Source organism: Aethalodelphis obliquidens, unplaced genomic scaffold (genome assembly GCF_003676395.1).
Source record: "Aethalodelphis obliquidens isolate GAN/ISIS:26980383/991018 unplaced genomic scaffold, ASM367639v1 scaffold29, whole genome shotgun sequence".
Lineage (NCBI taxonomy): Eukaryota > Metazoa > Chordata > Mammalia > Artiodactyla > Delphinidae > Aethalodelphis > Aethalodelphis obliquidens.
The window spans coordinates 8,517,422-8,661,600 of record NW_020837973.1 but is presented as its reverse complement, the minus strand read 5'-3'; the positions used below and the strand labels follow the sequence as shown (position 1 = coordinate 8,661,600).

The following is a 144,179-nucleotide window of genomic DNA, read 5'->3' as shown; positions in this document are numbered from 1 at the left end:
AGGATCCCTGCCTCCACCCACCACCTGCCAGTACTGCTTCTTCTTCCAGTGAGGCAACCAGAAATGTCTCCAGACAAACCCACATCACCCGGGTTGAGTACCACTGCCCTCAAAGTTTCCAGACTCATCTCGCTCAGTAGCTCTATAACATAGTAAGGAAAGCATTCACTGTGGACCCGCAAAGGTTTTGCTTGGAAACAGTGGTTATAACACCAGAAATTAAACTCTTCAAAAAAAAAAAAAAAGATGCTATAGGTTGACGCAGTCTTCTGAATTAAGACACTCCCATCCTCAAAGTTCATTCCCATGATTAATGTGTTTGCTGCTGGGACTCAATCTAGCCCTTGTTTCTCTCTCAGAAAAATGGTTTCAGCAAACCTTGTTTCCTGCCAGGACACCTGCTTCCGGTGCTCTGAAGCCAGAACAAGTCTAAAGCAGTGATGGGGACTGAAGGAAGCAGATATTCCTAAGGACCTACTATCCGCTCAGTCCCTCCCCCGCAAAGCCATGAGGTTGGCATTATTCACAAGGACACTGACTCTTGCTGGGTTGATGTGACATACTCAGGACCACTTAACTCGTCATCATCTGAGCTGTGAATCCCACCTGGATTCCAGAGCCCACTTGCCCCAGTCTGCCCTCCTTCATTCTGCAATTAGAGACAATAAAATGCGGACGCCCCAGAAGAGAGAAAACTACTGACTTACTTTCACTCTGGTGTAAATAAATAGATGATGTGAGAGCCTCTCCTTCTAGGGGGTTTCATGAGGTCAGGCTGGAGCACAGGGTAAGGGTTCCTGGACCCCTGAAGGTTGAAGGGAAGCACAGACAGAGGAAACGGGGGAGTTTGAGTGCATGTGTATCTCATTATGCTGCCAAGGGTTGGCCCTTTATCTGCTATCAGCCAGGTCGCGTTTTGAGGGAGCCAGGACAATTCAGGAGCAGCTTCCCATAGACACTTCTGCGCTGCTCAGGTGCCTTTCCTGGCCTCATGTGGCTCAGCAGAATCACCTGAATAAAATCGATGGCATCGTGGTTGGAACCTAAGGACTTTCCAATCCAGTGGTCCTCAAGCAGTACTGTGCATCAGAGTCACCTGGGAGCTGGGACAGTTCCTGATGACCAGGCCACTCCCACCAAATAAATCAGGACCCCAGGATTTTCAGCGATGCCTGTGTGCAGCCAGCTCCCCGCTCTGAGATGAAGCACAGTGCCCCACGTTCGCATGTGCATTCAGATGGTCCAGGGATCTGGGGGAAATGCAAGTTCTGAGTCAGGAGGTTGGGGTGTGCCTGAGATTCTGCATATTCGGCAAGTTCCAGGGCTTGGAGCGAAGTGTGGTCCTTGGATGGTTATGCCCTGGGAGCCAGTTAGACATTCAGAATCTCAGGCCCCGCCCAGGACCTATGAATCAGAATCTGCATTTTAACCAGGCCCAAGTGAGTCAAGTACATGTTCAAGTTTGAGACTGTTTGCTCCAACCTAAAGCCTTTATTTGCTGATGGGGAAATGAGGTCCAGAGAGGACAGGGGCAGGACACAGGAACTTAATACAAAAAGTCCTAGGAACTCGTGCTGGGCTGCCATCCAAATGTCTTCTTTCCATCATTTGATGACCTCAGTAAAGACCATTTATTTATTTTTTTCATTTATTATGATTTCAGGCAACGTATAAAATGTCCCTCTCCTCTTACACTTAATTCAGGTACAAAACCCAACAAAACCCAACAATGGAGAAAGAAGAGAGCAGAAGTAGGGATTAGTAAAATACAAAAATAGGACAGAAACAGGCGCATTTTTCACCGGCTCTTTGATGAAAAAGATCTAATAACTGGGCGCCTGCAGGTGTGGCGACTCAAGAAACACAGCGGAGGGGAAGCTCGGTGGGAAAGTTTGGATCATTTCTGCTGGAAGAAGAACCAGGAATTTAGCCCATGCCTGGGGATAAAACTTCCTTTGCCTCTCTCAGGATGGGCTACTTTCAGGTGAGACCATAAAGTAAGAGAAAGGCATTAACCAAAAGGAAATGCAATTTCCTCCATTGCTAAGCCACAGACTGCGCAGGACAAAGCTGGTAAGTCAGAAGCGGTAGCCCTGAGGTGAGCGGTCAGGGGAATGTGACCGCTGTCTACACGTCTTCATAAAGGAAAGCCTTCACCTTCCCAGTCTGGAGTTGATTTTTGGAAACAGCCAAAAGTCAATCAGAACCAAGTCAGGTGATTGAGGTGGTGACCAAACTCAGTTCCATTTGAGGAGGTAAATCCACACTGTGGCCACCACGTGACGTTCCTGGCTTCCTCGTGCGCATTGCCGCGTGGTTCTAAGACAGCTCCTTAGGACAGTCCCAGCACGGGTTCAAGCAAGGACAGCAGCACAGGGGAGAGCCTGGAGCTGCTCCAACGTGCTTCTGTCAGATCTACTGAATGGGAGAAAATACTTGCGAATGAAATGACCCATAAGTGGTTAAAATCCAAAATATATAAATAGCTCTTACAATTCAACATAAAAAAAAACCCAACCTGATTAAAGGATGGGCAGAAGAACTAAATAGATATTCTTCCAAAGAAGACATACAGATGGCCAACAGGCACATGAAAAGATGTTCAGCACTGCTAATCATCAGGGGAATGCAAATCAAAACCACAATGGGACATCACCTCACACCTGTCAGAATGGCCATTATCAAAAAGACCACAGATAACAAATGCTGGTGAGGATGTAGAGAAAGGAAACACTCCTACACCGTTGGTGGGAAAGTAACTGGTGCAGCCACTGTGGAAAACAGTATGGAGGGTGCTCAAAAAACTAAAAACAGAACTACCATATGATCCAGCAATTTCACTCCCAGGTATTTATCTGAAGAAAACAAAAACACTAATTTGAAAAGATATATGCACCCCAATAGTCATAGCAGCATTATTTACAATTTCCAAGATATGGAAGCAACCTATGTGTTCATCAATAGATGAATGGATAAAGAAGATGTGGTATACAGATATGCAATGGAATATTACTCAGCCATGAAAAAAGGAAATTTCACCATTTGAAACAACATGGATGGACTTGGGGGGGTATTATGCGTAGTGACATAAAACAGACAGAGAAAGACAAACACTATATGATATCACTTACATGTGGAATCTACAAAATACAACAAACTAATGAATATAACAAAAAGAAGCAGACTCACAGATATAGAGAACAAACTAGGGGTTACCAGTGGGGAGGGCAAGATAGGGGTAGGGGATTAAGAGGTACAAACTATTATGTATCAAATAAATAAGCTATAAGGATATATTGTATCATATTGTATGCTGTATATATTGTACAGCACTGGGAATATAGCCAATATTTTATAATAACTATAACTGGAGTATAACTTTTAAAAATTATGAATCACTGTTGTACACCTGAAACATATAATATTGTAAATCAACTATACCTCCATAAAATCAAATAATAAAATTAAATAATAAAATCAAAAGCTTCACGCAAAAAAATAGTGGTTCTGTCAAAAAGCAGGTTCCTAGTCACCACGTTCCCTTTGTCTAATGCCTGCCTTCACCCCATTTCCAACAGTGGTCACCCATTTTCAGACACAGGATAGGAAGGGTGTTGTGAGTGTCAAGGACGAAAGAGGGTCACCACCTGGGGGCCTGGCCATGGCAGATGACAGGTGGCAGAGGGCCAGGCCAACAGGAAGCAGGGGGCCACCTGAAGCTGGAGCAGGCAAGGACAGGCTCTCCCCCAGAGCCTCTGGAGAGAGATCGGCCCTCAGACACTTTATTTCAGATTTCTGGCCTCCAGAAGAGTGAGAGAACATGTATCTGCTGTCATGAGCCACTCAGTTTGTGGTACTCGGTGCAGCAGCCGTGGGAAATGAACACAGCCTCCCTGGGGCTGGGAAAGCCCTCCCTCCTCTCCGCCACCGTCTCTTCCGAGCCAAGGCTCACCTTCATGCTGTTGGGAAGAGGCTCTGGGGTGTCCTGACTTGTGGCTGGACACGGGGTTCCCCCTGAGGCTCTAATCCTCCTTCCCTGCTGGCTCTCCCAAGTTCTCCGTCTGTCCAGGAGCGGGTCTGAGTGGCCCGGGGAGCTCAAACTGGTGCAGGCAGAGAAGGTCAGTCCATCCGCATGGCCGCAGCACCTCAACTCTGCCTGTCTGAGATGAGCCACCAGCTGGCCGGCTTGGTGGTTTCCATGACAGCCTGCTCACAGCTTCATCCAATTCTCATCCCGTCCCGAAGAGTCTACGCTTTTGGTCCTCACGGCTCTAAGCGGGGTGTGGGAGCCAGAGCATCACCATCACCTGGGAGCTCGTTGGAGAAGCAGGATCTCGGGCTCTGCCCCAGACCTCCTGGATCAGAATCTGCATTTTAACGTGATCCCCAGGGGATTCCTGGGCTCATTACGGTGAGAGCAGCACGGGTCTAAACACCTCTGGGATGGTCCCTTCTCACCAACACAAAAGCTCGTCCCCATTCAAGTTCCTGCCTCTTCCTTCCTGGCAGGACAGTGTGGCTGCCTGACTCCCTAGGGAAGGGGAGTGGCTGGGAAGCAAAACAGTGGGCACTTGGTTTATTTATCTTCCTGAGAATCTATTTTGAATTTCAAATAACATCCTACAGCTTGGCTTGGGTTGTTATTCTTTTTAAATTTGTTTATTTATTTATTTATGGCTGTGTTGGGTCTTCGTTCCTGTGCGAGGGCTTTCTCTAGTTGTGGCGAGCGGGGGGCCACTCTTCATCGCGGTGCGCGGGCCTCTCACTATCGCAGCCTCTCTTGTTGCGGAGCACAGGCTCCAGACGCGCAGGCTCAGTAGTTGTGGCTCACAGGCTTAGTTGCTCCATGGCAGGTGGGATCCTCCCAGACCAGGGCCCGAACCCGTGTCCCCTGCATTGGCAGGCAGATTCTCAACCACTGTGCCACCAGGGAAGCCCGGGTTGTTATAGAGAGGTGGGGCAGGTGCTCTTGTGTCTAACCAAGCTGAAAGACACTTCTCCTGACGAGCCCACATCCAGGCTCTCAGAGCAGCAGGCTCCACCTCCCCATGGCCACGTGCCCAGTAATCCCTAAAACCAATCAGATTCAGGACCTGCCTGCCGAGAACATCTGTTGTCTGTCCACCAGCATCTTCTCCCTTTCCTTCAGCAAAGGTCTCCTCCGGTGGGAGAGGGCAGCCAATCATGGCAGGCTCACTTCCCTCCCTTCACGTGTCACATGACCCAAGTTAAATGGTAATCACATGACTCATATCTGCCTCCGTAAAGTACTCTGTGCCTCTGGCCACAAGGATTGGTCCAATGTTGGTCATGTGACTGAAACTAGACCAGACCAGAGTTCTTCCCAGGGGCTTTTCATACTGAAGCTGGGAAACAGTCTCTCTCTCTCTTCTTGAGGGATTTCTAAACTGGAATGACGTCAGTGAGTACGACTGCACCAGGATACTTCCTTACAGCTGCCTGCCACGCGGAGGTACAGTCATCCCTCCGTATCCGCAGGGGACTGGAGGACCCACAGCAGATACCGACATCAGGGGATGCTCAAGTCCTTCGTATAAAATGATGTAGTATTTGCATGTAACCTACACACATCCTCCTGTATACTTTAAATCCCTCTAGGTTACTTATAACACTTAACACAATGTACATGCTATGAATTGATAACTAGTTGCCAGTGCACTGAAAATTCAAGTTTTGCTTTTTGGAACTTTCTGGAATTAAAAAAAAAATATTTTCGGGGGGGCTTCCCTGGTGGCGCAGTGCTTGAGAGTCCGCCTGCCGATGCAGGGGACACGGGTTCATGCCCCGGTCCGGGAGGAACCCACATGCCGCGGAGCGGCTGGGCCCCGTGAGCCATGGCCGCTGAGCCTGCGCGTCCGGAGCCTGTGCTCCGCAACGGGAGAGGCCACAACAGTGAGAGGCCCGCGTATCGCAAAAAAAAAATAAATAAAACAAAAATAATAAATATAAATATATAAATATATATATATATACTTTTTTTTTTTTTTCTTTTTTTCGGAGGGAACTTCCCTGGCGGTCCAGTGGTTAGGACTCGGTGCTTTCACTGCCGGGGGCCCGGGTTCAATCCCTGGTCAGGGAACTAAGATCCTGCAAGCTGCGCAGCATCGCCAAAACCAAATTAATTAATTAAAAAATAATTAAAAAATGTTTTTGATCCAAGGTTGGTTGAATCCATGGATGCAGAACCCATGTATACAGAGGGCTGACTGTACCTGTCGCGTGACGCAACCACATGGATACACCTGCCTCGTGGTGCCCTGCCGTACGGAGGTTCCCTGCCACGTGGAGAATGCCCATCTGCAGTGGAAGGAATTGCGCCAGGCACAGAGAAGCCTAGATCAGAGATGAACCGAAGAGGGGTTCCTGGCTCCATGCCAAAGCCCCTTTCTAGTCCTGAGGACATTAGAGCCACGTCCCCCCCGTTCCTTTTCCCACCTAAACTAGTTTGAATTTGGTTTCTGTCCTTTGCAGCTGAAAAGTCCTAACTAGTGCATTCCCATCCTGAAAGCTTTCCATGGCTGCCATGCCAGGGGACAGGGTCGCACACCTCACATTGGCATGGAGAGACCCTCCCCATCTAATCCGGGTCCGTCACTCACTCCCATAGATACTCAGCCCCTGCACTCGGACCTCTTCAAAGGTGTGGGCACCTGCAGGGAAATTCCAGGCCCTTTGCTTCCTCCCAATATTTCCGTGTCTGCACCTGGACAACAGCAGCATCCCATTGCACTGCAATAATTTGCATCTGTGTTTCCCCTCGTTAGGCTGTGAGCATCCTAGAGGTACACTCGGCCTTGCAGGCCTGGGATAAGTGGATTCCAGAATCATAGAACATACTTAGCAAATACTGTGGACTGACATCCAAACTCCACTCCACTCCATGTGGCTTTTCAACTCTGTGTCAGTGAACGTTCATAAACAGAGTTAGTTCCCCCTTAGCCGGGGTTTCACTTTTGATAGTTTCAGTTACCTGTGGTGAACCACAGTCCAAAAACATTAAATATAAAATTCCAGAAATAATCAATTCATAAGTTTTAAACCGTGAGCCAACCTGAGTAGCATGTTGAAATCTCGAGCCATCCCACTCTGTCCTGCCCGGAACATGAAGTGCCCCTTTGTCCATTGTGTCCCGCCTGTTAGTCACTTAGTAGCCGTCTCAGTTATCAGATCAACTGTCGTGGTATCGCAGTGCTTGTGTTCAAAGTAGCCCTTATTTTACTTCATAATGGCCCCAGAGTACAAGGGTAGTGATGCTGCCATTTGGATATGCCAAAGAGACGCCATAAAGTGCTTCCTTTAAGTGAAAAGGTGAAACTTCTTGACTTAATTAGGAAAGAAAAAATATCATATGCTGAGGTTGCTGAGATCTATGATAAGAGCGTATCTTCCATCTGTGAAATTGTGAAGGAAAAAAAAAATTCCTGCTAGTTTTGCTGTGGAATCTCAAGCTACAAAAGTTACAGCCACAGTGCAACATAAATGCTTAGTTAATGTGGAAAAAGCATTAAATCTGTATGATAAGGTATTTTGAGAGAGAGGGAGAGAAAGAAAAACCATATTCACATAACTTTCACTATAGCATATTATTTTAATTGTTCTATTTTATTATTACTTGTTGTTGTTAATCTCTTACTGTGCCTAATTTACAAATTAAACACTATGATAGATACATGTGTATAGGAAAAAACTTAGTACCTATAGGATTTGGGATTGTCCACAGTTTTAGGCATCCACTGGGGGTCTTGGAACTTACCCCGGTGGATAAGGGGGCACAACCGTACAGTCAGAAAGGCCACAAACCCCCTCTGTGCTGCAGACTCCGCATCTGTAAAAAGGGGTAAATCATGGCTCCTACATCATGGGCCTGCCAGGAGCTCCTATATCCTGGTGCCCATGAAGCATTTAGGATGGTGTCTGGCCTCCAGGAAGCATCTCAGAGGATTAAATTGTATTATTTACATCTTCTCCCCAACCACTTCCTCTTCCTTTCTCTCACCTCTCCTCGTCTTCTCCTGTCATTTCTTCACCCCCTGTTCCCTGTCTCTCAGCAGAGGGGTTACTGGGTACCACTGGCACCCACCCCTGACATGGGAAATGCCTGGGGCTGGCTGTCCAGCAGCTGAGATCTGCTGAGATGTCCCCTAAATAGAAAAAAGTACCCCTCTGACTCCATTCTGTTTGCTTCATTCCATCCGCCCTCACCACCCCCAATTTAGAGCCTACTTCCGGCCAGGTGACCCAGGGCACCGAAGTCCTCATTCTCCAGACATAATCCTCGGTTTACCTCCTGGGCTCATTAGGCCTAAGACCTGCGGCAGCCGCGATGTCCAAAGCCATCGGCATTGGTTCCAGGATGCTCTCCCGGCCCCAGAGGAAGATCCCTTGAAAAGTGAAAAGATGCATTTTCTTCTGCACAATAACTTTTCTCTCCGATGGTTGTATCCCCCAAGCCAGAGTCACTTAGTAAATTTAACGTCTGAGTAGTCAGTGCCGACCATCTGGCTTTACTCTCTGAGAGGCCAGGCAGATCATTAAATTGTCATCTGAGTGGACAGCGCTGGACCCCAGAATCAGTGCATCAGGCAGGGAGGGGGCCTTCCCTGGTGGACTCCCGAAGTCAGCAACAGACAGCACATCTAGAATGCTGCTTCTTCACAGCTGGGTCATTCAGCCGAATCCCGCTGCACTGAGCACACTCAAAACCACACCCTGTGCTGTCACTCCTGGATGACAGAGCTGCCATCAGGAGGGACACAGTGGCAGAGAGGCAGAGGACCTCTGGGTCGCACGTGTCTGTTATTTTTGCCTGTCTGTATCCCTCTCTGCACCCCCATTTCCTTGGGGAGGCCCCCTGTTCCTGTGTGGGTCCAAGGGTTGAGTGGGACCCAGGCCTGAGCACTCAGAAGGCCCACCTCCCCGCTGCTGGGATCAGCCTGGATAGGCAGGTCCCCTGAGCTTGCCAAAATCTCCAGCCAAGTCAAGAGATGGAGAAAGGAAGGTTCTAGGTGACTTTTTCTGAATGACCCGATCCAGCCGCTTCTGAAGCTGACACCTGCTGGTTGTTTCAAGTACAGGAACCAATAAATTCTTTTTTCTTGCATAACGGGTTAGGCTGGAATTTCCTAACAAGGAGACCTTAACTACATCCCTTCCCCTCTTCATTCCTTCCTATTCCCCCAGGATCCCAGCCTGCCTGCGTGTCTGTGTTAGCCTCCTAGGGCTGCCGTAGCAGCCGCTGGCTTAAAACAGCAGGAATCTATTCTCTCACAGTTCTGGAGGCCAGAAGTGCAAAATCCCAGTGTCGGCAGGGCCACGCTCCCTCTGAAGGCTCCAGGGAGGATCCTTCCTGCCTCTTCCTGGTGGCTCCAGGCGTTCCTTGGCTTGTGGCCGCATCACTCCAATCTCTGTGTCTGTCTTCACATCACCTTCTCCCCTGTGTGTCTCTCTGTGTTCTCTCCTCTTCTTAGAGGAACATGAGTTCAAATCCAGATCCTTCACTAATTATATCTGCAAAGACCCTATTTCCAAATAATGGCACATTCACAGCTTCCAGGTGAACCTGAATTCTGAGGGGAAACAATTCAAACCACTACAATGCCCCATTCCTTCCTGTGCCCTCCTGGACCCACCATCCCCAGCCTTTTTCATGCCCTGAGGGCCCCGGCAGTCAAGTTGGTAAGGTCCAGGGCCCCTGTGCCTCAAAAATCTTATCTCCTATTCCAAGGGCTCCTATAAACTACTTAAAAATTCCCAGAATTTATGGGAAAGAGGTGTACATAATACTGATATTATCCAAAGGTCCAGGAAGTGACACCTGCTGCTTTTTTTTCCCCTTTGAAGCGGGTCTTTAATGTAGCAGAAAGAGTAACTGTTTACGGTAAAGAAAAGAAGCATTTGAAAAGGTCTGCCTTTTAGGGGGTTTGTTTTGTTTTGATTTTTAATTGTGGTAAAATACTGATAAAATTGACCATTTTAACCATTTTTAAGTGTCCAGTTTATGCAGTAGCATTAAGTCTATTCACACTGCTTTACAGCCATCACCACTATCCAAAACCGAAATTTTTTTTCATCATCCCAAACCGAAATTCTATACCCATTAAACAATAACTTCCCATTCCCCCAACCCCGCCCCACCTCTGGCAACCACATTATATTTTCTGTTTCTATGAACTCCTCTAGGGGGCCTTATGTAAGTGGAACCATATCTCATTTGCCCTTTTGTCACTGGCTTATTTCACTTAGTATAATGTCCTCAAGGTTCATCCATGTTGTACCCTGTGTCAAAATGTCCTTTTTTTTTTTTTTTTTAAGGCTGACATTCCATCGTATGGAGAGACCACATTTTGTTTAACCATTCATCCATTGATGGATACTTGGGTTGCTTCCACCTGCTGGCTGTCGTGAATCATGCTGCAGAGAACATGGGTGCATAAATATCTCTTTGAGATCCTGCTTTCTGTACTTCTGGGTATATACCCAGATGTGGGACTGCTGGATCATATAGTAATTCTATGTTTGTTTTTTTGAGAAACAACGAAACTATGTTCCACAGTGGTTGCACCATTTTACATTCCCACCAATAGTGCCCAAGGATTCCAATTTCTCTACATGCTCGTCATCACTTATTTTCTGCTTTTTTCACAGTGGCCATCTTCACAGGTGTGAGGGGCACCCACTTCTTCTGTGTGCCTCGAGCTCTGGGGATGCCAGCACAGTGAGTCCTGCACCCCAAGCTCCAGGTCCGCATGGGGCAGCCTGCACTGAGAACAAACTGGTCTCTGGGTGCCCTGGGGAGCTGGCAGTGACCTCTCACCAGGATCCAGGAAAGGTGGCATTTCACAGAACCCACAGGGAACTGAGCGTTTGGACATGCAGGTACATGAAAGGATGGTCACCCTGAGCAGGGGTTTAAGTAACAGACAACCCCAGGAAGTCAGGGCTGCCCAGTCGTGGAGCCAGGAGACCAGCACCTGGGAGGAGATCATGATGGGGGCGGGGAACCACAGCCATTATTCACCAGCCGCTGCTGGGTGGCAGGTTCTGCGGAGCCCCCATTATCTAGTCAGTTCTCACAACAACTCTGTAGCAGGTATTCCTATTTCTCTGTTTTGAGGACATAGGAACAGCATTCAGAGAATTAAACCGTGAATTCTCGCCAGGATCCTGGATTCATATCCAGCTCTAACTTTCTAAAACCTGTGCTCTTGACTACCACACCAGGCTGACCTTCGTGGGCAGGGAATTCTAGAACTTCTCATTTTAATATCTAAAGGAAAGGTGAAGCATCAGTTTCAAATCTTACAAAAGGAAAAAAAACCTACACATAGCAAATGTGCAATTTACAGAATGACTGGCAGAAGCAATCAAGGAGACGCTGAAAGGCAAAATTTCGACTGATTTCAGGGGTAACTGGAAGCTCACGGGAAGAGCTCTTAAGCCTTTTTTGGTGCAGAAGAGTCGACAGCTGCGAGCAGTGCTGCGAGCAGTGCTCGTTTCCACGGGAGGCTGTCGAGCACAGGAGGAGTCTGGGTGCCGCGTGGCCCTGGTGGGTCCCCGGCCAGAACCACAGCAGGCTGGACAGTCCAGCCACCCATGCCCCTGCGCCTCCGGTGAAGCCCAGCTTTCTGGAGGAAAGGGAGGCCCCATCTCCCCCGAGCAGAGCCCAAGAACTGCTGAATGAGCAGACAAAATATTTTTGGCAACCAAGTCTTTCCGGAACTGTGCAAACGTTGAGCAAAATCTCAGTTTTGTGTCAGTTTACCACAAGGATGAATAACACAACTTTCATCGCTGGCGTTTCTGTTCGCCTCCCCCAGCGCCCTCCGACCCACGCTCCCGGGGGGCCTCGGTGACTCTCGCCTCCTTGCTCTGACTCTCTGCTTCTGCATCTCTAAAGACCGAGGAGGCGCTGGATGTGCTTGAAACCCACCTGCTGGTTCTGCGGGAGTGAGGTCTACTCTGAGGGCTCAGAACGGAGGGACAGTTCCTTTCGTCTTGGAAGGAGGGACCAGAAGCGTGATGAAGAGGCATGGCTCCAAATACACGTCCTCGTCCGCAGAGAAGGGACACTGCCAGACGGCGCTTTCCGGCCAGGTGCTGCATTTCCCAGCAACCCTTGCAGAGGGGTGGGGCCTGTGGAATGCGGGCGGAAGTGACGTGGGTCCCCCCTCAGGGAGGAAGTGGGTATCTCTGCTCTTCCATCCCTACCTTCGCTCCCCTAGAGGACTCCAAGGCCCAGGACAGGGGACAGCAAACTTTTTCTGTAAAGATAGCAAATATTTTTGGCTGCCAGAACCATACCATTTCTGTCACAGCCACTGCAGGAAAGCCGCCAGAGGACGATGTGAATGAGTGGCTGTGACTGTGTGTCAATAAAACTTTATTCATAACAGCAGATGGTGGGCAGGATTTGGTCCTCCTGCCCCAGAGAGCAGGGGTTGGTACTCGGCTCTCAACTCACCCACGTTCGCTGTGTTCACCTGGAGACTCAGAGCGTCTGAATTGCTCACGGGTGAAGGATGTGGGCGTCACAGGGAGGATGAAACATCATTCATTTGTTCCTGTATCAAATCTCAGGGGCTGACTTGCGTGCTGGAGACATCTGACACACCCTGTCGGAGATGGCCAATGAGATAGTACTTGGGAAGTACACAAGGCAAACCTGAGGCCTGGCAACTGATGCACAGGGTACAGGCAGGACAGTGATGTGGACAGTTCCTGGGGGGCGGTGGGGTCCAAGGTAGATGGGGTCGGGGTGGGCCTCTCTGGGAGAGACATTTGAGCTGAAGCCCAAAGGGTCGGAAAGATCTGGCTGCAGAGACGGAGCATCCCTGGGGGGAGAGTGACGGCAGAGGCTAAGGCATACTTCCTGGAGCACAGGAAGGGCCAGCCCAGCAGGAAAGAGGCCTGAAGGGTGGGCAGGAGCCAGAGCGGGTCAGGCCTGGCCGCGGGCTCAATGAGGCCTTTAAACCGTCACCAGGCTGCCGTGTGGAGGAAGGCTTGTGTCAGTGGTTCTCAACTTGAGCGCGAACCGCAATGCCTGGAGGGCATGTAAACACAGAGCGCTGGCCTCGCCCCCAGAGCCTCCGATTCAGTAGGTCTGGGGCAGCCCAGGAACCTACCTTTTGAGAGTATTTCCAGGTGATGCCAATGCTGCGGGTCCGGGGACCACTCTCTGAGAATCCTTGGACTTCAGGAAAGCTCGCTGTCACCAGCGAGGCCTTCCCCACCACCCAATCTAGACTGTACCCCCGACCCCTCCATCCCATCACCCGTCACATTTCCTTCACAGCACGAATCACTCTCTGCATGCTCTGTGTCTCCTGTTCACTTGTTTCCCTCATCTTCCTTCACGTAAACCCCTGAGAGCGGAGACCTCATCTGTCTTGTCAACAACAGTGTTTCCAACAGTAAGAAAGTGCACCGCATACCGTAGGTGCTCAGTGGGTATTTCCTGACAAGAAATGAACTGAAGGAGGGTGAGAGCATAAGCTGATAGAGGGTATTTCTCACGTACCTGCATCCTGTGAGCAGAGGCACAAACTGCTTTTTTGTTGCAGGCTCTCCGTCAAGGATGTTTGTACAGCAAACGGCCTTGCAGGAGGGGTAGGAGGATGGAGGCGTCTCCCTGCAGAAGAAAGGGTGGCTTGGTTATTGTCTGGTAAAATAATGTCACCCCTGGGGCACAGACTGGGTGTGTTTCTTTACTGCCGATTATAAAACATGCACGTTCCCTGAGCACAGGGCCCCCAGCTGTGGTGCAGACCCACTGCGTGGCAGCATCCCCTGAGCCCTCCATGTCGCCCCTGTGGGACCCACGAAGAACCAGTGCCAACACTAAGCTTGTACTAACGGTGTCTTATATTTTCAGGAGTCTGATGCTTTGACATCTGGGGCCTTGCTGACCCCGGAGGGACTGTGTCCTCCCAGGCAGAGCCAATTCCTAGATGTGGTTTTCAAATACAAACCAACCAATCCAGAATCCACACCCTGACAACCCCTTTTATGGGGCCCTCACGCACGAGGCCACTGTCCCTTCCCTAATCACCCAGGCCCAGGCACCAGACCACTAGGGTCATCCCTACACCCAGAGCCCATGGAAGTTATTCAAGCCAGCCAATCCTAAGCTGCTGCCTTGCCTCACTCGTTCCTGCCTCTGGAGGAGAGGCTTCTGCCCATGTTCCCCTCACTCCCTCTGCCCCGATCAACCCTGGTGCCTCCCCGTGTGGCCCCCAAGGTGTGATGTGTGCCCCCTCCTCTTGGGAACTGTGCGTAACAAACTGTCTTTTCAACGGCCGTGGTTTCCCCATCTGTGGGCCTTGCTCTGTCTCAGATATTCTATGAATACCCTCTATTTTACAATCTCGTGCTCCTTGCTACGCGACGAGTAATAAAGCCCTCTGTCCCTGACGCAGGAATCTTGTGTCATCTGGCATCTGTCATCTGGCAGCCTCCATGAAACTGACAGGCTGCCTTGTGAGCCTGGAAGTAGGCAAAATCTCAGACCCTTCACAGTCCTGACAAGACCCAGGCCTGCACTGCGTGCGATGGGTTTCCTAAGAGCTGTGGTGTTGGAAGGAAGAACTAGAAGATCTGAAGGCAAAGCAGACAGCTTCTCCAGCTCCTCCAGAAAGTGGAGGGAGGTTTGAGGCCAGAGGGGATTTGCCAGTCCCAGCTGTGGAGTTCCAGAGCAAGTCCTCTCAGGCTCTAATCTCCCAGGGGGCTTGTGACAATGCAGCTCTGGTCCCAGAGGTCTGGGCAAAGGCACGAGATTCTGCAAGCTCCCAGGGATGCCAAGGCTGGGACCACACTTGGAGGCAAGGCTGTACGGACACATCCAACACGAAGACCACGTTTACAGGTGCGCCTGGAGGATGCGGCGCGGAGGACTTTCTCAGGCCCACCGCCTACACCACCCTGTCCCATGTGGAGTCCTGCTATCCCCCAGCCCACCTCAGCACACACAGCCTCAATTCCAAAGTGTGAATTAGTTCAGCAACCACAGTGGGGTGCTGGAGGCTGGGACTCCCAGAGGTTCTTAGGAATTTTCTGGAACAGAGGAGGGGGTTCTCAGCATGGCCCTGACCTCCATCCTCTCCTAACGTCCCCAGGAGGATTCGCCTCAGGCAACCTCCAACCTCTCAGAAATCCGGCTGCTGCATCACCCTGCACATAGATGGGGTCCAAGAAATGTTTTTTGAATTAATGAAAACAAACCTATCAATCTGTGTTTGTGTCGCTCCAGGGAACAATTGAAAGAAAAGAAAACTTCCGGCAGAAATAACCATATTTGTTTATGGCCTATTTATCCATTGATCTGCTCTTCAAGAAGCTAGGAATTTCCTATTTTTAGCGCCTCCCGGGCACAAGCGTGGATTTTTCTTTTTCCCTAGAGCTCTCTTAAAAAGTTGACAGCTCTCAGCCTGTAAACTGCAGTCATGGCTTGCATTCAACAGGGGGAAACAGTGGGGCAGCAGCTCAGGATGAGGTCCACCCCAGCCCCCAGGAAGTATTCACAAGGCATCTGAAAATTGTAAAGCACTGTAGAATTTAAAGAAGCTTTCATTCAATTTAAAAAAAAAAAATGTAAACCATTCACAAGGCAAGAAAGGCGGACAAAATGGCCGGGAAGTGTCACAGGGCTGTCCCCAAAGCAGCCTTCCAGCAAAAGTGCCTGCTCCTCCGCCTTTGTGGACTCTCTGCTCTCTGAAGCTTCCAGGGAGTCAGGTATGAAGGGCCCTCCTCCGCCCCGCCTGTTCTCTTCCGCTTCCAGAGAGAAGGTGTTAATTCTGGAGGCTCCTCCCTGCGTTTGCATCTCTGCCAAGCGCACTGGACCGAATGGCGTTTAGAAGCCACTCCCTGAAAAATTTGGGGCGTGTGAGCTGCGGTGAACCCCCATTCTTTTTCTAATACTTTTTTAATTCCTTTTTTTTTTTAAACTTTTCTCCTGTTTATTTTCTTCTATTTATTTATTTTTTTGGCCACACCACGCAGCACGCGGGATCTTAGTTCCTCAACCGATGCCCCCTGCATTGGGAGCGTGGAGTCTTAACCACTGGACCACCAGGGAAGTCCCTGAACCCCCATTCTAAGCCTATAAAAATATTTGAAAGAGGATGGTCATTGCAACGGGGGTGCTGGGCTCCAGAGTTGTCTAACGCTGACCACGCCAAGGACTTGGGCAAGTCTTTGAACTCTGTGGGTCTCGATTTCTCTGTGAATGACATGGGAGTAACAATTATAGATCCCTCACCACCACCCAGTTATACTCCTGGAACTTGGAAGAGCTACTGCATAGTCCAAGTGACTAATGTATAGCTTAATCATTCGTGATATCTTTCTAAAATATCCAAACCGGTTACCATAATTACAGCAGCCGCCTCAAAAATGGGAACAGTGGGATAATCATAATAATAACAGTAAAAATACAGCACTAGAACACAGGAGATTTCCAAGGCATTCATCTTCTTATGCCTCTGTGAGGACAGGAGGCTGCTAATATATGAAAACATCATCCCTGTCATCATCACACATCTTTCCAATGCACTGCATATTCTTTCCAAAATTGACAGTCATTTTACCATCTTTCCTCACTCCTGCGAGAAGGGGAAAAACTATTCTTATTTTCTCCAACTAATACTTTTTTTAGACATGAGAATCTAGCAATATTGGGGTAAGGAAATGTAGTGAATTGAATAATGTCCCCTCCCAAAATGCATGTCCAGCCAGAACCTCTGAATGTGACCTTATTTGGAAATAGGGTCTTGGCAGAAATGATTAGTTAAGATGAGGTCATCCTTGAGTAGAGTGACCAATGACTGCTGTCCTAACGAGAACAGAAGGAGACACACTAATACACACAGAGGGGAAGGCCGTGTGCAGAGGGGTGCAGAGGCTGCAGTGATGCAGCCGCAAAGCCAGTGAACCCCAGGGACTGCCAGCAGCCACCAGACCCTGGAAGAGACAAAGAAAGATTCTTCCCTAGAGTCTTGGGAGCACAAGATTGATTAGAACTTCCTGCCTCCAGAACTGTGAGAAAACGCATTTTGTTTGTATTTGTACATTTGCTTGTATTTGTTTTAAGCCCTCCAGACTGTGGTACTGGTTACATCAGCCCTAGGAAACTAACAAGGAAGGGGGACCAGGACCTGGGAGCCAGAAAGCCCAGAAGGGAGCTCATGGAGGCTTCGAGGATGCTCTGGGGCTGCCACTCAGGCACCTGGAGGAGGCTCAGGGCCCCTCTGGTCCCCGCTGATGCATCTAGGAAACAAATGCTATGGGGACCAAGACAAGGCAGCCACGAAGCCAGCTTGATGGCTGTCCTCTCTGCCGGCCCATCCTGTCCAGCCAGCCCACCCTCGCACACACATCTCTGCTTGTACCTGCGGCAGGAGGAGCTTCATCTGAGCAGTCAGCGAAAGGCCCATGTGTCCTCCAGCGCTCACGTCAGACCACCGCCTCCTTCAGCTGTACCTTCCTCCCATGGGAGATGATCGAGACAATTAGGCACGTGTCCCTTCTGCCCATTCTTCTGCATGTATGCTCTCCCTTTCCTCCCATTCCAACAAGACTGATGAAGAGAACTTTTCACCATTGTTTTCAGATCCTGTGAGTGCCTTGATTGCCAGTCCAAGCCCTTCCTGCCGCTCCGTGACCAGGTCTCCATGCTGGTCCTCAGAGGCGTCACATCCTCTTCTGCCTTATCTAGGGACTCTTCGCCTTCTTCACGTATAAAGTATGAAAGACGGTAATGGGTCCTTCCTCACTGCTGCCCTGAAGGCAGCAAGTTCCTGGAACAGGGCACAGAAAGCCCTTTGCGCAGCGCCAGGTGCTGCCAGCACGCGGGAAATGCTTCACGTCTTTACGATTCAGTAGGTCAAGGTCAATTGCACAGGCCAGTGGGGGGCAAAACAGCGCCTGAGCTAAGAATCCTTGTTACATTTATAAATAGCTGAAAGCAAATTAAAGAAGAAGAATATTTCGTGACGTGAAAATTACATGAAATTCAACAGTGTCCACAGGTGAATTCTTATTGGAACACGGCCACGCTTATGTGTCTCTACCTGTCTGTGGCAGCTTTCATTCGTCAGCAGCAGACTTGAGTAGTTGTGACAGAGACCACGTGACTGGCAGGGCTTAAAATATTTACTAGCTGGGGGCTTCCCTGGTGGCGCAGTGGTTGAGAGTCCGCCTGCCGATGCAGGGAACACAGGTTCGTGCCCCGGTCTGGGAAGATCCCACATGCTGCGGAGCGGCTGGGCCCGTGAGCCGTGGCCGCTGGGCCTGCACGTCCGGAGCCTGTGCTCTGCAACGGGAGAGGCCACAACAGTGAGAGGCCCGCGTACCGCAAAAAAAATAAAAAAATAAAATTTAGTAGCTGATGCTTTACAGAAGAAGTTTGCTGGTCCCTGGCATGGACTCTGGAGCCAAATTATCTAACTTTAAATCCTAGCTCCACTGTTTCCTAGCTGTGTGATTTGGGGCGAGTTATTTCTCCTCTCTCTGCGCTCATTTCCACATCTCTAAAATGGGCAACAAGTTCTCATTACAAAATACTATTTTGAGGATTAGATGAACTATCACTCTAAGGTCTTAGAACAGTGCCTGGCACAGAGAAGTGCTAGAGATGGGTTAAGTTACTTTCAGGTCTCCATTGTAACCCTCAGTCTACCTAAATCCTATACCATCCCACCCCAGAGTAAAATGCATAAAAATTCCCAAGCCTTCGTTTTACTTGACACACGGGGGTTCTTTAAGCTCATCGTTTTCTTCCCTTTTCTTCATTTCCTTCACTTTTCATTATTGCTCCATATGCAGACAGATCCAGGAAGCCTTAGCTCACACTTCTCAAATACCAGCTGGGTTCTAATTTGTTACGTTGGAGGAAAAAAGTCAGTATTCCCCAGCAGACGCACGGGAGTGTTTTGTTAGGCGCACCTGCCACTTCCTTACTCTTCAGTAACAAAGGACATTCTTGCAATCTCTACAGATCTTGACTTTATTAGCAACACAGAATGACGAGACATGGATTTCCCGTGTGGACAGGATGTTTTCCCTCTTTCACTGTCAGTGGCTGGGTGACACGTGGAGGAGTCTGGAAGAGCTGGAACAGAGGAGGTGGGCATTGATGGTCATCCCCCATCTTCCATGTAATCGGGCTGTGGCTGGACCCACGGCCGCTCCATTGGAAAGCTCCACTTCCCAACCTCCTGTGCAGGTCAGCATGGTCATGTGACCAAGCACACCCCACTGGGATGCAAATGGAGGTGACAGCACACTTCTGAGTCTGCTCCCCGACGCTCTCCACCATCCCAGGAACTGCACACACGCAGATGAGGATGGTTCCCTAAGTGATGATGAAGCAACAAGATGGGCAGAACCCAGGTCCCTGAGCAGCTCTACTCCCGTGGAGCAGAGCAGCCCTATCACCTTGGACCCCTCATGGAAGGACTTATTTGGGAGAGAATAAATGTCTGCGTTCTTTAAGTCGCTTTGTCACGGCAGCTTAGCTTTTACCCTAACACAGAGGCCCTGCAGCCCACTACCTTCAGGCCACAGAGACAGGAGGAAACTGAGAGATTGGATGATTCCCCACCTTCTCCAATCCCACACTTAGCTGCAGAACCAGGTCTGGAACCAATCTCTTAATTTGTAGCCCTGTGCTCTGTCCACTTAACACGGGCATTATGTTTGCTCTTTGGAGACAGGACCCTGTCACCTCAGGCCTCTGAATTAATCCACCCAGTTGTTAGCACATGGTGCCCACGTGCTGCTGGGGAACGGTGCGTCAGTCTGGGTCCAATCAGGAGAGAGAAACGACAGGGTCAGTCAATGTAAGAATCTACAAACTACAGGAAAACTGCAATATAAGAATCAGGCACTATGACAGGGTTGGGTATGAGCAACTGGCTGGAGAGAAGTAAAGAGAAGTCTAAAGAATATGTGAATAGCAAGTGTAAGGAGCATTCATGACCCCCAGCACTGGGACGGGGCACTCAAGGACAAGCGTTCCCCTTCCCACCGCCAGGGCTGAGCTCCGGGTCTCGGCGGCTGGGGCTGATGGCATGGCAGAAAAGTGGCTGCGGTTCTGTGCTGGAAGAACCTGCCAGAAACGAGCCGTCTGGGGAATCGGGGAAAGCTGTTCATGGGAGACATCTCCCTGCTCTGAAACCACCCGAGGGGCTTTGGGGGAAGCTGCCGGCCACACAGAGGGTGATGAGCAGGCAACTGCCATGGACATTTCGAGCACATTTATGAGTAAGCAAGGATCATCTTTTGCTCATCTTTTTTCTATTTTCTTTAGAGACTTTCAATTTTTTTTTTTAACGAATGTGTGATTCATCTATAAATACAGCTTAAAAATATACATCCATTTTTAATATGGGATCATTTAAAAAACCCACAAAATCAAGGCTCAGCAGCGTTCATTCATTTATAATTGGGGAGGAACTTTGGTCAGGAACTGCGTTCGTTTTCTATTGCGCATCACCCATGGTCGCAAAGTCGTGGCTGCAAACGGTCCACGTTCATTATCTTGCTGGTTTCGAGGGTGGGGAGTCCCAGCACAGGCTGGCTGAGTCTCTGCTCACCTGGCAGAGACACCTCGTCGAGGTGTGGGCTGAGGCCGCTGTCTCGTCTGACGCGCGGGGCTCCCTTCGGGGCTCACTTCCAAACCATCAGGGACATTGACAGAATTCAGTTCCTTGCGGTCATAGGGCTGAGGTCCCCAGTTCTTTACTGGCTGTCAACAGGAGGTCGCTCTCAACTCCCAGAGGCCACCCTCAGGTCCTGAACACCTGGCCCTCTCGTAATGACAGCTAACATCTGAAAGCCAGCAGGGCAATCTCTCTCTAGTCAGCTACCTCTGAGTCTTATATAATGTAAGAGAACCAAGGGAGTAAGTATCCGATTGTATTCACAGGTCTACCCACACTCAAGGACATGAGACTATACAGAGATTATAGATTATACGGCGAGTACATACGGGGGTGGGGGTGGGAATCTTGGAAGCCGTCTCAGAATTCTGCCTGCCATGGAGACTCATAGAAAGTCTGAGAAAATCAGAAAATTATCTAGAGCAAATCTAGCTTCTCCCCATTCTAGAAACCTCTCTGATCTTCTAAATGAGCCAAGATTCCCTCACTACTCTTCAACTTCCCCTATCCTCAACCCCTCCCCACCTCTGGAATCCTTAAAGGGCTTTCTTCAGCAGAAAAAAAGGGGTCTACAGACTGCTTTCTTCAGGGGTCAGTAGAAAACCAAATCCAGATCTCGCTTTGGACCATTCCAGAGCTCTGCTCCATTTCTGACACCCCCTCTGGACACAGTTGGCAAGAAAAGAGGTCATGGGACACATTAGCTTCCCAAGGCTGTTGTATCAAATAACCGTACCCTGGGGGGCTTAACACAACAATAATTTATTCTCTCACAGTTCTGGAAGCTGGAGGTCTACAGTCAAAGTGCTGGCAGGACCGTGCTCCCTCTAAAGGCTCTGGGGGGGTTCCTTCCTCACCTCTCCCAGCTCCTGGTGGCCCCAGGCGTTCTTGGCTTGTGGCTGCATCACTCCAGTCTCTGCCTCCACCTTCACAGGTCTTTCTCTCCTGTGTCTCAAATCTCCCTCTGTCTTTCTCTTATAAAAACCCCAGTCATTGGATTTAGGGCCCACCCTAAACCGGGGATGATCTCATCTCAAGATTCTTAGCTACATGTGCAAAGGCCCTTTTGCCAAACAAGGCCACATTCACACCTTCCAGGGTTAAGACATGGACATATCTTTTTGGAGGGCCACTATTCAACCGATTGCATGGGGAAACTGATTTAGAAGTCCGGCTCTGTCAATTGCAAAGACCAGATATCCCCCTTGGTCTTGCTGGAGCATGGCAGGTGCCTTGATTGGTGAGTTTAACGGAGCTGAGAGCCTAGCCGAGGTGGTGTGCCCCTGGAGAGGCATAGGGCCAGGATCCGAACCGCTTGGGACGCTGCCGCTCTGCCTGTCCTCTGCACCCCAGCCCCCAGTGCAGAGAGGCTCCTCCACACTGGGGCCCGGCAGAGAAGCACCAGAGTCCTCTGCAGCCTCGCATGAACTGTCCAGCCTCTCTCCTCCTCAGCCGTCGCACCCATAGGAGGAGGTTAATAACGGTAACACCCACTTTATGCGGGTGTTGTTATGAAGATTAAATGAGTCAGTGTAGGTAAAGTGGGCAGAATTCTAATTGGCTCCAAAATTCCCACTATGCTGGTGAACCTGCCCTGCAGAGCCCCCTCTCCTGAAGGGCCTGGCGTGTACTAGTTTAAACTAGCTGAAACTGCCATTCGGGGATGAAAAATGGAGTCTATCATCTGTAACTTGCAGGTTTCAACGGAATGTAAGTATCATGTAACTGTTAGCTACTATTACCACCTACAGCTCTAGAACCACCTCCTGATGACTCTGCAACCACAGGAAAGGAAAAGGACCTCTCCCGCCCAGCTCCAGGATGAAAAGCTCATGGGAGGCTCTGATTGGCTGAGCTTGGGTCATGTGCCAACGCCTTCCACGAGTCACCGTAGCCTGGTGAGGTGTTATGATTGGTCTAGCATAGGTCTCAGGCATGCCCCTACTGGCTGCATCCCAAGCCCCAAAACATCAATTCTTGTTAATGATTGGTGGATGGATGGATTGAATATATAATACACACACGGGATAAAAACCAAACCGTACATAAAGTTACACCATGGAAAGTAGGCCACTTCTTCTCAGAAGTTTCTACCAATGCCTTTGGTGTGTGTTAACATTCCAAAAATAATTCATGCATCTATAAGCAAGCATATGAATGCATAGAGACATAGATACAAGTGTCTCGCATCTTCTTTTCACACGAATGATCGTGTGCTGGATGTTTTCCACTTCTTCGACCCTGCGCATTCCTCTCCTCGCTTTGCCCTTTTCCGGAGCCAGAGACACTGATTTCTGTGGCCTGGGGCCTTCCTTGCCGCTGCTTCTGGTTGTGCTTGGCCAACTCAAGGCCCTGGCAGAAGATCAGAGGGTGGGAGGCAAATAGAGAAGGGGATATGTATTCCCCCAGCTGCCCCTCTACCACATAAAGCCGCCACCATGGCTGGCCCAGGGCCCTGCACCCTTCCCTGTGGGTTCCCCTAAACCCTCCCCGCACCGGTAAACAGTCTTCTGTGAAGCCTTCCTCTCCAGCCCTCTTTGCGTGACCCTATCAGATGACACACTCTACACACTTTTCCAATAGGAAATCAAGAAACGAATTCTCCCCCCATTACTGTCCCCTCCCCAAGAGCCACATTCCCCTTCACCTTTTATTTAGAGTAGGGGCTCCCCAGACTCTGAGGTCAGACTGCCAGGGTTTAGCCACAGCTCTGCCACTTTCTACCTGAGTCACCCTGGGCAAGGTACTGTCCTCACCTGTAAAACACGGGCAATGGTAAGTACCCACTTCCTGCAGTTGGTGTGAGAATTCACTGAGCTGTGAAAACAGCCCATTAGCACAGTGTCCAGCACTTAGTAGGTGCTGGTTAAATGCTTTCTCATCTAAGCCAGGTTTTACCCCAACTCAAATGTCCCTGAGGCCCCACTGGACAACATTTGCCAGGGTTCTTCATGTCCTGTCTGGCCATCCTGGTCACGTTGATTCAAACCCGGGTTGGGTTTGGGATGGTAACTGAGTGGAACGTGTGCCCAGAGGGGAGACATTCTCCATCCCGGGTCAGTGCGTCCATCTCAGCACAGGAAAGTAAGGGACCCCTGCCCCATCTCAATGGGGTTACATACCAGCTGTCCACGAGGCTTCTGGGAGGACCCAGCCATTCTGGGGAAAACTTTTCAGTTACTTTTCCTGTTGGGTCTTCTGACCTCATGGAAAGCCAGCACCAGGGAAGTGGGGCAGATATTAAAAATGCTGGCTGATGTGGGAAAAGTTGAGAGAGACAGGGGCCTGAGAGAGAGGGACAGGAGGAGGACCTGGGATGACCATAGCCTCTGAGACCCAGGGCTCAGTCCCCTAGAAAAGGGGTTATTTATGTTTTTGCAGCCCACCTCATGGGCTTCTGGAGAGAATCCACTTTGATCACCAAGGAGAATGAATTCTGCAGAGTGACATAATGGAGTTGGGATGTTCCTTAGGGAGTGTCTGAACTGCTTTCATTCCAGACGCTGAGGCACAGAGCCTCAGGTAACCAGGGTTTCAAGGACCTTTGAAAACATTTAAGTCTTGAAAAAAGTTAGAGGCTGCAACTATGGAAATAGAAAAATCAAACTCAGCAAATGATTAATTTATATATTCACTCTTCATTAATTGTTAAATTGAGTATACATCAAATTCTCGCTACATTTGAAAACCATTTGTAAAGCTAGATCTTCTCACGTTACAAGAATTCACAAGTATGTCAGTGACTGCCAGGAAGTAAACAGCTAATCTTAAGTAAGTTAAATGAGAGAGTTGTAGTTAAATCTTTTTTTTTTTTTTTGGCCACGCTGCACAGCTTGCAGAATCTCAGTTCTGAGACCAGGGATTGAACCCAGGCCATGGCAGTGAAAGCCCAGAGTCCTAACCACTAGGCAACCAGGGAACTCCTGAAGCTAAATCATTTTAAGAACAAAATCACTGGTCCTGCCCAACGGCCTGGAAACTCCATCCTGCCAGGTGATGGCCTATTTCCAGAATCATCTCCACTTCCACCTTTTCTCTTTCTTATACATCATATATACCACCCGAAAGAAAACCAAACCAAAGCAAACCCAGTTTCTTTAAAGGTGAAAAATACAGAAGCCGACAAATAGGTTGAAAACCAAGTGGTTCGCCGGTTGCACTACAGGGACATGCACTGCAGTGGGACAGTTTGGAAGTCCTAAGGCCAGAGTCACCTTGGGCTGATTTGAATCTGAGGCTTTTCCAATCCTGTTTTCCCCCAAGCCACTCCGTTGAAATCCAGGGTGAGCAGATTTTTTGCAAACCCACAGCTCACAAATGCCAGGGATTGTTGTTTTTTTCTGAATGCTGCGTCTCCATCATTGTCAAAGTCTCTTTTCTAAGTGACTTTAATTGGAAACATCTTCTCTGTCTCTCGAGGGGCTGAATGCAGGCTGGGCCCTCTGCCTCCTCAGGCCTCAGGCCTCAGCCCTCAGCCCTCAGGATCCGGGCCCTCCTGGACCCCAGCCCAGGCTCCTTCTCTGTCTAGAGCTCCTTAGTTCAAAAATGCCAGTCGCTTGAAGAGTTTATTGTATCCGACACGCAACGGTACTTGCAACGAAGCTTGTGGTTATTAATTAAACCATCTGAGCGAGCCCTCCAACGACCGTTAACAATCTGATTGAAAGCCAACCTTCCTATGGCTGTTTTAAAAAAAGAAATAACTGCAGGGCATGAAGGAGAATAACGCTGATTCAGCTGTACCATAGTTAAGAGTCCACATCAGCCCGAGGACAGGAAATGAGCTGAGGCCTGCTGTCTGGACTCCAGGAAGCTGGGCGCCGAGGAGTAGACCGTCCAGAGTGGATGCCCAGCAGCACGTGGCTGGATGAGGTGCTGGAATGTGATACTTGAGGCTCTCAGCAAAAATGGGATGGAAAAGTGGCTTCCCCTTATGCTTTGTTAATGGCAAAGTTAGTTCACCCTCCACCTTGATGGGGCCCAGCCTTTCTGGGCACTTGGGACCCCAGCGGCGGCAGGCAACCGAGGGGCCCAGCCTCTGAGGGGCTGGAGCCAGGCTGAGAGTGACCCAGAGGAAGACCCTACAGCCTGATGGCGGAGGGACAGGGACACGGCACCATCGTCCGGGTGTGGGATCGGCTTCAGTATCCTTTGCTGGGACATCCTATGGACCATCGTTAGAGGGATATCCACCTTCAACTCTGCTGATCCAGAGTCAACTCTAAAGAACATTCTGGAAACCCAGCTTGGGTCTGGCTATTGAGATGTGCCTTTACCCTCAGAAACAGAACTTGCATTTTGGTCGCAAAACTCCCCCCCACCCCGCCCCTGCCCCCAGCAGATGACCTATGTGTTCAGGTGGCATCAACTAGACAAAGGCAAGTTCATATTTCTGGGTCAAGTTCTTTTTGTTTGAACTTTAGGGCCCTGACAGAGCCTTAACTGACCAAAACGATTTCGGGGACTGAAAATTTTTTGAGGGAACGCCATTTCCAGTTCCACGACAAAGTCATTCTTAAGAAAGATCTGCTTTTTAAGACCAGGGACAAACCCCAGAGCCTGTTCGCCAGCAGGATGGTTTATGGGCACCCACGCTGCAGCAGGAGTCAGTACTTCATTCCGTGTGCGCCCTGCACAGACGCAAGCCTCCTCCACCACTGACGTCCCCACCAAGGTCCGTTTGTTCCACTGACACATCCTTATCTCCCAGAGGCTACAGCTTACCTTAGAGCCAGTCTTGGTGGTGTACAGTCTATGGGTTTGGACGTATAGCCATCATTATAGTAACATACAGAGGATTCTCACTGCCCTACAAATCCTCTGTGCTCCACCGGTTCATCGCCACCCCCCTGCTCCCCACCCCGCCGGCAGCCACTGATGTTTTTAGTGTCTCCGTAGTTTGCCTCTTCCAGAATGTCCCACACACAGCATGTAGCCTTTGCAGATAGGCTTCTCTCACTTAGTGATATGCACTTAATGTTCCTTCATGTCTTTTCATGGCTTAATAGCTCATTTCTTTTTAGAGCTGAATAATATTCCATTGTCTGGATGTACCATAGTTTATCCATTTACCCACTTCATTCTCTTTCATTACTGAAACACATGATTTTCTTTTTAACATCTTTATTGGAGTATAATTGCTTTACAGTGTTGTGTTAACACATGATTTTTTGGTAAGGTGAAACAGTATCCCCTGATTTATGTCTTTTGAGTTCAGATGTCCCCATTAGCAAGTTTATTTACGGCAATATTCATCTATTCTCAGTCTTATAAAATTCCACCCAAATGTATCTTCTTGACCTAAGCCAGTTTGGCTGGTCAGCAATCTGATGAGTCTCTCTTGGTGAAGGGGGGTGGCCTCCAGCGACAAGAGGAGGTGCGGGCTCTATGTCCCCCCATAGCCCCCCCCCGACTAGACAGTTACAGTGAAAGCAAGTCTCACCCCCAATTCTGCCCAAGGGACAGACACTTGTTAGCAAACAGGCCCCAAAGTAGTCATGGGCCCTGCCCCTGTAAGCTTGGGAGGCGCCTGCTCTTGGTCCTCAGGCCCCTAGAAGAGCACCTTGTTTAAGCAGCTCTGAGAGGCCAACTTGGTGACTTTCTAATGGCTGAGCACCTGCCTTCCCGCTGGGCCAGGCGGCAGGGTCCTCTGGGAAGCAGCAGGCCTGGCTCCTGGGGAGCGACCGTACAGGAGGGGCCCTCTCCTCTCTGACGTGGAGTCTGTTTAGAGACTCATGGCCCACTCCAGAGAGCACATTTTTAGAGGGAAATGGAGAAAACGGTGTAACCCCGGGGGGCAGCCAGAGCGGCAAGGAATCTTCTGTATTGCTGGAGGACGGTCATAGGGGTGGATCCCTGAAGAGCTGGGCAAGCGGAAGTTCATTCAACCTGACTTTTGACACGAACCCGAAAGTCCATTACAGCTTGTTGCTAGTACGACACTTTGTTCTGGGCTTCACCTTGAACATTCCCTACCCAAGACCCGGATCAGTTCTGCTTCAAGGAGCCCCAGCTCCTTTCCATGGATAGAGGGATTTAAGGACCACACCTGGCTGTTAGGTGTACTCCCTGATGACTGGATGCATCGCTGCTTCTAGGCCTTTCCAGTGGACAGGGATGGTGATTTCATACAGATGCTCCAGTTCTAACTCAGGACCACAGGATTTTGACTTAACCTTATCTTTCTTTCTTCATTCCTCCATTCCTGGACAAAAATCCGGGTTCTTACTGACACCGAAATACTCACTTATCCCATTACTACCAACGCTGATCACTGAAAACAATTTGGGATTTTTAACTGTTTTGTAACTTTTGTTTGTTACTGTCTATCCCACTAGGAAGGTTCAAGTGACTTGTCGTAAAGTCACTTGGAATAGTTCCTGTGGTTACACCACCGACTTGATACACAGCCAAGTTCATTGGTTTCATTTTACTTTCAATTTTCAGGGATTTTTTAAAATGTAATTTTGTTTTATAATTATGTAAAATACGTACAGGATTCCAAAATCAACAAAAAGGGACTTTCAGAGAAGACCAGCTTCAAGCCTCCTCCATCTGTTCCCTCCCAGCCTCCCTCCTAGACGTAAACATTTTTTATTTTTTGGTTCAGCTTTCAGAGGTTCTCTCTTTTACCTACCCACCTGTCTATTTATATTGGTATTTAGGAAGGCTTGTATTTCTGCTGTAATGATTACTGTACGTATCTCTAGATAATATCCTTAGTCTTGTCTTTTCAGGCTATGTGTGTTGGTTCTCTACAATGATCAGTATTGAAATTGGCTAGAAAACTCTTCTTCCCTCTCCATCCCCCAGATATCTGATATGAATGTTGGTTTACTTCTGGTTAATAATTATATGACAATCAGACAGTAAGCTGATTCTTGTCATATAGATCCCCCAGTCTCCGATATTCGATAGATGTTATGTCCCTGTGTTGTCAGCACGCACAGCCATTATACACGATAGCACATCCTTTATCACCATCATTTAGTCTCCGTTCTACGGAGAAATATACATTCCGCATACACGGGTCCTTACGTTGACCTCCCCAATCTCTTTGTCTGAAACTCTCTAGCAGCTTCCTCAGAAAGGGTTCATTGGAACAATATTCCCTGAGGATGCTACTTTGTGGCCTTTATACCTCAACGTTCCTTGTCAGTTCCACACCCAACTTGGACGGCAGTCTAGAAGTTTGTTCACCCAGGTACCCTGCCGACCTCCAGTGGGTCCAGTGATACTCCAGGCAGCTCAGCCCCTGCAAACCCCGCAGGCAGGTCACTCTCCAGAGCCGCCCCCCGCCCCCAGTTCAGGTGGGGAGCCTCTCCCAAGTCCTCCCTCCGTTCGTGGTGCCCTCTGAAGAGCGGCTATGAATCCATCCATCATATTAAGTTGTCCCTTTTCTGTCCCCTGATAGCAGGCCAATATCTCTTCTCTTTGTCACATGCAAGTGTCCTGTGCTCTCTGCCTCACATGTGCCTCCTGAGGTGGTTGACTGTCTGGCTTAAAAAAACACAAAACCCTCTGCGCCTTTGTCGGGTCTGTGTCAGGTGCACGGGATGGCCAAGTACCGTTTCTGTGTCTTCCTTTGCACACCCCTTCCTGCTGCAGTGCTTCCCCTGCACACATCTGGTCACTCCACACGACTTACCACTGCACTCATACAAAACCTAAGGTGTCTTTCCACTTACCCCCGTGCATGGAGGCTTTATGATTAGAAGGAGAAAAATACTGAAATTCTTTGGGGAAATCAAACTTTGAGAAGGTTTAAAGCAACTCAAAAATTGCAAAAGCTCTTAAAACTCCAACTCTGAAAAGTTTCTTGTAATTTTATGAATAGTCTCTCTATATCGTCTGTTCACTGCAAGGGTGACTGTAAGTCCAGGAAAACGATCATCTCAAATACAGTAGCTTAGTGTCCAGATGAAAAATATACTTCACACCTTTCAGTGCAAAAAATGACACACTTCTTTAGATAACAACTGCATCTCCTAACTTTGGGTTTTCACAAGTCTTTGAACACCGATAAAATTTACTAGCATGGTAACAAATCTGCAGAGAGAAAACATTCCCAAGTTCTCAGAAAACTAACCTGAGATGTATTCATTGACACTGTCATTTTGAGGACTTTGTATCAAGAGAGCAAATAAAGGATCTCAAGGCTTATCTCTGTCCAGTGGACCAAGTGCTGGTCCAAGTTGATGGTCCAGTTTGCTTCCCAGCCACGGATGCACTTCCAGCCAGTGAGTCCTTCAGGCCCTCCTGTCACAGAGAAGACCCAGCTTCAGCGGAACACTCTTCTCCCAGGGAGCCTTAGGTGTGGCTGCCAGGGAGCAGGGGGCATCTGCCTTCCTGACGCTACAGCTGATTTTAAACTGCCCATTCCCCTTCCTACTCTGCAGCATCCAAACATTGTTTTACTCAGATCATTTCACTGCTGTGAATGTTTTGCATTAAGGTTCTTAGGAGAACACGGTGAAGAATAATCATTAAATAGGGCCCCATGATGCACTGGTCACATTCCATTAAAAGAAAAACTCACACTACATATGCATGTGGTTAATGACAAGTTGTATTTGATGCCAAGATTTTAAAAAACACTATTTTGACATTAAAATGTGTTCTTCTCTGTATTAATGGCCTATGTCTTCTGAGTTTTCTTTTCGAGGTTTTCTACATTTTCCTTTTTAGAACGAAGAAAATCTGAAAGTCCTATCATGCCATCCTTTCTAGAGTCTCTAAATTGGAAACAGATAAAGACACTTATTAGTAATTTCTTACTGCACACAATACAATTTTTATGGAATACAGTATAATTTATAAGTTTTACCTTAAAAAATTGATAATTTATGGTCTCAAATCAGTAATTCTTACCTCTAAAAATAAAGCACTCTATTCTCTTTTACAAAAAACGCACATATCTTTCTAGGTGAAAAACTCAGTACTATGTTTGCAGTTTTTTCTTTATTGACAACTCAAATTTTAGTCACTAGTGTAACAAAAGTATCTTTCTATTTTAAGCGTTGGTCCAGTAAAACTCAAAGGACTGTCTTAAGTCTATGAAACTTTGGCACTGATAAGAGTATATCTTTTGATTTTTTATCTATAGATAAAAGATGGTGAACATTAGTAAATTTCTACTAGCAACTTAGTAGATGTAAAAACACTGAACTGTAACAATGCTGATTTCCCACATCAGTGGGAAAATTAGAGCTGTCTTGAGGGCTCATATTTAAAAGTAAAAGGAACACAAGTTAGCGGTTCTAAAATATATTTTACCGTAAAAAGGAACCATCTCTTACGGGCCCAGGGGAACCACACCTGTGGGAGAGCCTCCCACTGTGGCCGCTTGGCAACGGGCCGGGAGGATGGGGATTGGACCATCCTCTGCTCCGGAGCAGGGGAATCCCGTTATTGTCTGTATTTTCAAACACCAGGTTATAAACCCCGACCTCCCAGCCGGCAGTTAAATGCCCTTCTTTTTACCTTCAGCCCCTCCCTGTGGAGGTCAAGCCTACCTCCCCGTTCCTGGGAGTGTGAGCTGTACCCGCGTGGGTAGCTGGAGGCAACACTTCAGCTCCTCTGTCCCCATCACTCCTCGGAAATCACCGGTGCCAGGGGCACAGTGACCTCTGTGGCCAGCGTAAGGGACAGCTTTGGGGTCTGCCGCTCTGGACAAGGCCCCTCACTGCCCGCCCCCTCCCTCAAGCCTTTCCTGGCGTCACTTCCCCCGCTTCACTCTTCCTGCTTCAGGTCCTCCTTACTCACTGCCCCCACCTCAAAAAGGCTGGACTCCCGCTGCCCCACCCTTGGTGCTCTCCTCATACTGGGATGCCCGGCGTCCCCCTGGGAGGATCCCAGCCTGGGTCTGAGCTCCCTGACACGTCCTGCAGCACCCCCCGCCCCGACCCCGCCACAGGCCCATCAACTCACAAGTACTGCCGCCCCCAGGTCCTTCCTGGGAGAGACACAAACATCCACCCGGGCGGGAGCCACTTGGGCATCCTGGAAGGCTCTCTCCCCTCACTACTCACCTCCAGTCAGCCACCCAAATCCAAGCAGCACTAAAAAGCCTCTCGCTTCTTTGTCAGCTCTTTTCCAGACCTTCGCAGAAACCTCCTAGCTAGTCCCCTTACATCTGCTGCTCAAGGGGTCTTCTAACCAAAATTCACCACCACGCTCCCTAAGACCTTCTATGGATCCCTAGTGCCACCAGACATAACCCGAACTCCTTAGAGGCTCCCGTGTCCCGCCATCTCCACCACCCGTGGGGTGCATTCACCGATGTCCCCACAGCACCGCTCCGCGTGCAGACGCCACCCCAGGCTGCTGAACCCGCCGCATGGCTGTGCTCCACGCACAGCACGGACGACGGCTTCACGGTGGGACCCAGGGCGGAAGGTGCTGCCTCATGGGCAGAGCCCCTTAGGGGAGGCCTTGCTGAGCTGAGGACCCTCGGCAGCTGTGCAGATGGGCGGGGTGTCTGAGGCCAGGGCAGAGGCCTGGAGTCGGGGCAAGCTTTGTTTTCTCCAAACCCAGGGCGGCGTGTGGCAGAAGCGCCGCGGGCGGGAGAGACGCACAAGCAGCGCTCACCAGGCAAACGGTGGCGGATCGGGCAGGAATCAGCCCCTGGGCGCGAGAGGCCGGGAAGGCGTGGCGGGGACGTGACTCGAGTCATCATTCCCGGGGACGGTGGCCGCCGTGTGGGGAACGGCCGAGCTGGGGAGGTGCAGGCGGGAGAACCGGTGGGGCCAGAACCAGGGGCAGCAGCGGGTCCCGGGGGGAGGGGTCGGGGGGAAGGGGCTTCCGTCGAGAGTCACCCACGTCTTGTCCTGACCTAGTGGGGGGACGGTGACGCGGTCCACAAGCGGGGAAGCAGAACTGCGGAGGGGAAGGTCCGGGAGATATGGAGTTCTGTTGGGACGTGTTAATAAGCCTGACGTGTGCACCGGACCCACCTACACGGCCGAGGAGAGGGCGAGCGGGCGCTGTGACATCCGAGTGTGGAGGTCAGCAGCCAGACTGGGGCCGCGTGCCAGGAGGGGCTGGGGTCCCCGTGGGAGGGGACAGGAGAGGGGAACGGAGGGCCGGGCTCGGAGGCTGGCCACAGGGAGGGGGACAGGAGGGCTCTGGTCAGTGCGTGAGTGTGAGCCGCTCTGGGGCCTGGTCGGGGACGGCAGCAGGGGCAGGGGGCGGTCCCCAGGTCAGACGGCTTTAGCAGGACGCCAGGCCCCCCCTCGGGCTCGTCCTCGGTGAGCGGGCGGCACGAGCGGGCGGCACGGGGCGGCGGGGCTCAGGAAAGAGGAGGATCAGGGAGGGGCGACCGCTGGCAGCGGGCAGATTCCCCTGGGACGGGCGAGGAGAGGGCCAGGGAGTCGTGGTGTCTGGGGAGACGGGGAGGCCCAGGAGGATGAAGGAACCGCGGCCGCCAGACGGAGGTCTGAGAGGTCAGAGTGCGGGGCCGGCCGCAGGTGTGTGGAGAGGCGGAGAGAGACCGAGGCGCCGCAGCTTCGAGGGGGAGGGGAGAGGTTGCCACGTCGGTGGATGACGGACCAGAGGGAGGAAAAATGGGAGGACGGGGTCTGGAGGCCCAGTCCGGTGGCGGGTCCTCAAGGGGGTGCGCTTCTGAAGGGAGGAGGGGAGGAAGGGACAGGGAGGGCTGAGAGGTCAGCTCCGGGGCACCCCAGACGTGGGCGGTTGGGGACGGTGGAGGGCACCGAGCCTGGGAGGTTGTGATGGGCCTGCCGGGCGTGGGCTCTCAGGGGCCAGGCGGCGGAGCTGTCACCGTCACCAGCTCCCAGCGCTGGCTCTCTCGTGATCTGAACCCCCGACTACATCCCGGCACAGAGGCGGCACTGGGAGGCCTGGCGGCCTGGGGCGCTGCCCTTTCATCGCAGGGCCTCCTCCTCCCTCTTGGCTTGCCTGAAGCAACACCGTCACCACCCTTAGAGGGGCGGCCCTCCCCCCGCGTCCCCCCCCGTTAGAGGGGCGGCCCTCCCCCCGCGTCCCCCCCCCCGTTAGAGGGGCGGCCCTTCCCCCGCCCAGAGGGGCGGCCCTCCCCCCGCGTCTCCCCCATTAGAGGGGCGGCCCTTTCCCCTGCGTCGCCCCCCTTAGAGGGGAGGCCCTCCCCCCGAGTCCCCCCGCCGTAGAGGGGCGGCCCTTCCCCCGCGTCCCCCTCCCCCACACACAGGCAGCACAGCACGGGGCGGGGGAGGGCAGAGGGCACGGGGTCTCTCCTCACTCACGCCCTCCACCTGCAGGGACCCATTCGGTGTTTCATCGTTGAGAAATGTATTCTTACTTTTGAACGTGCCCCCGTTCTAAACCATGTGACATCCCGTGTTTAAGAATCAAGATGCGTTTTGGATACATGTTTCTTAAGGACGAGATAAGTTGTCTCCCTCTGGAGTCTGCAGAGACCGGCACAGCCTCCCGAGGCCCGGGTATCCTCAGCATCACTGAGTGACACCTCGGGGCACAGCGTGTGCCGCCTTCCCTTCTACAAAAGGCCGGATTCGCGGGTACCACGTTATCTGAGAGCAGAGAAGAATGGGAAGAAAGAAGTCCCGCCACCGAGACACCTGCGTTCCTGGGCCCTCGAGCACTTACATGCTGTTCTTCAGAGAGGAGAGGTAGGACTCCGTGTCTGATGCAGATATATCCCAGTCGAGTCCCGACAGGTAACGGTAGACGTAGGAGAAAGTCTCAAAGGGAATGCGCGCAGGCCCCCCCTCGGGGTCAGCAGTCAGGATCTCACACAGGTGCTTCATGGCAGTGTTCAATGACTAGAAACACCACAAACCAGGTGGAGAAACGGTTACTACCGGGATTCACTAAACTGAAAGGAAAGACAGCAGCAGAATAAACACCTGAGTACATTTTACAGAAGTTCTCTCAAAAGTACATCCTCTCGGTGTGAATTAAGAACTAGGGGAATTTATAATTGCCTTAAGAAAGAAAAAGAAAAGGGTTGATCGAGATGTATTGTAATTGGCCTGAAAAAAATTTGATTCCCAGATTTTATTTTATTTATTTATTTTTTAAATAGAGTTAATTATTTTATTTATTTATTTTTGGCTGCATTGGGTCTTCGTTGCTGCACGCAGGCCTTCTCTAGTTGTGGCGAGTGGGGGCTACTCTTCATTGCAGTGTGCGGGCTTCTCATTGCAGTGGCTTCTCTCATTGCGGAGCATGGGCTCTTGGCATGCGGGCTTCAGTAGTTGTGGCACATGGGCTCAGTAGTTGTGGCTCACGGGCTCTAGAGCGCAGGCTCAGTACTTGTGGTGCACGGGCTTAGTTGCTCCGTGGCATGTGGGATCTTCTTGGACCAAGGATTGAACCCATGTCTCCTGCATTGGCAGGCGGATTCTCAACCACTGTGCCACCAGGGAAGCCCCCAGATTTTATCTTATGTTAAATGGGAAGGACTCTTACAGCAGAAATTAACACAACACTGTAAATCAACTATACCTTAATAGAAAAAAATCTAATGAGGAAAAAAATAAAAGAATTAAAAATTTTTTTAAAAAAATGGGAATGACTTGGGACATCCCTGGTGGCACTAACATCGAGCAGCTGCCACTGTAGGGAGGACAGAGCTCAGACAGCAAGCCTAGGAGACAGACTAGAACCCTCCAGAGAAGCTCCCATGGGAATGAATCTGGGCTGCACTCACAAGGAGAAACAGCAAGAAAAAACTGGTGGGATGGCTACAGAGGACAGTCCCCAGGGGAAAGGTGCAGGTTTAGGGAAAGTCGCACGCAGACCTGCTTGACCAGAACAGTGACTGTGGGGGAAGTACATCCCATGGCCTCAGGGACACGCAAAGGGCCGGAGCCAGCTCTGTGTACATTTTAAACCACACATTCATTCTCTCTCAGTGTCCGCGGGTCAGGAGCCTCGGCACTGCTTCGCCGGGCCCTCTGTGAGGCTCCAATCGGGGGGCAGCAAGGGTTTGGTTCTCATCCAGAGGCTCGACTGGTGAGGGATCCACTTGCAGCCGCCCTTAGGGAAGGGCAGAACTCACTCCCTGGGGCTGTAGGACTGGAACGGGGCTGGACTCTTACTGGCTGTTGGCCGGAGACCCCCCTGAGCTCTGAAAGGCTGCCTGCAGTTCCCGACACGGGGGTCTCCCTGAGGTCCTCTTACAACACAGCAGCTTGCTTCTTCGAGCGCCAGGAGCTGGACCAGGTTCTCATGGTCAATATCAGAGAAAAATCACCTGTGCTTCCGGCAGCAGGAGAGGAAAGGCAGGGGGACTGAAATGAGGTTCTTGCACAGAAGTTGCGAATGGCTGGCACCCTCCACGTCCCAGGGACCCTCTGAGAGCCTGACTTGGCATCTCATTTACTCGTTACGGTAACCTCATGAGATGAGGCCAAGGGGGCCCAGAGAGGCTAACTTGTCCCAGGTAAGCCAGCTGGGACGGGACGCAGGCAGCCAACCTCCTGAGCTTGGCCGTGACCACCACATTCCACCACCGCCAACAGTCACTGGGCTGGCTCGGGGAGCGAGTGACAGGGCTTACACGTGCCTGGGTTCCAGGCATTCGGCTGGACCATAGGAGCACATCTCCCCCATCGCCATCAGCTGGGACTCGGGGCGTCTGCAAAGCTACCAGCCATGCCCCGCCCCGCCCGACAGCCCTGCTGAGACAGAATGCACTGGGGCGGGGCTGGGGCAATGGCGCAGTCCTGACGTTAGCCCAACTCTGCGGGCAGAACGATGCTCTAGTTAGAAAAATGACGGCATTCATTTCTCCAAGGAAAACTGCCCACACCGGGCCCCCGATAGGCTGTCCTGAGGGAGGACTTGGTGAAAACAAAATTGCGTATTTTACTGGCTCCTTGCTTGAAACGTCTCAGGGACGCATTGCTACATTAGATGCTGCTGTTTTAGCCCACACAGCGGAGGGCAGTCGTCGCGAGGGTGGGACCTGGGGCGGTGGGGGGAGGTAGCTGGCGAGGAGCCTGCACAGGAGCGCTGGGTGACTGATGTTCCAGCACTTCCGAGGAAGAGCTATTTAAGGAAAAATCACATCAAAGTGTTCTGGCATCACTTCCCTCTGCAAAGGCGAGATGACATTACCAGTGTTGACGTTTCTGGCAAAAAAGATTTGCAGCAATTTTTACACCCTAAAGGATTCATGAGGCACCTTGCCTGGTTTGGGGACTTTGTTTCCTACAACAGATTTCTCACTTCCAAGGGTTGTGGGCTGTCAGGCTACTGGCTCACCAGCCACAAGGACGGACCCCTCCCTGGCCAGCGCCCCCTTCTCCAACCGCCTGCCCATTATTCCCTGGTTGGAAATTCGTCCAGGAGGAGGTGGCTGCACTGTCTGCAGCCCAGAGTGCACGCCTGAGCCGGATCTCAAATCCAAGTGGAGACGTGTGAGAAACACGGGCGCTGCGGCCTCCTGAGCATCTCCAGCGCCAGTTCCGTGGGTTTTTCCAGTTTCAGAATTACAGCTGCTCTCGTGACGACACCATGAGCCACCTCACAGCTCCCACCACGTCCCTTTTAGCTGCAGGAAAATAGCAATGTGGACAATGTCCTGATTGACCCTTTGAACAGAGTCAGGACCATGGGGGTCTCTCTCCTGCCCTGTGGCCTGAGCTCAGGGTCACACAGCGGCACTGACTCCAAATCTCAGTTTTAAAAAGCCTACAACACAGAATTAAAATGAAAAAGGGGAAGTAACAACTGACACTGCAGAAATACAAAGGATCATGAGAGATTATCACAAGCAACTCTATGCCAATAAAATGGACAACCTGGAAGAAATGGACAAATTCTTAGAAATGCACAACCTTCTGAGACTGAACCAGGAAGAAATAGAAAATATAAACAGACTAATCACAAGCATTGAAATTGAAACTGTGATTAAAAATCTTCCAACAAACAAAAGCCCAGGACCAGATGGCTTCACAGGAGAATTCTATCAAACATTTAGAGAAGAGCTAACACCTATCCTTCTCAAACTCTTCCAAAATATAGCAGAGGGAGAGACACTCCCAAACGCATTCTACGAGGCCACCATCACCCTGATACCAAAACCAGACAAAGATGTTACAAAAAAAGAAAACTACAGGCCAATATCACTGATGAACATAGATGTAAAAATCCTCAATAAAATACTAGCAAACAGAATCCAGCAGCACATTAAAAGGATCATACACCATGATCAAGCGGGGTTTACCCCAGGAATGCAAGGATTCTTCAGTATACACAAATCATTCAACGTGATACACCATATTAACAAATTGAAGGAGAAAAACCATATGATCATCTCAATAGATGCAGAGAAAGCTTTCAACACCCATTTATGATAAAAACTCTCCAGAAAGGAGGCATAGAGGCAACTTACCTCAACATAATAAAGGCCTTTTATGACAAACCGAGGGCCAACATCGTTCTCAATGGTGAAAAACTGAAACCATTTCCACTAAGATCGGGAACAAGACAGGGTTGCCCACTCTCACCACTCTTATTCAACATAGTTTTGGAAGTTTTAGCCACGGCAATCAGAGAAGAAAAAGAAATAAAAGGGATCCAAACTGGAAAAGAAGAAGTAAAGCTGTCACTGTTTGCAGATGACATGATACTATACATAGAGAACCCTAAAGATACTACCAGAAAACTACTAGAGCTAATCAGTGAATTTGGTAAAGTTGCAGGATACAAGATTAATGGACAGAAATCTCCTGCATTCCTATACACTAATGATGAAAAATCTGAAAGAGAAATTAAGGAAACACTCCCATTTACCACTGCAACAAAAAGAATAAAATACTAGCAATAAACCTACCTAGGGAGACAAAAGACCTATATGCAGAAGACTATAAGACACTGATGAAAGAAATTAAAGATGATACAAACAGATGGAGAGATATACCATGTTCTTGGACTGGAAGAATCAATACTGTGAAAATGACTCTACTACCAAAAGCAATCTACAGATTCAATGCAATCCCTATCAAACTACCACTGGCATTTTTCACAGAACTAGAACAAAAAAATTCACAACTTGTATGGAAACGCAAAAGACCCCAAATAGCCAAATCAATCGTGAGAAAGAAAAACAGAGCTGGAGGAATCAGGCTCCCTGACTTCAAACTATGCTACAAAGCTACAGTAATCAAGACAGTATGGTACTGGCACAGAAAAAGAAATACAGATCGATGGAACAGGATAGAAAGCCCAGAGGTAAACCCACACACATATGGTCACCTTACCTTTGATAAAGGAGGCAAGAATACACAATGGAGAAAAGACAGCCTCTTCAATAAGTGGTGCTGGGAAAACTGGACAGCTACATGTAAAAGAATGAAATTAGAACACTCCATAACACCACACACAAAAATAAACTCAAAATGGATTAAACACCTAAATGTAAGCCCAGACACTATAAAGCTCTCAGAGGAAAACATAGGCAGAACACTATGACATAAATCACAGCAAGATCCTTTTTGACCCACCTCCTAGAGAAATGGAAATAAAAACAAAAATAAACAAATGGGACCTAATGAAACTTAAAAGCTTTTGCACAGCAAAGGAAACCATAAACAAGACGAAAAGACAGTCCTCAGAATGGGAGAAAATATTTGCAAATGAAGCAACTGACAAAGGATTAATCTCCAAAATATACAAGCAGCTCATGAGCTCAATATCAAAAAAAAAAAACAACCCAATCCAAAAATGGGCAGAAGACCTAAATAGACATTTTTCTAAAGAATATATACAGATTGCCAAGAAACACATGAAAGGACACTCAACATCACTAATCATTAGAGAAATGCAAACCAAAACCACCATGAGGTATCACCTCACACCAATCAGAAAGGCCATCATCAAAAAATCTACAAACAATAAATGCTGGAGAGGGTGTGGAGAAAAGTGAACCCTCTTGCACTGTCGGTGGGAATGTAAATTGACACAGCCACTATGGAAAACAGTATGGAGTTTCCTTAAAAAACTAAAAATAGAACTACCATATGACCCAGCAATCCCACTACTGGGCATATACCCTGAGAAAACCATAATTCCAAAAGAGTCATGTACCACAATATTCATTGCAGCTCTCTTTACAATAACCAGGACACAGAAGCAACATGAGTGCCCATCGACAGATGAATGGATAAAGAAGATGTGGCACATATATACAATGGAATATTACTCCCCATAAAAAGAAACGAAATTGAGTTATTTGTAGTGAGGTGGATGGACCTAGAGTTTGTCATACAGAGTGAAGTAAGTCAGAAAGAGAAAAACAAATACCATAAGCTAACACATATATATGGAATCTGAAAAAAAAAAAAAAAGGTTCTGAAGAACCTAGGGGCATGACAGGAATAAAGACGCAGATGTAGAGAATGGACTTGAGGATATGGGGAGGGGGAAGGGTAAGCTGGGACGAAGTGAGAGTGGCATGGACATATATACACTACCAAACATAAAACAGATAGCTAGTGGGAAGCAGTCACATAGCACAGGGAGATCAGCTCGGTGCTTTGTGACCACCTAGAGGGGTGGGATAGGGAGGGTGGGATAGGGAAGGTAGGAGGGAGACGTAAGATGAAGGATATATGGTGATATATGTATACGTATAGCTGGTTCACTTTGTTATACAGCAGAAACTAACACAAAAATGTAAAGCAATTATACTCCAATCAAGATGTTAAAAACAAAAACTAAAAAGCCTGCGACCCTTTTTGTTTCCTTATCCTCGCAGCTTTCCTAATTTACAACGTGGTCCTGGGGATTATGGCCAGTGCCGCAGGAAGACACACATTCTCCAGTTGGCCGGACATGGTGCTGGAGTGAAGCCAGTCCATCAGGCTGAAGGGACGGAGGGGCTACCAGGCCCAGCATCCGCCAACCCCACCCCCGCTTCCCCACAGAGGAGACACTCAGCCTGTGGGGCAGCGAGCCCGGGGGCCCACGATCAGCTGCTTGGTCAGCAGAGGCAGTTCCTAAACGTGCCTGCGGCTGGACGCCTGCACTCACGTCAGGGCCACATCTCTGCACTGGCCGCAGGGGTGGGCGTCTCAGAATGGACTCAAGAGGCCCAGCGGGACCCTGAACTGGGGGCCCTGGGGAGAGTGGCCAAGAGCGAGCCAGGTGCTGCCTGCAGCGCACAGGGCATCTCGACGAGTCACAGACAGCGGATCCAACAGGCGGAGTGGACGCCGTGGAGTGGACGGGGCAGCAGGAGTCTCTGTGGCGCGTGCGGGCAGAGCGGCCAGACTGCAGCTGGTCCAGAGCCAGAGCTGTTGGGAGGCTGACACAAAGATTTCTGGGGTGCGGATCACGTGAGGACATAAAACGGTATCAGTGGGAAGGCCTAGGAGATGTTACTCTCTGACACGGTGTCCCAACCTGAGGGCGGCGCACTCCCTGGGCTACAGGGGTATCCTCAGGGGCCCCTCCATCCCCCGCGTCTACCGGTGGCGGCACCTCCGGAGCCCGTGGTCTGAGTCCGAATCCTGCCCGACCACCTCCACCTGCGGCGCCGAGCCTCTGCCCACAGCTCGCCACCCTGCGATTCGAAGAACAGGACTCTCCTCCAAGGGCTGCTGGGAGGACAAAAGAGAAAACAGACAAAGGGCTCCGAACATCCCCGCACCTGGTAAGAACCCTAGAAACGCTGGCCGTTCGTAAGCAGTACGTTCTGATGGGAAATTACGTGACACGCGCATATGTTGGCAGCTGTACACACGGAGGGATGCTCTCGTGAATGAAGTGCGAAGGCTTTTCAAACCCGAACCAGAGGCAGGTGGGTAGTTTGTCATTACGGGCTTTGTCAGTCGTGTGTGGGTGCAGTGGGGACTTGGGCCACAAGTTTTTACATTACAAAAAAGATGTCCATACTTCAAAAAACAGATGACAAATGTTGATCCACCTCTTAAATGCTTAGGATCCCCGATGGGGCTGCAGAAACCTAAGGTGAAGGTCACAACACAGACTTGTTTTCGCTTCGCCCGGCAAGGGAGAGGTGCCCACAGACACGGCCGGCCCCCGACGCTCCCCCACCCCGTCTGAAGCGTCGATGTGAGAACCAGAGCAGCGCTCAGGGCTTCGATGATGTACCCGACGTCCCTCCACGGGCAGGGGCTGTCGGGACGCTCGGCACTCAGGGCGAGGCCCACAAAAAGCCTCACTGACAGACGTCCGTGGAAGGAACAGAGGGTGAACGACGTGTGTGGCTCAGACATCTGAGGTTCCAGTCTTTGCAGAGAACTCGGTTCATCTGACTAGAGTGGCTCCGAAGAGCAACTGAAGAGCCACAAGCCGTGAGACGCCGTGGAGTGGGCGGGGCAGCAGGAGTCGCTACGACACGTCCAGGCAGAGCGACCAGCGTCCAATTTCACAGCAGTCCTGTGTGCGACGAGGTGGACAGCAGTGACCCACGAAAGAGTCCTCCTCACCTCGCTTCACTTCTTCATCCGCTCCTTTGTGAAGGTTTTCTTTTTTAAGCATAAAGACAAATGCTAAGATGCCAAATTAGATGAAGAAGCGTCTCCCAGAAGTCACAGCACTGTGCTCCGGGGGCATCTCCAAGCTACCCCGCCAATGCGGGCACTCGGTGCATCAACAAAACAAGTGCCGCCTTGGGCCTGGCTCCTCCTGGCCCCCGTGGACCCAGAGCACGGCTGTCAGCCCTGCACTCGGGGTACGGGGGTGGGCAGGCCAGGGCAGAGCTGGCATCTCAGGCTGCGAACTTCGCCTGGATATGAAAGTATGAAAGGTTCCCCGCTTTCCACAGTGAGAAGGGGGCCACTGGCATCAGGAGAGAGTCAAAGGCCAACAGCAAAGACTCCTGGCAGAGGTGGCTTCCTCAGGGGGCAGGCCAGGGTCCCACACTGGCTGACGGGGATAAGTGACACGTTATAGGAAGACTAGAGAAGCGTGTGTGTGCTGTTTCCCTGTCCCTTCCCCAGTAGTCACTTCAGAAAGGAAGCTCCATCCTTAACAAATGTCTCCATCTAGTGTCACACCCCACACACAGTAAGAGGTCTTATCTTACAAAACAGGCTTGGTTTGGTTTGAAATCTAATGGCTGATTCTCCTGAGTAGGGAGGTAGAAATTACAAAGATGGATCCCCAAATATGAAATAGTCTAATTTCTCATCATTATAAAAATCTAAATTTCACAACTAAGTTTAGAGGAGCAAACCATAAAATCAAATATTAGTTATTAATTTTATATTATTAAAATCTTGCTTCCAGAGTTCCAGATGAACAAAGCAACATAAAATTTCCTCCAGTAGGGCTTCCCTGGTGGCACAGTGGTTGAGAATCTGCCTGCCAGTGCAGGGGACACGGGTTCAAGCCCTGGTCCGGGAACGTCCTACATGCTGCGGAGCAACTAAGCCCGTGCGTCACAACTACTGAGCCCGTGAGCCACAAATACTGAGCCCGTGAGCCATAACTACTGAGTCTGCGTGCCACAACTACTGAAGCCCGCGCATCTAGAGCCCATGCTCCACAACAAGAGAAGCCACTGCCATGAGAAGCCCGCGCACCACAACGAAGAGTAGCCCCCGACCGCTGCAACTAGAGAAAGCCGCGCGCAGCAACGAAGACCCAATGCAGCCAAAAATAAATAAATTTATTTTAAAAAAAATTTCCTCCAATGAAACCCCGCTGGGATTCTCCCTGGTGGCCTCTGAGTCTAGAAGAGGGAACTTGGTCTGAGGTGTCCAGCCCAGGGCTGACCGCTCTCTCTATGGCTGACCGGAAACACCGCCTGTGGGCAGGTACACAGCAAAAGGGAGCGACTAGCCTAACACCCGACTTTACTGGGGTTTCAGAGGTTCTCGCTGGGACCACTAACAGAGCAGTAAATTGCACTATATTCACACAGCAGAGATGAATGAACCACAGCGTCTGTAATGATACAGATGAATAGAGAGAAATCTACTTGGCAGTGAAAAAAAGTTCCAGAAGATTAGTAACAACATAAAGTTAAAACCAACTAAATGATGTATTTCTTGCGGTCCATATGGGATCAATGGGAAGCGTGAGATCAGGGGAGCTGATGCTTCAGGTGTGGGCGGCAGGGGGACGGGTTGGAGGTTAGTTGCCGGCGTTTAGTTGTGTTAGTGGTCACGTGAGGTAGTGTTACATAAAGTAATTCTTAAAAGTTAAAACAGAATTAAGGAGGCTGATGCATGGACCCGAGACGAGGGCACCCCATGAAGTGAGGACTAAGAGTTAGCCAGTTACGTGCTCTGGGGTCCAAAGACTGAAGGGAGAGGGTAGCAAACTTTGCTCGTCTCTGCAGTAAAGGGAGCTAGCTCTCTTTTCTCAACCCCTTTCTTCACAAACTTAAAGTGGTAACTTTCCCTGCACTTGACCCGTGTGCCTCACAGGGTGACTCAAATACTAAGGCTAAGGAGAGATTCTAGACTTCCACCCCCTCCCTACCACACCCACCTCCCTTAAGGAACGTCTGTGTCTTCATTCCTTTTTCTTCTTCGTCTTCTTTTTTTTTTTTTTTTTTTTTTTTTTTTGGCCGAGCCACCTGGCTTGTGGGATGATCATAGCTCCCCAACCAGGGATCAAACCCATGCACCCTGCAGTGGAAGCGCGGAGTCTTAACCACTGGACCACCAGGGAATTCCCTGTGTCTTCATTCCTAAGTTGTATGAGTTATACTTTTTAACATCAGCAAGGTATCTACAGTATTAGTTACTAATAACAGATTTTAACTAAAATAGAAAATAATCTTATGCCTCTTTGCACAGATGAGGGCAACATAGTATCATTTACCAAGTGACATGTAGTTTAATAAAAGTCACTGATGCATTCTCTTCTAAAAACTAAACACATTTTAACAGTATCTGTATGGTTTGTCTACTGTTAACATCTTTTAAATTGAGGCATTCATAAGTACTTAACTTCTGTACACTAAAGTAACTATAAGCCTAAAATACAATAAACATCTGAAAAAAATTGCTTTTCTAAGACAAGATTACTAAAGTAATGAAAGTGTTGCTTCGGTTACTGAAACACCTAAATCATTTTTAAGCCAGGCCTATGAGCACACAGAATTATTAATATTATTACTATGCTACTTGTAGGTACGTACCCCACCAAGCATGCTGCATCCAAGCGCTAAAAATTTTATCTCCTCAATTTTGTCTTCGCAAGGATCCAACTGCAAGAGAGCTCTGAACTTTTCTACCGGCAGGCACAGATTTTTCCATTTCTGCTCAAGATCTGCTAATTCCACATATTCCTTGTGGCTACACTGTTTAGAAAACACAGCATGACACAATCTACGTTAAGTTTAAAAGCCCCAAGAAGTAACAGAACACTCTTGAAGACTTAAACAGAGCACCCATCCCCTTTCAAAGATGAACTCTGAATTCACTGCACCATTAGCCCTGGGGAGGGGAGGGGGGGATGTGTGTGTCTGGGGACAGGGGATGCTGCACAGGCAGAGAAGGGGGCTGGGAACTAGAGACTGGCAACAAGTTACTTCTCAAGAGAAAAAAGGACTGGGAAACAAACATGGCATAATGTTATGACTTAATAAAATGGGCACACAGACATGGCGTACATGATTCTCTATTGTCTGCCTGAAATACTTCACAATACAAATAAAACTCCAATAAATCAAATAAAATCCAACCCTGAAACATGCTAACAGTTAAATGGGGTAAATCTCAACACTGAAAATAAATTTATTCCTTCTACTCTTTTAGACAACTTCGTGAAAACTGGTAACTCCTGTGATCTGCTAGCAATATTCTGCGTGAAAGAGGTTTGAGCAACTTTAGCATGTCTTTTCCCAAACTACCCCTTGCAGTGATTATTCGTTTTCCCTTAAACTAGACATGGGAAAATCTAGAAAAACTAGAAATGGGAAAATCTCGTTTCCAGAAGTCACTGCACCCCGAACAGGAACACAGGACTTCGAGATGTATAATGGGGACGAGTCGCTTTAAAACTCAGGGTTATACCACTGAGGTTGTTTTTAGCAACACAGCCCAATCATTCAGATAAAATACACTTTCTATGAACTTTCCAAGTGAGATGGTGGGTCTCGAGGGCTCTCAGGAGGGCTGGAAGCCAGACGCCCGAGGGCAATCTGTCTTTCAGATGAAGGAGGTGGCGGATTATCATGTTAGCATAGTTTTTACAAACACATATTTCAAGAAGGATCTTGCAACTCCCATGTCTAAAATTTCATATTTTCAGATATTTTTCTTAGTCTAGCAGCCTCTTGCATCTGAATTCAGTATTTAAGAGAAATTATATTTCTATATAATCATGAGTAGCTATCTTGGGTTCTTTAAACCAGAGAGAGGCCCTGAATCCAAGATTCCTTCTTTGAATAAACCTTGAAGGTTTACTGCAGGGAAGGCGGGGCTTGCATGGAGCTTTCTGTGGCGTTTTATCTCAAGTTCAGCTGACTGATAGCAAACTCTTATACCTGCTTGTGCAAAACTTTAAGGAGTCCTTGAGTCAGGCCTGTGTCTGTTTTCTGAGTAGCCATGGGTATTTCGATTCTGTCTTTTACAGGAAGTGGATCTCCTCTTGACAAAGCTGAAAAATACCTAACAACGACAGACATCTCTGAAGGCTCATCAGCACACAACCAGCCCCTGAATTCATGTACTTCTGTCAATGAACCCAGAGGGCGACAGTGACGAGGGAGGACAGTGCTGGGTGCCCTGGCCCAGCTCCTGTCCCGGCTCCTCCACTCAGCTCTCGGACTTCACCTCCACCCGTGCCTCAGTTTCTCTGTCTGCACCGCATGGACAATGGCAGCCCCGGTCTCAGGGCCCCGGTAACAGGCGCTACACTTATCCAGCGAACGCCATCAGAGTCCTGAGACTGCCAGGGGATGTGGAGGTCGGGGCCCCGCATGACCCGAGTGCAAGGTCATGGTCCGTCATGCCACTTTGACAGTTGAGGGTCTTGGCCTTGCTTTTTGAGGGGCTTGATTTCAAGCATCTCTGTGCCTATTCAGCTCTAAGGCACCCGGAGCAGGGAAATCACTGTTTGGCTAAGTCAGGTGCGGACCTCCCCCTACCCTTCACTTTTCCTGCCTGTTTTTTTTTTGTTTGTTTGTTTTTTAGTATTTTTTTCCTTAATTGTTCCTTTCTGGGACACGGATATTACTGCTTAAACTGGGAATAAGCTGGGGCACAGAGACAGTTTGGGGCAACAAGTCAGGAGGGGGTGTACACCTGGGCTCTGGCTGGAGGGGGGCAGGGTGCCAGGCAGGGTCCTTCTGTGAAACTCACTCCCCTTGGGCACGTGTCAGCCGGGGCCGGCGGCTGAAGCCACATCATTTGCTGCCCCCATGACTTTACCTCCATCAAAGAAATGACATATCCAGGAAAACAAAACACTAAATCATCCAGGGCCACAGGTAATAACTTAAAAGATATGAGTAGGGCTTCCCTGGTGGCGCAGTGGTTGAGAGTCCGCCTGCCGATGCAGCGGACACGGGTTCGTGCCCCGGTCTGGGAAAATCCCACATGCCGCGGAGCGGCTGGGCCCGTGAGCCACGGCCGCTGAGCCTGCACGTCCGGAGCCTGTGCTCCGCAACGGGAGAGGCCACAACAGTGAGAGGCCTGCGTACCGAAAAAGAAATAAAAATAAAAGATATGAGTAATGATGGCTACCAAAGGGGAAATGGTGGGTGGGGAGATAAACTAGGAGCTTGGGATTAACATACACACTACTCTATGTAAAACAGATAACCAACAAGGACCTACTGTAGAGCACAGGGAACTCGGCTCAATGTTCTGTAATAACCTATATGGGTAAAGAATCTGAAAAAGAATGGATAGAATCACTTTGCTGTACAGCCAAAACTAACGCAACACTGTAAATCAGTTCTACTCCAATAAAATTTTTAAAAAAGATATGAGTAAATAGAGACATCTCTGATGTAACAAAATGTAGATAAATAGGTATTTGTTAGGCTAACAGAAATGTTATATCTCATCCCCTTCTTCTCTCTCCACCCCTCAAATTTGACTTTGTTTTCACGCTTTTAGGACAAGTCCAGTCATATTTTGTGAATTTAATAGTCTGAGAGAAAGCTAAAAGGCAGGCAGTTAGACAAACGTGGACCTCAAGACCTACAGGGCCAGGTTGAGGGGGTGCTTCACTTTGCCATGTTCCGAATTAGGGTTTTCAATGATTTCACGGACTTTACTCCTCACCACGCGTCAAACCAATCACCAGGCTCGGCCCAGCCTCTAGCGCAGCGCCCCTTCCCCAGGAAGGCACTGGCAGCGTCTGGAGACACTTCTGGTTGCCACAAGTTGGGGTGGATGGTGCTTCTGGCACCTGGTGGGGGCAGGTCAGCAGGCCGCCAAGAACCCTCTAATCCACAGGACAGCCCCACGCCCCCCAAAGAGATGTCACTCCAAAGCAGCCATAGAGCTGAGGTGGAGGAAGCCTGCCTGAGTGGCCAGGCCAACTTGTGTCACATGCCCTCGAGTATAAGGCGCACGTGAGCACAAGCCTTCAGGACTCAATGACATCATCATGTACAGCCAATTAGCCGCTGCGTCGTGGCAGAGGCTGGGGGTGAGGCTCGTCTGAGAAGAACCCTCCCCTGAGTGCGTGCTGGAACCTTCCACAGCAGTCTCTTCCAGACGCACCCTGGCTTTCTGCTTTGCTTTCCGCTGCTTTTCCCTTCCTGTCGTGGCCCTCATGTTATACGCTGTTTCCTCTTCTGCCTTGTCTTAACCCCAATCACTACAAAATCTTTCAAAGACCAATTCACCCTCTTCTGGATGACATCTCTCCCTAACAGATTCTGTTCTGAGAGAGTTGGGACACATGACTAATGCTTGCTTTTTCTCCTAAACTCCAAAACTGCTCTTAAGAGTAATTAGCTGCATGGAACATTCAGAAATTTCTCGATTAAGCCTTTTAAATTAAAGTGAAGCTTAAAATAGTTGTCTCTAAAGTGTTACCAAATGTAATGTTCCAAGAAAAAAAAAAGATTAAATCTTGGAATGTTTGGTAGAGAACAAATAAACTCTTATGAATCAGTTGTATCTCTTATTTAGGCTTGAATAATGGTTAATACTAGAGGCCACAATTTTGGGCAAGAACCTTGAGAGAGTCTTTCAGAAGCAATAGACAGAAGCATTTGTCAGAAGGCAAAGTGCTGGATTAACCAGTAGCCTCTGGTGGCAGGTGCAGTAAGGGCCCCAAAGACATCCTCATCCTAATCCTGGAAGCTGTGGATCTTCTTTTACACGGTAACAGGGAGTTTGCAGATATTGAGTGAGGATTTTTTTTTTGCAGTACGCGGGCCTCTCACTGTTGTGGCCTCTCCCGTTGCGGAGCACAGGCTCCGGACACGCAGGCTCAGCAGCCATGGCTCACGGGCCCAGCTGCTCCCTGGCATGTGGGATCTTCCCGGACCGGGACACGAACCCGTGTCCCCTGCATCGGCAGGCGGACTCTCAACCACTGCGCCACCAGGGAAGCCCGAGTGAGGATTTTGAGATGGGAAAATCATCCTGGCTTATCAGGATGGTTCCTAAATGCAATCACAAGTGTCCCTAGAAGAGGGAGGCAGAGGTAGATGTGAGGATGCCAGTATTGGCGATGGAGGTATGCCAGGAGCCAAACAATGCAAGGAATGCAGCTCTAGAAGCTGGAAAAGGCAAGGGGAGGGATCAGACTCTCCCTAGAACCTCCAGAGAGAGCAAAGTCCCACCAATATCTTGACTGTAGCCTGGGGAAACTGATTTTGGACTTTTGGCTTCCAGAACTGTAAGAGAATAAACGTTTCTTGTTTTAAGCCAACATGTTTGGTGGTTATCTGTTAACAGCAGTCATAGGAAACTAATTCACTTTGGTCACACAGTTTAGGGAAGGTCAGCAAAATTTGACGGGCTAGTTACTAAAAAATATTAAGTTAAATTTATACTGATTCTTGGGACCACAAAATTGAGTTTCCGAGTCTGAATTTGTTTACTGAAAAAGGACAAAGAGCCTTCCTATAAAATCAACAGGGTTTATTTTAATGGTTCTAAGGTCTGTTGAGTTGTGACTTTTAAAGTATTAATGTCTGTTCCTGGAAATGGTTAGAATGTTTGCTGCAAGAAACTGCGAAGATTCATGTGTTGTGAACTAAGCTGGGCAGAGTTTGACCTTATAGCAGCCTTGGGATGGTTACCCCAACGTGAACCAGACCTTCTGGTTCCAATAAACTCAACAGGTACCTAATCCTGGAGGGTTCTCTGAAGACAAGGAACATAATCATAAGATTCCTCCTTGTAAAAATCATTTCACAAATAAAGAAACTGTGATAGTTTGACTTTGTAACACAATGCAGAAACTTTTTACCCTGTGTAACTGTTTTATAAATTTTAGTCTACCTGCATAAATACCACTCTCCAACAATGGAGCTGTCATTGCTTTGTAGATAAATGAGCACTTTGCAGTAATTTCTGGTCTCGTGGTCAATAAAACCATGATGTTTCCTAGATGATACTTTAAGGTGTAGATACCACCAATGCTAAAGTGAAAGTTTTGCCGGTACCCTAAGTGTCCCGAGCGTTGGACCACTGGTCCAGGAAGGATTCACTAGGCACGACTGGGCACGGGGACGGGCCGGCTCTCCCAGGCGCTGGCCCTGGGGCGCTTACCCCGCGGACCACTGCAGCACGTCGGCGGGCTGGGTGCGGATCGCAGCCTTGGTGAACTGCTTCAGGATGTCCGGCAGTTCCGGGGGAATGTGGATCTGCTGCGCGCAGAACATGGTGTCGGGAAGAGGCATCGCTCTCCGCAGACCAGGACCAAGCTGGGAAGAATCAAGGTGTGCTGCGGGGCGAGAAAGGGAGGGTTGGTCAGCCTGGGGCGCGGGGGAGACGCGACGGCCACGGGGCTCAGGGCCCGGGGTCCCGGGTCCGGAGTTTGGAGCCTGGGGGAGGACGGGGGTTTAGGGCGGGACCGAGGTCCGGGATCCTGAACCAGGTCGGGGTTCCAGGTTTAAACTGGGCCAGGCCTGGCCGCCCGCCTTTCCCCGGGTTTGGGGTGGGGCCGGGGCCAGGGCCCGGCCGGAATCCTAGGTTTGGGGGCGGGCCGAGAGGCCGGCTTCGTGAGGCGCGGACGGCCGACGAGGGCTCTTACCCGCTCCTCCTCGGGCTCCTCGTAAAATAAGGACCGACCGCCAGTTCTAGCAACAGCCGCGACACGGCAACTGGAGCTCAAGCCGCAGCTACTGCTTCGCAGCGGTATCCAGGCAACCGAGACACGCGCGGGCCCTGCTCCTCTGGCGTCGCGCACGCGCACAGGACCCGAGCCGAAGCCGGCCTCAGGCCGGTGCTGGAGGAGGGGGCGGAACGCGCCTGAGCACTGTGGCTTCGGCGCCCCCTCTGCTTTAACAGATAGCTCACAGCTGCACGAGCGGAACATTTCCCTTAGGAAAGGGCCTTTTGATAGATTTCCCACTGCCAAATGTGAGCGGCGAATTCCCAAAGGACCCCCCCCCCCACCTTTCCTTGGCATGGCCTCCGTGAAGCTCTGGAGCGAGATGCCTCGTAGACTCCAAGGTAGGAAGCCAATAAAGTCCTGGAGGCTGGTGTGTGCGCGCAGCACGGGCCTCCCTGAAGGAATCTGGCCCCTGCCTTCCCAGACTGACGTGTCTGTCCTAGACGTGTCTGACCTCGACGCCTTCGCAAGCGCTGTTCCCGTGGCCCAATCGGCACCACTTAGTGAACTCACTGGCAGTTCAAAAGCCGCTTAAGAGTTTAGACAGTGGGCAGTTTCCAGCTAAAAGAAGATTCTATTTAACTTGTTTTCCTAAGTCAGATAGGACGGTTGAGCCAATCTAATCGGGTCTAGGAGAAAATAAGCTACCTTTTCCGATACAACAGTTTTGGGTCCAGGGGTAGGAGAAACTGTTCCATTCTGGTGGATGCTGACCAGGGCAGCGTACAAGGTGTGAATCCTACCTAGTTTAGGGGTCTCCTGGCTGGCTGCTGCAGCTGCCCTTAACACCCACACTGAATGAAACAGGCCCTGAGACCCACCTCCCCTTGCTCACCTCTCGACACGAAGGTGAAGAACTAGAATGAGCTGTCTTCAGGAGGGGCCAGTGACAAGCCCTCCTTCCTTCCCTAGAGGTATCAACCCCCAAACACAACTTCTCTACTGGGCAACTTACCTACCAAATGAAGACACACACGTTTCCAAGTTAACAGCATTAGCAAAACTGAAAATAGGCACTATTTAATGTTGATGACGATATGGGGAAACGAGGAATCTCATACACTGATGAGAGGAGTGTTAATTATTACATTTGGGGGCAATTTGGCACTTTAAATATGTTTAATGATTTAGCAGTCTTACTTCTAGGAATTTATCCTACAGAAATACTAGTAAAGTAATATGGACAAAAAATGTTTACTATAGCATGTAATAAAATGGGTTAACCAATTGCCTTTCATAAAACTTAAATCATAATCTTATCCACACAATGGAATACAATACAGCTAAAAGTTTTAAATGGGATAGCTACTTATGTACTGACATAAAAAGATGCTCAGAAATATAAAGTGAAAGAAGCCACCTGCAGAGCAGCCCGTGTTGATAAGAGCATCAGTGAACGAATGCTTATGCACAGCACAGTCTGGAAGCAAACACCAAGCTACTGACAGTGCTCACCTCTGGAGGATGGCTTTCAGGTTTTATTTTAACCATATATACATTATTCTGATTCATTTATTTACTTACCCAACAATATTTATAGAACGCCCAATATGTCCCAGGACTGTCCTGGAATACAGTAGTAATCCCCAAATAGTTTTTTTTTTTTTCAATCTCTGGAGCTTACATTCAAGTGAGGGAAAAACATGCAAATACAAACAAGATAGGTAAACTGTACAGTACGTTAATACGAAAGAGAAAAATATAGCAGGAGACAGGAATGCCCAAGTAGCTACAATTTCAGATAAGCCTCCCTAAGAAAGACATTTTAGTATAGAAACGAGGAGGTTGGGGAGAGCTTGGAGGAAGAATATTAAGGCATGGCAAACAGCAAATGCAAAGGCCCTGAGGTTTGACCTGTTGTGGAAAAGGGGAGGCTGCCTGGAGCACAATAAACACAGGGGGTGATGGGGCAGAGGGTGTGAACTTGTGAAAAGTTCTGTTCTGATTGCTTCTATCTTCTAAGTGAAATAGGAATAAAAATCATCAGCCAAAAGTCAGGAAGGCGGAGAAGGTGGCACTTTGAGGAAGAGGAAGGTGTGAAATGGTCAAAGACAGTGTATGAACATAATACTTTTTAAAATTGAGGTGTAATTAACATTCAGTAAATTGCACAAATTTAAACTGTACAGTTTGGTACACCCTGACATGTCAAACCAGAACTCCACCAAGATAGTGAACACATCCGTCACACACATGCGTCCTCTCCGCCCCGTCTCTTCACATGCCTGTGAAATCCCCCCACGTCCCTCCTTGCCAACCCCTACCCGCAATGATCTGCTTTCTAGATTGCTGTAGGTTACTCTGTATTTTCTAGAATTCTATATAAATGAAAAGCACACAGTACACTTTTTGTCTACTTCCACTCAGCATCATTTTGAGATTTGCCCAAGCTGTATATACGGATAGTGAACTGCTTTCTGTTGCTGAGCAGTATCTCATTATATGGATAATCATTTATCCATTCATCAGTTGATGGGCACGAGGATTGTTTCCAGCTTTGGGTTAGTACAAATAAAGCTACTATGAACACGCACGTGTTTAAGTCTTCATACGGACTTACACATTTTCTTTTGGTGAAGACCTAGGAGTGGTAAGTAATCAGATTTTAACCTTTTAAGAACTGCCCAGCTATTTCCCAAAGCAGCTGTACCATTTTACATTCCCTCCAGCGGGGCGAGTTCCGGTTTCTCCACATCCTCCCCACCACGTGGTATGGTATTTTTAGTGTTAGCCATTCTCATGGGTATGAACGGGCATCTCGTTGTGGTTTTAATTTGCATTTTACTTATGGCTAATTCTGTTGAACATCTTCTCACGTAATTTGCCATATATATATATATATATATATCTATCTCCTCTTCAGTGAAGTGTGTTAAATATTTTGCCCATTTTTAAAATGGGCAAATAGGTTTTCTTACTGAGTTTAGAGACTTCTTTATTCCGAATGCATTTTATCAGAAATGTTCTGTAAATATTTTCTGCCACTCCATGGCTTGTCTTTGTTTCTCGAAACACTGTATTTCAAAGAGCAGACGGTCTCAATTTTGATAAAGCCCAATTCATCAAATTTTTCTTCTATGGATTGTGCTTTTGGGGTTACAACCCAAGGTTGAATATTTTCCCCTTGGTCTTCTTCTAGAAGTTATATAGTTTGGGGTTTTAACATTTAGGACTGTAATCCATGAGTTAATTTTTACAACTGTTGAGATATGGATCAGTTTTTAATCTTGTATCTGGACGTCCAATTACTCCAGCACTATTTGTTTGACTTCTGCACCTTTGTCAAAAAGCAGCTATCTGTATACATGTAGGTCTATTTCTGGACTCTCTATTCTGCTCCATCACACCTTTGGATTTGTGCAGCTAGCAGAAGGGATTGCTCCATTTAAGCAAAGAAAGGAGTGAATGAGTGGGGTTCTCGTGTATGAAGCTTCTTGTCCTAAAGAAAAGTTACTGAACCAACATGGAGAAGCAGAAAGACATGGCACTGTTACATATGTAAAGGAAGAAATTTCAAAATGACGATTAGACACCGTAAAGTGGGTTACTGCTGTTGACATACAGACAGGTGTATGCCATGTGGGACTGAGCAGAAGTAGACTGCAAGAGGGTGAAAGAGGAACTGTGGTGTGGGTGTGTGGGAGGGGTGCCTGTATACACAAAACAGGACTTGAGTGCCACCAGGTCATCACAGCCTCGCCCAAGGTGAGTCCTTTCTGTGTTCCTTGTGGCATTTGACTCCTACCTACAATGGAAACTTCTGCTCATTTTTTTGTTCTTTTCCATTCTAACTGGGCTCCTTGAAGGCAGACCCCATACCTCATTCTACTACAGTACTAAGTACAGTGCTGGAAACAAAAGAGACACCAAAAAAAAATGAGAGTGGGGCTGGGGAGAATTCACCTCCTCAGACCCTCATTTCACTCGTGATGTTGGCTCTGTTCGCAACAAGAGTGGCTGCAAACTGCACAGTAGGAGGAGGGAATTCATGGCCACTTTCTGAGATTTCACTGTACAATTTCCTTTGCAATAAAGTTCAACTTCACAGATTACACATGCCCTATGGATCAAATAGCATTTCACCTACCACCACTGCATTTGAAATAAATAAAAATGCATAAATGATTTTAAAAAATCATAGAAAAAGTTCTGAACCTAGAAACAAAAATTAGAAACAAAAGGATCTCTTCACAAAGGGCACTTTAAAAACCTCAAGCAACCCTTTCCTTTTTCTCTGATACATATGATCAGTATGTGAAGTGGACTTTTACTCTATCCAAATCTCCACCTAAAAGACAACCTGGTGAAACTTTACACTCAGATCTTGCAGTGGAGGCGCAGAGCTGGGTGGCATCCTGCCTGTGGCACAAGAAGAAGGGCTTCGCTCTTCCCAGTGAGGATGGGCTGTAACCACAGTGGAGGGAGAGAGGGGGAAGGTGTGTCTTCTGCAACTATACTTTCAAGTTCCTACTTAGAACGGAGGGGCTATAATCATATGTAACTTGAGTTTTTTCTTCCATAATTATTATACTTTTAACGATCTGGATTATCTGCCTGTGCCAACTAATAATGCACATTTCATAATTCTGAAGCAATCTTGCAACAAAGCAAAAATAAACCAAAAAAACTAGGCTACAACTAACGTTTTTATTCAATTTTTCTCTCAACTCAGAAGGCAACAAACAACCACATAAAAAAGGGAGCACTTTAGAATATATACACATAAAGTTGGTCTGGGTATCTAAGGTATTTAATAGAAAACTAACATCCCAACTAAGTAAATGTTCTATTCATTGAGCTTCTACAACAGTCATTTCTAGGCCTTATGGTCATTACATTTTCATTTAAGGTACTATATTAATTTCATGACTACAAAATGAGGCACTCATACAAAATAGATGGGAATGAAAACAGATGTATCCTGTCTTATCTTTATGTTGTATTAAATGCCAAAGATATTGTTGGGGATTACCTGAAAGAAGCCCTTACTCGTGATGGCTGTTTTATTGATTAAAAAAATGACACAGGGCAGTAATGGACTGAAAGGAAAACATCTGATTGAGGGGCACGTTAATTAAGTAGATACAAGGAAGTTAGAGAATCTCCACAAGTGAGGCTTCAGTAATACCTTTGTAGTAAGACATTTGTTTTCTTCTTGATGGCAACTGAATAGGTAACATTCTAAAGGAGTATTTTAAACATAATCATTTAATTTTACAATATAAAAAACTTATCACAGTAAGTAGAGAGCTTTAAAATACTCAATCCTGAAAATGAGAGTAAGTAGCTCACTTGCAACGTTTAAAAAAGTGCCAGTCTTCTTATACTGGTGCAACATTCTTCAGAGTGAGTGAGTGTGTGTGAGTGTGTGTGTGTGTGTGTGTGTGTGTGTGTGTGTTTGCAAATGCAATACAATGTAGCAATGTCCAGTGCTTCACTGTTTTGTTTTAAAAAGTCATCAATTCAACCTAAATTCAAGAATTACACCTTAATAGTAGCATTTTGCCAATACAGAAAGGACATATCATCTAAGATCAAATCATCTGAGAAAAAGTTCTTCTCTATTACTTGAATAAGGGAAAGAAAAAACACAAGACAAGAATCCACAGTAATAACAGTTATATTAAATGCTGAAATAAAAATTACTTTTCATTTACATCTGGAATTGAGATGTCCAATCTCCACTGTTTCTCCAGAGAACAGGAAAAAAATCACCTAAAAACATGGAGGTTTTTAAGGCTAGCTATACACAAACTTCACATTGGCATTTTTCTTCAGTGTTCATCTTAACTATTAGTACTTAATAGTTTAAAAATCAAACAGAATTTGCTAATAATGAACAACTGCATACTTCATACTATGACCATTTGATAACTGGTCATGTAAAACTAACCCCAAATGTTGATTTGTCTTCAATTTATAAATAGTAAAAATAAAGCAAAAAGGTCTTCTTTCCTAATTAAATTCCTTGAAGACAGTCTTAGCCCAATGTAAAATGAAGCAAAACTACACTATTATTTTTTTTTAATTCTACATGAAGAAGGGCAGCAATACTAGCACTTTCTGAACTAGAAGTTGTAAATATTTATAAGACTATTGGTTAATAATAAAATCTTGATGCTACCCAAGTAAATAGTATGCCAGCAAATGCTTTCCTTATGAAAGTATTCACCTTATTGAAAAAAACAGGACAAAGCACAACTGAAAAACCATGGGAAATCCTTAAGTAAGACAAGATAAAGTTATCTGCCAGTGAAATGGAGGGCAACTTTTTGGCCATTCATATATATATATATATATATATATATATATATATATATATATATATATATTTTCACACACACACACATATATATATGTATATTATATGTTGTTTTTTGGTGTTTTGTTTTTTTTTTACAAAATATCTGATAAGATTCACTTAAAATTTTGTAGAATAACAATTTTTAATCTTTTGTGATATCTGCCTAGATCTCTTTCTGGTAAAACAGATAAGTGTGTTCCAATAACTTTATTATCAAGATCTACAAATTCTCTGAAAAATTAAAAAAGAAACTTAAATTAACACGATCAAGTTATATGCCCAATTTGATAATATTTTTCTCCCAAAGAGAACAATTGATATAGACATACACCATGACAGGTGGCATTATGTTTAAAATGCTCCTAATTTTTACAGTAGGACTAAATTTCTAAGTAAAGGTAGGGCTAGCAAAGGCCTTATTTCAAATATGAGAAAGGGCTACTACAAAGTGCGAAAAACTGTAACACTGAATCCTATGTCGAGTTTTTTTTTTTTTTTTTTTTTTTTTTTGATACTGATGTTTTAAAGTAATCACTTACCACTTCAGGAAAAACTGTTGAAATATAAAACAACCAGAACGTGTTGCTTTTGGTAACTTATGTTTGGCTGACTCTCATATTTTAAAAATTCTCAGATTTAAGCCTATGGGTTTTAATACTATATGGAAATTCTTTTATGGTTTCTTCAGATCTATGCTGTCCATTTTCTCTGAGAACTAAGTTATCATTCAAAAACAAACACTACCCTTACCATATACCATCACCATTAAAAACCTGGATCACATGCCCAACCATTCTATTTCTCTAAACTTCTAACTTGAAGCTTTGGTTATGAAGGAAAACCAAGTTTCTAAGTGTTCTGCTTTCTGAGATTTTTACAGCACGTTTCCAATGAAATATATTCTGTACTCCTATGTTAAAAGGCCAGCTCAGTCAGCTTCCTTCTGGTCAAATAAAATCAAGTTGGTTTTATTTATAGTTTTATTCTGTAAACAAAAAGCTCTGGAAACTTTGGAGAAATGCACTGCCCCTAATCCTCACCCAATGATGCACTAACCAGCAGGACCAGGGGTTCTAACCCGTCTTCTCTAACGCTGTCAATCTAAGACCACAAACCCCATCTACATTTGACAAAACATTTCAGTATGTCCTTATTTCAGGAAGATGCAGTATCACTGGTGATGTTATCCTGTAAGATTTATGATCTTCCATGACTTTGGCCACTGCTGACGAAAAGACAGCTGTGTGTGGGAAAAGGGGGCTGGAGGATCTAAGGAAAAATCTTCTTTTGGACTTCTTCTTTTCTCTAAGTATAGACACGTCCCTAACAAACACAAAACCCAACTCCTGATGCTGATCACTAGGAATATTAAATTATCAAAATTAAAAATAATTTCCTCACCTAGCACAAGATACTATACAATATTACAAACACAGACACATGAAAAAAAATCAGGCAGTAGAAAATGTACAACAGCTTTGGTGTTATACAAAATAACTTCCAAAAACGATTGACAGTGAAGCACAAGTTCATGTTTTCTTACCACAGACACTCCACTGTTGATTTCTACTTATTTCCTTTTATGTTCTTGGTAAGGTCTGAACAGCCAAGACAGAATGTACAGTTCACTTAATAAGAACTGCTAGGAACACCAGGACATTGCATTCCAAAAGACGTCATTAAGAAGTCTTGCCTCTGCACTATGGCTCTGTGGCACATTTCCTGTCAAGATCACAGCAGGTCCAAAATAAAGTGACAACTAGATTTAATAAATTAATATACATTTTGTTTAAAGATGTACAATGCACATTCTGTTTAATCCAAGGTTTTAGGGTATCCAGGAACTTCTATTTACACATATACAGACCTCAGACAGCAATGATGTCAGAAGATGCAGGAAGGGCAGCAGAGCCTCGCACTGCTGCTTGCTGAATGCTGAAAACCCAAGTCAAATACCCTTAACTTAAAAACAACGCTGAGAGATCACTGGGGAAAATCTCCAGAGAGAAGTCCACAAAAAAGGACACGTAAAGGCGGGGGAAGGTCAACGTAGTTGAGACAACCACTTTATTCTTGGGATGACTGTGGAGGCGGCGGAGATGTGCCTTGTTTGCCAGATTTCCGTTCATAGTTCACGAGGCGTTGGCCCACAAGGTACCTAGGTTGTTAAAAACAGGGTGGTTACTCTCTTATGTGATCTTACTTACTAAAACATTCTTCCTTAGAGCAGCCAGTGATACATTTTTTAAAATGTAAATCAGATCACTTCACTCTCACTTAAAACCCTTCAGTAGTTAGGTAGGTAGAAGGGGAGTCTAGAATGAATACTGGCAAACAGCACAAAAGCAGGCATCTCATAGCAAAGGTATGGATTTATGGGAAGACATGAGAGCAGCACATGTCAGAAGGCCTCAGATGCTATGCAGTGGAGTACAGGCTCTGGTCCATAGGTGAGGGGCCCTCATAAACTGACTCTTGGAGGCCAGAGGTAGGTAAGGTATAATAAACTTATTCAGGGGATTTATCTGTTATGGATCATATTTTACAAAACAGGTAAGTGGACAGATCTGAAGAAATGGACTGGAAATATGATAATCAGAAAGCTGGGTAGGGAGGAGAGTAAAACCTGAAAAGCTCTAGTTCTAAAGAAAAGGAGAAATCAAAGGACAAAGATTTCAAGGAGGTCAAAGGAAGAGGGCACAGAAATGACTGTATGCAAGTGACTGACAGAAGGTACGAGGTTATGGTCCAAGAAAGAGTATTAAGTGCTCCTAACCTATGAGAGGTGATGGCAAAGGGAGCAGGACTGCAGAAACGGAGACAGAAGTGCCTGTGGATGGGATGACAGGGCTGGAGGTCCTCCACCAGGACACAGCGTCCCCATGATGCCAGCAGGAGCTGGGGGGAGCAGTAGTGGTGGGCTGCAGTGACCGTGGGCGAAGGGCCTGGAGGCTGACCCGGGAGAAGAGTGGGTGACAACGCTGATGGCAACAAGCTGCGGGGGGTGGGGGCGGTGTGGGTGATGGTTTCAAGCGGGCACGGGGACCCACTTGGAGGCAGCAGTGCAGACCAAGACGTGCCCGGCAGGACTTTACACATCTGTGTAAGAGGAGGAGAGTGAGGCCAGCACGTGACAGGGCTGCCAGGGAGCTGGGGTCTCTGAGGCTCAGTTTGCTCTTCAATAAAATGAGAACAATAGTCCTATGATTGCTGTAAGAAACAGAAAGCAGGCAAAAGCCTCGGTAACAAAGGCCTGGCATGTGTGGAGGGCTCCGTGTGGCAACTTTTATTTTTCCCCGTGACTTCCTCCACCCTGACTTTCATCTATCACTTTTCTGTTGACAAACAGGTCTCATGAGGTACTCTGGCAATTTACGCCAAGAAGCTTAACATTTCACTTTTTAAAACATTCCACTAACCCTACTGCTTCTTCATCACAAGCTCACTGTTTCACCCCTTTTCTTTTTGTCTTCTTGATTCTCTTCCCGAAGTTAATCATTCCTTATCCCACTGTCCCCCAACCAACCGGTGTTTTTTCAACTTGTGAGGAATTTGTAAACGCTTTGAACAATGACAACTGAGCAATATCTGACATGATAATACACATGGCACTACCTGACACACATGTAATCACAAACCACATCAAGATAGCAAGCACAGAGAGAAAAGGAAGGTAAACTTGCCCCAAACCGAAAAGTAACTCAGGGGCAGAAAAACGAGACTCTGAACCCATAGCCAGTTCTATTACCCCAGCAGCCTCTCATGCCCACAGCGCACACGCACACACGCACACTTGGCACCTCCTCGGGATCAAGCCCTGTGGCAGATACACTGTGGATGTATAATGGTGAACAAGACACGCCCTCTGTCGAGCCCGAGTTCAACGGTTTTCTGCACGAAGCAACGAAGCAACGGTGGGGAAAGATAATAGAGTGCACTGGGCTGCAGGCAGCTCCCGAGGGTGTGTCTCTTTTGCGCTGGTGCCGGACTGACTGTGCCGCCAAAACAGCGAAGTGAGGGAAAAGGGCTTTCATCGCTGAAAGCCCCTCCCCATTCTTTCGTGGTTGACAGAACTTAATACTCAGCCTGCCTAAGCCTTCTAGTGTTTATTACCATCAGTAAGTGCTTTGGAGAAGCCCTGAACACTCTCTAAATTTCATTCTTAAACATATTACTCTTAAAGAGCCCTCAGAGTAAATGAGGTGACCATATAATCTGTCGCCCAAAGCCGGCACTCACGAGTAAAAGGGGGCGCTGTTAGTAATGACACGCAGGCAGCCTGTGTAAACTGGGACTCTCCCGGGCAAACCAGGATGGGTAGTTACAAACTTACTTCCTCTGTGAGGCGCCATTAAAGCAGAAGAGGACTCAGCCTTCCATTAGGACATGGAGGGTCAAATGGCTGCTACCCCAGAAGGTGTTTTCCTTGGCTGTTCTCAATTTCTCAGAGGTCAGGTCGCAGAGTTTCCTCAAAACAGAGGGCGCCACAACGCTTCTGCAGTAACCTCACAGCTTCTCTCAGCAATGGTCAGAGTAACCCAATGGCCCTTGGCTGCAAGAGGGGCTTAGGCAGGCACTGCTAATTCCTAAAGCAGGCTTCTTATTTTTATCTAAAACTATTTAATATATTGTCAGACCAAAACATTTGAAAACAGACTGAAAATTATTCCAAATGGACATTAAGAACTCTTCCTCCCCAAACCGGTTTCTCCCAGTCTTTTTCATCTCCGTAGATGACAACTCTGTATTTCCAGTTGCTTGACCCAACCAAGTCCTGATAACCCCCTTTTTCACATTCTACATCCAATCTGTTAGCAAATCCTGTCAATTCTACCTCAAAATACGTCCAGAATCTGAGCACTTTTCCCTCCTGTGATTTATCACAATAGACACAATAATTAAGAAATGAGACATCTTAACAAAAAGCAGCTAGACAAATGAAGGCTAGACTTACTTGTCATTTTTAATATGTTCATAAAGGCGCTTAAACTGGCGGACCTGGAAGGACAAGATTCCCATCAACACCACGACCATCAGTAAAAATGGATAAATCCGCCGGTGGACCAAATTTTGCATTTCCGCAGTAACACCTGGAAAACCAAAAAAGAAAAACTCTAAGTGTATAAAGGCTGACAGTGAAATGAAAGTATGTCCTTTTCCTAAGAAGAGGGGAGGGGCGCTTAACTGAAACTCATCCTGTATGAAATGGAGTGAGGCAAGGAGTGCCGTCAAACTGGAGCCAGCCCCAGCTAGAGGAAGAGCCTCGTGAACTATCCCGAGGAGCTGGACTGTGTTCTAAAGGCACAGAGGAACCAACAAAAGGATGTTCACCAAAAAGGTATGAACGAGATTTATTCTTCTGGAAGGTCATCGTGGCCGCAGTGTGGAGAATGAATTAGCGATGGAGAGTTCAAAACAAGGCAACCAGACGAGAGGCTGCAGAGGTTGAGGTTAAGGTGAGAGCTGATGTTCATCTCAACGTGAGCTGCAGGCAAGGGCTCCAAAGATGAGAGAATGGGTTCCAGAGGTCAGATCAGAGGCACTTGGAACCCAGCTGAGTATGAAGAGCAGAGAGCCTCAGGTGACACGGATGACCTTCAAGGTTTCTGACTTATACACCTTGTTGGATGATAATGCTAGTAACTGACAGAGGGAATTCAATAGAAGCAAAAGATTTGGAGGGGAAAACTTTGTGCTTATAATTCTGAACACATTGCTGGCTTTAAGGTCGTGTGAGGATTCTTCAGTACATAGCTGATAATATCTAGATGTTAAAGTGTCACAAATTAGCTTCTCCTCTTTGGTTTTTCTTTTACGCTAAAGGATGTTTTTTTAAATGTCAATACTTTCTCACCTGCCTAGGGAAAAAAACTGTACCAAAGCGTTTTATGATCCTCATCTTGCCCTAACTAGTGAAATCTAAGAAAAACAGTCTTTTAAAATCACTGTTTTAGCTGGATTTATATTTACAATAAAGCATTTGGAGCCAGGCAACCTTTGATACCATAAGTGACAAGAATGTAATGATGTGAATAAAGGTGCTCTCTGAAGCCCTCAGCCAGCATTACCCACCAAGTAAAGGAACGACGCCGGACGCGATGACATAAGGTACACACAGGGAAAGCAAGAGCACAGAGATCACTGGCGCTGCCAGTTTCCGAATGATATACTGAAGGTCAATGTTCCGGATGCCATTTGCGTAAACCTGAAACATAGAGGTAAAAAATGAGAATAAGGATACAAGACAAATTCCTCCAGGTTAACAGAGCAATCTGCTGAATTCAAGCACAGGGAGCTGGATCTACCAGCCCAAAAGATTCAAACTTGTTATTTTTTCAGAAGTCAAGGCAAATTCTGGAACACAAACATAAGTATGGTATCCATAAGTTTTTAAAGAAATGCATTTACTTCCTTACACTTTGCAGTTAACTCTGCTAAGAGATAAAATAATAAGATGCTAATCTAGAATAATAATTACACTAGCCTTGTGCTATACGATACCAGATGGCATCCAATAATATTAGTTGAAGACTACACAACTTGAAGTAACTTCATACATAAATTGTTTAAGAGTGACCTGTGTTACTACTCAAGATTGCATTCATTTTATCTGAATATAAGAAAACATTATAAACAGGAAGCATGTTTCTAAAAAGCCTGTATAAATTAAATTTCAACAAATCGAAAGGTATTTTATGGAACAATTTAGTATGAAAGAATTCTACAGTGAATTTTTTTTAAATTCAAGAATTTCTAAAATATTTCATCTCATCTAGAAAGTTCTACGGGATAGTATTGCAGAGGAAAGAATGGATGGAAGTGGGGAAATCTTGGGAATAATGGAAAATAAAGATGGTATACAGAAGGGGACGAAACAGCAGAGCGTTGTTTGTGTTTTTCCCCCAGCACTTCAACCTCTCCTGGCCCATAGTCACACAGTGTGGTGCAACTCCAATCCCCAGGTCCCTCGGAAGTGGGCCAGAGCATTTCAAGGTGAATGACAACAGGCTTACTGCTCCACAGGTCCCCTCTGGCCCGCCAAAATCCTTTTAACCCAAATGCATTTAAATTAATGCAGCAAGGCATCCCGGTGTTTCTCAATCATTTTACTTAAACTTAGACACATGTATGAGAAAGAATGCATCAGAGAGCAAAATATTATAGAGATCAACAGTGTTTCACAGCCCCCAGGTGTAACTTCATGCTTATTCTCCACAAGGGTCAGAGTCTCATCTGGAAACTCTAGAGTGGACTGGTCTGTACTCCTATCGTGAATGGACATGCTGCCACGCAGCCCGCAATCCATCTCACTTCAGAATCAGCCCGCACTTGAGAGATGCATGCAAACACACACCAATTCCCTGGCTCTCCCCACCCTCACAAATCTCCAAGTACAGAAATTGTTGGGTGAGTTTCTTGTGCATACTGGGCTGAGAACTACTGTATTTCCTATACATCAAAAGGAGGTATACCTTCAGTGCTACAAAACTGTAACACCTTATTAATTTGATGCTGCCCTAAGGACAAGAGGCTTGTCCATAAGTCCATTCTTTAGGTAACTAAAACTTAAAAGAAATAAGTACCAAAATCTACTATGTTGGTTACTTTGGAAGAAATCTTCCTAAAATGAATTATCCTACTTCCTAGCCTTATTACCAAAGTACAGAAGTACCATCTATTTTTTTCAAGGTGATCACCTCAATGACCACATTATATGATAGCTCCATAACACAAAACTGTCTTAGGTGTTACATAGCTAAAATATTCCCAAAGAGCTCTGCTTTTTTAAATCTATTTTTTTCCTGCCATTTTCTTTATTTATTGCCTTGAACAATAACCTCTTTTCCTTACTACAGGCTTACAAAACTGACTACCAAGCCTTCATCAGAACTCCTGCTCTAAAAAAAAGCACATATGCTAAATTTTGCCTTTACTTTAGTCAGGGTTCTAGGCACTTTAAGCTACTGGTTAACTTTCAGATAAGGGAAGTGTTAAGAGTAGCTGATGAAAATTCATGGTGTAAGAGTAAACTGCCTTTCTCCTTAAAGAAAAAAAAAAAAGTTACATATGCTCATGAAAGAAAATGTATAAAACTTAGAAAAGTGGGAACGTGGAAAATAAGAGTCCCATAAGCCGAACTTGCTTACCTGCTCAATTACAGTTTTCAGCCACCACTGAGGACCCATCAATGTTATAGCTGCAATGATTTTGGCATGCAGGACTCCAAGTGCCCAATCCTAGGATAATAAAAATCATTTAACAGATTTTTGTTTGTTTTTAACAATAAACCCAGCACAGAGGCTATTTCTTGCATTATTAACTTCAAAACAAAAACTCTGTTGGATTAGTAACGATTTCACAGAAGAATAAATACGCTGGAAAATCCAGGGAATTTTTTCCCCAACAGCTCAAGTTCAATGTTTCTATCAAAACTCATTCTTGTGTCTTTCAAAAAAAAAAAAAAACACAACTACATTATTTTCCCAAGAGAACTAAGAAAAGTGTTTAATGGAGATCTGAACAAGCAAATAAATAAAACAGTGCCCTGACTTTATTTCATCAAACCATCCTTGGGCTGTTTTTCCAGTTGGGCTCCTGAAGGCTCAGAGCGCTTCCAGCCGGGTGTGCTCGCAGTTCTGCTGAGCTGTTACTAGGACCTCCCCAGTCACGCCAAGCTCCCCGCTGTGCCTCTGGCCTGCCCACCTCACTATCCACCAGGCAGCCAAAGGGATCACCACTCCCACTGCCTAAGTGATCTCTTAAAGTGCAAGTCAGATCATTTAAGGAGACCTCCGTGCTTACAACCCTGAACACAGCACACAACGTCCTTCATAACTGGTTCTGTTTATCTTAAAAATATAATATATACATGTATGTTTTAAAAGTATCAAGTAACATTTAAATCTATTCTTACATTAAACTGAAACCTTTTCAGAGAAGGCTGGAGTCCTCTGTGCCCACCAGCCCAAATCCTGATCCCTCCCCAGCAATAACCACTGCTAACATTTGGTATGTACCTTCCACGTTTGTTTCCTTATGCACCGATCTATGTCTATACATGTATGTCCCATAGGAAATATGTGTATCAGTTTTATATGGATTTTGCTCATACTGTTCTGTTCCGATTTTCTGGTTTGGTTGGTTGGTCTTCCAAAACATCTTCAAATAGGGTGGGAGGCTGATGCATGCACTGAATTCTTGCATAACCTCAAATATCACTCTTCATCCTGACAGACGAATGGGTGAATGACGTTTTTTCTAGGTATAGGAAGGTTGGGTTTTGTCCCTTTTATCTCAATGGTCTCTAAATGCCCTTCTACCTTATGGTTTCAGTGCTGCAAAGTCCACTGCTAGTATGCTTTTTTTGGAAGCTTGTGATTTAATTCAGAAATTTTACCAAGATGTGCCCAAATATGCATTTTTCTCATCAATTTTCTTTTCACCAAACCTGATGAGGTCCTTCAACCTACAGATCAGTTCTTTCTTCAATTTAGTTAAAAATGTCTATTTTTGTTTCAATGCTGTCTCCTATTTTTGTTTCAATGTTGCCCCATATTTTTGCATTGCAGAACCCTTATTATGGCTATATTAAGTCTCCTGGGTGTATCCTCCAAGACTCTTCCTCTCCCCTCAATTTCCTATTCTTCAGTTTTGCTCTGTGCATCAGTCTTCCAGGCCTCCAATCTGACTAGCCACATCTTTAATTCATTTACTGAATTTGTTTGAAATCCACGCTATGTAACATCACGACGATTTCACTCTGTTTTATGGCTGCTATTGTGTGTGCATGCCCACATACCCCTGTGTTTTTATTCTTCTATTTGGATGCTCACGGCTCTGCAAGCAGTTCTCCATCACCGGGCATGTGTTCTGATGGCTCTGCCTGGCCTTCCTTTCTGTGGCTGCTGGGCCCCCCTTACATAAAACATGTGTTATTTTTCTCTGTTGGCTCAATGTGGTTCAGAGGCTCGGATTGAGAATATCCTAAAGGGCTGCAAAAGGATCTTTAGCCTGTTAGACCTCTGGGATAGCAAGCCAACAATTCCCAAATAAGAACATGGAGAAATCCTCCTTGCTTTTTCTCTATCTTTCCAGGCTCACAAGCAGGGAACATTCAACCACCAACTCAGCTTTCTCTTGGCCTTTGGGAGTCCAGAAGGCAACCAAGTGAGGTTAATGTTCACCTGAGGAGGTCCACAGATCACTGAGGTTCCAGCTCTTTCAAGATCCACTGCTTTCCAGTCCTTTCCCACAAAAAAAGACATACCACACTAGCTCCTCTGCTAGAATTAAAAAAGAGTCCAGCCTCCCATAGGTCTGTAGTCACTTGACGCAGGAAAGGCAAGCAGCTTCGAGTCAGGGATGGACAAAAAGCAAGCTGTTCTCTCAAACTTTGGGATTTTATCCAGAATATTAAGGATACCATGCTGCACACTCTGTTTGCAAGTTGTGTTTTTCCCCTACTCAAAAACACGTGAGGGCTTCCCTGGTGGTGCAGTGGTTGAGAGTCTGCCTGCTGATGCAGGGGACACGGGTTCGTGCCCCGGTCCGGGAAGATCCCACATGCCTGGGAGCGGCTGGGCCCGTGAGCCATGGCCGCTGAGCCTGTGCGTCCGGAGCCTGTGCTTCCCAACGGGAGAGGCCATAACAGTGAGAGGCTCGCGTACCGGAAAAAAAAAAAACAAAAAAACACGTCTGAGAGCTATCTATATCAAAACATATAGCAAAACAAAAATACAAACAAGCGAAGAAATACACAGCTCTACTTCCTTCTTTTTAACTGCGGCACTGGATTCAAAAGCAAAGATATATCACATTTTATTTAGTCATTCTCTATTGATGGACATCTGGGTTGCTTCTAATATTTTTGACATGGTAAAAAATTATATAATAGCAGAACCCTGTTCATGTCTCCTGCACACATGTAAATGTTTCTTTGCAGGATATTCTGAAAAGTGAAAACTGATGAGTCATAACATATAAGCATTCTTAAAATTGAATAATTTCAAATAATTCTCCAAGGTCACAATGTTGGGCACTGTCAAGACCACCAGGAACACAGGTATAAGTGAACAAGCTGCATCACTACTCAATGCAGTGAGGGAGAACAAACAGTATGGGGAAGTTGGAGCCCTTAGTAAGAGTGTTAGAAAAGGCTTATTACAGTTTCCTGGCTTGTGTGAGGTGATTTGGGGAGGATTTAAGGAAGCAGGGCTTTGCTCTATTCCAGATGCTAAGTAGAAAGTACAGGTAATCTATAATTGGGTATCTTAATAAATCTTATCCAGAAGAAGGGACAGGCTGAGGCTAATCAAACTGTAGTAGCAAACAAAGGAGCAGCCAATCATGTCAGCCAGGGTACTGGCATGTTGGGGCATTTTTGTGGTTTGAACAATACTCATGTTTTGCCTGCGTTCAGACATGATTATGGAGGGGTCTTGAGTTTGTCTTGATCCATCTTGGTCACAGAGTGGCCTTGTGTGATGCTGATGTTCTGTCAATTGTTCACATTCAGCAGGAGGCCTAGCTCCTGGACCCCAGGGGCTGTTTTGCTCGTTTTCAGTGCCGCGTACTGCACAACCTCAGGAGGCGTATACCATCTGTTTGCCACATCTGCAGTGATCTCTTGGGTTACGGTAGCATCTGCCTGACCCCTCCCCTATAAAGTTGTGTTTCCCTCTGAGGTAGCAAGTAATCTGTAAGGTGACACTTTGTCACCATGCAAACAACCACTTCTGCACTGTAGTGGCATCAAAACATGACTGCAAATCCTTCTCCCGTGGAGTGGTAGGGGTCTATATCCCCTTCCCTTAAATCCAGGCCAAACTGTGACTTGCTCATACCCAGCAGAATGTAGTGAAGAGCAACGCTGCAGGACTTCTGAGAAGAGGTCATAAAAAGTGATGCAGGTCTGCCTTGTTTGTAAGAAGCCCAAGTGCCTTGAGGCTACCAAGCTGTAAAAAAGCTCAAGTACATCCAGGGGCTCCAGCCAATAGCCCAGATACGGTGCAACCAATAACCAGCACCAACTCTCACACATGAGTGATGACGTCTCCAAATGATGCCAGCTAATAAGGCTGTCAGATCACACTCAGCCACTGAGCCTTCCCAGATGAGACTCCAGATAACATGAAACAGACACAAGCCAATATAACCTGTCTTAATATCTGATCCACAGATTCTGTGGACAAAATAAATGGTTGTTTTATGCCGGTAAGCTGGAGCTGCAAGGTAACTTGCTATTGCAGCACAGTAGCTAAAGAACCATTGACTTTCACCTGATAGGTTCAGAATCCATTGACAATCCTTAGAATCAATTATTTTGTTAATTATTGCAAAACAGTAACTTTCCTAATTAATTGTTAATTCTTCTACCTTTATTGCGGGCATTATTCTGTGAAAAACAGCCTTACTTCAATCACTGATGCTATTAGACTACACTGCAATGCAGCTCCTACAGAAAGGTGTCATATATGCTTAACGATTCCCCTTTCTTGCTCCCTTTCACTCTGATTCTAATCTATGAGCACACTGGATGAGAGGAGGTCCCCTATGTCGTATGCTCTGTCTCACTTCAAAGTCTGCCCACTCGCTCCCTCCTGGAATACACTTCTTCCTTTCTCACCCACTCCTCCGCACTCTATCGTGCTGTCCTAGACATTATCTCCTGCAGAAGACCGCACCTGAAGCCCCCAAGCTGGGTAGATGCCTCTCCCACACGATGCAGTGCTTCTTGTGCTTGCCCCAATCACAGCACAGTAACCATCTTTCCCACCAGCCTTTAAGGTCCCCAAGAAGTTCCTGCATTAGTCTCATTTCCATCTCAGTTATACAGTACAGGGTTTGGATGTACATTAAAGAATTCAAGTAAATATCTGCTGTTAGATGAAGTTTATGGGGGTTCTTCATCTGGAAAGTAGAGGACAATTTTCATTTCTGAAAAATTCATCATAATCTACTAAAAGGAGATTTTTAAAACAAGGCTGAAAAGCCTTTGAATGACTGAAGTCAATACCTAGCTCTTTCTCCTAACATCTCTTAAAAACTTGAGGTCTATGACATTAACTTCAGGCTCTAAGTATGACAGAAAAGTTAAATTTCTTTTTCTGTGAGCATTTTAAGGCCTTTGCTGTGACCTGCATAGGTTCCCTCAGAATGCTCTTTTTAATAAGCCTGTGACTTTGTGGGAAAAAATGCTGCAATTTTTCAAAAGGGTAAGTTATTACTTCGAGTCTCAAAGCCAAAAGGAGCAAGGTATCTCACCCTAACTAAAAGTGAAAAGTTCAACACATTAGTTCGTATCTTTAAACACTGGTGAAGCCTATAGTGACATTTTAAACCTATAAAGTAAGGTATTTTAAAGGTGTTGCATGACCTGCATATTTCAAAAGCTAAAATGCATTATCTAATCGATTTTATGAGTTCCTACAATAGAAAAAATTAAGGAATCTTCCTAAACAAACTGCTTAAAATCACTTTAAACAATTAAGAATTTTTCTGATTCCAAATACATAAAGAAATATCATGAGCAAAAGATACACACTTACCTGCCATGGGTAAAAAAGAGGAGTCTGATCCAAAGGAACCCTCAGGGGGGCAACAATAACCAGCTCAAACAGAAGCCCCAGAAGAAGCGGGACGACTCCAGCCAGCAGCACTGCAACTATCACGGTCTTCATTATCTATCAGGGAATGAAAAGCCTTGTCATTAGAGACTCTATGACTTTTAAGCCAAGCTCTTTATCTCATGTGGAAATTTACTCTTCTTTGACCTGATGCCTAACAGAACGAATATATACCTTAAACAACTTACATTTTATGTTACACGTTTAAATGAAATCTGAATGTGTAACTATAAAAACTCAAGCTATAACAAAAACATGAAATTACTATGCATTATTGCTACAAAATTATAGGAAATTCATTTTATTACATATATTAATCAGGTGGCTTTGCTGCTTTTCTCAATCTCAGTCTCAGGAGTAGGCTTTTGTTTGTCCATGAAAAGCTACTGGTTGTCCCAGGCCCCTGATCCAGTGGTGGTCCACCCACAGGCTGACCTGTGACCCCTGAGATGGACTGGTATAGTTGAAGGGCTCTGCATAACCCCAGTTAAGGTAATTACCAAGTTGATCAAATTAGCTCCCCTGAAAACAGTACAGTCCAACAGAACTTACTATGATGACAGAAATGTCCTGTATCTGTGTTGTGCAATATGGTAGCCATTAGCCACAGGGCTATTCTATTAACACAGCTCTAGAATTTGGACAAAGTGGCAAAATGAAAATAAAGTAGACACAAAGAGAAGAGATAACATGCAAGAGCCACTATGAAATCCTGACAAAGAAATCAGTTTTTAAAGTGGCCTTGATGTCCCTTTTTCTTAAGGGAGCCTCAGTAAGTACATTCATTTCAACAGAAAGAGATTAAAAATGGTGTGCATTGAGGCAATACCTACTTCTTCACATGGCAACATGATATGGAAGAATATCAAATGAAAAGTGGTACTAGCTAGTTTCTGTATTTTAAATATAGGTAAGTGTCTCATCTTATGGATTACACAGCAATCAACTCCCTCCATTCTTAATATACAATGAATCTCCTATGTTTTTCTTTCAACATTAATATTAAACAGCTATTAAACTTTCAGTGAAATCAAGATATAAATTCAGATACAAAACCAGAGTTAATTATACAAATGAAAAGGCATAAAGCAGTGACCTAAACATATTTACCAGTCATAGCCAACATTATGATCAATCAGTAAATTACCACACAATTTCCCATTTATGTGAAAAACACTGACTTAATCCTGAAGTCAACATTTGATGTATTAAAAAATCTTTTTTCAATCAGATTTTAGAAAAAATATCATTAAAGGAAATTTCTACTTAAACAAATTGATTTTAATTTCTACAGAATATCTTATTACTCAAGGGCCTTACCGGATCATTTAATAGCATGATTTTCTTTTAACCCTCAAATACATCTGACTGTATTTCTCAGAATGAACCAGAAAACTACTGTCTTAAAGGAACACTCTTTCTAATTCAAAAAAATCAACTCTCTTGACTATCAACACAGTGAAGAAACAAAAGTGAAAAGATTAAAAGAAATTACTGGAAAAATATTCACTACTCCTGTCAGACAAGATCAGTCTGTATTAGGAAAACCTACCATAAGGGACCACTCCTTAACCTTCTGGAAGATCACTCTGCGTCCCTGTGGCATCCATGCCACCAGCACTGTCACCGCCCTGATGGTTAGCCAACAAACATAGAGACCACAAGCAGCTGTGTAGAGCTCATGGATTTTGGCAGTCCCCGTCCAAAATGACATTAACCAACGGCCAGCAAATACTGAAAATAGAAAAGCTGATATATTACACATGTAGTCATGTAAAGAGAACTCTAATCTTGATGTCAATGTTGTACTACTAGTATTTTCAAAAATTTTAGTCATTTTAAGTCATTATTAAAGAGACATCACATTTTGATATTATCAGTGTCTTTGTTAAAAGCAAACCAACAAAATAAAAACAAAACCCCCCAAGTTCAAAAGAATGTAATTATTTGACTAAGATACAACCAGACCACAGTAAGTCACTGGGGATGAGCTCTTCTGTGACATGCATTCTGACTTGCCAGGCCAATTACTTGTTCTTTGGGGACTGAAACGACTTGAGGGGGGTGTTATTTTTATTGTCTGTATTATCAAATGAAATCATTATGCACATAACAGGCCAAAAATGGAAAATTTACTTTCTATTATTTGTGTTGTCAATACTTTTAACATTTAGGAACATTACAAATAATTTAGAGTAACTTTCTTTCAATTGGGTCATTCATTAAGATAGAAAACTAAGCTTATTTTAATCAGAAGTGGGCACATTAACAAAACACCACACTAGTTTTTCTTAGGAAAAAAATTAAGATCTAAATATAATGAAACTTAGGAAACATGTGAAAGTTGTCTAAGGGACTGCCTCACACAAAGAGTTATTACAAATAAACTCCACAATGTACCCACAAAAATCTAACTACCAGTCAAGATCATTTATATAGTAACTTTCTTTACATGGTTACTTATCTTAATAAGGCTGGAGAAAAAAGGAAGACTCCATTTCCAGTGTCTTTTTCTCCTTAATACAGTACTTACCTGTTACCTTTCAATGTCTAAAAGGAGCTAGTGGCTGTGCTGAACATGTTCCATACATTTTCTCATTAATCCTCCCAACAACCCTGCAAGCAGCAATGACCTCCACTCTGAAGACTAAGAAATCGAGGCTCAGCAACAGAACCTTGCCCAAGCAAGGTCACACAAGGGCGGAGGCTGAATGTGAACTCCTGTCTACAGGACAGAGCTCATGCTCTTGACCACGGACGCACACTGCCTCCAGTCAAGCTAAACCACCCCAACAGTCAGGTTTACAAGCCACAGTGCTGATAACCTTACACACTTCTTTACAATCTCACAGACAGCTTGGATATGAAGATAACTCATTTTTTGAAGACAAATACATGTTAAGTATTTATCTACATGAAATAAACACACGTGCATGTTAAAGATATAAAAATACCACTGATAATTCAGTAAAAATGTCTAGCATTCTATATATACATATTTCTACTCCAAGATTCTTTGTTGTTCTTTTTCGGTTGGTTTTTAAAAATTTAAGGCTTCCCTGGTGGCACAGTGGTTGGGAATCCGCCTGCCAATGCAGGGGACACAGGTTCGAGCCCTGGGCCGGGAAGATCCCATATGCCGCAGAGCAACTAAGCCTATGCACCACAACTACTGAGCCTGTGCTCTAGAGCCCATGTGCCACAACTACTGGAACCCGTGCTCTGCAACAAGAGAGGCCACCGCAATGAGAAGCCTGCGCACCGCAATGAAGAGTAGCCCCCCCCTCGCCACAACTAGAGAAAAGCCTGTGCGTAACAATGAAGATGCAACGCAGCCAAAAATAAAATAGAAAAAAAAAAATTTAAAGGCTGCTTTTCATTCCATACTTCACATACTTCTAAAGTGTTTTTGAGAGGTCAAGGCTAGTTTCTAGTTTGCAGTAACTTAAAATTAGCTAAAATGCAGCTACAATAAAGTAACCTATGGGGAAAACAGCATCCTCACCACCTTAAATGTATACTATGACAAAAGCATTTCTATGATTAAACATAACTGCATTCCTTCCACTAGATGGTGGGACTGGATTAACAGGGAAATATTTACTTAACAATCTTTAACGAAATTAATGTACCTGTATTGCCAAATTCAAGCACTAAAACTAGGTTTCCTTCTTTTGTTAACTTTTTAATATTTCTGATAAAAACATGAAAATGGAACATAAAAATCACAAATGTAAAGCTGTCCAAAGTTCAAAAACTGAGTTTTCTCAACAATGTTTACTACACTGCACCCAACAGTTAACTAGACTTTGTCTTTTTAACAGCTGAGGTCTGAGTAGTGAACTTAAGAGCAAAGTTCTCACGGTCAAAAATCATTGTGCAGAAACAGTGAAAAACAACACAACTTTATTTTTACCAGTTTAAGGTGAATCACAACTCTTACAAATTAGAAACTATTCTTTTTTTTTTAAGAAACCTCACTTGAAATTAACTAGCTGCTCTTCCCCAGCCTTAGCCCTCATGGGAAAACTCAAGTATTTAATACAAATTTGATTTATAAAGTTATACTGAGTTAGTGCTATAATCAAGACACTAACTCAATAACATGTACAGGCTTGATAAGACCTGAAAATTATCTTCACTTGATTATTTAAGTGGCTAACACATATCAGTATGATTCAGAATCTTCTGGCTTGCTATAACACTAACTAGGAGGCGGCGGGGGGAGGGGGCAGCAAGTTGTTTCTGACACTTTGTCACTGGCTTTGGACTCCACCCCCATCTACCCCTGACCTCTGCAGAAGATGACAAACTACTCTATATTCATCGACAGCTTCTTACTTGTTAGATGAAGAAACCCTGTTTAGCTGAAATTTAGCGATTAGTATTTATGATTACCAGGTGATAAAGGGAAATAGCCTGGCTTCATAAAGGTCTCTAGCAATAGCATGCAGTGGATTGGAAAGATAATTACATAATGAAGGCAAACATAATTAACATCAAAACACTAGCTTGAAAAAAATGACTTAAGCCACACAGATGACTTTTTTTTTATGCATACATTTTTATTTTAAAATGCTGAAAAATTTTTTATAAAAAAAGTTCATGAAAAATTTCAACATATACCCAGGCAGAGAAAATCCTATAATAAAATCCTGTGTACTCAATCACCCAGTTTCAAAAATTATCAATTCACAGCCAATCTTAACATCTTCTATAGTTTTGCCTACTTCCCCACCCCCAGAACGCTTTGAAGCAAATCCCAGACAACTTTTTGAGAACCCACACTGCAATAAGAAAATGTCTATATAAAATGAGTGACCACAAGTACTTTACTTCCAAAAATTAATCATAAATTGTATATTGACTCTGTCCCCCTCTGCTCCGATACAAATGAGTCCAATGAAACGCAGAGCCCTATAGAGAACAGTATCCCATATTCAATAAAAATGGGGATAACTACTTCAAGTTTATATGTGATGAAAGATCACATGTCAGCAAGACATACCCTTTTAAAACAAAGCATCTTTTCATGATGTCATTAGCAGAGAGCTAGGATAACCTCATACCTGGTAGAGTAAGGCAGATGAGGCTGGCGATCAGTAAGGTTATACACATGAAGACAATCAACAAAAATATCTGCAAGGCAAAACACAGCAGTGCATAAACAGAATTCATCTGTGCTCAATGCATTTTATGACACTCCTCAAAGAATCAACACAATTCTCCCAGTAAAAAACGATCTGCCTATATTTGTATTTCCAGGATTCCTTCCATTTCACATAAAAAGGAAATTTTCATTTTAGGTAATATTAACTATAATTTTGGCCGAAAGGAAACTGTGCCCACTTTCATATAATCAGATACATCAGCAAGTACCAATATATTTTGAATCAGAGAGCACAAAAATAAAACATAATCAGCTTAGGGCTTCCCTGGTGGCACAGTGGTTGAGAGTCCACCTGCCGATGCAGGGGACACGGGTTCGTGCCCCGGTCTGGGAAGATCCCACATGCCGCAGAGCGGCTGGGCCTGTGAGCCATGGCCGCTGAGCCTGCGCGTCCGGAGCCTGTGCTCCGCAACGGGAGAGGCCACAACAGTGAGAGGCCCGCGTACCGCAAAAAAAACCAAAACAAACAAAAAAACATAATCAGCTTAAATTTTCCCCCACTATTAATTAAAACTAACAATATTTGCTTATTTTTATCAAATTCTCAAAAACAACTTCTCATGAAAGGAAAGCTTATTCCCTAACAGTGCTATCCAATTAGAACTTTCTGTGATAATGGACATGTCTACTCCTGCACTGCCCGACACAGGAACCACTGGCACAAGTGGCCACTAAGCACTTGACATGGGGTCACCATGAATGAGTAACGGAATTTTAAATTCTACTTACTTTGAGTGTGTGTGTTGTCTACAAGAAATGTACCTTCTTTTCTTTTTTCAGTTTCATTGAGGTATAAACGACAAATAAAACTGTAATATATTTAAAGTGTTCAATGTGACTTGATATATGTATACACCGTGAAGGGATTCCCACCATCAAGGTAATTAACACATCCATCACACCACATATTTACAAACTGTATTTATTTTTAATTAAGTTTAAAAGTAAACAGCCGTTGTAGCTATAGCTGGTGGCTCCTATACTGAGAAGTGCAGATAAAAAGGAAATACACTGAGACAAGAGGGAAGTGGCTACCCCGGACAGAAAGACAGGGTGCTGCTTGCCTTGACCTGACTAAGCCCAAAGGGCAGAGCTCCAGCAGGAAGACTGGAAAGCACTGACGATGATAACACTCCGAGAGGGGGCTGGAGCCTTGGTCAGCTTTCGCCGCCAGAGAAATCCCTTAGTGATTCTCTCTCTAATCTAGGCCAGAAGTACCTTCTGCTTAGAAAATACCTTTTGTCAATCCGAAAGCCTCAAGTCTCACAGCTCCACCCCCATTCTCTGAGAGCTCCCTCCCCAGCTCTTGCAACTCGCCTGCACCTCCCACCCCCCACTCCACACATTCACCTCCCTGCAGGTTCCATACCTACCATGGCTAACCTGCCTCTTGTCCTGACACAGGGCTGGAATGCCCTTCCCACTTCCCATTTTTTAATCTGCCTGACCCCAAACTTTAAAGACTTAAAGGTATCAACTCCTCCTCCACGAAGCTTCCTGAACAAATTTCAAAAAAGTGTTTTGCGGAGCAAGAAGTGAGCAATCATATGACACGCTACTAATATAGCAGGTGACGTGAGGACTAACACCTGGCCATTGAATCTAACCCCATGAAGGTCACTAGTGACCCTTGACAGGAACAGTTTTGGTGGAGTTTGAGGGTAAGTCTTGCTGAGCCAAGTACTTCCTTAACTAATCTGGTCTTCAGTTTTATCAGATGTAAACAAGAGATTACTACTCATACCTTGCAGCATTGGGATTAATACTACAAGGATTAAAGAGAGGAAAACACTAAAATACCCCCTCCAGTTCCTGACACACAGGTGAAATGAATCAGGAATGGCAATTTCTTATTTGATCTAGGGTCTTCTATCTTGTTCCTTTCCAACAGCAGGGACCAACAGCACATGGACTCCCAACTCCACGGCTTACATCTAAAATTCCATCAGCTTATCCGACATTTACATATATTATGTGTTGCAGAATGAGAGGCCTAAAATGTGGGTTCTTGTCAGGAAGACTGCAAGATGCGTCTACACAGAGGACCATATACTAACAGCGCCGATAACAGTAGAAAAACTCAACAGAAGCTGGAAAGCTCGATCCCTGCTAAGTCGGGGCAGCACCTACCCTGAGTGGGAAATGCGGGGGCCGGCGGTAAGGCTGGAAGCCAACAGGCCCGCCCTGCTGGAGGATGGCTTGGTGGGCTGCATGCAGGCCCTCCCCCACCACGGGGAGGGCGTTGTTATTTCGAGCGTGCTGGTTATTGTTAGCTTGTTGGTTTGCACTGTTCTCATTTTCTTCCTGGTCTCCCAACAAATAGGAATGAAGATCCCTGTGTAAAAATTGCATCAGTGAAAATGCTCACCTCAGATCAGAATAAAACAGAAGACGTGAGACGCGAGACTTACTTTCTTGATAATTATTACTTAGGGGAGAAAATGTATGAGTAGAATCTATGCACAGCACTGCTATTATCTCAATCAGCTCTAAATGTTGCTGCGTGCTTTAAATTAGACCTTCCCAAACATAAAGTTAATTAGCCTACAAAATACCCATTCAATCTATTTTATGTTTTCTTCAGCCAGTATCTGAGAAGAATCAGTAACTGAAAAAAAAAAAAAATGTGCAATGCCCAAGATACTCTATGTGAAGAATTTTAGGGAAAAAACTATCAACTTCTTTTTTTCTCTGTAGATGACTACTGTGTCTGCTGTGACATGCAGCTCGACTAAAACATCAAGCCACAAATCAGTTAAGGCACAAATGAGATGGGGGGAAGGAGAGGGCTCACGGTAGGGCACTGAGCTGTTAGAGAAGGATAAATGTTCAAATACAACCAAATGCATATAGGCATCCCTTGGAGATACTGTGGGTCTAGTTGCAGACCACTGCAATAAAGCCAGTATTGCATTGCAATCAAGTTTTGTGGTTTCCGAGTGCATACAAAAGTTATGTTTATACTATACTGTCATCTATTAAGTGTGCAGTAGCATTATGTCTTTAAAAACAATGTATATGCCTTAATTTAAAAATACTTTATTGCTAAAAAATGCTAACAATTATCTGACAATGCAAGGTTGCCACAAACCTTCAATTTGTAAAAAATACAGTATCTGTGAAGCACAATAAAAGAAAGTATGCCTATATTTCACATTAAGGTATCTACAGGATGCCACATATTTTCTGAAAAAATGTTTAAACTACCAAGATTAAACTTCTAAATAAGTATATAATATATGAAGCTTGAAAAAACTTAAATGCATCCTGCTGACTAAATGACTGAGAAACCAAATCTGAGAAGAGCTAGCTCACTTATCAGGTTAGGACTTCTAAAATAAGGGTAACTTGGTTTGTTTTTAATGCACTGAAAAGTATTTTATTTTTACCCTGTGTAATGAAATGAAAGAACCTGGGCCAGCAGCAACCCTCTGTGAGAGGGTAAAAACATGTACACATTTCTCCATAAAAGGATACACAATGATTAGAAAAATAAGAAAAATTTAAAACTTTAATAAGCTTTAAACAATACACCTGCAGATAACACTAAATTGTCTCTTATTAAAACTAACTTTTCCTGAGTGGGGCATACTTTTTCAGAAAGGTTATTAAACTGACACACGTACGAGTCACCTGCCTGTACTTACAGCAAGTATCCAGCAGTAACAGTCCACGCTCGCACCAGTCCCTTCAGCCACTGCCGCGTGTGTCCCTGTTCAAGTAACGCTGGTAAGACAACTTGAAGCAGAAGCAGCTCAAGGGACAGTTCACTCACTGGAGCATCACTGAGAGTTACGAAAAGCCATATTTTACAATGTGAATTCGATTTTCCCTTATAACTGTTAGACATCATATTAGACATTTAATGGAATGACAGCAAAACTTCTTGAAGAGTCAAATGAACTCACTGTCTTTATCACCTCATATCCATTCTTCCTTGAAGAACAAGGAACATCCCTCAACCAAAAACTGCTCCCGACAAGGGTTGCAATGACCTTCGTGTTGTTAAAGTGGCGGTCAGGTCTTGGTCCTCACCTCATGTGCCGGCTTAGTAGCGTATTACACAACTGGTCGCTCACTGCTCCTCAGAACACTTTCTCCATGAACACCTTTCCGAGACACGCTAAATGCGACCTCCTGGGGCTTCGAATAGCACCTTTCCGTAAATTTCTATATACTGCTCAGACATCTTCCCTAATTCCTAACTTATACATCCAAAGTGCCAACTCAACGTTTCACAGTACACACGAGACATCTTAAGTTGATCATGTTCAATATCAAATTCCCACTCTTCCCCTTAAATCCTGCTCTTCCGCAATCTTCCTCATCCTAGTAAATGGCAACTCCATCCTTCCAGGTGCTCAGGACAGATACTTAGATCCCTGACTGTCTTTCTTCACCTGACATTCAAACAAGCCAGAGAATCCTACTGACTGTACCCTGATACCCTGAATCTAACCACTTCTCATGACTCCACTGCCACTTCCTCCCTCTCAGCCACCGTCGCCTCCCACAGGGATCACGGCATTACCCCTAGCTGCCCCCCTGCTCCGGCCCTGGCCGTCCCAACCCTGGCTCTTGTCACAGCCTCCAGAGTGATTCCTGTGAAACTTCTGTCAGACCACTCTTCAGCTCAACCTTTCCAAGAACCCCCCAAATCACTCAAGTTAAAGCCAAAATGCTTACTTACAATGGCTTACAAGGCTCTCTAGGACCTGGCTTTCCATGACCTCTCTGACCTCACAGCCAACTACTTTTCTCCTCCTTTTACTGCAGCCAAACTGGTCTCCCTGCTGCTCCTCAAACAGACCTCAGGCCACTGCATGTGCCCACCTCCCCTGCAAGGACACTCTGCCTTCAGGGGTTCACATGGCTCCCTCCCTCATCCCCTCCTCCTTCAGGGCCTTCCTCACCTGTCACCTCCTCAGGTCCTCACTAGTCACTTCCTTGCTTCGTATTTTCCCATAGCACTTACGACCCTTTGACATATTATGTATTTTATCTATTTTATTGGCTGTCTCCCCAAGTGAAATATAAGCTCCACAAGGGCACAGATTTTTCTTGATTCTGTTTTGTTCACTGTTACATCCCTTGTACATAGAAAAGAACCTGTTATATAATGGGCCCTCAATTTTGCTGAGTGGAAGAACAGACTAAACACTGTTACAAAAACTTAGCTAAAATTCTAGGTATAAAGAACTACCAAAAAATGGGTCTACGCCAACAATATATAAGGCAGAAACCGTGCTTCCTGGTTCTCACTGTGACGACCCAAATACATAAGGAGGGAGAACCGACTTTCTCTAGGTAGGGAAAAACTCAGAATAAAACCTCGATTTGGATTTTGACGAAAAGACAGCAGAAGCATGCCAGGCAAACATGGGGAAGAAGGTCATTCCAAACAGAGAGGGAAAGACCAGGAGCAGCTAGGCATTTATGGGGAGACTCAATGGAGGCTGAGCATGGCTGGAGAGGAGAATTCAAGTCAGACAATGCTGGACAAGATGCTCGAAAGGCAGTGTGAGATGCCGAGCCTTGGATGTCATTCTAAATGACCCAGATATTATCGTGTACATTATGGAGGAAGAGGCAGGTGTGTTAAGGATGGATTATAAATGGGAAAAAAACAGGAAGGCCTAAACTAAGGTATTAAGTGGTAAATCACATTGAATTAGACAAGAGACTGTAAAAAGAATTAGAACTGACAAGATTTAAAGACTAATTACAAGTAAATTTGAGGAAGAAATCCAATTTGCCTGGCATATTTAGGTGATGGAAGGGATGAGGCAAATCACTGAAAAAGGGATTATAGGAGGAATGGTGGAGACTAGGTTTCCAGGTTACTTAAGTCTTTAAATCAAAAAAAGATTTTCCATTTATAAGCCATACAGCCTATTTTAATCTACAATTAAATGTATATCTATGGCTACATTACTTATGATGTGCTTTTCATACAAAGATGATGCTACTAGGTATCTCTCATTAGGAATGTTAAACATTTCAATGCTAATCAAAGGCACACTTCATTTGCAGAAAAGTCAGTCCTTCTTTGGAACATGTAACTGCTAAACTAACAATTATGTGATTTAGAACATGGCAAAATTTAGTTATCAGATGATTTCTAATAACTGTAAGAAATGAATGTTTTAAATAAAGGTACTCTGAATATCAAATCCCTACCAGAGTTAAATTAGTAAAGCTTCCGAATTTCAACAACTTACCTATAGAGCATGACATTGTATGGAAGAAAATTAGGCAGCAGAGTCTTAATTATCCGTATAGGTAGCCAAAGCATCAGGAGTACAATGGAGCCAAAGACAATCTGCAGCAAGAAAAAGGGCAGGGGACCGCTGTAATCACTGTAAATCTGAGAGACAGGCAGACTTCTGAACGTACACATCCAACACACCATCCAAGTCTATACGCGCCCAGGCCACTGAGTGTTCTCATTCAGCACACTATACTTGGCTCACTCTATGTGGAGACTGCATACCTGGGACAGCTGCTCCTCTCTCTCTCTAGGACACGAAGGCTCAAACAGGAGCCACAAAGGATAATCACTGCATGGTATGTGAAAAGAGAGCTAGAAACTCATAATGAAGGATCATAATTGCCTGCATCTTAATAAACCACCTGTAACAATAAGACATGACCCATACTAATGGCTACAAAAGTTTCCAAAGAACACACATCATTGCTTTTAGAATTTTATCTTGGAAAAACTTAGATTTAACTAGGTAATTTCTTCTTCCAGGCAGGGAAGAAACTTTGAGTTGCTTCTGTTAAGAGTTTAATTTAGAAGCTATTAACAAGTCTCCATTGCTTCAATGCAAATTAAATGTAATTCAGAGACCCATAATTTGGCAATCAATTATACTACTAAAGAACCAAAAGGCATTTTTCTTTACTTACATTTTATTTTTATCAAAGTAACCAATAAAACAGCTATTTGATAACCAACTTCCACAGGCTTAGATAAACTTAATTCAATCTACTCTACCAGTCCTCCTGACCAAAAAAAAAAAAAATCTAAAGGGTAGCCCATTTTACTTCAAAAACAAAAAAAAGTATGCTTACCACTGACAAAATAAATCTTCGGAGATGCCTATAAATAGGCAAGTGAATCATTTCTTGTACTGGATTAAAATCTGGATCATTCAAATTCCTTAGAAACCATAAGACACCAGGTCGAAGTACCTGCAAATATATTTTAAATGCTATAAATACTTACCAATGTCTTCAGGCTCTGCATATGAGCTAAAACATTAATAGAGAAATAAGCTCTTAAAATTATTTTGGCATCTTATAAAATGGGCCCTAGAAAATTCATATAGTTTTCCTGGGAAAAGAAGTTCCTAAATCAGAATCTTTATTAAAACTATCCTGTGTTTGATGTCCTTTGATGCTTTTAACCATTCAGTGGAAAAATTTAAGTACAATTTGTCAAGAAATCTAGATCTCCAAGATGAAAAATAAGTTTTGTTTGTTTGGTTTTTTGGCCTCGCCACGTGGCAAGAGGGATCTTAGTTCCCTCATCAGGGATAGAACCTATGCCTCCTGCAGTGGCGGCACAGAGTCTTAACCACTGGACCGCCAGGGAAGTCTCGAAAAATAAGTATTTTTATAAAAATTATCACTATATTGTATAATCTGGAAAGGATTAGGTTACAATTTATAAGTGTCCTAAACGGAAGATGTGATTTCAGTCTCACACTTCCCGAAAAGAGTTACATTAATTAAAAAACTTTCAGTTTCTCAGTATCTTCATTTTACCATCTACATCTTTCCCCCTTGCTCAGTAGGAAGCATCAACCCTAAAGGCTATGGGCGATGGGCAATGAATGGGTCTGGGGATTAGTTCTGGGTGGCTCACACTCACTGAGCTACCCTGTATAAAAAGCATCTCATCTGCCCAAATTCTATTTCTCCACCTTCCAAACAAAGGGGTTATGACATGTGAGCTTTAAGGTTCAATCTAACTCTAAAATACTAGAATTCTGTATCAACAAAAAACCACCACATTGATAAAATGAAAAAATTCAGTATAAAATAATCACTGAACAACGCAATTTAAAGGTCAGGTATAATTACAATTAAAAAACACACTATTAATGTAGTCTCAATCACTAATTTCAAAACAAGGATACAAGCTTTGTTTGCAAACAGAATTTACTGAACTTATACTATATGATTCAGGAGAATATTTTGGCCCCCAGGCTCATCCCCAGCTCCTCAAATCTCTCAAAGAGCAAAGTAACCAAGAACTGCATTAAGCGTTTGCGCTTCTGTGTTCCATTCACACTGGATTAGTCGTCAGCCTGCTCCTTTGGGCCCTGCATATCTCCATCACCACTCTCAATGGAGTAAGCTGACTTGTTCCATGGCTGTATCCCTTCCCAGGATGCAAAAATCAAGGAGAGTGGAGACTGTGTCTCTGTTTCTCACTATTACCCCAGCATACATCACAGTGTCTGGCACAGAGTGAGCATGCAGTACTATTTGGGGAAAGAATGCACAGAGGAAAGTACACTTATCAGAATTACTCAAGTTTTATACTTCATTTTGTAGCAGATGACTAAGCATGAGATGTATACTAGTCAAATACTGACCCTATTTTCACTGCCCCCAAATCAGTAAGGACTGCATTCTGAAAACAGGATTAGTAAAAGTACCCATCTGGTGAGTGAACCAGAATCATAAAGGACCCTCACTATAATTCTATACTTCAGGTGTCTGCTTCAAGACCACTTTACATATTTGATCCTGCAAAACCATACCCTTTGGGTATTTCCAGCATTAAATGTCCCTGGATGAAGTCCAAGACAGGCTCACATCATATAAAGTTCCAAGAATATGTATTTGAGGATGGTTAAAATACCAAGTAAAACAAGTGTTTTAATTTAATTTTTATCCCTCAGTCTATTCATCTTTCAAACTCAAAACTAATTAGACAGAAATAATAAAACTTGTCAATTTTTGAGACAAATTACTAAAAAACAGTTTAAAGCAATTGAGCCAAACTAGGCTATTAGCTGTTCCCTCTTAGAATAAAATAACAGAGAAAATGATTTAGCTAGGAAACCATCATAGCCTTTAAGGCATGACTTATGGTTAAGGCAAAAGTCCTTTTCGTAAATGTACAGTGTTGGAACTTCCCTGTAGAACTTACCTCTCTCAGTAACAGAATGAAGGAGGCAAAGTAGAACACATATACCATTCCCACCAGCCAATGCAGAAACATGGTAGTACCTGGAGCCGACTGAAAGCTCAGTTCTCGATCTTTCAGAGTAGCATCAAACATTTCCTAAATCAAAACAGTACACGAGAGAGATTTGTACTGCTTACATCTGCTGAATTAATATCTTCATATTCTACGAAGTGAATGAATCACTATGCATGTAGGTTCTGATGTTTCTAGAATTACAGTTCTCTTAAAGCCATTTCATCGTATCACAGAAATACAAATGATATAGGTTGGATACCATTTCAAAGACGTATATGACGCTTCAGAAATTTTACAGAGGCAATACTGATAAACCAGTTGGTGAATAAGAACTTTACCAATATTGCTGTTGTGAAAGAACCATATTTGGTTAACATAATACTTTCCTTTCTTGGTTACAGGTATGAATTCATGACAAGTTTTAATAGTAAGGTATGGGAGAAAATGTTATTTCAGAACCAAAGGCAGCTTTTCTACATTTAAATTTTTTTGAAAAGTAAAAAAGTGGACTTCCCTGGTGGCACAGTGGTTAAGAAACTGCCTGCCAATGCAGGGGACATGGGTTCGATCCCTGGTCCGGGAAGATCCCACATGCCACAGAGTAACTAAACCCATGCGCCACAACTATGGACGGAGACTGCGCTCTGCAACTACTGAGCCCACGTGCCACAACTACTGAAGCCCACCCTCTTGTGCTGTGCAACAAGAGAAGCCACCGCAATGAGAAGCCCACGCACCACAACCAAGAGTAGCACTGCTCTCTGCAACTAGAAAAAGCCCACGTGCAGCAACGAAGACCCAATGCAGCCAAAAGTAAATTAATTAATTAAAAAAGAAAAGAAAAAACTGATGATCACTGACAGTCATTAAAGATTTTAATCAAGACTAAACACTTTAGTTAAAACAAATGGTTAGGTTGAATTAATTATTACAAAGGCAGTCTTCTTTTCAGATTACTCTTTTTCGTTTTTTTTTTTTTGCACTGCATGGTGCTGCCTGCGGGAGTTCCCCAACCAAGGACTGAACTCAGGCCACAGCAGTGAAAGCACCCAGTCCTAACCAATAGACCACCAGGACCTCCCTCGAATTACTCTTTTTATACACAACGTCTTGGCATCTTCATAAAACTCAAAAGAGTTAAACGAGGAAAAGAACTCTCCACTGGTTATCAGGAAGGTTCCAGTCAAAATACTCTAACATCAGAAATGTGCACAGAGCCTCACAAAAATCAGGTACTCAGGAAAAATTAGCAACATTAAGACTCTACAAAGATACATTCTCCGAAAAAACAAACTATTATCAAATATTGACTTTACATTAAAGGAACACACCCTAAAGACCACTTTTTAAAAAGCCTTTAAATTATCAGATTGTATGACAATGAATAATAAACTCACCAAGGAACAAATATCCAGCCACCAGCCACAAATGAGAGGGAACACTCCAATTTCTACCACCACTAGCAAAGAGACCTTAAGTAAAAACAAAGGTCATCAACATCACTCAAATGGGAGAAATCATTTCCAGTCTTAAGTTATAACAGGAATTACCTTCACAACAATATAGCAGACTCCCAGCAAGCGACGAGACCTATGAAATTTAACAAGAGTTGCCAAGCCCTACAGCATGTAGTCAAGGAAAACCTGAACATTTAAAGAAAGATACAGAAAAACAAGGTCCTACTGTATATAACACAGAGAAACATATTCAATATCCTATGATAAACCATAATGGAAAAGAATATTTAAAAAAAGAATGTATACATACGTATAACTGAATCACTGCTGTACAGCAGAAATGAACACATTGTAAATCAACTATACTTCAATAAAAAATTTTTTTTAATTAAAAAAAGGATACAGTGAAACAGGTAACTATTTAGGTAAGTTAATATTATTTGACAGAGAGAATTTATTCCATATTTTTTCTGCTCTCATCCTCACTACAAATACCTACAACTTCTACTAAAAAGACAAGTAGAGAGAAATAGTTTTGTCATTAATAAGAACAACCCTTGGGTAAGCACAATAACATTACTGAACACTAAGCTGGTTCATTAAAGGATACATGACAAATTATCAGTGTTATTGCTAGAAGTATATACCCAACTATGGTCGTGATTAGGCCTTCAAAATGGGATGCTTGGACCTAGAAATAAGAAAATAAATAAACAAAATGTAATTTCACCACATGGCCTACACCCCAGTTTAACAATGTTTATTAAACAATCCAAGTAGACTAAATGTGAACTATCTCAGGAATTTGTAACTAAAAAACAACTATAAAATCCCCTCTAGATGACACCTCTGCAAACCAGATTCTCCCATGGACTGCTATTTATTACGAAAAGATGAGGTAAAATGAAAAAATAACACTTTACTCAGACAAAATAATAAGAGTAGAGTGAATTAAATTTTACAAAAATAAGAAAAAAAGTTGTAACCATCTGCACTTCAGTCCATTCTGAAGTGGACCTGCTAAAGGCTGAGCACTGAAAAGAGCAGCACAGAGTCCAAGCCATCCTCTGGCCAAGGTACATCTTAGCCACCCTATCTCCTAACCACAATGTTTCAGTTTCCCTTGCTCGCCAAATCTGTTTCATTATCAACTTACAAAGAGTTAAGAGTTTGGATAGTGACATATACTGCCCAAGATACCATCCCCTTTTGGTTCCTGAATTTCAGGTAGCAAGTGATGACAGTTTATAAAGTCAAAATTTATCAAAGCATTTATCTGAACTTTCCAAGTTCTTGCATTTAACTAGTGAGAATTTGGAGATCTCTATTAAATATCAGAACATGTCTCTTTGCCATTTCAGAAACTTCAGAATGTGATCTCTCAGGATTCACATATACAAATTGACCAGAATATTCCAGCTATGTCAGCTTTTCTTAAAAGACTAAATATTTCTGGGGACCCCCCAAAATAGTAGTAGTTGTCCATCCAAATATTTATCTAATTCTGAAAACCCGCAATAAAATGTCAAAATTAAAGCAAATTTCTTTAGAAAACACCACAGTCCATCATTCCAACACAGATCAACATTTTAAAAAATTAATATATCATTACCTTTCTGAATTCACTATGGGGCAACTAGGGAAAAGGGAGAGAAAGGAGCACACAGGCCAACAGAGCAGGTCAAAAATCAGCCTGTAAGAAAACTTTCCCACAGTATGTCTCTGGCCTGCCCAACGGGAAGGAAGACAGTGCATCATGGGGCTCAGAGAACATCTTCCACAGCTGGCAACATGTCCTACTATGTCTTAGGCCACTTCTGGCTTAGAAGAGGTGAACGAGATGATGCTGGATAACTATTCCTTTGTATAAGGCAGACTGAGAAATGAAGTAACTCTTTACAATATTATTACTTAGTCAACATACATCAAATTTGGGGTAATTAATAAAATTAAGTTTGCAAAAGTATCATACTCACGTGTTCTTCAAATCCCAAACCAACAAGGGAGAAGTGGCCAATGTGGTACGGGCAAAATGCTAAAAGGGGGGGAAAACTCAATGAAAACTTCAAAATCAAAACAACGAACACTCTTACTACCAACCCCACTAAAAGGAACAACGGCTTCTTGGAGAAATGCAAGATCTCAGAACCAAAAATGTACTGTCGGGCTTCCCTGGTGGCGCAGTGGTTGGGAGTCTGCCTGCCAATGCAGGGGACGCGGGTTTGTGCCCCGGTCCGGGAGGATCCCACATGCCGTGGAGCGGCTGGGCCCGTGAGCCATGGCCGCTGAGCCTGCACGTCCGGAGCCTGTGCTCCGCAACGGGAGAGGCCGCAGCAGTGAGAGGCCCGCGTACCACTAAAAAAAAAAAAAAAAAAGTACTGTCTGTGACATTCTCTACAACCGGAGAATAAAAAAGTTACCAAGCTCCTAATAAACTCATGGTGAAAGGACACAAGAACTATTGTGAAAACAGTCTCACAGGGCTGTGGGAAGAGAAGAAGATATGAGCATCGAAAAAAAAAACCACAAAAAAATCCCAAAACTGATGAAAACACACTGAATACATACAGTGAAGAAGATATGAGCATCCAAAAAACAAACAAACAAACAAAAAACTGATGAAAACACACTGAATACATACAAATTCATGAGTTCATAATACTCAAAAAAGGGAAAGCCAAAAACAAAAACCACAAAAGGAAAAAAGCAACATAATAGAAAACACTTTTATCACTAAGGAAAGTTGTTAGAACATCAATTCCTTATCCTGAAAACTAATAATTTAAGGAAATAAACTGCACATCTGTCCTGCTTCTTCCAAACAAACAAATTCAGGTTAAGTAAATAGTTCTAGCTGATAAGATCAAGCTCTTCTTTACAGAAAAGCCAGCCAATAAATGCATAAAAATGACAGAATTTGAAAATCACCATTTTGTAATGCCTAATAAAAATAAATTAATTCAGGCAAGTATCAATGGATAATAAACATATTCGGTAAAATGTTGATGGAACACTAGATATCTGCATAATACTAAAATACCACCTCCCACAGATTACTTTCTGATGTTTAAAGGGAAAAATGAAACCTAACAATAGAGGCTTCAAGATACTATCACCTGAACCACAGACAAAGGTGGATAACCAGACATCATGTACCTCCTGATATGTCATAATAATAGGCAAAGCATGAACAGTGAAAATTCTGTCCCAGAAGTACTGAACCTGAATCTAATCAGGCCTCAGATTTAACTTCCAGTTTAAAAGAAATATGGAGACGAAGGAACAAGGTAACAGAATCAACAGGACGTCATCGGAAGAAAGTAGAAAGTGAGACATGTAGAAGACAGCTGACCTAGTGTCATCAACAAATCAATGGCAAAATAGGGTAGGGGTAGATGAGGGGAGCAAATAAAAAATATTCTAGATCAGAAAAACTTAAGATTTAACAACCAAAAGTAACAGTAAACTACCAGGTGTAAGACAGGCTCAAGGATGTACTACTGTACAACAAGGGGAATACAGCCAATATTTTGTAGTAACTGTAAATGGAAAGTAACCTTTAAAAATTGTAAAACAATAAAAAAAATTTTTTTTAATTACTGTAGGTTTAAAACAATTTCAATATCTGGGTAAGGTAAACCTCCCTCAATATACTTCTTTCAAAATCTCCTTGACTATTCTCAGCTCTGTTTTAAAAACAGATGAACTTTAGTGCAATTTAATGAATTTTTTTTTCCAAAACTGAAAAAAAAAGGTAACAGGTAGACCTTATTTGAATTCTCATTCAAACAAAGCAACTATAAAATGATATTTAAGGAGACAATCTAGAATATTTAATATGATCTATTATTAGGTAATATTAAATTCTGGTAATTTTGTAAAGTGTCATGATATTCTGGTTAAATAAGAAAATAGCCTTAAGACAGGAATAAAGACGCAGATGTAGAGAATAGACTTGAGGAACCGGGGAGGGGGAAGGGTAAGCTGGGATGAAGTGAGAGAGTGGCATGGACATATATACACTACCAAATGTAAAACAGCTAGTGGGAAGCAGCCACATAGCATAGGGAGATCAGCTCGGTGCTTTGTGTCCACCTAGAAGGGTGGGAGGGAGATGCAAGAGAGAGGAGATATGGGGATATATGTATATGTATAGCTGATTCACTTTGTTATAAAGTAGAAACTAACACAACAATGTAAACCAATTATATTCCAATAAAGATGTTTAAAAGAAAAAGAAAATAGCCTTAAAATGTTCATATTAAGAATTTTGATAGTCTCTTTTCCTCAAGTCTTTCTTTCCATGTTAATATAACTGTAATTCATTCTCAGTTAATAAAATTTAATTACCTTTTTTATGGCAAAAATAACAGAACAGTATAGATTATTAGGAAAGGTGAGAGGGAGACTCAATCATAAAGACAAAAGTCAGAGTGAATCTACAGGGATCTGGCTGCCAAACCTTTTTGACCAAGTATTCATAAATAGAAAATTTTTTTAACAGGTATTCCCAATACACTTGAATTTCTTTATAAATTATACACATATACTATTTTATTAATATATTATGTGTATTATGAAGCACAGGCAAATTTTAAAGCATGCGAAATAACTATATGCAGAATTTTTCCTATTTTATTCTCACACCCAACTCTGAGGACAACTCAAGCAGGCCCTTGGGAAAGGCAAACTTTCAAATTTCAACTCTATTTATATATATAAATATTAACCTAAAGCACCAATTTTAACAATCAATTTCTATCCCATTACACAGAAACTACTAGATAGGTACCCTGAAATTAAGATCAGTTTCTTAGGATTGTTCCCTTCTACTGAGACAGCAGCACTGTAAGGTTTTATTTCTGCAAAGTATAATACATGACCACAAAGGTCCAAGAATGCCAGTGGAAACTGCAGTAAAGCAACCCAAGTAGGAAAGAAACATGAGTGTTGCTTAATCCCAATGACTATGTTCATCTAAAAGGAAAAGCATATTCCTGAAAAAAAGAGGAAGTTTTCCTAAAAAGAGGAAAACTTCATGTTTCATTTCAAAAGATCCTAAGTATAATGTGCATACTAAGACAAAAAAAATTTTTTTCATAGTATAAGCTTAGGAAGTTGGATTAGAAAAATTTACTTAGTTGAGATTTGCTTTATATAAACAAGAGTTCTTATTTCTATAATTCATGCTTTAAAGGTGACTTATTCCTTTAAACATTAATTTAGCACTAAGTTTTTCTTGCAAGAACAAAGACTAAAGTCTATATAGATCATTTTTTCCTCTCAAAGAAAATTTGGTCAAAATCAAGAGTTTCACACTCTATATATCAATTATTTTACATAATGAGAAACAAATGCAGAATAATCTGCAGACACATTTTCACCCCCATATGCAAGGGAAAACAACAAAGAATGGGCTTCCTGTTAATTTGCACCATCTTAAATATCTACTAAAAATTAAGAATGAATGGAACTTTTAAAAGATATTGTGTTTCAACAAGATACAGATAAATTTCTTTTGCTCTTTTATAGATAATATTCAGAAAACAATTTTTTTGTCTCATCCTTGATCTATTTATTCAGTCTCTTCTTTGACCATATGGCTTCCTATTGAAGACAACTGTTTCCTGATGAAAACACTGCTTTCTAGTCCCTAACACAGAGCAAATAACTTGGAATTTGGTGGAAGAAACTTGGAAAATATTCCTCCTTCTTAGGAGTAATTCATATGCACTAAGGAAGGAATTTCTCAAAGATATTCCCTATACAGAGATCTGCAGCCTGAGGTCTCTCTATGAGACACCAATAGTACAGTCTAACAATAACCCAATTCTATCAGACTCCACCTTGAGGAACTGAATTCTAAAATCTTGGTTTACTCAACTGTTTCCCTTACCTTTCCCCAAAGCAGAAAAACCTGTCAGCTACATCTCAACCCTGCCTTCCTTACTCTCATGACTCCCAATGGGAGGGACTCTTAGTGTTGTCACAGAATCCGCATAGCTACAGTTGTTAAAGTGTTTGGAAGTAAACTTTGCTGGAATCTGGTTCTGAGGGGAATTACACTTTCCTCAAGCCTATATCCATCTCTGCGACAGATCCCAAGCCAAGGTCTCTGGTAAGGCCTTGGTCAGGATTTTAACAGATGAAAACAAGATCTTCTGCCATAGGGAAGAACACACAGATAATCAGCACGAAATTAATTCCAGATGTGGAATATTATATAGTCTCAAGTCAGTCTAAAATTGGCTTCTACAAAGAGAGACAGAAGTGCGCAACAGAAGCAAAGTTGGTAAATAACCGTAGTCAATGTTGCTTAGGAAAGAAAGTAACTGTATACCTGGTGTCTTCCTATACCAGATGACTGTCTAAAACTGTTTCATATATTCCTAAGTTTAAAAACAAAACAAAACCTGTAACAAGACTCCTAGAAAACTAAACTCCTACCATAATACCATAAATAAAAGCATAAACGCCACTTACCAAAAACAAGAATGAACAGTGTGTTTAAAGACACCACCCAGAAGACATGTTCCTAAAGGAAAAGAGCATTAATAAAACATATTCATCTCCTATTTGATTTATGTTTAATCCATTTATTTAGTTATAAGACTGATATTTTTACTATAATTTTGAGATTTTATTCAGAAATTATGTGTAACTTCATTTTTCATTAGACAGCTCATAAAACTAAACCTAATGAAACTTAAAGTTCATAATGTCCACATGAAAAAAAAATCAAAGAAATCAATCCATAAACATTTCCTCTTCAGAAATTAATAATCTATCACAAACTACACAGATTCTCATAAATAATCGCCAGGTTTAAGTCATATGACACTAAAAAATTCTAAGTAAAGAAAAATTTGAAAACCACATTATTTCTGAACAACACATCAATGTAAACTGCACAGCACTTCTTTCAGTGTCCAGTGTGTTCTCATGCCTTAAGGTCACTTGATCTTCTCTGGTCCCTTCTGTCCCCATGGCTTTCTTTGTTCAAGTCTCAGAATATGCGCTCTCACCTGTCCACACTCCACGCTTATGTACTACCGCCTCCAACATGAGGCCCACCCATCTATTCCTCCGCATGTGCTCAGTCACGCTCCACACTATCGGGACACCCAAGCCTGTTTGCCCAGGCCCACTACCTCCCCCTACAATCAAGTTAAATGATCCTTCCAAGGGGGCCATGGAGGAATATTTTCATGAATCTTAACACGGTAAGATTTTCTTTTTAGAAAGATTATTCTAATCAGGTTCCCAATTTGCCACAAATCCAAGTGGCAAGAGGATGATAAGTCTGTTTAAGAGAGGACTACTACTGTACATTCCTACTTAGCATGTGGGCTCATATCACTTGAATTTTTCAGCTTCTCTGCCTTAAGGGCTCCCAAACTGTCCTTATCCTCAATATCTTTTGTGCCTCAACCTCTAGTTATCTTCTATAAAAATTCCCTGCTGACAACTCCCCTCTACTAAGAAAGGCCTGACCAAGCCCTCTTCTATGCCTCTCGTGTCCTATACACACTGTTTGTCAGAGTCTTTACCTAAAGTTCCTTGTTTACATGTTCATTTCTCTCTACTAAACTATAAAGAGTCTTTGAGAACAGGTATCCTATTTCATTCATTTCTGAATCATCCAGTAACTATCACAGCTGGCACATGGTACATATTAAGTAATTTGTAACAAATGCATGAAGTCATCCTGTGGTTTTTTTCTAAAAATTAGAATGGATTTGAATTAACACCACTGCCTCAACGACTTCTATCACTCACCTATGAGGGACTGATAAAGTACAGAAATGAGTATACAGCCAAATAATACCTTCTACACTGACCATATTCAAGCCTTGAATAGGAGCTCACTAATATCACATTCTTACTAATCTGTGAATTATCATCAAATACATTCCTCAAAATCCTCACACTACTAACCTCAACTTCCTATTCTGGCCTGAGGAGCCAGCCTGAAGAGGAAGCCAACACTGTGGAAAGCAGAGGAGACAGATGGAAATTATCTGACTCTTCAATGACATTGCTGAGCCCCTGGATCAAGCACACCTGAAGCCCATCTCCTGCCTCTGGACTTCCTCCTGTGTTACTGGTTTGGTCAGCTGGGGTTTGGCTACCTGCAGCCAAAGTCATCTTGATACCTAAAGCTATTTAAAAATCCCAAATGGCAAGTGATTTTGTATTACAGAACCTGAGAAGAGCATCATTTCTCCTTAAAGAACAAGTTAATTAAAGAACTGTTCTTCACCTTACAGTTGTACTCTTTATTATTAAGGTAAAGATAGGAGAGGCGCAACAAACAGGGGGTTCTCTCTGTGAATAGTGTAAAACTGCGCTGTTTTCACCAGTTCTGGCATTAAACATTGCAAGGTGGGACTTTTTTTTTTAATCATTTTTTAAAAATTTTTATTATTTATTTTATTTATTTTTGGCTGCATTGGGTCTTCGTTGCTGTGTGAGGGCTTTCTCTAGTTGTGGTGAGCGGGGGCTACTCTTCATTGTGGTGCGCGGGCTTCTCTTGTTGCGGAGTATGGGCTCTAGGCGTGCAGGCTTCAGTAGTTGTGGCACACGGGCTCAGTAGTTGTGGCTCATGGACTCTAGAGCACAGGCTCAGTAGTTGTGGCGCACGGGCTTAGTTGCTCCACGGCACATGGGATCTTCCCGGACCAGGGATTGAACCTGTGTCCCCTGCAATGGCAGGTGGATTCTTAACCACGGCGCCACCAGGGAAGTCCCACAAGGTGGGACTTTAAAAGAAAGCCAAGTATTCTTAACTACCATCAACTTTGAATTTCATTTTCTAAAAATCAAGTATGTTTAATAATTTCCTCTGTAAATAATATTACCTTTATGCTTTGCCAGTTATTTTCAATGCACAAAACAGACTTTCTTCAACATATTAAGTAATCAAAAATCACAGGGCATTCTGACCTTTAATATAAAAAGCCAGAACATACTGTAAACCTGAAATCACTGAATCACTAAGACAAATAATTAAGTCGCAATTCTGTTATTAAAAAAGATTAGCTTGCACTTCCCTGGTGGCGCAGTGGTTAAGAATCTGCCTGCCAATGCAGGGGACACAGGTTCGAGCCCTGGTCCGGGAAGATCCCACATGCCGCAGAGCAACTAAGCCCGTGTGCCACAACTACTGAGCCTGCGCTCTAGAGCCCATGAGCCACAACTACTGAGCCTGTGTGCCACAACTACTGAAGCCCTCAGGCCTAGAGCCCATGCTCCGCAACCAGAGAAGCCACCGCAGTGAGAAGTCCACGCACCGCAACGAAGAGCAGCCCCTGCCGCCGCAACTAGAAAAAGCCCACGCACAGCAATGAAGATCCAACGCAGCAAAAAATAAATTAATTAAAAAAAAAAAAGATTAGCTTTACTTACCAGAAAAACGAGTGATCCATCAAGTCCTAGCATCTAAAATAAATAATATGCATTAATTTAAGATGCAACAGGATTTTTTATTCTATTTATGAAAAAAGCTCATTTTCCTTTAAATATTTTTAAACATAATATTTACCCACTACTTTCCAATACAGCCTATCATTTTCAGAGAGTGAAAAACTTCTGTTCTTGGGAGTTTTATATTTTGTATCTTCTTTTAATCCAAATTATATGATTATAAAGTTAAAATTTTCTATCTTGGGTTTCAACTCAGTAGATATGGAGCCAGTCAAGATTTCATGATACAACAGTATTACTTTGTCAACTGAAGCATCAGAATAATACTTAAATTTAAATTGTTACTTCATTTTCAAAAGTCCACAATTTCAAGTTAAAGATTTTGTAAGTGGAGCAAGGTTTGTATTAAAGGCCAGAAGATAGAAAAAGGTATCAATAGACCTTTATCATAATATTTTTAATATTTTCATCACAAATAATACATTACTTAATTTTCCCTAGAAATTAAAGTTCTGGTAATTGTTTTCATTAAATGTAACTGGAAAATTAGTGTATACATCTAAATATGGTCAACTTTAAGATATACATTAGGATTAAAACACTAGGATACTTGATAGAAAGAAGTCTTACTCACTCTTTCCCATGTAAGCTCTTCTGCAGCTCGGTCCCACTCTAAAGCATTCCAGTTCATGTCGTCTGGAAATATAATTGTAGTTTAGAGATTACTGATAGAACTTGAATTATAAATAAATATACTCTTTTAATTTGGTGTTTTATAACTGTTGTTGAGAAGGTAAACCACACTTAAAATATTTCCAAACTGAGTATTTGCTTGTTAGGCAATTTTTAAAAAACATAAATAAATACAACATATAAAATAAGATGATTCTAGATTGTGATAAGTGCTAGAAAGAAAATAAGCAGGGTTATGTGAAACAGGCATTCAACGGCTCTAAATCAAGAATGAATATGGTGGATTTGAGAAAAGTGAAGAAGCCAGGGGACTAGAATTCTCTGGGTGAGGAGGAGAGGGTGGCAGAAGATGCAGTATGACAGACAGACAGGGATCAGATCATACAAGAGGAATGTGAAGCCTGAATTCTGTTTTGTTCTTTAACATAATGGGGAGATCACTGACAGATTTTAAGGGCAGAGAGCAGTACAAACACTATGTGGAGCAAGAATGGAAGAAGGAAGACCAGGCAGGGCCTACTGCATTAGACAAACAGAAGGAAACAAGGGCCAGCACTAGGGTACAGGAGCCGCAGTCCCAGAGCCTTTGAACATATACCCACCTCTCCCTGCAAAGGCCCCCTGCTCCCATTACACAACTGGCTTCTTTTCATCCTTCACGTCTCAGCTCCAATATCACTTACTCTGAGCTACCTGAGGAACCTTATTTAAAATAGGTCTCTCCTCAGTAGCATCCTCAGAGCAACGTGCACATTTACCACAATGTGTAATAACAAACTTGTTCACTTGGATATTTCTACTTCGTCACTAGACCAGAAACTCCATGAAGGCAGGGACCTGGTGTTTGAGTGCCTGGCACACGAGAAACACTCAGGTATCAGCAGTGATAAGTGGACCCAGAGACAGTGCAGCGCTTGACAGGAAAACTCTGGGGCCAGAGGAAAGAAAAGAAGGTGGTGACCTACTGACAGCTGACTGGCAGGCTGGTCTCAGAAGTTCTTTACCACTCTGGAGTTATACCGCCAGAAAATGAGAAACTGGTTTCTTTGGGTGCTATCTGGCCTGCAGAGTACACTTCAAGAATTCTTCTTTGATAATAAAAGTTGTACTGACTCAATAAAAATGGCAAAGGAATAAGATAAAACTGTATCAAGTTCCATTTTAAAAAAACAGGATCTATTCCAACTTACAAATAATTTCTTCCCATCCATCCTATAAAAAGTCCTGTGTAAAGTAGAATTTTATTTTATCTCATCTAATCTTATTTTATTTTATGGCCGCACCATGCGGCACTGTGGGATCTTAGTTCTCCAAAGAGGGATTGAACCCATGCCCCCTGCAGTGGAAGCTCGGAGTCTTAACCACTGAACCACTAGGGGAGTCCCTAAAGTACAACTGTAAAACTCAAAATGTGCCCTGCTTCATAGAAAAAAAAAAAAGTATGCATATGTATATCCATAAATGCAAGTCTGCCAAAATAAAGTAAAAACAGGTTAGAAACAGAACTTCAAACCCATTAAATTTTGAAAACTCCAATGCTCCCCAAGGTGAGCTGGGAATGGACTCATGGTCGTGAAGGAAGGCTGAGCACAGGCCGGCGGCCATTACCCTGTGCCCCATTGTTGGCATCAGCTGCATCTTCCCCGCCCGCGTCGTCCTCCTCCTCATTCTCCTCCTCCTCCTCTTCTGCCTGGTCATCCTGGGCTGCAGGGTTTTCCCCCACCACTGCGTTCTCAGCTGGTGGGTTAGCAGGCTGGTCGGGGGCAACATTTTCAGCACCATTTCCTCCTGCTGGAGCCTAAAATAACAGAGGAGACCAGAAATTTGGCTAACTTGCCTCAGTTTTGCTCTATTTTCAAATAGCACCCTCCCTTCTAAAAAAAAAACAAAACTAGCAAACAGACACAAACTCTATTAAAATTCCAGAAAAACCCCACCTCTCAAGGGCATTTCTTCTAAATGTATCTGAATTTGGATCAACTTGGTATATAAGAACATAAACTCATTTAACAGTGTACATATTCATTCAATATAATTTAGAGATGAACATTTCACAAAGCATTACAGGAAACAGGTTAACAAATCTGGCTATCTTGAATACATCATTCCGTAATCCTTCTTTATAAGGCATCTCTTGTCTTTACTGACCACTTCAGGGATGAAAATATATTTATGTATCTGTTTACACACATACTGATTTATAACTTAATTCTCAGTTCACACTTGAGGAAAGGTTTCTCATTTCTGCTCAGGAGGGTAAGCCTGTCCATATGAACTTTATCAGTTTCCACAAGCACCCTTCTCTGGCTCTTCCTGAATTCTGCTACCTACCAAATGCAAAGACCTAGTTGTAGTTAATTAAAACACTGAACTCCTATGGAGTTAATGAAGATTCTAAAAGAACTGTATTAAAATGCTTCAAAATATGAGGTACAATGATGAAAGTATTAACACTAGGTAAAAACTTGCTTAATAGTCCCATTTTTCATATGTGTGGTTTTCAAAGGCGAAGTTGTACTCTTAATTCTGTAGAAAAAAGGGTATGGCAGAATTTGATGAAATCAATCTTCACACTAAAAAAAGCCAAAGGTCCTTAATTGAAAAATTAAGTCGTTAAGTATCGTTAAGTATTATTTTGAATTTTATAGTCAATTTTTTCATAATAAAATTTTACCAAGGGCAAATTGTTTTTGTATTGTGAGTAGCCAGTTTGGGTTCTTTTTTACATTTTCAGCCCTATAATTTCTCAGTAAACAAGATAATAAAAATCATTTATCATATCTTCCTCTTCTTAATGTCTCTAGCAGACACTCTTGTATCTAAGCATGTCATCTCATAAATAAAAAGTAAAACTGGGGCTTCCCTGGTGGCGCAGTGGTTGAGAGTCCGCCTGCCAATGCAGGGGATGCGGGTTCGTGCCCCAGTTTGGGAAGATCCCACATGCCGCGGAGCGGCTGGGCCCGTGAGCCATGGCCGCTGAGCCTGCGCGTCCGGAGCCTGTGCTCCGCGGCGGGAGAGGCCACAACAGTGAGAGGCCCGCATACCGCAAAAAAAAAAAAAAAAAGTAAAACTGTACAAGACTGTTATCAACAGTACTCCAATTTTTCTACTTTTGGTAATGTTTCTACTAAAAGCAACAAAGGTGAGGCATTTTACACATGAAGAAACTAATGAACAAAGAGGGTAAGGGGGCTTCCTTAATGTTAGGCAGCACGTCAGAAGCCCACGCAGGAGGTTTGTATATTAACTGCCAGGCCGGCGGTAAGCTGTTAACCCAGGCAAAGGGAATGAAAGAGCATGCAGTATACCCCCAGTACTGTTCCCAGTCTCGCTAGAAAACTAAGAGGCAAAGTAACAACAGCACTCTTCTGATTTTTCACATCTCCTTTAATCTTCTCCCAAACGTTGTCACTGTCCTGCTTTGCAATGAGGGACACGGGAGTCAAGGGTTTGGGTCTTAGAGGGTGACAATAATTCTTATGTCCTACCCAAATAAAATGAATTTGGGGATAGAGGGAGCTACCTCATTTTGGTGATGCCCAGCAGCGTTGAAGGGCGGAGCAGCATGCTCCAGCCAGATCGGGGCTCCCCCGTGGACTATCTGCTCTCGCAGCCACACCAGGCTGATGAACGCACACAATGTGCACGTCACCACAAAACAACCCTGCAAACAATCCGCCAACAAATTGTCCCTATTAAAAAAAAAAAAAAAGTACACAGAATTACTCCAAAGAACACTTAAAATTAAGAAACCAAAGGTAACAACATTCACTTTACATAAAAATCTCAGAAAGAACAAGAAAAGTCAGTCATAACTTTCTGGTGAAAAATCAGTCTCTCAAAAAGAATTATTTCTGAGGATGGTGGCAATTTATCTATCTTATAAGCTGGCCAAACATGTTTATTTATATATTTGTATTATATGTGTTCATATTATAGAAAGCAAAGAATAACATCAGAACTACATAAATTGGCTATCCAGCCTCTCTTTGAACATAGCTGAGAAAAAGGAAGGCAGCAAGCAAAAAACTGAAAGTAGCCAAATACTTGACAAAGGTCAAGTATTAAATACATGTAATTTCCTAAAGATACATGACTCTGTCCAACCCTTACTAAGAATATCCTCATCCTTATTTTATACACAAGTTGAACCAACTTAGTTAGCTGATACTTAAACCCACGTAAATGAACAGAATCAGCAAATCAGAAAGGTGGAGAAGGGCCTCTAGAAAGGCCTAAAGACAACATAAAGGAAGGCTGAGAAATACACAGTACACAATGCGTGAGGCAAAGGAGCCTGTGGTACATTTTATAAATGCCTCATTTAGAACACAGATTAAATTTTGATGCCAACTGCAAATACACCAAAAGTATATTAGTTTCTCAACAAATCCAGACAGATCAAGTACGGTTCACATGAAAATACATGCTGTATAATAATACTGAAGACCTCTTTGTTCTTTTCCTCTCTGAAGGAGCATATCCTTCCCTGGTCTATGTCTGATTTCAGAGTAATTCAAAGGTAACTCAAGAATCTTGGTAGCCTTTGGAAAATTCACCACCATAATAGACATTTTTCCCTCCATGGAGAACTTAAGGAAGGGTCAATTTGGGAGACCTCAGCCTGGTAGCTCCAAACTGAACTAATGTGGCCCTCAGATGTTATCTGGAATATACCTTAATCAAAAGAGGAATACTAATCACCCCCTTGCTAAGGACCCCTCCAGACCATTAAAATTTTGATAGGTTGGGACTAAAATACCCCCTTCTCTACTCCTTCCTTGTCATCAGCAATAAGAACAGCAACTGCTTATTGTAGAGTTTATTGTAGATTTTTAAATGGTGACAAACTGTAGAATCCTTTCCTTTTCCCTCACACCTTGAATCTGGGCTGATTTGTGAACTGTCTGGACCAGAAGCGAATTTCCTGAGTTCTAAAGCCTAGAAGAGAGCTTTCAGGTAAGCTTCCACTCTCACCCCTTTAGAATGCTGCCCTGAGGCCACCATGTAAAGAAGCCCCACTAGCCTTCTGAAGATGAGAAGCCATATGGAAGAGCCAAGGTACCTCATCTTAGACTACCCAACCCCAGTGATACATATGCATAATGGAGGCGAGCCCAACAGATAAATGGATCAGCTGAGCCCAGCCCAAACTGCTAACTCCCAGAATTATGAGCAAATAAAATGCTTGTTGTTTTAAGCCACTAAGTTTTAGGGACAGCATGTTTTGCAGCAATAGTTAACTGATAGACTGTGCCTAGAGATGCTGAGGAACTGAGCTACAGAATATGTAGCAGCTGCTAAGATATTAAGAAATTTTAAGTAAAATTTCAGAAAATGGATTCTATAGAGAAAAATGAAACACTACTCAGAAAAAATAAGTGATTTACTTATAAGTGCTTTCAGAAAAACTGGCTCAATTCTTCAAATTCTAAAAGGCAGCATGAGATTATAAAAGCAACCCACGCTTACAATTTCTTTCCACTATTCCCACCAAGCTTTCAGCATTCTTCCCATGTCAATGAGGAAGCTCATGAAGGCAACTCAGGTGTGGCCCACTAACCAATCAGGTCACAGAGAAAAGGAGAGCCTGCCAACATAAGGCAAGCAACAGCTCTGAGTTTTGGTGATAATTTTGCTATGTATTAACATAGTGCTCAAAATTCACATATAGTTTTTACATGTATTTGTGAATTTAATCTTTGAACAGCCCGCCCAAATCCCTGAGGCATGATCTTCCTCATTTTACAGATGAGGAAACAGGGGTTCAGAACTGTCCAGTGATTTGCCCAAGGTCACCAAAAAGTTGCAGATGCAGCAACTTTTAAATTCCAATGTCAGGGTTCCTTCTGTTACAACCAGCTACATCTTTGCATCACCTAAGTGATCACACTTGCCAAAAAACCAGATGTTTAATGGTTCCGCCAACAAGAAGTAAAGGTGGTAGGCAAGTAAAATACTGCCTTACTTGAGACTAAAATACTAAATTTTCACTGACATGGCTTCCATAAACATCTGTTTTTCACAAAGCCAAAGCCTACCAATTTAAGCTTTGGTAAACATTAACATATTTAGCCACTTAAAACAGAAACCATTAAAGAAGTAACACACCCCCACTTTACTGAACAGCACAGATGGGACCTCAAGTCACCTCTTCTAAACAACTGAGATACTGACTGGCTGCTACACTGCTCTCTCAAAAATTACAATGATAAATACAACTCTAGCCTCACACTAAATGGAACAAGACTGCCCTGTTTAGAACGGTTCTTTTATTCGTTCATAGATATTAAAATATAACTTCCATCACTCTTAGCAGTCACCCCTTGCTTTTTTCTGATCTCCCTCGCTACTTCTAATATGTGCGTTTATTTCGTATACGATTCCTAAATGAAAGCCGGAGGTGAGCTACATCATATACATGGAGACATATGAATGACACTTCAGCCAAGACTGATTTTTCTTGCCTCTATACTAAGACTGTGTTCTGGATGGCTGATATAAAAATCTGATGTCCAAAAATAGTAACGCTGTCCTATTTGTTTCACTGAATCATTTCACAGAAAGTCAATATTTTCATACAAAGGGCTACCTTATTACACTATTTCTAAATTCTCAAGTGTGTCAAATTACTGCTTCTCCTTTTTATGAGGGCCACAGCCATTAGTGCCCTATTTTCAAGATCCTTGTCTACTTATAAACATTCTTCGAAAGCTGTTGTAATGTAAATAAAGTTCAAGTTCAAAACCTTTTATCTTATCTATTCCCTATACTGCCAAAGAAACACATAAATTAAATAACTTGCCTGTTCTATCCAAAAAAGGTAAAACTAGCAAGCAGGAAAAACAAGTTGCAAACACATCTAATATTTCTAAGTATTTTCAGCCACGATTCAAAATAATGATGCAGACAAAAGAGACTTAAAAGACCTCCTCGATTTCTTTTCTATCAGAAATGTAACATGCTCTCCTGCTCTCTTCTATTGCCATTTGGCTTATTTTTATAATATATTCCACATGCTTCTGTCCTAAAAGACAGTCTTATACTGTTCTTTGCCCTTACTGACATAGGGATCAGAAACCTAAGGTCAATTGGGTACAAAAGAAGATTTTAGCAAACAGAGGTGCAATCTTTTGCAAGCTTAATATTCTAATGATCTTGATACAGTTTATCATTTACAGCATTTCTAACATCAATAATTTTGAAAACACATATATGTCTTTCCCAAGAAACCGCAATTACAAAGCTTTATGTCAAATTAAAATACAGTAAAACCACCACAGTGAACAAGTTTTTACAGTCCATCTCCTAACAATCACAAAAAACATTTGAAAAAGAAATTTGACTTCAAATGTCTGTGTTGTTAAAAACACATGTTTAAATGAACACCCAGCGTATCACTATATGGAACAGTACATTTCTTGCACTACACGACAGCTTATTTAACTAGCTGTCCCACCGTTACCAAACTGTCCTTTAAGATGGGTATGTTTTAAAACATCATTTATATATGTCAGCTATTTCCACTGTAGCTGTAACTTTAGAATAGGTAACAAACATAAGGTATTATTTGTCCTTGGAATAGAAGGACTTTTCAAATTACAACAAACACAAGTATGCAGAAGAAAAAATGAGCACCATTCACAATGTGCAGCCTTCCACCACCACGAGGTTCAATACTTACGTGGACAGCATGTCTAGTGGCAGTGTCAGCAGGGAGCTCACAGAGCCAGTAAACAAGCACTTGTAGATGCGACCTACCAAGAAAGGGCATGAAGGCATACAGTCACAACTCTCATCGTAACTCATACAGTCGCTCAACTAAACAGATAAAGTGGAACACTGCGAATGCCACTGAAATAAACATTTAGTCTTTGCAAGGTTGAGCCTCATAATACTAAAGTTAAAAAAAAAAAAAAGTCAAGCATTAAAACTAGTGACAGTAAAGAATAAATGTTACACAATGTTTAAAGTTTTGATTCTCTCTAGATTTACTTACTTGTTTTTATTAAATGAGCTCAGATGTTTGAAGGGGGCGGGGGGACCAATCTCAAGAAAAGATCTCCAAAATTATAATACAGAGTATTTTCTTTAACCTAGAATTCTAAAATTCATTGAGTCTGCTCATGAAAATAAAGTTTTGGGGGTACACATTTTTGACATTGAGGACTTTTCAGTAGAGTACATGCTTCAATGCTATGAAGCAAACTAACAACCAATTTTTGACAAACAGATTCAAGGGTCCTCAAAAGGACAAAATCTTAAATCTGGCCATGAAGGGAAAAGATGAAGTAAGGGCAAATACACAGCCATCCCCTCATCCTCTTAGTCAGAAAAGGCAGAAACAGATTTGGAAATGAGGCCCAAAAGCTGAGGTTTTCTTTCAAACCAGTACTTGTGTATTAGTTTAAGCATTTCCTATATAGCCTTGTACCAAAAATTTAGTGACTTCAATGGCTGTTCTCAAATGCCAAGTCAAAATGGAAAGACAGGAAAAGATTTTCTGTGACAGAAATTACTTACATATATGTATAAAACATTCAAAGCAAGTATGCTTGTAACAAGTAAAAGTGACAAACAGCCAATTGTCTGTAGATAAGAAAACAGACTCATAAATTAAAGTCCTCCTTACTAGCGTGCTTAAAAATAAGGTAGCTCAACACATTGCTACAGGAAAAGACAGCCACGGGTACATTGCTAACTTAAAGAAAGAAGTTACAGAATGTGTAGTGGGTGACATAATTTAGATTTTAATTGTGTGTGTGTGTAAACAATTCAGAACAGAAGTCAAGCTTGTTACCTGTTACTTAAATCCTCAAAGTCCTTACTTAATTTTTGACTACTTGATCTACTGATTTCAGAGAAGTGTTAGTCTTCCACTATAACTATGAATGTTTTACATATTTCTAAGTCCTGTTTGCTGGTGCATAGAAATTCTTAAGTTTTCTTAGTGGACTATTAATATGAAATAAAATGCTGTTCCTCATTTAAAGTGTTTAAAGTGTTTAAAGTGCTGTTCCTCATTTAAAGTGTTTCATCTTGAATAATATCTGGCTGGCGAATACTGTTCCTGCGTTTTGTCAGCCTCTGTTAACAAATCCCTCTAGCATTAACCTGGGCTGTTTCGTACTTATCTCTTGTAGCGGAACACTTTTATACATACACAGTTATGAGGCTCTATCTACACCCTATGATCACAGATATTGCAATCTTATCTTTTCTTCTCTTTTACTCCCCTTCCTCAGCCCTCCCTTCTTGTCTTTCCTGTCTTTTGTCAGACTTTACAAATTCTACTCACTGCTTCCTATTCCCGCTCCCTAGGATGAAAACTCATCATCTTATTTCTATTTTCCTAACAGTTACTTAAATTTAAGTTTTGTTACTTTTTTATTAAGATAAAATTTACATAAATATTAAGTGTGTCTGGGTGAATTTTTATATTCGTATATATCCGAGTAACTGTCAGCCAGATAAGATTCTCAACATTTCTAGCTCCCCAGAAGGCTCCTTCAAGACCCTTTTCAGTCAATATCTCCAGCAAAGGTAACCACTATTCTGATCTCTATCATCATAGATCAATTTGGCCTATTTTAAAATTTCACATAAATGCAATCCCACAATCCATACTCTTTTGTGCCTGGCTTCTTTTTCTCAAAGAAGTGAAGTTTATCCATGTTATTCTATGTTGCGTCAGCCAGCTCCTTTTTCACCACTATGTAGTATTCCATTATAGGGATAAGCCACACTGTATCCATTCTACTGCTGATAGTTGTTTGGTTGGTTCCAGTTTTAAACTACTATTATCAAAGCTGCAGTGACGACACCATTACACACGTCTTTTAGTGGACACAAGGTCCTTATTCCTGTTAGCAACAACCCCAGAAACAGAACTACTGGATCATAAGGTATTTATAATATTTACCACTGATAGATAACATCAAACAGCTTCCCAAAGTGGCTATACTATAATACTCTTACTATCAATGTATGCATGTTGCAGATGCTCCACATCCTAAGGAGGATTTGGCACTGTCTTTTCTTTTAATTTCAGCCATTCTTCTGAGTACATAGCAGCATCTTCTTGTGCATTTCCCTGGTGACTAATGATACTGAGCACCTTTTCACGTGTGTATTGGCTATTTAATCTTCTTTCCAGAAACACCTGTTCAAATCTGCTGTTCTACTTTTTAATTGGCCTGTCTTCCTTTTTCTTACTGATTTATATAGTTCTTTATATATCCTGGATACAAGTCCTTTGCTGGATATGTGTATTGCAAATACAGTCTCTCACTCTGTAGCTTGCCTTTCTCTCTCAAAGCTATCTGAGAATGAATTAAAGTTCTTAATTTTAATTAAGTCAAATTTCTCAGTATTTTCTTTTATGGTTGTTCGCCTATACTTTCTTTTAGCAGTTTTTTGGTTTTAATGTTCACATTCAGGTTTACGACCATCTAAAGTTAACTTGTGTCAGGTGGGCGGTAATGGTATGGGTCACTTGCTCCACATGCCCGTCCAGCTGATGCTGTACCATTTATTGAAAAGACCATCTTTCCTCCCCTGAACAGCAGCAGTGGCACCTTTGCTGTTTATCACCTTTGCCAGTTCTGGACTCTACTTGGTTACTCCTGTATTTTTAATGCATAATTACACTGTATTTTCCTGTTTTATCTAAAGCATCTATAATTTCACCACAAATAAGACAACCTAAAAAGCTCTCAATTCTATCCTCCCCTCACAATTTCTCTCGTTAAGATCATCTAGAATTTTAGTTTCCAATTGATACCTAAAAAATTATTAATTATTGTAGACTAACAACAATTATGATTTAGCTATAAGAAGCACTTGTTTCTTTTTCTCTGGAGCTCACACCTTTCCCTGTCTTTGATTCCTTGCTCGTTTTAGTAAAATATATTCTCAAACACTTTTTTCATAAATGATTTGAGGTAGTAAGCTTTCCAAGTCCTTGCATCTATTGAAATGTCTGTATTTTGTCCTTCTATCTGAGAATAATAAGATTTTGGGTTCAAAAATTTTGCCATGTGTTGACTATTCTGCTGTCTTCTAACATTCAATGTTGCTGACTTTAAGTCTGATGCCGTCTGATTTTCATGATTTTATAGGATAATCTGAAAGCATAACATCTATATACCACCCTGTTCAGCATTGGAAAACTTCACAATGTGTCTAGGATTGTCTTTTTCCTTTATCACAGTCAGCTCTCTCTCTTTCAATCTCTTTTACCCTCTGGAACTACTTACTAGACAGATACTGAAACAATCGGATGTAGCCTCCATCTCTTAAATTTTTTCCCTCATACTTGCAACTTCCTGTCTCTGAGTTACATCCTGGAGAACTCCTTGCTCAATCTTCTAGCTCACTAATTCACTCTTCAAGTGAATAGTACCTATTCTGCTACTTTCGTAAGATTTTCATTTTTATAACTGATCGAGTTTATTTTACTTTATTTTAAGGAGACATGAGGATATTATTATACTTATTTAAAAATATTGTTTGTGGTTAACTTTAAAGAATCCTATCTATATACTCTGGCACCATATACTATCGACCCCTTTCCATGTCTTTAAGAACACAAAGAACCTAAAAAGAATCAACTAAGAGTTAGTATACCAATCTCCCAAAGAGCCTCCTATATTTGAAAGACACGCTTCCCAATTATTCAGCACCATTAGATATGTGTTTTTTAAAAGGGGATAAAAAAAAATCTCAAAAGAACCCATCTTTTGTCATCCTTGAAAGCTCTAATAAACTTCAAGGAATAAAATTCAATTTCCTTCTAATTATGGTTTGATTTTGCTTTTTCAATTCTTTCATGAACTTTCATTATTAGCCTCTGTATGCTGTGATTTTCTTTCCCACATTCATTCAAGAAACTGACCTGTTAAAAAATGGTTTTTATTCAGCTGAATAATATTTCTTAAATGAGGTTTTCCTAATACATGACATTATAATATCAAATAATTAAGTATCATTCGAACAAAACCATGAGGCCATATTACTTTATAATATTAAATAGTTGTGCAATGTTTAAATAACTCCAGCCACAGAAGAATGAATACTCACATGCTGTAAGAGGAACAACTCCCAACCATGCAAAGGCCACAAGTGTATAATGAAACCAATATCGTATTGCAGTGCCAATACTTGTAACCAGTCCAGCAAATATGTCTTGGATTGGAAGCCGCGAAGGCATATCTGGGGAATAAACTATAAGGGGAAAACGTTCACATAATTTCATGAAGATTCAAATAGGTTATATTCTAGGCAGGTAGCACTATCTTAACTTTCAACATTTGCAATTGCACTTAAATATTTTTTCCTATAAGAAAAATGAATCAAATAATTGCAATAAAATACTACATTTACCCAGAAGTCATTTATGAGAGCAAATCACATAAGAAATGTAGAAGCCAATGAAACAGGCCTCTGAGCAGGAAAAAATATTCAAGGGAAGTACACATCCCTCACTCATAGCCAGGAACTTTATGTAATGCTAATTTACACATATTTCAGCATTCAAACATTATAATTATCTGGTTTCTCAAATTATAAAAGATCACATAAAGCAAAAAGGAGCAAAAGGTGAAGCTGACAGATGTCATCAAGAAAGAACCCTCCCCCATGCCAGCCTCAGAAATAGCACTCAAAATGCACAACAACCTGCAGCAGAGCCACTTCCTGTAAGAGCCAACAGCCCGCTGACGTCTGTTAGCCACTCCCCACCCCATTTTAGCACAATAATCAACATCCCAAATGGTAAATTAAGGTCTTCCCACTTCTCTGCAAAGTGTGGTTCAATACTCAGAAAAAGAGGTTCTGCCACAGGTAATATTGTGATTTATAAGAAATACATATCTGGTCATTCAAATGACCAAAATATATTTCTCATATACATTTGGTCTTCGTCCACAGTTCCTGGCTCACAGCTCCTGAAACTCTAGGAATTTTCTATGCAACGTAAGCCATAAAGGTGTCTTTTGTTATGTTAATGAGATGACTTTTGAACCTGTCTGGGGCAGGGGTGGGGAGAAAGAGTATGGCACGGGTTTTCCAAGGGAGCCAACCAAGTAATTAGAGGGTTGGAATTTTCAGTTCCATCCTTCAGACCTCTGGGGAGGAGCGAGGGACTGAAGGTAGAACCAATGGCCAACAGTCAACGATTTAATCAATCAAGCCTATGTAATGAGGCCTTCATAAAAACCCGTAAGGTCTCAGGTTCAGAGAGCTTCCCAGCTGGTGAAAACAAGTAGATCTGGGGAAAATGGTGCAGTTTCCCTTCCCACATACCCTACCTTATGCATCTCTTCAATCTGGCTGTTCCTGATAACAAACTGACGATCTAATAAGTAAAATGTTTCTCTGAGTTCTATGAGCCACTCTAGCAAATTAATCAAATCAATGAAGGGGTCACTGGGAACCCCTGATTTAAAGTCAGTTGGTCAGAAAGGCAAAAGCAAAAGTAACAGCCTGGGTTTGCGACTAGCATCTGCAGGGGGTTGAGGGACGCCAGTCCTTTAAGGACGGAGCCCTCAACCTGTGGAATGGAATGCTATCTTGGAGCAGACAGTATGAGAAGTGGGTTAAACTGTAGGACGCCCAGCCGGTGTCCTGCAGAACTGCTCACTGATGTAGGGAAAACCACCCCACACACATGTTGGAATTGGTACCAGAACCTATGTACACACATTTTAGAAAGATTTCTTTTGTAAACGGTTCCAGTGAAAACCACTGCTCTACCACAGGTTTCTCCGAAAAAACATACAGAAGGAACAAAGGCCTCTTTCTCCAGTAAGGCCAAAACAAAGAGCTATGATAAATAAAGTTTTAAAATCAGTGATGTGAAATTTATGAGAGCACTATTACAAAACTGTTCACAGCTACAGACACAAAGGAGTGAACAAGTAACAAACAGCAACTTTTTACAACATACCCACAAAGATCAGTACTTTAGAGCATTTTTGATATACAGGAGCAAGTCATTAAACCAGTAAACAGAGTTTTTGAAAAAGATAAACAGAGCACATGATGTCAAATGAAAACTAAAAGGTACAAACACAAGCTTTTATTGGCCTCAGAATAAAGAAGCTCACATGAGTATTTCTTATCAATCAAACTTCATGAAGATATTCAATTATTTAGTCTTGCAGTTTGCAATAAACCTTAAGCTGTACAGTTTTTATGCCCTACAGAAAATTAAAGACTACAAAATAACAGAATTGACATTTTTTGAGCACTATGAATACAAAGCTTCAAAAGTGAAACTGTAATGATTTTAATTATATACACTCATCACATAAAGATAAGGTAAAACTAACAATAATTTACAGAATTTACACTCAGCAGCTCAAGATGCTTAAAACAAACAAAAACTAAAGCATAAAAAAATCTCTGGGAGGGGAGAGCAATATACTAGGATCCGAGAATGAAAATGTGCTTCAAATTATTGATAACCTGCCAGTATAAACCTCTACTTATTTAAGATGAACAATATTAAGTATCAATCAATAGGTAAAGGAGTTATAAATACAATTAGAATTTTAAAGATCTGCAAAATATTTACCAAAGCCTACAAAATACTGAGCTTAAAAAGTCTTATTTTAAAAAAGTGAGTTAAGTATTTGTCTTTATTATTATTCCAACCAACATAATTTAAACTCAAAAGATGTCCCAAATTTGAACACGGATGGGATATTTGACAAATTCAAGGCATCAATAATTTTTCTGGGTAAATAATGGTATTATAGCTGTATTTTTTTTAAAAAACCATTACTCTTTAGAGATACATGCTAAAATATGTACAGATGAAATCATAAATGATGGGATTTGCTTTAATAAGGATGGAGAGGTGAGAACAAGAGCACAGGGAATGACATGTAAAGGCTATGAGTTGAAAATGGATGAAACTGAGTGATGGATACATACAGGCTCATTATACCTTTGTACACGTTTGAACTTGTCTAAAAAAAAAAGAAATATCCCACAAATTAAATCACGTGTGTGTGGTGTGTTAAAAGCTGACGTGTGGTGTATTAAAAGCTGACGTGTAGTTTTTAAAAATATTTTCCAAAATGTTATAGCAATACTTTCTATTACCATAAAAGACAAATTAAGCTGAACACAGTTGCTTTAAAACTGTTTAAACACCTTTATGTGGCCAGTTATAACCTAGAAATGCAGTGAAAACTTCAAAAGAACTTACTTGGTGTGAAAGCAAATCTGTGCTTGCATAATTCACAGTATTCTTTTCGACTGTGTTTCAGCCACTGAACTAAGCTGCAATTACAAATACATTCATAAGTATAGTGTTTATAACAAAAAAACTTTTAAGGTTTCATTGAAAACTAATATTGCTTTACTAAAATTTTACATATCACAGAACTTTTACAATTTTAAATTTAGAAAGTCCTAAACTTTTTATCATTAATGCCCTCTAAGAGTACAGAATTATAACAGATAAAGATAAAAATGACATGTATTTCCTCTATTAAAAAGCAGTTTCAATTAACTGAACAATTAACTAATCAAAGTAAATTGTAACGTCCTCAAAGATAACTGAATATAGAAGAACCTCCAAGCATCAACATCAGTTCTAATATTGGTCTAAGGATACTGCTACCTGGTGGCTAGGTCTATCACTAATTGGCTGGCTGTGTGACATAGAACAAGTTACTTAACCTTTCAATGCTTCAGTTCCCTCATCTGAATAATCATAAAATCATAATCATACTCCACCTTGCAGTTTTGTTGTAAGGATTAAATGAGTTAAAATGTATACAAGCACTGAGTTATTACCTTACACAAAGCATTTCCTAAATGTAAACTATAATCATGCCAAGCAAAACTACAACACCATAACACTTCCCACGAACATAAGCTCTCCATGGTAGAAATAAACAAATGGGTACTCACGTGCATCTGAAAGACAATATACCAAAATGACATGGCATGGTAATAAGAAATATGGGTAATTTCCAAATTTTCACAAAAAAAATTTTAAAGAAATAACTAGTTACAGAGAAAGTTCACTGAAACAGTATCCCTTATATAGATGACAGAAAAGCTCAGACATAAAAATTTTCTAAAAGGATGACTCACCATTCTTGATGGATAAACTTAATACTGCCAGTACACACACAAGGATGATAAAGAGGTTTCTCAGGTGTTCCTTCTGACCGACACACTCTACATATGTCTATTAATGAAAAAGAAAAATTGAATTATCTTTGGTTATAACTTTTAAAAAAATAATAGGCCACCAAAAACTAAAATACTGCATGCTAAAGCAAGACTCTATCACTAGGTAAAACACTAATCAACATCATGGAAAACTAAAAAGTGTGAACAGGATGATAATCTAGTATATCTGAAACTTAAAAATTTTCTATTATATAAAAGGTCAACTGTCCCTTTGTATGAGAGCTCTGTAAATAAATCAAAATTGAAAATAACAGAAACTGTGGTTTACTTGAAACTGTACTTTCTCATAACTAACAGATTATAGATAGAAATATGCAAAATCACTTCACCATTCTGTCCTAACAGTTTAAAGTCTAAAGTCCTAAGTCCGGTCCTTTTTGTGAAGTTTAAATTTCACAAAAACACATCGAAACAGCAGAGCGGCCCTAGAGGGAGAGACAGACAGGAACAGACACACACACAATAGCGTGTGGAGGGGGCACCCCAAGACCACGAAGGCCAGAGAGAGGCGAGCCAGAGGCCACCTTAAGCAGAAACTACGGAAGCTCAGGGCTACGGGTCGGCCACCAAAGGGCAGCAGCTCTTCCTTCACTCCCTCCACCCCCGCCCCAAGTGATTCTCATGGCACTAGCGTCAGTCTTGCCTGGGGTGGCGGATGAGATACAGATGGCCGAAAGTTATCCCTCAAGCTCGCTTGCTCGGTCCTTAACGCGGTCTTTCTGCAGGACCACCTACCGAAACCTGGTTGCGATTTTCATTTAGACCATCTTCTCAGCAATCCACCAAGACCAAATGCCAACCCCAAGTGGGCAATCTGAGGGGCGATGGGCAGTATGAACAACGGGCAGGGACTTAATGAAAGCTTCTGATCTACTCTCTTACAGGGAATTCCTCATTAATGAGGAATAACTGCAACCCAGAGCCCAGCACTAATGGATTTAATAATGAATCCCCAGCACCTGTCAGACTGGGATACGCACATGCTGAGAAGCGTGGCGCAGTTACAGCCCCTTAAGAGCGTCACAGACTTGTGATTGCTCAATCCTGGGTGGCTAAGCAATATTTGTCGAAGTTAGGGATATCAAGCACTGGGGGTAACCTAAGTGGTGAGCACACTAGTCTCCCCGGTTATCAAGGAGCCAGACAAATCACTCCAGCACCACAGAAAGGCCATGCACCACCACCCACGTAAAAGCTATCAAAGTGCCAATCCTGTCTGTGATGGAGTCGCGTAGGGTTGTCCAGCCTGAGTCAAATTAAGCGCAGACCACACCGCTGTGCCTTCAAATTTCAGCTCTGGAACCAGACACTCCAGCTACCACCATTCGAAGGACTTCAGTTTCCCGTAAGCTGCCAGCAATAAGCTGCCGGCACATTACCGGAAATAACGAGGGCAGTCGGCATTGTTTATGGTCAGACAACATGGGATCAGAATCTCTTCAAACCTCCCATTTTCACCTTCATCCTTAAGTAATGAAAACATCCATGGCAAAAGCTTTCACTCTGGTCAGTCTTACATCAATCTAAGACTTTGAGCTCTAGCGGTGCAGTATGAGCAACCCAGCCATCCCGTCTAATGGGCCTCCACAATCAAATTCCAACACAAACAAAACAGAACCACGCTCCCATTCCAGGATTTCCAGCAGCAGTGTGCAGGCAGCTCGCGCCTGCTTGGAGTACTTTAATTTCTTCAAGTGCACACTTCAGCCCACGGACACTCGGCTAGAAGCCAGGAGGGCACTGAGAAGTAGGGGGTAGGGATAGGAACGGAGGCTCCCCATCCGCAGACCCGCACGGCAGATCACACAGCATTTTAACTGCACCGAATTCAATACCCTGCCACTGAAGCTGGGGATTATCTCAGCTGCCAGTACCAGATTTGCCACACAACAGATCTGCCTTAAAGGATTTTAAGTGAACTCATTCCGATTACCAGACCTCGAAAGTGTCCAGTGTTGTTTTTCATCACTGCCTCCCCACCCTCGGGTCGCGAGTGGCAAATCTGCTACCTTCCTAGGTTGGAGTAGTCGATTACCAGGCTTCCTGTATGGAATCGAATCCAGATTTCCCATCACCCGAATTCCCAGTCACGGTGGTTGCCATGGTACGCAAAACGGCTCCTTAATAGGGCCACAGAACGTGCAATCCTGGTCATCTAGAATCATCAGAGCAGAGCTGCTGATGCCCATGGGCATGGATTAGTTCTAGAATTACCACAGTTCTGCAGGTAGGAGCCAAATAAGCGCTCAAAGTCATTCTCAACATCAGGGTGTCTAAGCCAGAAGTGCTTAGACGGCCGTGGATTAACTTTAGCGACAGGCATGTGCTACGGCAGGATCAACCACTCAGGGTGGGTTTGAGTGCGAGTGTGGGGAGGCAGCTGCAGTCATAGGGCAAAGTGGTTTCCCCCTCATCCTGTCTCCCCGGCCAGCTCTCAGGCAGCTGCGGGAGTAGAAAGTAGGGTGCAGTAGCCAAAGCGCGGCAAGAGGTGTCCCGTAAGCAAGACACAGTGCAGAGGAAAGCGGCAAGAGACACCACTGGGCTTACACGAATGAGGGTCACCACGAGGGTCGCCACGTCACCCTCCACCGACATGATGACTGGTCAGCCACAAGTTATGCGGCGATGGACTGGGGTGGGGCAGGGACAGCCTTTGTGGGCACACCTGGGCTAGCGGGATGCAGGAACAAACACCGGAAACAGTATCAACATGGGTGTGAACGGCTGATCGGCCGATGCCAGCCGGGCGCCTCCTAGACAGGGACCAGCCCCACAAGGTGACCTAGCCCTGTGTGGCGCAGGGAGCCGCGGCAAGGACATCACAGCGGGAGGCTGAGGGATGTGCCCACCCGCAAGAGACACAACGTCTCCCCACACTCCCATAGCACGGCCGCGAGGGGCAGGTGGGGTTGGGTGGGACTGGAGAGACAGCACTTCCACTAGCAGGACAGAGAAACATGTGAATACGACCAGACACTGATCTTCAGAAGACTCCATCCTCCTGAAGGACGAACCAATAAACAGAAAACTAAGCAAACACAACAAATCTAAATCAAGGCCCAGAGCTCTGCTCGACAGTCTAAAGTACAGGACTGGACTCACCTTGCCCTGCAAGGTCAAAACTATTTTCACCATAACACTAATAGTGTTTTACTCTCATTGTCTTGCCAGTGTACAGTGGAGTTTTCCAGAGGCTACATGAGACACCTGTTTGAATGCAGCTGCCTCCCATTAAACGAGACATTTAAGAGGTATGTAAATATAAAACAAATCCACTCTTCTCACCAATATTTTGGGTTTGGAATATACAGTTATTTTCATGAAAAAAATTTTATATTAACACATAATGAGTGTGTTAAGTGAATAAATATTTCTAAATTTTTTTATTCTCTTATACGGCAATTAAAAGCTCTTCTGAATCTTTTAGAAGAATTTACAGGGATCCTGAGACCAAAAGAGTTTGAGAACCACTGCTCTATCGTAGTGGTATGTTTAGGTATGCTGATAGATAGATAGATAGATTTTGCTCACAGAACATCTGAAAAAAATCAGAGAATAACTATGGCTCTCTCAAAATACACATATGCATACAATTATCATTATTGTATCAGGGACTTCACAAGCTCCACTGATTATAAAAGGAAAAGGGAAGGGAACATTAGACTTCTGAATCACTTTGTTTTACATGGATATCTTTTACATAATAATAAAAGTGGAAATCATATAATAATCAAAATGCAAAATAAACCAAAAACAAATCAAATGAACCTGTGTATATCAAGCTTAATCACAGAAAATAATTACTTTAGACTTTAAAACATGGTAATATATCCTCAAGTAGGCTATATCCAAAGACAGAAGGAACTATAAAGAAATCCTAAAGAGAATTTAGTAATCATCATGTTAATAGTAATAATATTGATTGTTACTTTAAAACTTGGAGGATAAAGACAGTAAGTATGATACTGGTATTGTGGTTATTTGTTTAAAAAAAATTATCTCTTAGAATACGTAAGTATTCATGGATGAAAAGATATCGTATCTGGGATTTCCTTTAAAACAATCCAGCAGAAGTGTGGGGAGGCAAGAGATAAAAGAATTGAGATAAAAGAATTTTCAACCATATGCTTGTATCTGTTGAATCCAGATGCTGGTTATATGGAAGTTTATTACATTAATCTATTTGTGAGAGTTTGAAATTTTGTATAATGAAACTTTAAAAAAAAAATCAAAGGTTAACATGCAATTTGTAAATATCATAGCTGAACTTTCACTTTACTAACACTACCAAGTCCTATTTGTTTGTTTGTTTATTTATTTATTTATGGCTGCGTTGGGTCTTTGTTGCTGCACACTGTCTTTCTCTAGCTGCGGTGAGTGGGGGCTACTCTCTGTTGCAGTGCACGGGCTTCTCATTGCGGTGGCTTCTCTTGCTGGGGAGCACGGGCTCTAGAGCACAGCCTCAGTAGTTGTGGCGCACAGGCTTAGTTGCTTGGCGGCATGTGGGATCTTCCCAGACCAGGGCTCAAACCCGTGTCCCCTGCACTGGCAGGCGGATTCTTAACCACTGTGCCACCAGGGAAGCCCACCAAGTCCAATCTTATCAGTGAAGTTCTTTAGCAGGAGGTCTTTGCATGTGGTTTATTTAACATACACACACAAATGTGAAAACTCATGTTAGCAATTTTCCTATTTCACTGACCATGTTTTTTAAAATGTGTTAAAACTTTCACTGGCTATATCTTCATCAGGGAAAGAAAGCAAAATAAGATCTACATAATCTGCCTCAACATTCCTAAAAGCCTACTGCTATGCAACCCACAACCCATTTCTATTAAAACCATTTCATCTAAATGACTCTAATACAGAATCTGGTCCGAGAAACAACATCACAAATCTCTTTTGCAGTACTGACTCTTGTGTTTCCCCACATGATGAAGTTGTGACTGAGTTTTGCTCAAGAGTACTTTATGTATAAATATTTCCCTAAATGGAAAGGCAAAGATTATTGCTATAAATCAACCAGAATGGTGATAAGCCTCAGCTATAAAACTCTTCAAGGCAAACACTCAGCTATTTAGCAGGCCCTGAGCCACACCTGATTCGGTGTGGCTTATCCACTCCTTATCAGGGAAATGGAGGTCAGGAAAAGCTACCTAAGAGATAGGCTGCAACTGCCATTGCTCTATATCCTCAACTCAATTTCCTTAGCTAGTCCGTGCGTATGGAGTAGAAGCAATGGAAGGTTCTTCCCTGCCAATCTATATTCCAGGAGAAAAATCTGAAACAAGGCACAGGTATATAAAGGTCATAGTTAAACATTTATTCTGGAAGAATACATAAGAAACTATTAACAGTTGCTACGTTGTGGGGATCAGGATTGGGGGAAAGAAGTTCTTTCCTTATTTTATAAGTGTATGTTGCCTATAGTGCAGGTGTACCTAGGCATCCATGGATGGATTGCTTCCAAGAGCCCCCATGTATCCCAAAACTCCAGGGCACTCAAGTCCCATAGTTGGCCCTCCACATCTGCAGGTTCTGTCCACATCCATGGATTCAAGCAAATTCAGATGAAAATTCTAATCTGCAGTTGGTTGAATTTACAGATGTGACACCCACGAATGGGACAGGGGCCAACACCATATAAGTACTGGAAAAGATCCGCATATAAGTGGACCCAAGTAGCTCAAACCAGTGTTGCTGAAGGATCAACTGTATATATTTGTGTAGTATTTTGCTAATATCTTACTTAAAATTAATAGTTTCCTATATACTTATGTTCAAAGACATGTACAAGAATGTTCATAGCAACTCTATTCATAATAATGCCTCCAAAATGGAAACCACCCGAATTGCCTAAATTTGGCAAATAAATTTGGATAAATAAATTTTGGTATATTCACATAATTTAATACTTCATGGCAAAAACAATAAACCAACCAAAACCACAAACCACAATTTGGATTTATCTCACAAAATGATGTTGAGTGATAAAGAACCCCAGACACAAAGAGTACCTACTCCTATATAATTCCACATGTAAAAAAATTCAGAAACATGTAAAACACATATCATTTAGAAAATAAGGATAAAGGTTCGCTCTAGAGAAAGGCAGCAATAAAGACTAAAAGATGAATGAAGATTCTACACCAAGATGAAATAGTAGGAGTTTTCTGCCTACTCCTCCTGCCAAGGACAGCTAAAAACCCCGGATATTATAATACAAAACAAACATAAGAAGACTCTAAAAGGTGAAGAGAAGGCAGATCAGCAAAAGAAGCTGGGACGCCAAGGAACCACAAGGCAGTAAGTTCTCTGGATTTGTGTTTTGCCTCAAGTATCCTGGACTGGAGGCTGAGGTGGAGAAGCTGGCAAGGTAGAAACACCAATGAGAACAGACAAAAAAAATTCCCCCCAAAAGCTTGCTCTCTCTCTAGCCAAAGGACCAGGGAAGGGCAACTCAGCAAGACAGAAAACTTGAGACAGTAACTACTGCTGTACCCCAGCCAAACAGTACAAGAAAAAAATTCGACCCTACCATCACCTCTGACAGTCAAGAACAAGTGGGGAGTAGACGTAAGATTAGCAAACTCTATTTCTAATCCTAGCCCAACTATATTATCAAGCAAGTTAATAAGGAAATGAGGATTTAAAACCTAACCCCCAATTCCAAAAGACAACTTTTTGACGTTATCGTACACAACCTGTTTATGTGATCAAGTTTCCTTGAATGTTTTATTTTTTCATAATTTAATGTCAATATCTTATATATATCTACTATCTACCGCTCCAAATTTATAATTTTCTTCCTTTTGAACAGTAGATTTGCTCCCTCTAATGAAACACATTACTGAAATATAAGGGTAAAACTAACTAGTACAACAGCTAAGTAAGAAGTAGTTTTATTACTAGTGAAGCTGGATATTTCCACATTTTGCCATGTTCTCTTTGTGAACTATCTATTCAAATTCTTCGTCCAGCTTACTAATTCGCTCTTAACAATAAGAAAATAGTCCAAAAAAATTCAGCAAAGGATTTGAACAGATACTTCAGCAAAGAAGGTCTACAAATGGAAACAATGCTGACTCATTAAGGAAATGCAAATTAAAAACAAAGTTAAGATGCTGATGACTGTACAACAATGTGCTTATATTTAATGCCACTGAATCAGACACTTAAAAATGGTTAGAATGGTAAATTTTGTTATGTAAATTTTACATTAACAACAAAGCTTAAACCACGGTAAGATTACCACTACATACCTATTAAAATAACAAAAATAAAAACATATATACTCTTAACATACATCCAGCAATCCTATTCCTAGGTATTAACCTAGTAAAATGAAAACTTATGTTTGCACAAAAACCTACGTGAATTTCATTCATAATTCTCCCAGACTGGAAACAACCAACCCAAGCATTCCACAACTGGGGAATGGATAACTGTGGCACATCCCTACAATAGAATACTACTCAGCAATAAAAATGAACAAACTGCTGATACAGGCAACAATGTGACTATATCTTAAATGCATTATGTTAAGCTGAAAGAAGCCAGACTCAAACAGCTACATAACTGTTTAATTCCACTTATGACATTCTGGAAAAAACAAAACTATACAGACAGAAACAGATCAGTGGTTGCCAGGTCTGGGGGTGGAGCTGACCATAAAAAGACACGAAGTTATTTTGGGGAGTGAAAGAACTATTCTATATTTTGATTGTGGTGGCTACATGACTATATGCACTTGTCAAAAACTCAGAGACATTAAATAAGGAAGACTTTAAATACACTTTAATTTTAATAAAATCAGGTTTTCTACAGTACTAGTGTCTAAACAGACATAGAGAAAAAGAACAAATGAGAAAAGGTAACGACATGAAAAAAAATTAGTTCCCTCTCTAAAATGTGTTCTAATGAAGTTGTAGATTGAAATATACCCCAATGAGCACATTTATTTCATCCGACCAGGTAGGAATTAATGTTGCTAGGGACTGTGGAAATCATCAGCATTGGTCATCAAATATTTTTGGCATTCTACTTTCTGGGTATGTGGCAGTACTGCACTTCCCTGTCACCTCTGAAATTATACCTGAACATGTGACTTGCTTTAGTCAATGAAATATGAGTTATAGTGATGTGCCATCACTTCTGGATAGAAGTCTTTGGGCACCAATAAACACAATCTATCACACTGCATTTTCTTGCCTGAACAATTGTGGAATCATGTGCTAAGCCATGGTCTGCAATCTAGATCTCCAAGTGACCAGCATTATTAGCAGGAGAATCTCTCCCCAGCCACACTGGACGTGATGTCAGTGAGAAACTTAAAGCAACCTTCTGTTGCTCAGGTTTGGGGGAAGTTTGTGACTAAGACATAAATTAGCCTATCCTGTTTCATAAAAGATCTTAGCTGCTTCACAAAACAAAAACTAAAACAAGCACAACCACCACCAACACAGAAAGTCAAAGAAAACTCTTTTCACCATCTTTCCGTGCTACCGCAATGGTGTGCATGAATGACCTGGCTGATGCTCTCAAGAGCATTAACAATGCTGAAAAGAGAGACAAATGCCAGGTTCTTGTCAGGCTATGCTTCAAAATCATCTGGTTTCTAATTGTAATGATGAAGCATGCTTACATTGCCAAATTTCAAATCACTGATGATCACAGAGCTGGGAAAATTATTGTGAACCTCAAAGGCAAGTTAAACAAGCATGGAGTGATCAGGCCCAGATTTGAAGTGCAACTCAAAAATCTAGGAAAATGTCAAAATAACCTACTTCCATTCTTCTAGCTTGGTTTCACTGTACTGACAACCTCAGCTGGCAGGACAACCATGAAGAAACAAGACAAAAACACATAGGAGAGAAATCCTGTAATTTTTTTTCCTAGGAGTATATAACAATGTGCAAATAAAATGCCTCAATGGAGAAAAGGGGTGGGGAGTCAAAGAAAAAATAATCTATTTTGTTTACTAGGATCAATCCCACTACCCAAAACGTCAAGACAATAAAAAGGCCAAGGGTACAAAAGGAGAGTGCAGTCTACAAAAGGTGCAGCCTGAGGCCCTTCACTAAAAATGAAATAATGTTCTGTGGTGGAGTAAGGCTCCACCAAATTTACATGCAGTAAAATTACAAATCTTGCTCAGGCCAAAGTAAAATCAATGCACTCTGCTGGTTATGAATGCAAACTTACCTAGAACAATAAAGCAAAGCTCTTCCTGGTTTTCAAGGGTAAATTTCTTCTGTTAACTCCTATGGCAACTTTTGTTGCTTTATTTTTGAATACTTAATATCTTCACAAAGCATACCTTTTAGAAGTTCCTAGCACAGTACCTAGCTCAGTAAAGTTTTTTTTGAATGAAACCTTCAAGTCCTTAGTGACTGAAATATGGAGACAGTCCATGAGATGAAAGGGAGGGGGAACCCAATAGTGTGAGAGGTTATCAAGTTGGTGCCAGCTGTGGAAGTCAACACCCATTCAAGGCTAGCCCATCCCGTTAGTTTTCTTAGCCAAAAATCCAGTTCACCAAATATATTCTAAGTATCTACTATGAGAAAAAATGCAAAACAACTCTTAAAGCTTTGGGTACATCTTAACTCTTAAGCCACTGTCTACCCTGAAAATTGTTTCACATAAGGTTTCAAAATGTTTCCACTTTCCTTCTGCTGATAAACTAGTGATAATTTAATAAACAAAGGGTTTAATACACTTTATTTTTTAGAACAGATTACACTTACAGAAAATGTGAGGAGACAGTACAATGCTCCCCCGTACACAGTACCCAGTATCCCCTCTTATTAACATCCTACATTAGGATGGTAGTTCTACTACACTTAATGAAGCCATAATGACACACTATCATTAACCAAAATCAACGGTTTATTCAGATTTCCTTGATCTTTACCTAATGTCATTTTCTGTTCCAGAATCCACATTACATTTATTTGTCACGTCTCCTTAGTCGTCTCTTGGCTCTGGCAGTGTCTCACACTTTCCTTGTTTTTGATGACTTTGATTTTTTTTTTAATTAATTTATTTTTTGTGTGCATTGCATCTTCGTTGCTGCACGAGGGCTTTCTCTAGTTGCGGTGAGCAGGGGTTACTCTTTGTTGTGGTGTGCAGGCTTCTCATTGCGGTGGTTTATCTTTGTTGCGGAGCACGGGCTCTAGGCACGCAGGCTTCAGTAGTTGTGGCTCGTGGGCTCAGTAGTTGTGGCACACGGGCATAGTTGCTCCATGGTATATGGGATCCTTCCAGACCAGGGCTCGAACCCCTGTCCCCTGCATTGGCAGGCAGATTCTTAACCACTGCACCACCAGGGAAGTCCCCAGAATTGGTTTGATGTTTTTGCTCATGATTAGAGTGGGGCTATGGGTTCTGGGGAGGAAAATCACATAGGTAAAGTGCCATTTCATCACAGAATATGAACGGTACATTATCAACATGATTTTTATGACTGTTAATGTTGACCTTGATTCACCTGGTTGCAGTAACAAAGGATTTTTAATAGCTGATTAACAAAAATTTTATAATTAGTAGCTACGATTACAGTAAACAAATATTAAAAATACATTATTAAGAAGTATTATTCAAAATATCTGTGGATAACCTATATAGCTAAAACCAGAAGTGTGGCTACATAAATTGTGGTACGTTCACTACACAAATGTCTATAATCCCTTAAAAATAGCAAATATTAACAGTTATATGACAATATGGAAATCTGCATAATGTTAAGTAAACAAAGCAGGAATAAAAAAATGAATACACACTGTCCTTAGAACTAGGGAAAAAACCCAAAACAGCCTAAAAGAGAAAATACAAAAAATGATAGCCATTATATTGGTTAGATGAGAACATGCGTGATTTCCTTCCCGTTTTCCCAAAGTTTCTACTGTTTCATTGCTACTTTTACAATTACAAGAAAATTTTAACTGCTAAAATTCTGTGAAAAACACTTCCATTTTGACTGTGAAAGTATACCTATTTTTTTTTTACCATGGATTTGGTAATTAGGCCTTGAAAGCATACATTTAAATTCCAATTCTCCATATATCCCAATTCTCCATATATCCCAAAGCTTAGTTATTTCTTATCTCTCCAGATTACTGATCATTACAAAACTAACATTCACCTATACTATTGCTCCTGGAAGCCTGAAAACTACATCTGCCTTGTTGACTAGGCTTGAGTTACATGCTTTCAATGAGAAGCTCTTCTGTGGGATCATAAGATGGTGGGAAGGTGTAAAGCCATTTCCTACTTCTGGCTCTAAAAACAGCAGTGGCAGCTAACTGCAGGTACTGTGGACTCCTGCGGTAGTTAGAGTTCGTGGTGAGGATTTTGCCAGCAGTGGGCAAATGCAAATTCAGCAGCACAGGCAATAACTCCCAAGTTTTAGCAGAAGTGTGCCAAGTATCAGTGTACTGAATATTTCCTCTCAGCTCCAAATTTATCCTTCAGTACCACCTGTTCACTGATAAGAGATTGGACTCTTTTAAAGAGTTTTTAAAAATAAATTTGTCGGTAGAGGGTGCTGAAGGGACCACACAGGAGGACTGGAGCCTCCTCCCGCTGCCCTGTCAGTAGGTTTGCTTTAGTGTCCAACTTCTCACAGCCCTACTGATAACAGCTCAACACACTCCAGGCCTTGAGCCCACAGTGGTACCCTAACTCTGTCTGCATGCCTACCCATCAACCTTGAGTCTCCTGCATCCACCCTGGAGCGTTGTTTCCTGCTCACCCAGAAACTGTGAACTAGCTCTGGCTTGGACAACTCCATACTTCTCCAATGAGGTCTGAACCACAGCTGTGAGGAGGGGCCCTCACCCCTCCCCAGTCTGTCCTTACTTGGACATTTTCCCTCAGGCCCACAGTACACTTTACAGTAGTCCTTACATCTTTATAATTATTCTCTAATCATAGGTTAACAATTCTTTCAACTTCCTCTAGTTAAGTTACTGTGTTTTCTGTCTCCTCACTGGATCCAAAGTGCCAAGGAAAAAGAAGATTCAAAGAAGAACCAAGTGGAAATTTTAGGTGAAAAATACAGAGAGTGTGGACTCACTCCTGGACTCAGCCTCAACAGCAGTGTTTGTCTCAAGAAAAAGCACTTGTATTACTCTTTGGAGTTACCAGCTGAACTAACTGCTTCCCCACCCCCACCCCCCACGAAACACCATTTTTACTATGGAAAAAAACAAAACAACAACAAAATGACAACAGTTATTCAGACAGATTTGGGTATTCGGCAGGCATTGTGTCACAAAAGAATGAAGTGAGCCTAAGAACCAAGGAAAACACTGACAATATTTGCTGCCACTGACAAAAATAAAACTTTCAAGCAAATATTAGGATTTTAGAAAACCTACATCCACCACAATAAGAACGACAGCTTCTCCAATACCTAAAGCCTTTTTGAGATACGTGGTGACGTTAATGAATGTGACTTTTATGTTACACAGGAAAATGTGTCAAGATTTGGAAAATTTGCATAACTTGATCCAACAGCTACCAAATAATCAATACATGAGGTTACAAAGCCATGCATGAGTAAAAGACAATGGATTTTAAAAAACAGTTTTACTGAGGAATAACGGACATGCAATAAAATACGCTTACTTAGAGGTTATCACTTGATACGCTTGACACTGGTAAAACTGTCACCACAATCAAGATAATGAACATATCCATCACCACCAAAATTAACTCATGCCCCTTTGTAATCCACCTTCATCTCATCCTTTTCTCTCTTTCCCTCCCAACTAACTGTTCTCCACAGCACGTATAACCATCTCATCATGCCACATAATTTACCACATGTTTATTTTCTGTCCTCCCCTCCTCCTCTACCAAGCCAAAAACAAGAACGAAGGTTCTATGAAAGAAGGGATTTTGTCTATTTTGTTACCAGCCTAGCCCAAGTGCATAAAATAGTGCCTAGCTAGTTAACAGGTGCTCAATAAACACTTGTCAAATAAGTGCATGTATGCTTGCCCGTAAGCATGCCAAAGCAGTGAAAGTTGATCTGTGGCAAGAAGAATGAAGCAGGCATTACTGGAAGCAGAGATGAAAGACCATGTGGTTCTAGAAAGACAGTAACTAGCTGTCTGGTTCTGACAACTTCCTATCCTTTTAACTCATTACTTCCAAATCTAAGTCACCTCAAGGTTTTACCATAATAGATATAGAACATGATCAACTATGATAAAGTTCAGCTTCATCCCTTCCCAATGAATATGACTCATAAAGCATAAAGAACAATTGTTTTGGCAGTCCATAAAAATAGGCTGCTAAGATTTTATACTACATTCTGCTAGTGTGAGCAGTAATTTAGAAAAATGAAAAACATCAGCTCTATATATCACTGGGCTGAAATGAGAGCACCCTACTATGGCAAAACGTTTAATATCTTAATGAGAGTTTCATACATCAATACTTGCAACATTTACTCCAATGTTGCAGTGCTTTTACTTTTAAAAAATGTATATCCTTGAGCAAAGAACAGATTTTTTTTTTAAACTGAAAAATATCAGTGCTTTGCAGGATCAGATTCCTAGTCGATAAAATGAAGATCTAAGATCTCCTCAAGCTCTGAAGTTCAAATATTTGATGATAGAGAGCAGTTAACCTAACAGAACTTCTTTCAAAATCGGAGTCAATCCTCTTACACCCTGCCCCTGCCTTACCAACTAAGTTTACATCATATTCTAAATGCTTTGTTGTCATTTCAACAACTTTTCATTTCATCTTCACTAGGAGTAGATTCTGTCTCAAGAAACCACTTTCTTTGCTCATCCATAAAAAGCAACTCCTCATCTGTTAAAATTTTATCATGAGATTACAGAATTCAGTCACATCTCCAGGCTCCACTTCTATTTTTCTTGCTATTTGTACCACATCTGCAGTTACTTCCTCCACTGAAGTCCTGAACCCCTCAAAATCATCCATGACAGTTGGAATCAACTTCCAAACCCCTATTAATGTTGCCATTTTTGCCTCTTCCCATGAATTACAAATGTTCTTTTTTTAAATTTTATTTTTTTTTATTAAAGTATAGTTGATTTACAATGTTGTGTTAGAATCACAAATGTTCTTAATGGCATCTAACATGGTGAATCCTTTCCAGAATGTTTTCAATTTACTTTGTCCAGATCCATCAGAGGAATCATTATCTATGGCAGCTATGGCCTTATGAAATGCATTTCCTAAATAATAAGACTTGAAAGTTGAAATTACTTCTTGATCCATGGGCTACAGAATGGGTGTTGTGTTTGCAGGCATGAAAACAACACTCATCTTGTTGTACATCTCCATCACAGCTCTTGGGTGACAGGTACATTGTCAATAAGCAATAATATTTTGAAAGGAACCTTCTTTTTTTCTGAGCAGTAGGTCTCAACAGTGGGTTTAAGATATTCAGTAAACCATGTTGTAAACAGATGTGCTGTCATCTAGGCTTTGTTGTTCCATCTACCGAACACAGGCAGAGTAGATTAAAAATAATTCTTAAGTGCCCTAGGATTTTTGGAATGGTAAATGAGCAATGGCTTCAGCTTCAAGTCACTAGCTACATTAGCCCCAGCAAGAATCAGGTGGCATCTGCTTCAAATATAAGGCTGTTTCATCTACACCGAAAATCTGTTTTTCAGTGTGACCACCAAGAATTATCTCAGCTGGATCTTCTGGATAACTTGCTGCAGCTTCTACGTCAGTATTTGCTGCTTCACTTTGCACTTTGGTGTTATGGAGACAACTTCTTTCCTTAAACCTCATGAACCAAGCTCTGCTAGCTTTAAACTTTTCTTGTGCAGGTTCCTCAACTTTCTCAGCCTTCTCAGAACTGAAGAGAGTTAGAGCCTTGCTCTGGATTAGGCTTTGGCTTTAGGGACTGTTGTGGCTGGTTTGATCTTCTCTCCAGACAACTAAAACTTTCTCTATATAAGCAATATGGCTGTTTCTTATCATCCATGTGTTCACTGCAGGAACACTTTTAACTTTCCTCAAGAACTTTTCCCTTACATTCACAACTTGGCTAACTGGTGCAAGAGGCCTAGCTTTCAGCCTATCTCGGATTTCAACATGCTTTCCTCACTAATCTTACTTATCTCTAACTTTTGATTTAAAGTGAGAGACATGAGACTCTTCCTTTCACTTGAATACTTAGAGATCATTACAGTTATTAAATGGCCTAATTTAAATATTGTTGAGCCTCAGGGAATAGGGAGGCCCCAAGGAGAAAAAAAGAGACGGGAACAGAAGTTGGTGGGGCAGTGAGAATACACACATTTATCTATTAAGTTCACTGTCTTTGTGGGCACAGTTCATGGTGTCCCAAAACAATTACAACAGTAAATCACAGATCACCATAACAAATATAATAATAATGAAAAAATCTGAAATATTTAAAAGAATTACTAAGATGTGACACAGAGACATGAAGTGAGCAAATGCTTCAGGAAAAATGGCAGACTTACTTACTTACAGACTTACTTACAGACTTACTCAATGCAGGGTTGCCACAAACTCTCAATTTGTAAAAACAAATTAATATCTGCAAAGCTCAATAAAATGAACACAATAAAACAAGGCATGGCTGTATTATGAGAATGGATTATAAAACTGTTGATTTTACAAAAATAAAACAATACACTGAACACTTTAGAGATCTTTAATACCTAGCAAACACAAAATATGAAGGGTCAAAATCCATCTGGCAAACAACCAATTTTCTAATAGAATTCAGTCTTGTTTACTACAAATATGAAACATTCTGAGCATTGTAACATCATATATGGTAACATCATATATGGTACCATTAGAGGAAAGCAACAGGCAATTTTTAAGAGATGGAAGAGCTTAACAATCTCTTTGCAGGTTGGTGTTTCAGATTTCTGTTTGCTCAGATTAACATATTAAAAAACAGATAAGTAAACAACATCATCAGTGTTTTTAACGAGTGATAAAATTTAAAGATTTTTAAAATTTTTATTTTCTTTATGTTTAGCCATATTTTCCAAGTCTCCTACCAAAAAAAAAAGTTTCTTTTATAATCAAAAACCCAATTGCATTTTTTAATTTAAGAAATAACCTGTAATAACTCATTTAGCAAACAGAAGTTTCCAAGCTTTTCGGTGTCTTCACTTTGTCATTTTATCCTGAAATCTTCTGTAATCCTCCCTTTCCTTCCAGCATTTTTTCAAGTTAAATTTACATTAACTTTGAAAATTTCAGAAGACTTCCAATTTGGAATTTTGCAAAATTAGGCATTAGCAGTATTAAAATTCACTTTCATTTCATGACTAACAGTGTCATAAAACAAATGCAAAGTAAAGCTTTGTCAAATTATGTAGATGATTCATCTTATAAAGGGAGTGACAAAAATACAGTCATCTCAACACTGGACACTGGGTATCCACTTATAAATTTAACCACGGAGTCTGACAGATCTGAGTTGGAATCTTGCCTCTGACATCTGTTACCTGTATGACCTTGGGCAAGTTATTTAATCATACTAACCCTCAGTTTCCTCATGTGTAAAAAGGGAATGGTGCCTACCTAACAGTCTTAGGAGAGTTAAATGAAATGTGTATAAAATGTTTAGTGAAGTACATGCCGTCCATCAAGTCCTCAGTAAATGTCAGTTATTTCAATAGAGAACAGTGTTCAAGTCAGTAAATAAATATCATTTGTACCTCACCCTGACTGAGGGGGGTGGGCAGTGCACTTAGAAGCACTCAGAAAATATTTCTTTCATGATTCCAGCTTTGTGATTCTGCAATTCATGAATCTCCACTATCATACCATCAGTGTATGCAATTACTAAGTGCCTAAGCTCAAAGAATGGGAATTTAATAAAACATGCCAGTATATATCAATTGATAAATCAATAAACACATGCATTACTAGACTGAGTCATTAAAATTTGAATCCAAAAGGATGTATGGATGTAGATGGAAATTTACACACTAGGACCACCTGTCAAAAAAAAGTAATTCCTAACCTCCTCAGCAGTTTCACTTTACTATTTTTTCCAAAGGAGTCTCCTGTGGTGATTACCTTTCACTCACAGCACATAATAAAAACAACTGAGCCAGAATGAAAGGAAAACTGTGTAATCAGGATACCTAGGTTCAAATCTTTCTCTTACTAGGGTGTGAAACTTGGACAAACTATTAAAATAACTAAACTAACTAACTTCCACACCTATAAAAGATAATAATACCTTCCTACTCCATAGGGATCTTAGATCAAATGTGAAGGCATGTAACTATGCTTTGTAAACTGTCAAATATAACATGCAAATATCATTACAGTTGAGGTTCTTCCTATCCAAAGAAAGACTTCTTTAAAAAAAATGATAAATTGATCCCCTCCACGCATCACATATACAGACATCAAACTTTTCATCACCCATTACTGCACACCACGATAGTCCCCAACGATCTTCATCTAAAATCATCAAAATCACAACCTGTAAGGTTGCAAGACGCTTATCATATCCCCACATAATAAACCCAAAGCATAAATGTATCTTCACCGATAACCGCAACAACAGGAAAGCGATTAGGAACTTCCTCTATAGACTCACGAAATTATTCGATAAACTCCAAAAAGATAAAACTGCTTAAAAACAACCTAACTACCTTCGCGGGATCAGCAAATGCGTTTCAATAGTCACAGATGTTCAGTCATGTCTTCACTTCTGTATTCAGTTCACAAGAGTCAGCTTGTTCCAGAACAGCCACATCCAAAACACACGCACTCACAAAGCAAAACAGACACACAAAACTCTGCTTATTGGTGCCAGAGACTAAGCACAAAATAAACTACACCGAAACAAAGAGCCTTCCTGCTTCGAATAACCCCGGTGGCCCTGCCTCTGCCTCGCTTAGTAAACAAACAACTAGGGGCCACGCAAGCAGAGGGCAAGGTTTTTAAATACGCAGTCAGTTCACTCCACCAGGCCGTCACCTGGCGGGGTATTTTTCGCTAAGTTTCAGTCAACAAAGAAGTTTTATCGTGAAAGGGTCGGGCCCAGAGAGCGAGGGGCAAAGCGACATAAAGAAAGACAAAACCGAGTGGGGAAGGGCGTGGAAAACGCCCCCAGACTTCGTGCAGCGACCACGGCGCCGTCCCCCCCCCCACCCGGGACTGGCGGGACAGAGGGGGCGGGGAGCCACGCCGGCCGCGGCCACCGCAGCCCGACGCCCCCGGCCCGGGTAGGGGTCCTGGGCTCCGCGCGCGCGCGCGCGGGCGAGAAACGGCCGGGGGCGCCAAGGGGTCACCTCCTGCTCCCTGCCGCCCCTCGAGCCCGCCGCTCGGCGGGCAAACGGCCCGGGCGCCTCATCCCGCCCGCCGGGTCGTGCCGCCGTCCCCACGCGCCCGCCCCAAGCCGAGGCGCCCCCGCCGCTCCGCCCGCCGCCTGCCTCGAGCGCCGCGGACCGGGCGCGGGCCCGGCCCGAACCCGGTCGCCAGAGCAAGGGCGCGGGCGCCACCGACTTACCTTCCTCGGCGGTGTCCATCTTGTCTGGGGCGGCGAGGGGGGGCGGCGGTGACGCAGCCGCCAAGCTCCCGCGGCGGAGGCCGGAGCCTTCCGGCCGGGGCGGGGGAAAGGGAGGAGGGAGCGGAGCCGGGCCCGGGCAGGTGCGTTGCTCAGGTGCGAAAGAGGAAGCTAGAGGAAGGAGAGAGGGGGACAGGGAGAGGGAGAAAGGCTGACAGAAAGCGGGCGAGGGAGGGGAGGGGGAGGGGCGGGGAGGGCGGAGGGGAGAGGCCTGGGCGGGGCGCGGAGGCGGAAGGGGCGGGGCGCGTCAACGACAGGTGCCGTCACTTCCGTCGGCGGCCGCGGCGGCCGTGGCTCCTTGGCTCGGTGGGTGGCGGCCGTGGGGACGTTGCGGCGCCCCTCGCGGACAGCGGGTGGCAACTCTCGCGGGTGGCGGGCCGCACGGGCTTTGTCCCGCGGGCTGCGCGGGGCAATGGGGCTGAAACCTTAGAAGGAGCTGAGTTCTAATGACCCCGAGGGAGGCAACAAAGAAGGCGCAGAGCTGAGGGAGGAGAGCAGCGGGAGCGAGCGCCTGACGGCGAGGTGGCGAGCCCAGCGCCGGCCGGGCACGGTGCAGACAAAAGTGGGTCTCAGAGCTGAAGAGTTAGTTACCTGGGCGCCTGTGAAAATACAAGTTCGGCGTCCCCCTCCCTCCCGCCCCGAGATTCTGGTGCCGCGTGTTTGGAGTCGGCCCAGGGATACGCATTTTTGTTCCCCACGCGGGCACTTCTGATGCACGTTTTGAGGAAGTACTGAAATATCACTGAAATTAAAAAGGCAAGCTCTAACTCTACCACACTCCCTCCCGGGGAAACTTCTTCATTTGACTGGAAGGACTGCTTCAATAACCTGCTTAGGCTGGAGGCTGCAACACTTTCCTCTAAGGGAAATCGGTTCAGATACAGACAGGGCTTGATAACACTGCGTGTCGGACGCTTATCTGGCCAGAGCTAAATTGCTTCGGACTGAGCTCTGCTTCCATCAGTACAGCACCTTTCCTCACTGTAATCCCTGGCTTTTTGTCTAAATGAAGAACTATGTAGAAAATAACAAGTTAGAAAGGTCACCACTTTTAGAATCGCCTGAGTAGAACTAATGGTGTCTCTAATCCCAAGGAAATCTATTTTAAAGAATATGCAGATGACTTGCATATAGATTAGATACATGATACATTCAGGAATGCTAGCAGTCTCTTTTCCATCTGTGTGAGTGAAGGAGTTGGGAAGACGCCCTCCCCCAAGCCTCATCAACCAGAATGAGACTTAGAATAAAAATAACGAAGTGGAATCCTCTGTAGAGAGAGCAGCCCTTGAGGACTGATGTCACTGATTTGACCAGTGTCACTCATGTTACCCGAGGTAGGAGAGAATTCAAAGTCTTGACACAATAATGGAGGCCCGGGCTTCCCTCGTGGCGCAGTGTTTGAGAATCTGCCTGCCAATGCAGGGGACACGGGTTCGAGCCTTGGTCTGGGAAGATTTCACATGCCGCAGAGCAACTAGGCCCCGTGAGCCATAACTACTGAGCCTGCACGTCTGGACCCTGTGCTCCGCAACAAGAGAGGCCGCGATTGTGAGAGGCCCGCGCACCGCGATGAAGAGTGGCCCCTGCTTGCCGCAACTGGAGAAAGCCCTCACACAGAAATGAAGACCCAACACAGCCAAAATTAAAAAATAATAAAAAATAAATAAATAACCTGAGTTGCCAAAAGTCAGGTTAAGATAGTAAAAAAAAAACAAAAATGGAGGCCCGCTGATTTCAAGGGCTGACCTTGAGAACTGAGCATATTTAAGCTTTTTCTTAAATATGTTTAGACTATATTATCTCCCAAGGAATGGAATCTGAAGGAGGCTCATACCCCGGCCCCACCCCTCCCGCCCAACAGGACAGAGCACTCACATCCCCTGTAAGGCCTGTGGCAGACCACTCAACTCAGACTGGGGTCACAGTTCAGGACCACCAGACCCAGCCTCAGGGGTTGTACAGCAAAAGCAGGAAGGATTCTGAGAGGTAGACTTCGAGATTTACTGAATGAAGTGCTGATGGTCTTTCCGGGCAGGTATGTGAACCTCCAGGCAGTAGACCTGGGTTAGGATTGGAGGGATGTGGGTGTATGCGGTGTGGGTGGAGGGCTCCCTCCTTTTGTCTTTCTGTGTCTTCCTTTGTGATGCTCAAAGGAAGGTTACTTCTAGAGTTGAGAATTGCCCCAACCTTTTTCATTTTTCATTTTTCATTTGGAGGTTAAACCTAAGAGTAATCAACCAATATGTGTTGAGTCCCTACTATGTGCCGGGCATTGGTCCTCACAACAAACCCTTTGAGATACATAAGGCAGTCAGACCTCTCTTGGTTACCAACTAAGCTAGTAGACAAAAGGGAGGGATGGATTGTCGACATGAACAAACTGTGACAAGGGTAGTGGTCCAGTGGGCCCCAGGAATTGCTGGAACCAGAGTCCCCTCTCTGCCCCCATCCCTCTGCTCTGCTTCTCTCTGCACATCAGCTTCTTGTTGTTCCACCAGCTTCCTCCACATGGCTGGGGACAAGGCCCCTGTTAGCTCTCAAGGTCATTATCTTCAGCCTCACCATCAGACAGGCTGAAGGCAATGATCTCTGGTCTCAACAATTCCTGGGGAAGGACAGTTCATTGGTCCAGCTAAGTGCCCATCCCTGAACCAAATGATGAGGGTCTCTAAGAACATAACGTGTACACCGCCATTGAACTACATTACTGAAGTGCAGAAAGAACATTTCCCACAAGAAAAGGGAAGACAAAACAATAGATATGCATTATAATTAGAATTCTCTTTGTTTTCAAACAAGGACACCAAGATTATATAGAAATATTTTTATTTGCCACACTTTTATCCAAGGAAACCAGTTAGAATTCATACAGAATTTCAACCTGAGAAAAAGTCATTTTGATCAAAAGAGACACTTAAAGGTATAGCATACATGTGGTTCCAGCCTCTGTGTGTGTGTGTGTGTGTGTGTGTGTGTGTGTGTGTGTGTGTGTGTGCACTGTGCCATGAGGATACTATAGCTTAGTAATTCTGGATTTCCATATAACAATCAAAGGAGCAACAGGGGATGTGTGGGAAGACAACAGTATAATTTTTTGAGCACTAACTCAAACTAACAATAACAGTAATTAACCTAACTCCCTATTATGTCCAATGAACGTTAATAGCAATCTTGCAAAGCAAATATTGTAGCCATTTCACAGATGAAGAATCTGAGACAGCTAATAAGTAACTTGCTTTTGGCCATATGTAGAAGAGGAACCAAAATTAAAGCACAGGTCTGTCTTCATCTTCAGACCTCTAATTGTTAAACCTCACCTGTTTGCCATTTGCAGCCACACTCTTCACACTGCCACTAAACTCTCAACTTTTTACCATGAGCCCATGTTTAGATAGAAGCCCAAGGCTTTGCAACAGTTGCACAGAAGTTGCACAGAATTGCTGCTGACCAAGTATACGTATGATAATTAAGTGCCTTACTATAAGCTTAACATTAACGTCTATAAATAATTGAAGGCAGTTTATGGCATTATCTTAACATTAAACTCTTTCCTTCCTTCCTATCTTCCTTTCCCTCTCATCTCATCTTCCCTTCCCTTCCATTTTTCTATTCCATTTCTCCTCCCTTCCTGCTATGAGACACAACAGTAATGTGGGCAAGAACATGGATGCTGAAGGGAGAGGCATGCAGGTGGCAGAGAGAGAAGACTGGTGTGGTTGTACAATTGATTATGTTGAATAATGATGACCAGATTTCCCACTGTTGGAGAAAATACTAATATGGAAAATGGGAAGGCTAGAAAGAACCCTGAGGTGTTGGATTGGAAATATAGGTATCATTAGGAACTCATTTTTAAAAATGTAAACAATTATAGAAATACATATAGTTGACCCTTGAAAAATGTGGGGATTAGAGGCACTGACCCACTGCTCAGTTGAAAAGCTGAATATAACTTTATAGTCAGCCCTCATATCTGTGGTTCCACATCCTTGGATTCAACCAACCTCAGATGGTGTAGTACTGTAGTACATATTTATTGAAAAAATATCTGAGTATAAGTGGACCCATGCAGTTCAAACCAGTGTTATTCGAGGCTCAACTATATATGTATGTCTATAAATATCATATATAATATATATCAGATATTAAATATATATGCTAGGAAATATATAGTATTTAATATTATGTGTATGTTATATACATTTCCTAGTTCTGTCCTCTGAGATGATAGACATGCAGTGATACCTCAGTAGCTATGAGCACACTGAGTATACAGATTTTGGTTTCTAATACCATGCTCCACTAAAAGGAACCAAGACTGTATGATCCATAATAATAGACCAAGAGTGAACTGTAATGCAAACTATGGACTTTGGGTGATTATGATGTGTCTATCAATCATAGCAAATATACCATGGGGGATGTTAATAATGGGGAGCCTATGTAGGGGTATATGGAAACCTCTGTACCTCCCTCTCACTTTTGCTGTGAACCTTAAACTGCTCTAAAAAATAATAAAGTTTGAAAGTTTCAAAAAATATATGGGAAAAAAAGAGGAACCAAGACTCTGAAGAAATGTCAGATTTTAGGGCTGAAGCAGGAAAACTACAAGATAAGCCTAGAACATCTTGTGCAGAAATTAAGGAAAGGCTCAAAAAGTGATACGGCCATGCTAAAAGGATAAAGAAACTGGCTCAAAGAGGCTCCCGTTGGCCATGCTGAGGACAATTTGAGCATGAAAATAAATATTACATTAACAGATTATAACCTATTAAGTAAAATAGGAATCCATGAGCTCATCATGATATAAATCAGTAGGGAGAGAAAAAAGCTCTTCCTTTGCAGTATAATGCCAACCAATAAATGTAAAAGGAATGATATAAACAGAAAATCACTTACCAACCTGTTAGTGGTTCAGACTGGAGTTGTCAGTGGAGGCTAAGAATGGGTGAAGTTTCAATGAGGAACAGGATTTTAGCATATTATTGGAACATTTTCCAACAGTTAAAAAGAAAAATAGTAGTTTTACAGTGAAGACATCAACATGAGTAGATGATCAAGGTCTACATCACCAGTGATGGGACAGATTGACATAATGAGAAAATTGAAGTTTGTCAGGAATGCATGCCTGAGTCTGGGCATGAGGCAGCATCCAGTGGAATCAAGTTGAGTGTCAGCCTACGGAATATAAGGGCTGTATTCTCGTAAACTCTCAAGGACATGATAGACAGAAGACTGAGGAACTATTCCAGGTTGGAGGAGGCCAAAGAGACATGACAACTAAATGCAATGTATGAAGGAATCCTAGACACGAAAACTAAGAAAGACATTTGCGGGACAGTTGGCAAAACTAAAATTTGAATAGGTTCTTTGAATGGTAGCGTTGTATCGGTGTTGATTTTCTGACTTCTTGGGAGGTCCTTGTTTAGGGAAATGCACATTAGAGTATTTAGGGGTGGTGTAGAATCAGGTCTGAAGCTTGTAGTGAAATGGTTTAGAAAAAGACTGTGTGTGTGTGTGTGTGTGTGTGTGTGTGAGAGAGAGAGAGAGAGAGAGAGAGATGTTAAAAGTTGGTGAATCTGGGTAAAGGCAATATCGGAGTTTTTTTGGACTGTACTTGCAACTCTTCTGTGAGTCTGAAATTATTCTGAAAGCATTTTTTAAAATTAAAATTGCTACGTGCTAATGGAACTATAAAGCAGTGGTTCTCAGATCTGGGGAGTCTCAGTCATTAGCACCTTTGACTATCTGACAAAATCTGTGGGCTTTTTTCCCAGAAAAACTGCATAAACACAAAATGTTGCATACAGTTTCCAGGAGTTCATGGTTGCCTTCAAGTCCAGGCAGAAACCTCAGGTTAGAAGAGCTTCTCATTTAAAGTATTGAGAAAAATGATGATGTTTACTTCCCTTTCCAAGAATATAGCAGGCTAGGTTATTTAGACCAACAGTTGAAAATACTTGATAAAATATTAACATATTTGTAAAACCACTGAAGAGTTGACAAAAATGGTAAAGCAACTAGCAGGCCGGAATCTAAGGACGGGATATAAATGGAACAAGGCAGTTGCTTTTGCTCTGCTGATTACAGGCAAACTTTGAACCTGAATTTTGACAGCTTCCTGGAGCAAGAATAACAACTGTCAAAGCCCAGAGCCTGCCCATGGTGAAACATCTGTTAAGAGACCTACCAGGATTCTCCCCCAGGGCCTCCAGAACTGCGATCTCAGGAGGAATAGTGAACCAAAAGTAGACCCCTCTCTGAAACTTTTAGGAAAATTTGGTTTTGCTGAGCCTTATTAAATTATACCCACGAACCAACCCTAGCATGGATTGCACCTCAAACTCATGACACGCCAGTAACCAAATAATCTCAAGCAATAAATTTAGTTCAAAATGATCCTGAACTACTGGGACCCCTAAGCACCTGGAAGATACAATATAGTAATCCCATATCTGGGATATATATATATATATATATATATATATATGTATACAAACAAGAACGTACGGATAACAGAAACCATCCTACAAAGACTTCAGATATGGGATTACCAGACAAAGATTGTAAAGTAAGTATACTTACTAGGACCATTTTTGAAAAAAAGTGATGAAACAATTTTAAAATATCAATTTTATGCCAGAATTACATCTTTGCTGCCATTTAAACATACAATGAAAAATTTTTATCAACAAATGAAGGTAATAATTTTTTAGGGTGTACACAAGCAAAATCTTTAGAGAATTCTGCATTAGCATGAATGAGGCTACATCTGTCCTTGTGCACTTGGAAGTCAATGGCTGTGGATCTTCAACAGCCGTGGCCCCCTTTCATTTACTGATGTTTCCCTTAGGCCAACACAGGTCTGGTCATGTAGTAGTAAGTCAGTAAATATTGGCTGAATAAACAAAGCATAATTTTCCAATAGATACTTTTTGTTGCTGAAATAGCAACATGTATATGAATGCCTTTCTTAGCAAGAGACACATTCATAAGGTAGCTGAAATATCAATTGAGCAACAGTGATATATAAGGTTTGGTGTGTCTGTACTTCTGCATCTGCACTTCTCAGTTATAATGAATTCAGTTTCAATGCTTCAGGCAGATAGTCTCAACAAGGAGCTACACTGAGTCAAATCAAATCATGACAACAAGGTACCAAGTGTTTCTTATCGCTAACATATTCAGATACAATATTCAAATACAAATTACTTGCAATTTAAGCCAAAATGTTACTGAGATGAAGGCCTTCAAGACCAGTTGTTTTCTGCACATTTTATTATGAACATTTTCAAATATACAGAAAAGTTGAAGGAATAATACAATGAACACCTATATGCCCTCAACCTAGATTCAACAATTATTAAGATTTAGCCATATGTATTTTAACTATAGTTTTTTTTCTGTGTCATTTGAAAGTGTGTGTCTGAACAACTTTCCCCCTAAGCATTTTAGCATGTATCTCCTACAGTTAGAATAATGTCCTTTAAAACCCATTGCCACACCATAACAACATCTAGAATCTAAAGTTTCTATAATTGTCCCAAGAATGTCTTTTATAGTTTTGTTTTCAATTTTTTTTTTTGAACAAGCATTCAATTGACCTTCATGCATTGCCACTGGTTTAAGCCTACATAGTCTCCCTTAATCTAAAACAGTCCTTGTACCTTTCATTTTTCGATGACAATCCCTGTTGGAAAATCACAGGACAGTTGTTTTATACAATGTCCTTCATTCTAGATTTGTCTGATTGATTTGTCCTGGTGTCATTTTAACTGTTCCTTTAGCCCCTGTATTTCCTATAAACTGAAAGTTAGCCTAGAGGCTTGATATGACTAAAGTTAAACATTTTTTAGCAAGAATATTTTATAGATGATGTGTTTTTCATATGGTAGCAAATCAGGAGTCCAAAATGTCAGGTTGGACCATGATTACTGATGCCGAGTTTGATCACTTGGTTAAAGTGTTGGCTACTGAGTCTCACCATTCATTAACCACACATGAGTAGAGACTTTCCTGGTGGTCCAGTGGTTAAGGCTCCATGCTTCCAATGCAGGGCGCCTGGGTTCGATCCCTGGTCAGGGAACTAAGATCACACATCCCTGTGGCATGGCCAAAAGAAAATATTTTTTTAAGTAAAACAAAAGAATCTGTGGAGTAAAACATGAAAGCCACAGTCCTTCATATTCTTTCATTTATATCTTTTTCACGAAGTAGGACAGCCAAAATTTTAAATTATTCTTAAATTTGAAAGTGCATGCTATCATTAAAAACATTCTTGTTGGTATTTGTAATGACAAGTGTACCTTACAAAACCTTCTAAGCTCTTTATTAAAAATTTCTCCTGTAATTTTTGCACTTCCCTGGCAGTCCAGTGGTTAAGACTCCACGCTTCCAATGCAGCGGGTGCAGGTTTGATCCCTGGTCGGGGAACTAAGATCCCACAAGCCATATGGTAGGGCCATTAAGGAAAAAAAAGTCTCCTGTAATTTTTCCAATGAAATAAAACCTTGTTCTGTTTGTGTCAATCTCCTAATTCTTGGAAAGAAAGAAAGAGAGAGAGAGAGAGAGAGAGGGAGGGAGGGAGGGAGGGAAGGAAGGAAGGAAGGAAGGAAGAAAGGAAGAAAGGAGGGAGGGAAGCAAAGAAGAGGGACGGAGGGAAGAAAGAAAAGAAAGAAAAGAGAAAGAGAAGGAAAGAAGAGAGAGAACGGAAAGAAGAAAGGGAAGGAATGAAAAAAGGAAGAGGGAAGGGGGGGAGAGAGGGAGGAAGGAAGGTAAGAAGGAGAAAGAAAGAAAGAAAACGAAAAGAGAAAGAAAGGAAGGAAGAAAGAGAGAAAGGAAGGAGGGAAAGAAGGAGAGGGAGGGAGGAAAGAGAGGGAAGGAGGGAGGGAGAGAGGGAAGAAGGAAAGAAGGAAAGAAAGGAGAAAGAGAAAGGCAAATCACGGTTGATGCCTGCAGTTCTTCCCAAGTGACAGCGTCCTGACTGTCCATGTGATGTAACTGGGCCTTGAGAGTTCCTTCTGAAGAGACCAAAGGAAGAAAAAGAGAAGTTGGGCTTAAGCCACACAAATTTAGATTGAGTTGCCACATTTAAACTTATTACTCAATGAAGCAGATAAAGAAGATGCTTTATTTGGTGCCATTTACACAAAGCTCACCCACATGTCCCTCAACTATGGTAAAGGAGCAGAATGTGAGGAGGGCCTCAGAGGACTTGGCATAACAGAGAGTTCTGTGCTCTCTGCTGTAACCTCAAGCAAGTCAGTAAGTCCCGGGCAAACACAGCTGAATCCTGGGATGAAGCAAAGTGTCAGCAGGGGAGCTGGTGCGGAGCAGAGACCAGAGCCCGTTAGAGTCAGAGATTGAAACAAGCTCTGAGATTGCAAAGAAGGTCAGAAAGGAGGCATAATCTGACATTCCCTCATTCTGCCAACACAGAAGACACAGTGCAAACACATGCTCATACATTTCTTTTCCAATAGATTTCCCTTCCAAAGCCAAGTATGATTTATGAGTTGTAAAGAGTTGCAGGCAAGTTGGGAAATACTGGGCTTCTCTACCATAGGATTTCTGGGTGCCTTTAATCGATTAAAATGTGTTGAGCCTCCTCAAGAGGGAATATGGTCCCCAGTGTTGTTCGCATGTCCTTGGTCACTGAACTCTTTTCTCAGAGGCCATGTCACACAGCTGGAGTGCCTGGGCATGCACTCTGAAAAATGCTAAACTATACAAGCCCCAAGGACCCCGAGGATAAATGGACCAAGTGGTCTACCCTTGCAAGTAGAAAAGTATCTACGTTGGCCATGAAGACTTCCACATGCAGAGGATCCTTTACCCCAGGAATTTCTTGAAGCTCTGTTGGATATCCCAGCTATACCAGATTGCTGCAAGCTGGCAGTAAATGCCATCTCCAAGGGTGGATGGATGATGAGCTGTTCCACGTGAGCTCATTGGCTCAGCTCCAGAACGTCTTGGGAGCTCCATGGCAGTCAACAAGCATTTTCAGGAGTGAACTATGAACTTTTTAATGTTCTTGCCTTGGGAGATGAGTGTCATGGGCCAAATGGTGGCCCTCCAAAACACATCCATGCCCTAATCCCTGGAACCTGTGAATGTTACCTTATTTAGAAAAACAGTCCTTACAGATGTAATTAAATTAAGGATTTTGTGATGAGGTCATCTTGGATTATCCAGGTGGACCATAAATCCAATGACAGGTGTCCTGATAAGAGTGAGGCAGAGGGAGATTTGAGACACACAGAGGAGAAGGCCATGTGAAGATGAAAGCAAAGATTGGAGTGATGCAGTCACAGGTCAAGGAACACCAGCAGCCACTAGAAGCTGAAAGAAGCAAGGAATGGATTTTCCTCAGAGCCTCTGTAGGAAATGTCCTGCTAACACCTTGATTTCAGACTTCTCGACCCCAGAACTGTGAGAGAGAAATTTCTGTTGTTTTAAGCCACCTAGTCTGTGGCAACTTGTTACAGCAGTCAAACTAATACTCATGCTTCCCCACCAATCTGAACCTCAATATTGATTTGCTGGCTCCAGAGGCTGTAGAGCCAGCAAGTGTCAACCCCCTCTGCCATACATGGTTACATGCAGTGTCCAGAGGCAGCTCCTGGGGCCCCAAGGGAGGATCTCTTTAACCGATGAGTCTGTTGAAATAAACATTTTCATCCGATATTTCAGATTCTAATCTGAAATTGTGTAGTTGCCCTAAAGCGAAGTTCTTCCTAGAAACTTTATCTTGTGGAACCCAGAGGAACCTTTAGGGATTATCTGGCACCCCTCACTCCTGTACCTATGGAAACCATTAAGCTCTGAAGCTGGATTTCTTTTGTTACCTTCTTGTATGCCTTCATTATCTTTAAACAGTTACTGAGCACTTACTTTGTGGAATATGCTGTTAGGCCCCAAAGATAAGCAGGTCAGGTATATCTAAGACCTGATTCCTATCTTCAAAGGTTACCACTGAATTAGGGATGACTATCTAGTTTTATTGGGAAAGAATCTTTTTTACAACCTCACTTGGAGAACCCATGTAATGATTAGCATTCTGACTAATGTAACTAGTCACATTAAATGTAATTACATTTAGATGTAACTCTGGAGCCTAACTAGAATTTCTAAATTTCTTAGGTTGAATCTTCTTTTTGCACAAACTTTAAGCATATGACTACACATACATGTTATTTCTGTTTGTAAATCTCTCCATCCCCCCTTCTCCTGGCAACAAGATCTGCCTCTCTTTCAGAGAATGGATCCTCCCTCCAAACACAGAATTTTAGGGGACCTGCCAGGCTTTCCACTGGCCTATGCCTCTCTTGCTCCTCCGTCCCTGGGAAGGGCATGCAGTCTAGGCTGGACCGAATGGTGCCCACGAACGATGTGTTTCTACTACTGGCCCCTTCAATCCACTCACCACCCTTCTCTACCCTACTCTGAGGCCAGGTTTCCAACACTTCAGCTGACAGTTACATTAACACAATTTGACATCAATCCTAACAATATATTTAATTTCAGTTTTTGACCAATTATTCCAAAGCAAAACAATACCTAACATTGACCGAGCACTTGCCAAGTGCCGGGCACAGTCCAGTGAACTTGACGCACATTAACTCAATAATTCTCAGCAGTTTGATGAGGCAGGAGCTGAAGCGAGCACTCAGGTTCAGTGAGTTACCCACGTCCCACACCTCCGAAGGGGCCCTCGCTCCGCATCTAGGGCGTGTGCCAGGAACACAGCCCCGACTCACAAGGGGCTCTGAGAGTCCCCATCAGAGGTGCCCCTGCACCCTGTATTTCTGAGATCAGATGGGTGTTTAACCTCACCCACCTCCCTCACTTTCCTCCCTGTGATGCTCCACGGCCCACCTCTCCTCGGGTGGTCCTCACAGCTGCCTCTCTACACTGCTCAGTGCCTCACTTCCTTGCTAATAGGACCATGAGGACTACTCTCTTGACTGTCTAACTTCTGGGTGTTCATTGAGAGACTGAATATACGAACGGACAATAGCCAGGCCATATATGACAATAGAACTCTGACCCACAGTCTGCTGCAACCAGTCCAGGAAGCCAAACCACTACCACTGCAGCAAGCAACCCGGAACGGTCAGCACTTGATAACTGTCAGCTTCCCTAGTTTTTGGCCCTGCTTCCAATTCAGGACCAATCAGAGAAAGCCAAATAAGCCACCCTCGCCAATCGCACAGGACGACCCCGCCCCCCGCCCGCCTCCAGCTTCCCCAGGACAACAGCCTCGGATCAGTGCACACCTGCAGCCTTCCCCTTTTCTGTTAGGAGCTTCCCCACGCCTCCCTCGTCTTTGAGCCTCTGCCAAACGCAGGAGGGCGGCTGACTGAACAGCAAGCTCTGCGTAAACAGCCTTTGTTTTTTCTCATTTGGGTGATCTTCGCTTATTTCCACCTCTCTTTAGTTTTAACTGGCCCTTACCTCTTTCTCTTGATGCCCTGACCACCTCTGCCCTTCAGATAACCTTCACCCCTTCCTCTCTCTGAGGCCTGTCCCCCAGCCTCGAATCTGCCCCATTTCTGCACAAATGAACCAGTCTAACAAGCGTCAGGCTTTTCCTGCAGTGACTCATCAATTT

General features: G+C 43.2%; 2 protein-coding genes across 5 annotated transcripts; both read right to left on the bottom strand.

Annotated features, from left to right (window-relative positions):
* Window positions 1–30,232: 30,232 nt before the first annotated feature.
* ROPN1L (rhophilin associated tail protein 1 like) lies at window positions 30,233–51,041 on the bottom strand. The gene is made up of 6 exons (XM_027125323.1): window positions 50,796–51,041; window positions 50,312–50,486; window positions 46,114–46,237; window positions 44,764–44,925; window positions 34,281–34,456; window positions 30,233–30,409 (listed from the first exon to the last, which is right to left on the bottom strand). The coding sequence occupies exons 2-6, from the start codon at window positions 50,440–50,442 to the stop codon at window positions 30,313–30,315; spliced, it is 690 nt and encodes a 229-aa protein (XP_026981124.1). The 5' UTR covers window positions 50,443–50,486; window positions 50,796–51,041; the 3' UTR covers window positions 30,233–30,312.
* A 4,463-nt stretch (window positions 51,042–55,504) lies between these two features.
* On the bottom strand, window positions 55,505–131,753 carry MARCHF6 (membrane associated ring-CH-type finger 6). 4 transcript variants are annotated; one of them, XM_027125319.1, is made up of 27 exons: window positions 131,507–131,722; window positions 112,888–112,984; window positions 111,992–112,065; window positions 108,856–108,999; window positions 104,459–104,531; window positions 100,298–100,466; window positions 98,383–98,572; window positions 96,716–96,777; window positions 96,064–96,096; window positions 93,139–93,190; window positions 88,632–88,690; window positions 88,268–88,291; window positions 87,266–87,346; window positions 86,749–86,817; window positions 86,596–86,670; window positions 85,145–85,279; window positions 83,053–83,172; window positions 82,197–82,297; window positions 79,623–79,760; window positions 78,106–78,310; window positions 75,875–75,944; window positions 72,358–72,539; window positions 70,728–70,862; window positions 65,328–65,417; window positions 63,253–63,385; window positions 62,135–62,270; window positions 55,505–59,338 (listed from the first exon to the last, which is right to left on the bottom strand). In XM_027125319.1, exons 1-27 carry the CDS (start codon window positions 131,523–131,525, stop codon window positions 59,248–59,250), a joined length of 2,757 nt encoding a protein of 918 aa, XP_026981120.1. In that variant the 5' UTR covers window positions 131,526–131,722; the 3' UTR covers window positions 55,505–59,247. The 4 variants fall into 4 exon arrangements, with proteins under 4 accessions (XP_026981120.1, XP_026981119.1, XP_026981123.1 ...); XM_027125318.1 differs by lacking the exon at window positions 131,507–131,722 and adding an exon at window positions 122,906–123,074; XM_027125322.1 differs by lacking the exon at window positions 88,268–88,291 and having other exon boundaries at window positions 131,507–131,753.
* Between the last annotated feature and the right edge of the window lie 12,426 nt (window positions 131,754–144,179).

Bases quoted from the DNA above. Each gene is read 5' to 3' on its own strand.
- MARCHF6 (XM_027125318.1), bottom strand. From the start codon at position 122,936: ATGTGGATTCTGGAACAGAAAATGACATTAG. The intron at 112,985-122,905 runs GTAAAGATCAAG...TTTCATTAATAG, and splicing joins GGAACAGAAAATGACATTAG to ACATATGTAGAGTGTGTCGG. The intron at 88,691-93,138 runs GTAAGTGGCGTT...CCCCCCTTTTAG, and splicing joins ACTGTTCATTCTTGTTTTTG to CATTTTGCCCGTACCACATT.
- ROPN1L (XM_027125323.1), bottom strand. From the start codon at position 50,442: ATGCCTCTTCCCGACACCATGTTCTGCGCGCAGCAGATCCACATTCCC. The intron at 34,457-44,763 runs GTACGTACCTAC...TGGTGTTTCTAG, and splicing joins GATGCAGCATGCTTGGTGGG to TCATTGAACACTGCCATGAA. The intron at 30,410-34,280 runs GTAAGTGCTCGA...TTTCCAATTTAG, and splicing joins TCCTCTCTGAAGAACAGCAT to AGACTCTAGAAAGGATGGCA.